The sequence below is a fragment of the Stegostoma tigrinum genome, chromosome 9 (genome assembly GCF_030684315.1).
Source record: "Stegostoma tigrinum isolate sSteTig4 chromosome 9, sSteTig4.hap1, whole genome shotgun sequence".
Taxonomy (NCBI): Eukaryota; Metazoa; Chordata; class Chondrichthyes; order Orectolobiformes; family Stegostomatidae; genus Stegostoma; species Stegostoma tigrinum.
The window spans coordinates 52,962,070-53,106,248 of NC_081362.1; positions in this window are offsets into that span (position 1 = coordinate 52,962,070).

The window sequence follows — 144,179 nt, forward strand, 5'->3', positions numbered from 1 at the left end:
CTGCCTCTCACATCTCCTTTAAACTTTCCCACTATTACCCTAAACCTGCATTCCCTAGTGGTGACATTTCTACCGTGGGAGAGAAAAAGGATTCTGACTATTTAATCTAAGCTTGCCTCTCATAATTTTGTAGATCACGCTTCATCCTTCAATGTTCAGGTGAAACCAAACTAAGTTTTGTTCAGTTTTTCCTCATATCTAATACATTCCTGGTAAACTGTTTTGGTACCCTCTCCAAAGCCTCCATATTCTTCTGGTGATGTAGCAACCAAACTCTGCACAACAGTCCAAATGTAGCCGAACTAAAGGTCGATACATCTGCAACACATCACGTTAATTTTTATATTCTATGTCCCAATCTGATGAAGGCAAGCTTACATATGCATTCTTGACCATCTTATCCAACTGTGTTGTCACTTTAAGGGAACTGTGGACCTGTAAGCCTAGATCCTTAAGTACTTTGATGCTACTAAGGGTTCTGCTATTTATTGTGTACTTCTTTGCTGCATTAAACCTCCTAAAATGCAGCACCTCACATTTGTTTGGATTAAACTACATCTGCCACTTCTCTGCCCAAGTCTCAAGCCTATCTATCTCCTGCTCTATACCTGGCAACCCTCCTCACTAGTGACTGCTCCTCCAGTCTTTGAGTTGTCTACAAACTTATATATGAGACACCCGGCATTCTCCTCCAAATCATTTATATATATTACAAACCTCTCATGAGTCCCAGCACTGATCCCTGTGAAACCTGACTGGTCACAGATCTGTAATCTGGAAAACATTCTTCTGCTGCTATTCCCTTGACTTCTATGACTGAGCCAGTTGTATATCTATCTTACCAACTCATCACGGATCCCCTGTGTTGCCTCCTTCTGTATTAGTCTGCCATGAGGGACTTTGCTAAATTCCATACTGTTAACCTCTACCACCCTGCCCTCATCAATCATCTTTGTCACTTCTTCAAAAAACTCAATCAAGTTTATGAGACATGACTTTCCCCATGAAAAGCCATGCTGCATATTGCTCATAAGTCCCTATTTTTCCAAATGTGAGCAAATTCTATCCATAAAAAAATTCTCCAATAATTTCCCTACCACTGGCCTGTAATTTCTTAGATTTTCCAAGGAACAACCTTGGCTAATTTCCGGTCCTCTGGGGCCTCTCCTGTGACTAAAGAGGATATAAAGATTTTGTACAAGGCTCAGCAGTTTCTTATCTGTTCATCAGCATTTTGGGATGCATCCTTTCAGGTCCTGGGAACTTGTCTACCTTAATGCTTTCCAAAACACCCAGCACCTCCTTTTGTGTTTTTTGGTTGGTAGAGAACCTTAATTGGATACTTAAGTGACTTAATTTGCGACTGGTAAATATAATAATCTTTTACCTTCTCAACAATAGATAAGTGTCACCACGGCACAAAGACAACAAGCACCCCATCCCTTGCCTTCTTTCACCATTTTAGGAGCATCTGAGTCAATTGGCCAGTCTCAATCTTTGCAATAAATAAGCCAATGAGTTCTTCCCACATTGCTGTTCAATATCAGGGTGAATTTTGAGGAAGTTGTTGGTAGATAAGAAAAAGCCAAGGGCTATCTTTGCTATCCAGAATTATCCTGGAATCATGGCCAGTTTTGATAGAAGAGATTGAGACTGACTACTGTTTACTATGGTCCAATTACATCTTACAATGTTTATTCAAACTAGTTACCTCCAAGATACATTCATATTTGCGCACCTTAAACTTGAGAAAGCGAAAATTGGGATGTATACAGGAGTTCAGCTGGGAAAAATCAGTAAAGCTAAGCCAAGCTCTAAGACTGGAAACACTGTTAATATTTTCACTAATACTCTCTCACCAACTTAGTTTTCTCCCATCCTTCCTATTTTTAACAAAGTATTAGTGCTGTGACTGCTGCACTGTTGGTTTTGTGTGTTTTTGCAGATCATGGGATGAATTGTGACAGCCTAGAACTTGGAAGAATAATGTTAACATTAATTTTTATTACAACCTTGGGAAGAAATGAAGCCTGCATCTTCTTATAGTACCTTAATTTAACATTACCGGCGATGAACAATTAATCATGGACATGATTATTTATGTTGTCAATTCACATTGATTGACTGCAATACCTTGATTGCCAATATTGAATTTTCTTGTGATCCCGATAACAGAGGCTGGGAAAGAGTAATGCATCTTCTCATTTGGTCCTCATTTGGCATCAATAATACTCAGAAATGAAAAGCAATGATTGAAACAAAGATTTGTAAAGGGTTTCATTTTGTCTTTGTTCTACGTTTAGACTAGGCATTTCCCTTGTTCAGATTTACTTCCTGTGCATGTTTTTTCATGCAGTAATTAACCCAACAAGTTCCAGGCGTTGAAAACCACTTACCATGATGTGCAGAGATAATGGGAACTGCAGATGCTGGAGAATCCAAGATAATAAAGAGTGAAGCTGGATGAACACAGCAGGCCAAGCAGCATCTCAGGAGCACAAAAGCTGACGTTTCGGGCCTAGACCCTTCATCAGAGCCTCTGATGAAGGGTCTAGGCCCAAAACGTCAGCTTTTGTGCTCCTGAGATGCTGCTTGGCCTGCTGTGTTCATCCAGCTTCACACTTTATTACCATGATGTGCAGCCTGTTATCTTAACATGTTCACATAGAATTTCTCTATCTCTGATTTTAACTGAACTGTTAATTAAATCAGTTATGGGTCAGCACCTTCACTGAATGTCTGATAACAGAATGTTTGACAGACATTGAACATTTGTTACAGAAAAATATCAGGCTACAGATATATGCAATAGTTGATTTCATAAATCATTATTATTCAGTACTTAATGGGCTGGGTTTTATGGCTCCTTTTTATGTAAAGGAGAAAAGTTTAAGCCTACAGTGTGGAGCTTTGCCATCACTTTGCTACACATAGCCAGCCTACCTTCAATTTTTACAATGGACGAGTAATGTGTCAGGAGACCTACCTGCCCTCAGGCCTATTGCAACTGGCCAAGTAAGGACTGTTTTCTACTTCTGCTGCTATTTTACCCACAGCATGGGAAGGACCATGCCAGTCAGATAGCCTAGCAGGTTTTACCACATGTGTTAGTGTTGAGCAAAGAGATGAAGCCTCCATCAGAGGCAGCCCTGCCAAGGTTAAGCCCCTATTTCAAAACTTCCTTCAATGTCTCAAACCCAACCTGTCAGCCTTTCAACCCCCTTTCCCCAGCTAATGTGTACCAACTTATTTCTGCTGATACCTGAGAATTACTTTGAATTCAGCTCCATCACCTCTTCTTGTTTGGGAACTTATTGCAAGTAGTAGCCAATCCTCACTACCGGTGCTGATGTGTCCAAAGAGTTGTCATTTAATCAGAATGACTTGCGTGAGGCAGGGAGATGGTTGATGGTTTGCTGTGGGGACTTACTCCCCAAAGGAACCTCAATCTTGGACAATTATTGCTGTTTCCAGTGTAAAATTGGTACAGGGAAACAGCCTCTTTGTAGCTGTTCTTAAGAATATTTTGGTTGGTGATGGTGGAGAAGGTGACTCTCTGTAAAGCCCAACTTCTCAGATGGAATTTTAAACATTCAAGTTTGCAATATTTTCCCAATCTAGCCAAGTTCTACATTTAGTTGACCTTTCTTTAAAAAGTATTTATACATTGATATGTTCACCAATAAGTTGTCGCACAATGGCATTGGCTCTTCCTGGACTTGGGAAGATGCCAGACAGTACAGTTCCTGTAGTTCTGCAGAGTAGATCTGGTTGTAGCCAGTGACTTCACCTAAGGTAGTATTTATGGAAGAGGCAATCTCATAAATATATTTGTTCTGAAACATTGCTCTTAAACTAACTCCAAACTTCTAATGAGAACATGATGTGAACCAAACATTGGAAAATTAACTTCCGAATGTGTACCCCAAAAATAAGAAAAACTACTAGTCTGAATTGAATTTCTTAAAATTTCTATTTATAATGGCAAAATATACCCAATTGAGATGAATGTGTGAGCTTAGCAGAAAATTCTTAAGTAACATTTCTATTTTAGTAACTTCAATTAGCAACAATCAGAGTCAAATATTTAACAAGGTAAGCCAGCTGTTTTCAGCTCTTAAAACCTTATTATCTTAAATTGGCAATTGAGCTGTAATGTATAAACTTACTAACAGTCATAATTGATGTAATCTACTATTCACAATTATTTCTACTGTGGTGACTTCTTTTAAAAGTACTCACAGAACATAGAACATAGAACATTACAGCGCAGTACAGGCCCTTCGGCCCTCGATGTTGTGCTGACCTGTCATACCGATCTCAAGCCCATCTAACCTACTCTATTCCATGTATGTCCATATGCTCATCCAATGACGACTTAAATGTACCTAAAGTTGGCGAATCTACAACCATTGCAGGCAAGGTGTTCCATTCCCTCACTACTCTCTGAGAAAAGAAACCACCTCTGACATCTGTCCTATATCTTTCACCCCTCAATTTAAAGCTGTGCCCCCTTGTGTTCGCCGTCACGATCCTTGGAAAAAGGCTCTTCCTATCCACCCTATCTAACCCTCTAATTATTTTATATGTTTCAATTAAGTCACCTCTCAACCTTCTTCTCTCTAACGAAAACAGCCTCAAGTCCCTCAGCCTTTCCTCGTAAGACCTTCCCTCCATACCAGGCAACATCCTAGTAAATCTCCTCTGCACCCTTTCCAAAGCTTCCACATCCTTCTTATAATGCGGTGATCAGAACTGTACGCAATACAAGTGCGGCCGCACCAGAGTTTTATACAGCTGCAGCATAACCTCCTGGTTCCGGAACTCGATCCCTCTATTAATAAAAGCTAAAACACTGTATGCCTTCTTAACAGCCCTGTCAACCTGAGTGGCAACTTTCAATGATCTGTGTACATGGACACCGAGACCTCTCTGCTCATCTACATTACTAAGAATCTTACCATTAGCCCAGTACTTTGCCTTCCTTAGGTTACTCCTACCAAAGTGCATCACCTCACAATTGTCTGTATTAAACTCCATTTGCCACCTCTCAGCTCAGCTCTGCAGCTTATCTATGTCTCTCTGCAACCTACAGCATCCTTTGTCACTATCCACAACTCCACCGACCTTAGTGTCGTCTGCAAATTTACTAACCCATCCTTCTACGCCCTCATCCAGTTCATTTATAAAAATGACAAACAGCAGTGGACCCTACACCGACCCTTGCGGTATACCACTAGTAACTGGTCTCCAGGATGAACATTTCCCATCAACTACCACCCTCTGCCTTCTTTCAGCAAGCCAGTTTCCGATCTCCCACAATCCCATTCCTCCACATTTTGTACAATAGCCTACTGTGGGGAACCTTATCGAACGCCTTGCTGAAATCCATATACACCACATCAACCGGTTTACTCTCATCTACCTGTTTGGTCACCTTCTCAAAGAACTCAATAAGGTTTGTGAGGCACGACTTACCCTTCACAAAACCATGCTGACTATCTCTAATCAATTTATCCTTTTCTAGATGAGTATAAATCCTATCCCTTATAACCTTTTCCAACACTTTACCAACAACTGAGGTAAGGCTCACTGGTCTATAATTACCAGGGTTGTCTCTACTCCCCTTCTTGAACAGGGGAACCACATTTGCTATCCTCCAGTCATCTGGCACTATTCCAGTAGACAATGACGAGTTAAAGATCAATGCCAAAGGCTCGGCAATCTCCTCCCTGGCTTCCCAGAGGATTCTAGGATAAATCCCATCTGGCCCAGGGGACTTATCTATCTTCACACTCTGTAGGATTTCTAATACCTCTTCCTTGTGAACCTCAATCCCACCTAGTCTAGTAGCCTGTATCTCAGTATTCTCCTTGACAACATTGTCATTTTCTAGAGTGAATACTGTTGAAAAATATTCATTTAGTGCTTCCCCATCTCCTCTGACTCCACACACAACTTACCACTACTATCCTTGATTGGGCCTAATCTTACTTTCATCATTCTTTTATTCCTTAAATACCTATAGAAAGCCTTAGGGTTTACTCTGATCCTATCTGCCAACAACTTCTCATGTCTCCTCCTGGCTCTTCTGAGCTCTCTCTTTAGGTCTTTCCTGGCTACCTCGTAGCCCTCAAGTGCCCTAACTGAGCCTTCACATCTCATCCTAACATAAGCCTTCTTCTTCCTCTTGACCAGAGATTCCACCTCCTTCGTAAACCACTGCTCCCATGCTCTACAGCTTGCTCCCTGCCTGACAGGTGCCTACTTATCTAGGACACACAGGAGCTTTTCCTTGAATAAGCTCCACATTTAAAATGCGCCCATCCCCTGCAGTTTCCTTCCCCGTTCTATGCTCCCTAAATCTTGCCTAATCTCGTCGTAATTGCCTTTCCCCCAGCTATAACTCTTGCCCAGTGGTATACACCTATCCCTTTCCATCGCTAAAGTAAACATAACAGAATTGTGATCGCTATCACCAAAGTGCTCACCTACTTCCAAATCTAACACCTGGCCGGGCACATTACCCAGTGCCAAATCTAATGTGGCTTCACCCCTGGTTGGCCTATCTACACACTGTGTCAGGAAGCCCTCCTGCACACACTGGACAAAAACTGACCCATCTATAGTACTTGAACTATAGTGTTACCAGTCAATATTTGGAAAGTTGAAGTCCCCCATGACAACTACCCTGTCTCTCTCACTCCTATCGAGAATCATCTTTGCTATTCTTTCCTCTACATATCTGGAACTTTTCGGAGGCCTATAGAAAACTCCCAACAGGGTGACCTCTCCTTTCGTGTTTCTAACCTCAGCCCATACTACCTCAGTTGACGAGTCCCCAAACATCCTTTCTGCAACTGTAATACTGTCCTTGACCAACAATGCCACACCTCCCCCTCTTTTACCATCTTCTCTGTTCTTACTGAAACATCTAAATCCCGGAACCTGCAACAACCATTCCTGTCCCTGCTCTATCCATGTCTCCGAAATGGCCACAACATCGAAGACCCAGGTACTAACCCATGCTGCAAGTTCACCCACCTTATTCCGGATGCTCCTGGCATTGAAGTAGACACACTTCAAACCAACTTCTTGCTTGCTGGTGCCATCTTGCGTCCCTGAAACTTTATTTCGGACGCAAACAAAAGTATGAAATAAAAACCAAAAGAACTGCGAATGCTGTAAATCAGGAACAAAAACAAAGTTGCTGGAAAAGCTCAGCAGGTGTGGCAGCATCTGTGGAGGAGAAAACAGAGTTAACGTTTTGGGTCCGGTGACCCTTCCTCAGAACTGATGGTGGCTGGGAAAACGTCAGTTTATATGCAGAAAATAGGGAGGTGGGTGGGGAGGGAGTAAACGATAGGATAGAGCCCAAAGAGAGAGAAAGACAGTCGGACAGACAAAGGAGTTGCTAACCATCAGGCTGGAAGGGTGAACAGTTATTAATGGAGACTGTTAGTGACTAACAATGGGGAGTGTGTAGTGGCAGGCTCTGTGATAACAAGGCCTGGTGTGTGGAGTGGAGGACTGGGACATGGGTGAGTTTAGGACCTAAAAGTTTTGAACTCAATATTGAGTCCTCAGGGATGTAGTGTCCCCAAGCAGAAGATGAGGTGTTGTTCCTCCAGCTTGCGCTGGGCTTCACAGGAACAATGTAGCAAGCCGGAGACAGAGATGTTGGCCAGGGAACAGGGTGGTGCATTGAAGTGGCAGGCAACAGGTAGTTCAGGGACTTTTTTTGCGAGCAGAACTTAGATGTTCTGCGAAAAACTTGCCAAGTCTACAAGTAGAGGAGACCACATTGTGAGCAGCGAATGCAGTAGACTAGATTCTTGGAAGTGCAGGTGAAGTGTTGTTTCACCTGGAAAGTATGTTTGGGCCCTTGGATACTGGGGATTGAGGAGGTAAATGCACGGGTGTTGCACCTTTGCCAGTTGCAGGGGGAGGTGCCGTAGGGCTGTGGGGAGGTGTTGGGGGTGAAGGAAGTATGGACTAGGGTGTCCCGGAGGGAGCGGCCCCTGTAGAAGATGGAGAGGGGAATATGTGTCTGGTGGTGACATCTTACTAAAGGTGGTGGAAATGGTATCTGATCATCGTCTGGTTGTGGATGCTGGTGAGATGGTACGTAAGGATAAGGGGAACCCTACCGCTGTTGCAAGAGGGAAAAGAAGGGGTGAGGGCAGAAGTGCAGGAGATGGGTCGGACCCAATTGAGTATAATTGTTTTTCCTTAAACTTGCGAACAATCTACAATGTTCAGTGTACTCACTGATAACATCAAGAGATCTTAAATGAGTAAATCTTACATGAGCCATGACATTGTCACCTATTGCTGAGAAGCTAACATAAGACAGCATTCCTTCAGAGTGCAATAAAACCTGTACATAACTTTTGATTACTATACAGGTGAATAAACTTTGTGATGGCGTGATGGCTGCATTTTCATCTCAACCTCCCAACTCCAAAGGAAAAGGTAATAGGCATTTTATGGATTTTAAAAAAGGACTAGTCCAAAACAAAAATACAGTTGAGGTGTCATCAATGATATGACAGTGGAAAATTCACCCCTTTGGAAAATAAGTGCTGCCCTCAACAGCAACCAGCCATTTGAATTGGCTAGTATGAGTTGCCCCAATACTGACATAATGCAATAGTGATGACTGCTGCAAAGACAAGAGAATTACAAGGAGATCCATGGATATAGAACGGAAGAATATGGCTGGAACATTTTGTCAGGGAAAGGGTGACGAGTGTAAGAAGTGCACGCTTGTGCTCTAAAACTAGTGGGAGCAGACACAAAGGAGTGGGTGCCATCTTTGCACAGTTCCCCTGGTGGACACAAATGAAGTGCCAAAGGAGTTATCCACTTTCCATGTCACTTTTTACCTCAAGTTGGTAAAGTAGTAAGCTGGTCACTTTGTCACAGAAACACATTAAATGATCTTCAATTAACATGTTAAGAGCATCAGTCAGCCTAAGATTGGGGATAGCTGATGCTTCATAAGTTCACCATGACACAGGGACAGTATGTTCCTAGGTAGAAAGGCACTGGGCTAGCGACTGACGTCAATCTACATGCACCCTTAACTTGAGGTCCTTCAAGCCTGTTCTGCCATTCAATATGACCATGACATGCAGTTTAGCACCCTGCTCCTGTTTTCTCCCTATATCCTTTGATCCCTTTAAACCTAAAATAAAGTATGAAAACCAGTTGCTTTCCCCCTGATATCAGGTAAATATAGATATCACTGAAATATCTGTATTGTATTTTTTAAAATTTCTGCTTTATTTGAATTTATAAATGATAGAGGTCAAAGACACCGTCCCAGCTTTATTTTTGTCAATATTATGGAAGGCCTGTTAAAAATAAAGAGGAGGTTTGAAAACAGGTGTCAGAAGAGAAAATAAAAGAAACAATACCTTGAATGGCAGCTAAAACAATCCGATATTTAATAAAACAGGAATCTCATACCCAAAAGAGCCATGTCCATGGAGGAGCGAGGTGTCTCAGTTGGTTGGACAGCTGGTTTGCAATGCTAAATGATACCAACAGTGTGAACTCAACTCTTGCACTGGCTGAAGTTACAAGGAAGGACTTTTATTTGCTGCATCTCCCCTTGCCCAAGATGTGCTAGCCCTCAGATTAAGCTGTGACTAGTTTTCTCTCCCTGAAATGAAAGCCTCCCTATGGTCTGGCTGTGCTATGGCAACTTTACCTTTATCTTCAATCACAAGAATTCATCTCTTCTAGTGAGATGTGGAATGTTACTGTGACACTTGACAATGTTACAGAGATTGAAGTCTCAGTTCAAGGCAAAAGAAATGCAGAGTCCAATTATCCCATTCTCTTGTGTTATGACTGAGATGGGATTTAATTCTAGACATAAAAACATTGCTCAAAATGTCAGCATTGGAAGGCCAATTTGAGAAATTAAAGTGATCATTCAAAAACAAAAACAAAACGCAGAAATTTGTTTTTGTTTCTGATTTCCAGCATCCACGGTTCTTTCGACTTTCCAAATTAGATATCTTTCAAAGGATCTATTTCATTTGCCAAATGTTAAAGGTGAAAATTAAAATTGGAAGGTGGCTGGTGTACTGTCCCAATGGCTGGCTTTGTTTAAAATTTTGTACGCAAGCTCTTGTCAACATCATTCTTAGCACAGGCTAATGATGGGTTTAATGTCTGATTGCATTCAAAATCACCAGAACTCTGAGGATCTTAGCATATCTTTGCTTATGTATTTAATGAGACAACAAGTGATAGCCCTGTATTCACACGTGGAGAAACAGATGAGAAAGGAGCAAAAGTACTGGAGGCAGGCATTTGATTGTGCTATTGCAGCTTTTTCTCTTTCACTGAACAAGGACTAGCTTTCAGGAGAGACAATGAAAAGATTGGAGCATAAACAAAAATTGCTGGAGAAACTTAGCAGGTTTGGTATCGTCTGTGGAGAGAAAAACAGTTACTGTTTTGAATCCAGTGACCTTTCTTCAAAAAGCTTTGGTTAGGCTCATAACAGGAACTTTCCTGGTTTGGTAGAACTCATTGCTAGGTTTGATCCATTTCTTGATGATAGTGTTAAAAGCACAGGGTGGAAAGCATTTGGTGCTCTGCAGGAGGAAAGACAGAGGGATGGACCGATAGTATGTGTACACGATTTTGTATATCATTCTTCTTGAAAGAAACCTGAGACAGTTTTGAACAGAAAGAAAATCAAAAAAGCTGCTTGATGTCGATTACAGAGATAATGGGAACTGCAGATGCTGGAGAATCCGAGATAACAAAGTGTGAAGTTGAATGAACAGAGCAGGCTGAGCAGCATCTTAGGAGCACAAAAGCTGACGTTTCGGGCCTAGACCCTTCATCAGAAAAGGGGGAGGGGGAGAGGGCTCCGAAATAAATATGGAGAGTGGGGGAGGCGGATCGAAGATGGATAGAGGAGAAGATAGGTGGAGAGGGGACAGACAAGTTAAAGGGGCGGGGATGGAGCCTGTAGAGGTGAGTATAGGTGAGGAGGTAGGGATGGGATAGGTCAGTCCGGGGAGGATGGACAGGTCAAGGGGGCAGGATGAGGTTAGTAGGTAGAGAATGGAGATGCGGCTTGAAGTGGGAGGAGGGGATAGGTGAGAGGAAGAAAAGGTTAGGGAGGCAGGGTTGAGTTGGGCTGGTTTTGGGATGCAGAGGGGGGAAGGGAGATTTTGAAGCTTATGAAATCCACATTGATACCGTTGGGCTGCAGGGTTCCCAAGCAGAATATGAGTTGCTGTTCCTGCAACCTTCGGGTGGCATCATTGTGGCACTGCAGGAGGCCCAGGATGGACATGACATCTGAGGAACGGGAGGGGGAGTTGAAACGGTTCGCGACTGGGAAGTGCAGTTGTTCATTGCGAATTGAGCCTAGGTATTCTGCAAAGCTGTCCCCAAGCCTCCGTTTGGTGTCCCCAGTGTAGAGGAGGCCACAACAGGTACAGTGGATGCAGTATACCACATTGGCACATGTACCGACACTTACCAACAGGTGGTGATAGACATGACCCCACAACTAGAGAACCGAATCACAGCCTTACTCAAAAAACTTCAAAAATCTTGAGAATTAAACAAGAGAGACTTCCAAAAAATGAAACCAGATGGATCCAACACACCACGCTTCTACGGACTATCAAAAATTCACAAACCAGAAGCCCCCCTCAGGCCCACAGTGTCGCTACCTGGAACACCAACCTACAGATTAGCCAAGGAACTACAGCAAAGACTAAAACACCTAGCAGAAGACTCCCACCACTCCATTCGCTCCACCCAAGAATTCATGAACACCATCAAAGACACCAAGATAGAAGAGGATGAAATAATGGTCTCCTTTGACGTAACAGCCCTGTTCACATCCATCAACATCAACCTGGCCAAAGAAACACTGATGACACTATTAGAAGAACAGAAGACACATACACCAGACACCACCAACCTCATCAGCAAGGACAACATCATCAAGCTAGTGGACCTATGCCTTACCACCCACTTCACTTTCAATAACAAAACCTATAGACAAACCAACGGAACACCCATGGGATCTCCGATATCAGGGTTCTTAGCAGAGGCAGTAATGCAGAGACTCGAACAAACAGCTCTGCCAATCATCCAACCCAAACTTTGGGTCTGCTATGTGGATGACACCTTTGTCATCACTAAACAAAACAAATTAGAGGAAACCTTCAAGACCATCAATAATACCCTTTACTGGCATAACATTCACAAAAGAGGAGGAAAACCACAACAAACTGCCATTCCTAGATGTCACAGTAGAGCGAACAGTCAATGGGGAACTTCAAACCAGCGTCTACAGGAAAACAACACATAACGGACCAAATACTGAACTACAGGAGCAACCATCCCAACACCCACAAACGAAGCTGCATTAGGACATTATTCCAATGAGCCACCACACACTGCAGCACAGAGGAACTACGCAGAGCAGAGGAAAATCACCTATACAGCGTATTCAAAAAGAATGGGTACCCTATGAACACAGTCCGCCGATTTCTCAGCCACAAACCCAAACAAACAGACAAAACGGGCTCAGAAACCATAACCACTCTCCCCTACATCAAAGGCATTTCCAAAATGACTGCCAGACTACTCGGACCCCTTGGCATCAGGGTAGCCCACAAACACACCAACGCTCTAAAACAGCAGCTAATGAACTTAAAAGACCCTATACAGACAACAAATATAACAAACGTCATCTACAAAATACCTTGCAAGAACTGTGACAAACACTACATTGGACAAACTGGCAGAAAGCTAGCCACCAGGATACATGAACATCAACTAGCCACAAAACGACATGACCCACTATCACTCGTATCCTTACATACAGATAAGGAAGGACACCACTTTGATTGGGACAACACATCCATCCTAGGACAAGCCAAACAGAGACACGCACGAGAATTCCTAGAAGCATGGCATTCTAACCGGAACTCCATTAACAAACACATTGACTTGGAGCCAATCTACCATCCCCTGAGCAAAAGAACAGGAAATGACATCACCAACCCAAGGAAACCTAAACAGATAAATAGAAAGCGGGACATAACACCAGCGCTTCGTTGGAGGCTCACTAATGATGTTACCTAGAATGGTGACGAAAACATCTGGGGACAAACCTTACAGCTCAGTGAACCAGCTTACATCTCGAACACAATAAAGGCCCACTCTCTTGTGGACTGAGAGGACGAGAGTGCTGTCTTGGAGGTGAAAGGAGGACGTCGGGTTGGCTGTGCACCCTTGCGACCAGTGGATCTTAATGCTGGCTTTGGCCTAACGCTGGTTCAGGAGAGCAGCCAACCTGCAACGATGGCTGCGGCAAGTGCTCGTGCCCCAGGTCAGGGGGTCCGGAACACCATCCGTGTTTCTGTAAAGAAGGTGGATGAAGGTGCACCTGTGGACCGCACCTTCTTCGTGAAGAGGGTCCTGTTGGACTGTTGTGGGTTTGCTGCTGCGGACATTTACTGCCTGCAGGATTTCCCCGGAGGAGGTTTTTACGATGTGACCTTCCGGAGTGCCAAGCTTTGCGAGCGCTTCCTGGAGGTTTTCAAGGAGAAAGGAGATGAGGGCCCCCTCTCTGTATTGACCGCTATCCCACTGTTTGTGATGCCAGCACAGAGGAGCCGTATGGTGACTGTACACATGTTCAACCCGCATGTGCCAGCAGTTGATGTCCTGACCTTCCTCGGAAGGTATGTGAAGGTGGAAGGGGACCTAACTGACATGGTGGACCCCTTTGGCATCTGGACGAGTAAGAGGCAGGTCAAGGTGACGCTGAGGATGGGCGCAGATGGGAATGTCGCACACCCACCGTCCAGCTTCGCGATCGGCGGGAGCAGGGGCTACCTGACCTATGCAGGGCAACCTAAAGTCTGCCATGCCTGTGGTAGGTCAGGTCACATGGCGGCCGACTGCAAAGTCACCATCTGCAGGAACTGCAGGGAGGAGGGACACCTTGCAAAGGATTGCCCACGAGAGAGAAGCTGCAACCTTTGCGGGGAAGCGGGCCACTTCTATAGGGCATGCCCGCGGCGGGGTACCGCCTACGCCCAGGTCGCCGGCAGGGGAAATGCGGGGCCAGCCCCCCCGGAGGAGAGGAAGGCACCAGGGCCCAGCAAGGACCCCACTATTGTGCAGGAGGGCCAGGCCGTGCAGGAAGGCCCAGCCCTGCAGGATGGGCCCGAGGCCAGCAAAGCACCCCTGCAGGCTCCGATCCCCCCCGACAACCCGGAGCCAATGGAGGCGGCGACAGGCAACCCAGGGGAGTGGACAACAGTCCGGAAAGCGAGGAGGAAGGTGCGTCGACGGGCCCAGGAACCGCAACAATCAGGAGGGAAGAGGCAGCTACAGGGGGGCTATAAGAGCTCCTCTGACGAGGAGGATTCGGAGAGGGCCCACCCGAAGCAGAAGTTAAAGGTCTCGAGGGGGAAGGAAAGCAGCACCACGCTTCCAGGCGATGGGAGGCGTCCTGAGGCTCACTCCGACACCCAGTCAAGTGCCGCTGGAGCACTGGAGGGCCCCCCGGAACTTCCAGGCGGGAAGGAGGAAACAGCACGTCCCCAGCCTGATCCAGAGCCGGGCCCTCCTGCCTCCGCACCCCTGACGGGGGGATGCCACCCGGAAGGCAGCACAGATGGTTTCCTGAGCCCAGAGAGCGTCCAGCAGTTAGCCCGGGCAATGGGCATGAAGGGACAGATGGAGGGGCTGGACCTTGGACTTGGGGAGGGTACTGCGGTCACTGCCCACAATGGGGGTACGAATTGCGAGCATTAATGTGCGCAGCGTCAAGTCAACCGCGAGATGTGTGTCCACGTTGGCCTACCTGACCACCATCAAGGCGGACCTCCTGTTTCTGCAGGAGTGCGGGATACCGCACCTCGGCAGGTACGGGAAATGGTCCGGCGCCTGGACCTGTGGGCCTTCGATCTGGTCGGGGGGTAACGACTGTCGCTCCTCGGGCCTGGCTATTCTGCTGCGGGGGCACAACTTCACCATCTCTCAAGTTCAGGAGGTGGTGGGGGGGCGCCTCCTAGTGGCTGACATCACCTACAGGAACGCTCCCTTGAGGCTGATCAACGTGTACGCCCCAGCGGTACGGAGTGAGCGGTTGGCCGTCCTGCAGCGGCTTCCACCCCTGCTGGCTACGTCCAGGCCGGTCATCCTAGGCGGAGACTTCAACTGCATCATTGATGTAGATGGAAGATCCGGCGTGGGGACAGCGGGTGGGGGGATTCAACTGGACGTCACGTCCAGATTCCTGATGGGCACGGTGAAGGACGCCAAGCTGCTCGACGTCTTCAGCACCCCTGCAGATGGAGCGCAGCAGAGGTACACCTGGTCGCGGCCAGACGGGTCTATCCGCTCAAGGATAGACTTCCTGTTTGTGTCACGGACGTTCTCGGTCAGATCCACTGGTGTCGAGCCGGTGTTCTTCTCTGACCACTGCCTCCTGTTGGCCGACTGTCACTTACAGGACGACCAGCCGGCCGGCAAGGGGACGTGGAAGCTCAACACGACTCTGTTGACCCCAGAGAACGTCGAGGAGCTTAAGAGGGAGTACACCGGTTGGAGAACCGTGAAACCCCTCTTTGAGTCTCCAGGCGACTGGTGGGAGACGGTGAAGGAGAACATCAAGAGGTTCTTTGTCCTCAAGGGTGTTCAGAAGGCAAGAGAGAGGCGGGGAAAGCTGTCGCGACTCCAGAAAAGGGTGCAGAACCTGCTCCTTCTGCAGTCGATGGGGGTCGATGTCACGGAGGACCTCCGCGAGGTGAGGGGCCAGCAAGCCTCGCTCTTCGCCGCAGAGGCCTCCAGGATAATCTTCCGGTCCAGGGTCCGCTCCGTGGAGCAGGACGAGACGTGCTCGCGTTTCTTCTTTCAGAAGGTGCACAAAGAGAGCTCTGTGCTTAGCCGGCTGAAGGAGGACGACGGCTCAGTGACGTCGTCTCGGCCCGACGTTTTGAGGATCAGCAGATCCTTCTATGCCGGACTGTACAACACGAAGCCCACGGACAGCACGGCCTCCGAGTCGTTCCTGTCGTCTATCATGGAGGTCTTAGACGACGGCACGAGGGAGTGGCTGGACCGGCCGATATCCCTGGACGAGCTGGCCAGAGCCCTCAAGTCCTTGCAGAGGAATAGGACTCCCGGAAGTGATGGCTTACCGGTCGAGCTGTATTCTGCTCTGTGGGGCCTGGTCGGCCAGGACCTGCTGGAGGTGTACGATAGTGCGCTTCGGGCAGGGGAAATGTGCAAGTCCATGAGGAAGGGCATCATCACCCTCATTTACAAGAGGAAGGGGGAGAGGGAAGAAATTAAGAATTGGCGTCCCATTTCACTTTTGAAGGTGGATTACAAAATCCTGGCCAAGGTCATTGCCAACCGGGTCAGGTCTGTCCTGGAGTCGGTGATTCACCCTGACCAAACCTGTGCTGTGCCGGGCAGGAAGATCGCTGAGAGCCTCGCGCTCATCAGGGATACAATCGCCTACGTACAGGACAGGCGGGTGGACACCTGCCTCGTCAGCCTGGACCAGGAGAAGGCCTTCGACAGGGTCTCTCATGCTTACATGAGGGACGTCCTCTCCAAATTGGGGTTCGGGGAGGGCATCCGCAATTGGATCCGGCTGCTCTACGCCAACATCGTTAGCGCAGTCTCGATCAACGGGTGGGAATCAGACAGTTTTCCTGTTAGATCTGGAGTCAGGCAGGGCTGACCGCTCTCTCCTGCCTTGTTCGTGTGCTGTGTGGAGCCCTTCGCCGCCTCCATCAGGAAGGACGTGAGCCTGAAGGGCGTGACTATCCCAGGCAGCGGAGGCCTTCAGGTCAAGACCTCCCTGTACATGGATGATGTCGCCGTCTTCTGCACCGATCGTCGGTCGGTGAGTAGGCTGTTGGACATCTGCGGCCAGTTTGAACTGGCCTCGGGTGCCAAAGTCAATAGGGGTAAGAGCGAGGTCATGTTCTTCGGGAACTGGGACGACCGCTCCTTCATCCCCTTCACCGTCAGGACAGACTACCTGAAGGTGCTGGGTGTTTGGTTTGGTGGAGCTGGGGCATGCACTAAGACTTGGGAGGAGCGTATCTCCAAATTTAAGCAGAAGCTGGGCAGGTGGACGCTCCGGTCCCTCTCCATCGCGGGTAAGAACCTGGTTGTCAGGTGCGAGGGGCTTTCGGTACTGTTGTATGTGGCGCAGGCCTGGCCTATTACCTGGACCTGCGCCGCTGCGGTCACCCGGGCCATCTTCCACTTCATTTGGGGGTCGAGGATGGACCGGGTCCGCAGAGACACCATGTACAAAGACCTGGGAAATGGGGGAAAGGGCGTACCGAACGCCACCCTCGCCCTGACGGCTACCTTTGTGTGTGGCTGCATCAAGCTGTGCGTAGATCCTCAGTACGCAAACACCAAGTGTCACTACTTACTGAGGTTCTACCTGTCCCCGGTGTTGCGAAGGATGGGCCTGGCCTCGTTGCCGCGGAACGCTCCGAGTAGTTGGACCGTTCCGTACCACCTGTCCTTCGTGGAGAAATTTTTGAAAGGAAACACCTTTGACCACAAGGCCGTCAGGCAGTGGTCAGCACGTAGTATCCTCAGGACCCTTCGGGAAAAGGAGAGGGTGGATCCCGTCGTGTGGTTCCCCATGCAGACTGCCAAAGTCGTTTGGCAGAATGCCTCATCGCCAGAACTTTCAAACAAGCACAAGGACGTTGCTTGGCTGGCGGTGAGAGGGGCTCTGCCAGTGAGATCCTTTATGCATGCCCGGAATCTCTGCACCACCGCACGCTGCCCTCGAGGTGGCTGCGGGGGGGACGAGACTGTTGATCACCTCCTTCTGGAGTGTGCCTATGCGCAGGAGGTCTGGAGGGGGATGCAGTGGTATTTGTCGAGGTTCGTCCCGAGCAGCTCCGTGACGCGGGACTCCGTGCTCTACGGGCTGTTTCCGGGGACGCACACCGAGACCAACATCAACTGCGCCTGGAGGACCATCAATGCGGTGAAGGACGCTCTTTGGTCTGCCCGCAACTTGCTGGTCTGCCAGCTGAAAGAACTGACCCCGACCGAGTGTTGCAGACTGGCGCACTCCAAGGTCCAGGGCTACGTGCTGAGGGACGCGCTAAAGCTTGGGGCAGCCGCCGCCAAGGCGCGGTGGGGAAAGACCACCGTATGAGCCCCCTCGTCCAGAAAAGGGCAAAGAATCCTATCTGGTAACTGGGCCCAGCTGGCGCCTTCCCCAACTGGTCAGGGGGCCAACTGGGACTGTGCGGGGTGACGACTGCTGGGGTATTTTCTTTGCTTTGTTTTTTTTTCAGTTTTGTTTTTTTTTTCCTTTAGTTGGTGTATGTACCCCCTGGGTAACCCGGAGCGGCTTGCATGACTGGGTAGGTGTGTAAATATGTTTTATTTTTTGTACATCTTACGAATAAAGTATATTTTTTCAAATAAAAAAAAAAGTGACGAAACGTCTGAAAACTAACCTTCCAGCTCAGCGAGCAAACTCACATCCAGAACTTCTCCACTTTTTCAGGCTTTCCTATCTTATCCTGCATGAATCAAAAGTTAGGCAAACAGGCAACTGTCAGATATCTCCGATTAATGTTTTTCATGGTCTGTAAGGGAAAGACACAACAGCAAACCTGAATAGCTCAAATCTTTGCAAAGCAGCAGCTGGGGCTTGGGAATTCAGGAAATCTCATTCCAACCTGATGGGACTCTGGTATTGGCTGTCTGCCATGCAGCTTGGTTGCCATTGTTGTGATCACTACTCTCTTTTCTAACACTTTTTCCTCATTTTCGTTGGAAACTGTAAGTTGAAGTTAAAAATCAAACTTTAATCTTTGAAGAACAGTTTGTTTTAAAAACAAATGAGAGTACGAAAGATAGTTGTTTTTTGGGAACTGGCCTGGAAAGATAGCTGCAGATTAATTATTACTGTAAGGACAGTGTTGAAGTTTGAGATGTTGCTATGCTTAAGGACTGGCAACTGGACAGATGTTAAATTGATTAAACAAAAAATTGGAACACAATGCCATTAAACAAATTTGAGGGTCATTAATTTCACTGTGTTATGAATCCAGCAAAGCGAGGCAGATTTGATTGGCCTTGTTCAACACCATTCAGAAATTTCCTCAACAAGGTTTATCTGAAAATAATTTGGGCCATCAGGACTCCATATACTTGTATTATGTTTTTAAAAATATATAAATTTTTCAATGTGTGGGAAATCTATCATCTTCTTGAGTAACTTGGGGTTTAACATTGCTACTTGTTTGAAATAATTCTTGTGGAAATATTTGTAAGTGCCTCATGATCAATTGGATGTAAGCTTATATATCATAACTCCAGAGTAAAACAGCCTCTACATGTGTAAATATAAACCCCTGACAGCGGGAATGTCATATATCTATAGGAAACTGCTATGTAGATATCTGCTTCATTCTCATCATGAAATCTTAATTTTGTTGGCTCTGTGGAGACCAATATGGAATTGGCACCAGAAAAGTAGGACAAAGCTTGGTGGTCAGTTCTCCCAGGTGTTGTTTTGCCTATAGTTGACTTTCTATGGGATGAGATGCCAATGAAATCAACAACTCCCACCACAGATGCAGGTAGTTAATAGTACTGTTTAAGGCCCCAGTCAAGTCCCTTGTCCGAAGCTGGTAGTATTTTATCAGAGCTGATGGATTAAACCCTTCACCCTCCCCACCACCACTACCACCTCACCACCAACCACTGAACCTAAAGTTTGTAACCTGTATAGAGGCAGCCAGTTGTACGTCACAGCACCCTCAGCCTTCTCGAAACATCTAATGATAGAGACAGAGGAGTTCCCTTCCACATTGATAATCCTAATAATCACTAGGCCTCTTTAAAGACATATTCAGCAGGTGATATATGAGATTGCTGTCTTTCTAATAAACTCTCAGGCTTTCTTAAGTAGCCTCTGAAACATCCACTTCTTCCAATGGGTCTGCTCGATGTCCAGTGCTGAGGCCCTTTCACTGGGACTCCAGAGTTGAGATCCTGTCTACCATCCTTAATTCAACAGGAGCCACCGTTGTGTCCTGTTAGAAGGTACTCTCACTATTTCATTAAATGGCTGAGGCCCTACATGGGCTCAATAAAATTATAATGTCAGGGTCCAGATCCATCTGCTCAAATTAACCCTTACCTTTTTGTTTCTGGCACTGTCTCTGACTTTGTCTTCCACTTTCTCTCTGTCTCTCACTCTCACTCTCGCTCTCTCACTTTTTCTCTCTCTCTCTCTGTCTCTCTGTCTCTCTCTCTCTCTCTCTCGCTTTCTTTCTCTGTTATATATGTGTACTTATAAGCATAATATTTAGAGCCCTGACTGGGCAATTTGGTCCCTGAGTGACGGTTCTGATTATGGTCTAAACTTTACTTTCACTTTATCCCTTGATTCACTTGATTCCCTTGCTAATTGTGAATCTGTCAAACTCAGCCTTAAAAATACTCAATAATCCCGCTTTGTATGATCCCCGAGGAAGAAAATTCCACTCTATGTGTGCATGTATGTACCTGTACCCCTCTGAATAAAACAAAAAGTTTTTCACTCTTAGCCTAAATAGAAGGTACTTTCATTTTAAATGTAGTCCACTTTTTCTCAAATCTTCAATCAGGGGAGACATATTCTCAGCATCCCCTTCATGAAGCCCCTACGCATTTTATGTTTTAATAAGATCACATTTCAATTCTTCTAAACTCAGAGGACACAGGCACAACCTATCCAATCTGTGCTCAAAGGATAAACCATTCGACCCAGAAATAACTTGAGTGAACCTTTTCTGAGCTGCTTCTAATGAAATTATATCCCTTTTTAAGCAAAAAGTACAAATTGTACACAACAGCCCAGATGTGGTCTCACTAACTTCCTGCACAACACTAGCAAGATATCTCCACATTGTAATATTCATTTCCCTTGCAATAAATGATGCATGAGCAGATACAAACACACAACTTAAGAGCAGAAGTAGGCTACTCAGCCTCTTGAGCATGCTCTCCCATTCAATAAAATCATAGCTAATCTGATTACACCATATTCCCAATACATCCAATAACCTTTCACCCTTTACTTAAAGGTAGTCCAGAACTCAGCTTTAACCATCTTTTGAGGAAGAGAGTTCCAAACACTCATTATCTTTTAGCAAAAAATCATCTTCTCATTTTACTTTTAACTCAATGTCCTATAAGTGTGAAAGAGTGACTCCTAGTTCTAGATTCTATTACAAGAGAAAATATCCTTTCCATATCCAGCCTGGCAAAACCTCTCAAAATTTTCAATCAAGTCACCTCTTAGTCTTCTAAGTAACAGCAGACACAAGCTTGGCCTGTCTAATCATTCCTCTTAGGACACCCAACAATTCAAGATATTTGCCTGGTAAGCCTTAACAAGATTACTTAAGGACAATGTTCCATTTACCTTTCTTAAGCACTTATTGTACACGCAGGCTAATGTTTTATGATTCATGACCAATATCTCTGTACTGCAATTTCCAGAATCTTTTATCGTTCAAACAATATGCTACTTTACTGTTCCTCCTGCCAAAGTGGACAGATTCATATTCTCCTACATTATGCTCCATTTGTCATTTATATCAACACTCAGCCTATTTATGATATTTTGCAGACGATCCATGATTTCTTCACAATATACTCTCCAAATATAGCCACCATCGGTTTCTTAATCCAAGTTCATGTACAGAGAGAGACAGGCAGACACATAGACAGCTATAATACTTCGTATGATAGTTGCTGTATCACTTTTTTTCTCCCAGTTTCTGTCTCATTATTTTTTTCTTTTTCACTGCTAATTATGTAGTACTTGCATACAAGTTGTGCTGCAGATGTCTGTGCTATTGGTGTGTTGTCAGTTGCCAGAATAAAGGAAGCAGTTGGGTCGAAGCTGGAGATATCATGGAAATGAAATCTGACAGGGTGAGAAATGGATTCTGTTCCAATGTTACCTGCTGTAACATCACCACAAGTGAAAATGGACACTCTATTCAGTGAGCTAAATGGAAAAACATTAAGATACAAACTACAGTACATAAGTTCATAACCTTTAAATAAAATGCAATTATTAAGATAGTAATTCACTTGAACAATTATACTTGTTAAACGTGAACTGAATAACTACTGATTGTACAGGTGAATTGTCAAATACTGATCTATAGATGTAATTGTTCAAAGGAAATGCAGAAGATTTGCATTTGGCCTTTTTCCTTTGCCAACTGCTGTAGTATTGCCAACAATGTAATTACATTGCTCATTTAAAGCTTCCATGGAAACATTTGCCTCAGACATGAATGACAGCTAAGTAATAGAACAACAGGCATGTGTAGACATACAAGTTACAAAAGGCAGATTTCACAGTATTAAATAGCATTATCACATGATTAAGGGGTATTTATAAGAACTTTAATAAAAAGATAGAAAGTAACATTAAACATCATGCCCAAAAAGATCAATAATTGTCTTTCTTAAATTAAAATAAAACTGAACATTTGTTCTAAATATGAAATCGCCAAAACAGTGTCCCTGACATTGAAAAAGTCTAACAAATTGGCTATGTATGTTTCATGAGATAACAAGGTGTAGAGCTGGATGAACACAGCAGGCCAAGCAGCATCAGAAGAGCAGAAATGCTGATGTTTCGGGCCTTAGCCTTCTTTAGAGTCTTTCTAAGGATGCCACCTTGTTATCTCAGATTCTCAGGCATCTGCAGTTCCTACCATCTCTATGTATGTTTCATGTTTGTTTATGTTACTATCAAATTTGGAATAGTTAATAGATAAATAAAGTACTTCAATTGTTTTGATTCTTACAGAAATCAGTAATCTCTTCTAAAAGATGGATTTGCCAGTCTCTGACAGAGATACCTGAAAGACAAAATTTCATATTTTAGTACTGTTATGGTAACAAACAAACAACTAACATATCAAGCTAAAGAAAAAAATTCTCTTACATTTATCAATACAATTGAGTTACATTCGCTATTCTTCATACTTCTGATAGGTGCAAATTATCATGAACACAAATCCAAATTTCTTTCTGTTAGTGACAAAGTTCATTCCTCCCTGCTGTGTTTAGTTAAAGCTTCTGGTGTTTTTTCAAAACTTTTCCCACTCAGCCTATGTCTCATACAACCAAATTCCAGCAACCAGGCCCACCACAGCAACTCCTTTTTCCTTTAAACACAGGGGGTTCTTCCATAATGCATGTTCTGGGAATGCGAACTGGTTATAACGTGATTCTATTGGGTATGGATCATGTATTGTAAACCTCAGATATAATATCACACAGAGAGCAAATATCTTATTAGGAAAATATGTGAAGTCTTAGTTTGAGGAGTTTATGCTGAACACATTAATTGCGACAGCATTATTTTAAAATGCAGCTCATTTAAATAGAAGAATGGAGTCCAATGCTAAATTGATGGTACATGTAAAAAATAAAGTAGAGCTTAAAATAATGTGTTGTTAAAACACACAGCTTTGTGTGTGGTATTCTTGCCTAGATTTTGTTCTATATTTAATATGTAAGAATTTTTGAACTTGCTTATGTGAATCATTTAGACCAAATGTTGTCTGTTTAATAACCTGCTCTTTTCTAGCATTATTTTAAAAACATTGTTTCTCAGCTTTACAACACATTTTAATCCTACGATTAATTTCAATGCCAATAAGAAAGAAAGGTCAGATCCTTCTGTTCCACTTATCTGAAAATCTATCCAGAAGTCTGTGCCAATGGAATGTCAGGTCAAACCAGCATTCAAATGGAGGAGGGAATTTCACCAAAAATTGCCAATGTGTCACTTTTGGGGGAGTTTCATGAAGGATTGCTGTGAGCTCGATTTAATGCAATTTTGCACTGCTCATTTCTTTTAGATCATGCTCATACTCTCATGGAGTACTGACCATGGCTGGGATTTCCAGTGGCAGAACTGTATTTAAAGCCCAGCTGTCACTTGATTGCAAATATAAGTTCAGATTTGTAGATGTTTTGCCTCTTTGCAGCATCACCTGTCTGATAAACCGTCATTATAACTGCAGCTATAAGAATGAAGCTACACAGGCGAGGAAAAAGTTTGGAAAATATAATTGTAATGTACCCCAACCCTGCTTTTTCCCTCAGCCTGATCATTTATAGAGCACTTGAACACAACTATTGTCTTACATCAGAAACCCCTGTATCAAAGGCATTGGTCATTCTATAGCCCACCTTTCGATCAAAAATGAACGCTGTCATGCATTCTACTTAGTTATTTACACAAAACTGCAGTATTCTGCAGTGGCAACTGTTTCTCTTCTCTACTTCTTGTTTCAATGGTTTGAAAACTGTCACTTAATATTTCAAAAATTTTCTGCTTAACTTTCTTTCCCCTTTCATCCTGACCCTGTGATTAAGTGGACCTGAGTCCACAAAGAGATCAGTGATGATCTTATTGAATGGCGGAGCAGCCTCAATGAGCCAGATGGCTGCTCCTGCTGTCATTCCTGATATCCCCATGTTTCTATGACCACATGGTTCTGTCTCATAATCTCCAAGCACACCACCCCTTTTCCAAGGATGTTGATTCTCATTAAGTTAAAGGATATATTTTGTTAAATTGTTCTGTAAATCATAGAATCCCTTCAGTGCCATTGGCCCATCAAGACTGCACTGACCATCCAAAAAACATTCCACCCAGACCCCTATCCTATCAACCTGCATTTCCCATGTCTAATCCACCTAGCTCACACATCCCTGGACAATGCAGACATTTGATTATGGTCAGTCTGCCTAACCTGCACCTCTTTAGACTGTGGGAGAAAGCCGGCGCACTAGGCAGAAAGCCCAGACAGACATAGGGAGAATGCGCAAACTCCAAACAGACAGTCACTTGAAGTTGGAATTGAACCTGGGTCCCTGATGCTGTGAGGCAGCAATGTTAGCCACTGAGCCCGCATGTACACAATGTACATAATTACAATACATAGTAGCAATAAGGATGTTGGTAACAGTTTTCAGTAATGTGAAATAATTAATAAATAAAAATTATTTGAAATGTATTTTCACCAATATTTAAAATGCTGTGAAAATTTATAGGTTTTTCTGTACTTAGTATGAAGATAATTGGTGCATTTTTGCTGTCTAACTTATTTTTTTGAAATTGTTTAATGATTTTACTTTTAAACAACTGTTTGCCAAGAATAGTACCAAGTCTGTTTTATAGAAATGCTGTTTAATAGGAAACTGAGATAGATGTGACATTTTAAGATCAACAAATCAGAAAGGAATGCCGGCCTATAATCTAAGATAATGCTACTGTTGAGTTAAACACAATTTTCAGTATTGGGTGATATCACTACATTAAAAAGAGAAAAAAGAACACCCTGGATTTTAACCCCGATTTTCATGCCTGGTGAGTGCTCTGGTTGAACCAGATTTCGTTGTGTGATGTCATCTCATTGGATGCCCAAGATGTTCATGCTTACAGCTCAGTAATAAGTGGAAAATGAACGTATAGCCAAGGGCAAAATTTATTTGTTCCTCTTTACTACCTCTGATCACTACGCTCGCATTTAAGGAGTGTCTGTCCTCTTACCTTCAGATTTCGTGCTTAATGAAAATGTGAGTTATTTTTCATGGCACTTAAAACAAAGATTATTTATTCTCACACACATTTCCTGAAATAGTGCATCATCTTACTTCCACACATTCTTACACAGACAAATATATAATGATATACACAATATAACATAATATAGTAAAAGGTAAAATATAGCTACAACTCCTAGCAGGCATGTAGATTCTTAGATGAAATTGATACTTTATATAAAGTGAAAGCCATGTAACTTGAAAGATTCACAGCAAGCTGCATTTCTTTTTGTGTGGTTGAATTTCCAGGACTTTGCTTCTCAGTTGAACTTGAGGATATCTTTTTCTTTGTTAGGATTTCACACTTTCAAGGTATGACTATTTGTTACCTTGATTGCTTGAATGACTTACTGCTGGTTTGCTGGCTTTTGGGACAATGCTCTATCTGCAGAACAATGTTGATCTGATATAAAAACAGACAATGAAATGACTTCTTCAAGAAGTAAGTTCAGCACAAATTGGAATCATAGGAATGTCGCAATGTTGAGGTAAAATGACATCAAAATTCATTTCCATTATTTTAATGTATTCATGGAGTCCTAATGAATTGTAAATGGTTAAAATAGTAGTTGACAGAATTGTAGCAGTATGTAATGTTTTGTAATGTTTAAACAAGTCCTTTTTTTTGTTTGGGTGTCTCAGTAAAATTACCACTTTAGTGCATCATGAAGAACTGAAGAACACTCAAAGCAACTTTCTGCAAAATTTGTTTAGTTACTAAGGTAAAATTAGAAAATTAAGGAAAATGTATATGTAAATTTATAACTTACGATAATTTTTAAATGCCTTGTGTTCTTAATGCAGATTAAAGGATTTTAAAAAAGTGTTAGATTTATAGTCAACTTAGAATGCCAACTCACACTTGCCAGGTATTTGAATATTTGGTTCTTATATGTACAATACTCACTTTTACCAAGCTCAACAATGTTAAAACTTCAATTTATTTGAAAATTGTTTTGAACAAAGTAGATAGACATTTTTTCTGCAGAAATAAACAGCACAGTGAAGTTATTTTGTTTTGTTAGACTGTCTTATTTGATGAGACCACAGAAATTAAAGTACAATACTAAAATTAGTAGAGAAAAGAGATCCATTTCATTGTAGCATGAGTAGCATGAAAATATACAAATATTTAATACTTTTCACGACAATATCAACATAAAAGTGGTTTACCAGATTCACTCATCCCATTAATATTCACCAAACAAGCTCGACATTGAACAAATTTGATATGGAAACCAGAGGAGGTAACTGGAGGGATCAGCTCTATATTTGTTATGAAGGACCTCTGTGTTGCACATGCTCAAACTGAATCTCCAGACATAATCCTCAAGCACTGGTCACATGTACCACTCATCCATGATTATTGACATCCGGCATGTACCTATCCCTCATGACAATCGTAGTACCATTCCACTTGCTGGCTACTTAGAATGACTTGCTTTACTGGGCACACTGGAAACTAACATTGACAGGCTGCAGCAGGGGCACTTTGCATGCAGGAACAGGGACCCAGCTCAAGGATTGGATTAAGCTGCAGGTCAAGGAAGCTTGCTTGCTGTCTTAGTGTTTGCTCACTCTGGCTTTGACCTTTAAAATTATATCTTCAAACCAGACCATTCAAGGTAAATGATTAAGTGTTAATCGGACACGAAAAGGAGCAATTGAAGCAAAGTGGAAGATTAAGTCTTTCCCTCTTGTTGCAGACTCATTCTAACAGGTATGGTCTTTAGGACCTGACCAGCTTGACCAGTAGTGCTGCTGCCAAGCCACTCTTGATGGTGGACATTGAATTCCCCATCCATGATGGATTTTGCGCTGTTACTTTTCTCCAAGTGCTGTCCAACATAAGAAAGTGAAGGCAGCTACAGGAGGACCAGGGCTGAGGGCAACTCCAAGAGCAGAAGCAGGGCATTGAGCACCCAGTTCCGTGTCCCTCGAGATGCATAGGGTACCCAGGAGGCCAAAAGCTTTATGGAGGTACCTCCAATTTCTAGGGAAGAGTGAGACACAGCGTTGACTCAGTCTCTGTGTGCCTCAGGACACTGTGACAGGACTTTGCCAGAGTGGGACCTGAGGATTGCCAGAATGGAAGGTCATCCTCTCTGGGAGTTGTGAAGGTGACCTCTGCTCTGATCTCCTTCCAGGGAGTGACGGGTGAACTGTGTGGGATCTCTCTGATGGACATCCACAAATACATCAGGGCAGTGACAGGTGCCATCTGTGCAAGATCACACCGGTTCATTTTGTTTCCCCATCGCATGATCAGTGCTGCAGCCCAGGCAATAGGATTCACAAAATATAGTTTGCTTTCACCAGATGCATTTGATTGATGTTCAGGTGATCTGTCATTTATAATAGCATTTCCTGGAACTGTGTGTGCATTACCATGGCAACTGCCACAACTGCAATATCCTTGAGTGCCCTTGTGTGTCTGGCATGTTTGAAGGTCTGTGTGTTTTATGAGGCTGGTTACTGGGTACAAGGAGCAACCCAGTACCACCATGATGGCATCATTGTACAACTTCTGACTGGAACAGAACAAGCTCAAATTTATTGCCACTCATTCCTCAAACAGAGCCAAAGTGGAGTAGAGAAGAGGAAGATCCAACTTTGCTGCTTGGCCTGGCCCAGGGGACACTCCAGTATTGTCTAGAAGGAATGAGTTACATTATCCTGACATGCTATGGCCTGCACAGTTGGAGTAGACAATGAGATGCTGTGATAGATGCTTAGGAGCTTGGAGAATGGAGCAGACTTCCAATGAGGAGAACGAGAATGCTGGGGTAAGTGGAAGATGTTCTTGTCAATGACAGGACCTGATTGACACTCCCTTCCAAAAAATGAGAGCTGGATGCAATAGGCCATCATGAAGTGTGAAATATTCATTGATAATAATGCTGAAATTTATTTGAGTTTACTTTCTGTAATTAAAATCTCATTTTTGGAGTTGCCCAACTGCTTGCCTGCACATTCCCCCACTGGGCACGCTCAAACTGCAGGGCTATGATAGAAATTGGAGACAGGTAGCAGTGATTTAGTGGGTGTTCAGACTGGATGTGGCTAATGTGTGGTGTTGTGGTTAGACAGTGATGAGGGAGAGAGAATGGGATTGTATGAATGAAGGATTGTCAGTCATGCCTACTATGTGCTATGGGCAACAGGGACTAGATAGATAGTTACTGATGCAAATTTGAAAAAAATACAATCACAAAATTAGACTGGTCCATCAGCAGAAAGCTCTCCAAAAACATGACACAACTCGAAATTAACCAAAAAAGTGTAAGATTCAACTCAGTTTTATTTTGTACCACAGTGCATTGGATATTCAATTCTTTATAAACTAATCTCCCGGACGGAGTTAATAAAAATGAGATTGGTAGTAAAAGAGAAGAGATGGCTGAAGATGTCATGCATGAAGACCTCTTTTATTTTTCCAGGTATGGCATGACAGTCTTTTGAAAGTTAATGTGACTTTGAGTTTTTATCCTTCAACATATTGACAAGATCAAGACCAAGAAAGCCATGGAAATTTGAAAAAAAAATGAAATTTCAGCAAAGTAGTGGAAACCAAAGCTATTGAGAAGTGGTAATCATGTTAAGATTTGCAGAAGAGAGCCATAATTTTAAAAGGAATTGTAATACTTTCAGGAAGATGGTTTTTGCAAACAACATGAGAACAAATATTACTTTCAGTTTAATGTGAAGAAGCAGCCTAATGAATTTTGTTCTTGACATCCCTGTCCACCTCCTCTGTGAGTATATCAGGTCTACAGGTATTGGTTAGCCCCTGAGAATTTGTCCAGCATTTATTCTTAAGCGGAGTGGAGGGCACGCCCCTGTCAGCATCAATGGTGCTGAGGTGGCGATGGTCAAGTTCCTGGGAGTAATGATCATCAACAATCTGCCCTGGTCCACCCACATTGACAGGATGGTCAAGAAATTAGGGCAACGTCTCTACTTCTACAGGAGACTAAGGACATTTGCCATGTTCACAAAAGCCCTTACCAGTTTTTATAGATGAATGATAGAAAGCATCCTATCTGGAACATCACAGCGTGTTTATGTCAACTGCTCTTTCCAAGACCACAAGAAACAACCTATCATCCTATGACCCCCATCTATACTTCCTGCTGCCCCAGGAAAGCATCCAACATAATCAAAGATCCTTGCAACACTGGTTATACTCTATTACACCCTCTTCCAGATATAAAAGTTTGAATGCACATACGAACAGATTCATGAACAGCTTCTTCCCTGCTGTTATCAGACTTTTGACCTCTCAAATGTTAATGTTGATCTCTCTTTCACTGCACCTTCTCTGTGGCTGTAATACTGTATTCTGCACTCTCTTCTGCTACCCTGATGCACTTTGTATGATACATACAAAACAACACTTTTCACTTTTCCCATTACTCGTGACAGCAATAAATTAAACTCAAACTCAAACTTGATTAGTGGGAAGCCAGGGGATTGGGAAGCCTTTAAAAACCAGCAGAGGATAACCATAAAGCAATAAGGTGGGGGAAAGATGAAATATGAGGGATGCTAGCTAGTAATAAAGAAAAGGATTGCTATAGCTTCTTTTAGAAATGAAGAAAGTAAAAGAAAAACAAGAATCGGCATCGGACTGCTGGCAACTGAGGCAGAAGAGGTAGTAATGGAGAATAAAGAAAGGGTGAAGGAACCGAATAGGTTCTTTGCATCAGTTTTCACTGTAGATGACACCAGCGGCATAGCATAACCTCAGGAGAGTCAAGAGCAGATGTGAGTGTAGTGAGAAGGTGGTGCGGAAGCTGACAAGTCTGAAGATTGATAACTCACCTGGATCAACTAGACCACAGATAATGGGAACTGCAGATGCTGGAGATTCCAAGATAATAAAATGTGAGGCTGGATGAACACAGCAGGCCAAGCAGCATCTCAGGAGCACAAAAACTGACGTTTCGGGCCCAGACCCTGAAGGGTCTGGGCCCGAAACGTCAGCTTTTGTGCTCCTGAGATGCTGCTTGGCCTGCTGTGTTCATCCAGCCTCACATTTTATTATCAACTATACCACAGTCCAGATTTATGAATAAGACAGCTGAAAGGATTTGGAGACATTGGTGGTGATCTTTCAGGAGTCTCTGGAGTTAGGGAGGGTCCAAGAGGGCTGGAAAACAGATAATGTAATACCCCTGTATGAAAGGTGAGGGGGGCAGAACACAGGAAACTATAAGCTGGTTAGCCTGAGTTTATTGTTATTAAGATTTTAGAGTCCATTATTAAGAATGAGAGTGCGGAGTACTTGGAAGTGCATGGTAAAATAGGATGGAGTCAGCACAGCTTTGTCAAGGCGAGGTCATGCCTGACAAATTTGTTAAAATTGTATAAGCAAGCTAATCAAAGGAGAGCAAGTGGATGTGATTTCCCAAAGGCCTTTGAGGAGGTTCTGCAGAGGAGACTGCTAAATAAGACAAGGGCCCATGATGTTAGAGACAAGATAATGCAAGGTAGAATATTCTCTGACTGGCAGAAGGCAAAGAATGTGGATAAAGAGGTCTTTTTTCAGGACAACTAGGGATGTTCCTTCGTGGTCAGTGTTCAAAAATCAACTATTCATGTTATACGTTAATGATCAAGTCAAAGGGACTGGGGGCATTGTTGCTAAGTTTGCAAATTACAAAAATTTAGTAGGAAAAACAGGTAACGTTGAGGAGGTAGAGAGGCTGCAGAATGATTTGGACAGACTAGGGAAGTGGATAAAGAAGTGGCAGATGCAATATAATGTGGGAAAGTATGAGGTTATACATTTTTGTAGGAAGAATAGAGGCGTAGGCTATTTTCTAAATGGGGAAAGCTTTTGGAAATCTGAAGCACAGAGGGATTTGGGAGTCCTAGTTCAAGTTTTTCTTAAAGTAAACATGCAGGGTCAGTTGGCAGTTAAGTAGACAAATGTAATGTTATCATTCATTTGAAGAGGGATAGAATACAACAGCAGAAATATGATGTTGAGACTGTCTAAGGCTCAGGGTCAGACCACATTTGGAATATCATAAGTAGTTTTGTGCCCTGTACCCAAGAAAGGTATATGGGAGGAAGTCCAGAGGAGGTTTACAATATTGATCTCAGGGTTGAAGCCATGTCATATGAGGAACTGTTCAGGACTCTAGATCTGTACTAGATGAAATTTAGAAGGATGAGGAGTATCCCATTGAAGCTTACAGAATACCGAGAGGACTCAATAGAGTGGAACTGAGAAGACGTTTCCACTAGCAGGAGAGACTAGGGACTGAGGGCACAGTTTCAAAGTGAAGTCACAAGCCTTTAGATCTGAGATGAGGAAGGATTTCTTCAGCCAGAGGTAGTTAATTATCAAACTCATTGCAACAGAAGCCTGTGGAGGCCAAGTAATTAAGTGCATTTAAGACAGAGATAGATAGGTTCTTGAATAGTAAGGTGATCAAGGGGTCGGGGAGAAGGCAAGCAAATGGGATTGAGAAAGATTATCAGCCATGAATAAATAAAGAAGCATTTTGATGGGCTGAATGGCCTAATTCAGCTCCTAAATCTTACTGTCTTATGGCCTTAAAATATAGAAATAGAATATAACATAAAGAGGTTTTCTACTGGTACATAAATGTAAAGCAGGTATGAAGATGTGGATCCTATTAGGGAGAAAAAGGTGGATGTATGCATTGAGGCTTAGAGCAAGACTATATTTTGTCTTTTATTTACTAAGGAAAATGGTGTTTACAAAAGGTTTGTAGAAGTGACAATCGTAGAAGTAAAGAAAGAGCAGAAATTGTTAGGAAAGACATAATGGAAAGAGTGGCTCAGCTTACAGTGGATATGTTACCTGGTTTAGGTGGCTTGTATTCCAGATTTCTAAAGAAGGTGAGAGTAAAGATAACAGACGGTCTTACTGTAATCTCCCAAGCATTCCGAGAAAGTAGGAATGTTCCCAATGAATGACGAATGAATGAGTATACGTAGTATCCCTTATAGCTCCAGGTCAGTTGGTTCAACTTCATTAGTTTTTGAGGTTTTAGAAGCAATCATGAAGGGAAAAAAAATCAATCAGTACTGGAGAGTTTTCAGTTAATTAAGGAGAGCCAGCAGATTGTACTTGTCTAATCTAACTGAATCAGTGATACAGTTGAAGGCAGTTGTTAAATGACAAAATAGATGATGATGCAAGGCCAGGGAAAGGGTAAATTCAACCTGCCGTGTAAAGTGACCTCTCTCTGAATTAGAAAACCAATCAAGTAGTTGCTCAAAATAATCCATCTTTGCATAAATTTTAAACACTGATTCTAATAAATTCTGCAGTGGCTTTTGCTGATTATCGTCTAAGACCTCTCTGAAATAGCAGGAATCCCAGAGAAATGACATATTTTCTCAGTCATGGTGTGAAGGAAGGAGGAAGTCACCAGGCCCGAAACGTCAGCTTTCCTGCTCCTCTGATGCTGCTTGGCCTGCTGTGTTCATCCAGCTCTACACCTTGTTATCTCAGATTCTCCAGCTTCTGCAGTTCCTATTATCTCCAAAATCTAACAATGATGCCTCCTGCAGGCATATTAGAATTTGATTTTGTGATGATTGAACTAAGAATTCAGTGGCCAGTAAAATTAAAAGCATGCAAAGCAAAGTTAATTTCCTAGCAAATGTCCTCCAGTCCCTATGCTCTCTAAAGTGTCACCTTGTCTCATTTCCTTATTATCTTGTATGAGCCTTCTATGGATTCGAGTTTAAAATGATTAAAATCATCCTATAGCCTCCCAAAAAAACAAGTATTCAGTCATGCAACATCTCCTGACAGCTCTGAGTGTAAAACTCTGATTCAGTTGTGGGTTCGGGTATTAGATTGTTTTTTGATCAGGAATTGCTGTGTCAAATCAACAGCACAGATGTTGGGAGTGCTGAAAGGATCATTTCAGCAAAAATCATCATCCCTTTCATGTTTGGAGAGTGATTAGATGGCTCTTTTGTCACAATTGCTTCTGAGTAACTTATTATGCAAAAAACACTCTACGACCTTACATTCTATGAATCTCTGTGCAAGTCCATCAGGACTTACAGGAAGCATTTGATAATTCACAAGGTATTTTTTCTTGGTTGCCTGTAAAATTGGATAAACTTTCACTGTGCATAGGATTCCAAGTTTGTCACTAACTGCAAATAAATTCAGAATTTAAATTCTGAGTGTAAAGAAGATTGAATACAATGTTTCCAACTCTTACATGTTTTGCTGTACATGCTTTTTAAGGCCATACCCCATCCTATATCATAGAATTCCTACAGTGTGGAAGCAGGCCATTCAGCCCATCAAATCCTCACCAATCCTCTGAAAAGCATCCCACCTAAACCTACACCCTACCTTAACCTTGTAACCCTGCATTCCCATGGCAAATCCATTCAGCCTGCACATCTCTGGATACTGTGGGCAACTTAGTATGGCCAATCCACATAACATGCACGTCTTTGGACTGCGGGAAGAAACTCAAGCATCTGAGGAAACCCACACAGACAAAAAGAAAATGTAAACTCCACACAGACTGTCACCTGAGGGTGGAATAAAACCTGGGTCCCTGGCACTGTAAGGCAGCAGTGCTAACCACTGAGCTACCATGCCACCTTATGGATGATGGTTTCCATGAAAGAGGAAAATCAAACTGTGAATGATGTGGAGTGAAGGTTCCTATCAGCTGATTATCTGGCTTGAAACACAATGTGTGCTGTGATGGGTTCAGGAGTCCCAATATCAGGTGAAGCTTGGGTCAGGCAGCATATTGCTGATGAGTCTACCTCAATTGAGTAGCCTTTCCTTAATTTCAAGAAGACAAAGTTGGTCTCACTGGTAGGTACAATACTGGCTTTGATAAACCCAGCCCAGCCAATTATTGCGACATCAGTACTCTCCATCATCAGTAAAGTGATGGAAAATGTCATCAACAGTGCAATTAAGCAATATTTGGCTCACAATAGTCTGCTCACTGATGCTCAGTTTGGGTTTCACAAGGACCATTCAGCTCTTAACATCATTACGGCCTTGGTTCAAACATGCACAAAAGAGTTAAATTCCAGAGGTGAGATGACATCAAGGCTGCTTTTGACCCTAGCAAAACTGGTATTAAAGGAAACACAAGGAAATCATGCTATTGGCTGGAGTCGCAACTATTACAAAGGAGCCGAGTCCCGGGGTGACAGAGAGGCCGAGCCCCAGAGCAATGGATTGGCTGAGGCCCGAAGCGACAAGGGGGACCAAGTCCCCGGAGTGACGGAGGGGCCGAGTTCCCGGAGAGACAGAGACGCCGAGTCCCCAGAGCGATGGTGGGGCCAAGTCCCCGGAGAGACAGAGGGACCAAGTCCCCAGAGAGACGGTTGGACCAAGTCCCTAGTCCAGCGCGACTTAGGTGGTTGCTACTGAGTGCTGATGAGGTGCAGATTGGAGGCTGGACAAATGCAGGATCATTGCTGGACTTGGGCCTGGTGCCATGTGAGAAAACTTCTCCAAGTTATCCTAATTAGTGACGTTTCTCATCCCTGGAATCATTCTCATAAATCTCTACTCTCTATATTCACTCTGTTCCCTCAATTATGTTGACATCCTTCCTACCTGTTGCACCCAGAACTGTGCACAATACGCTGAAATCTAGCTAATCTTTGATACAAATTTAGCTTAACTTCCTCATTCTAGTGCAGGTGGGTTCTCCTATAATGTGATATTTGTGTCCTTGCGTAACCTTGCACTATAGAAAATCATGTTATGGAAAATTGCCATAAAAATTGCATAATAGGGAAATTACTATAGAAATTCACTACCTGTGCAGCAGAAAGTTCACATTATCCAAACAGTCTTCACTAATAATCAATAATTACAGCCAATTTGCATTAACAAAACATACGTTATAGCAGAACTACCTGTACTCTATTTCCCTGTTTATAAAGCTGAGCATATTGTACACTTTAGTAGCTTCTCGCTTTATCTGCCTTGCTACCTTTAGTGACTGATGTACACACGCACCCAAGTCTTCCTGCTCCTACACTAAAATTCATAATAAATTGTGGGATGTGGGTAAAGTGGCACACAAACAGGGTTGATTAAGCAGGGATAAAGTGCAATCTTCAATGATTCTAACTTTAATAAGGCTGCTTCATTTTTTTTTCAGCATTGTCTCCTCCACTGGGGTCAGATCTTGCTGCTGTGTCTAACCCTTACTGGCTAGCTTTTGCTGCTGTCGATTTAGGCCCATGCTCTGCACAAGGGAAGAAGGTATGTCAGTGAACGGTGTGTAAGATGCCTTCAGACTTTCAGCATCTGCAGTATTTCCTTTTTATTTGTGTAAGATACATGCCACACTTGAATAATTGGCAGCTGCATATGCTTGCTGTATACACGAAGCTTGCAGCAGTTTTAAACGCCAGAGGGTATAAGTTCTAGCCGTGAAGTTTGAGGTGAGCCGAATGGAATTGTTAGTGGGTGAATGAAGAGGCTGTGATGATTATAGAAATATGTGAGGTTAATCTTTCAGTTATTCACTGCCCTTGACCATTTGTGTGAGATCATCAAAATCCTTTCTACTGCATGCAGGTCTTCGGCATTGTGGTTCTGCTTTAAGAAATGAGTATACTCAATGTGCCCACAAGGACTCCAAACAGCAGCATGCTGGACTTAGAATGTGTGCTTAAATTGCTCTATAACTGCGAGTTACAGCTTGTCTGTTAAGCAAACCTGTTTGACACTTGCAAATAAAATGAACCCAAAATATTTATTAATCTCATCTAAGAGTGTTTGTTTGTGTTAAGCTAATAATGCAAGAATATGACAATTGGAACAAGAGTTCTGTCAAGGTGCAACAATGATTACTTGTTGTTCTTTAAGTATCTACCTCAAGGAAATCCTTGCTGTCCTCTTTCTTCCTGTGCACCACCAGCATTAAGGCCTTCAATGCAGCAATGGAGATCCTGGAGGGCATGGTCTCTGCCTGATTTCCCCCCCCCCCCATTAGTTTCCTGCTTGACTTTAATTGCTATTTTAACATTTATAGCCTCTGCTGCAGCCAGAATGTATCATGTCTTGAAGAGTTGTAGTCTGCCTTGTTAGCTTTAATTGGTGTTGGATATTTTAAATTGATGTTGTTGCAGCACTGAGGGCCCTTCAAGTTTTCTGTTTTTTTTTAATTTAACCTTTGGAGCAGGTGGGACTTGAACCCGTGTCTCTCAGTCCAGGGGTAGGGACTCTACCTCTGTGCCACAAGAAGCCCAAAGGTTCAGTTTTTATAAGTATGCTTAGAAAACATGGCTGTATTACATCACCACCAGATCCCCTTCTGGATACAGCAAGTACTAAATTTCTCACATGAACCCCATAGTTGTTTTTGTTGTTTAATCAACCTGATGTGACACATTAGGGGCAGGTGGGACTTGAAAGCAGGGCCGCTGGCTCAGGGCAGGGGAACTGACATTACACCACAAGGGGGCCCTTCAAGATTTTTAAAATCATTTAACCTTTTATTTTTAATCAATCTTATGTTATTATACACCTCTGGAACATGTGGGACTTGAACCTCGGTCTCTTGTCTCAGAGATATGGACTCTACCTCTGCGCCACAAAAGGCCCTCTCAAGTTTTCTTGTTGCCTGCATCACTTTGAGCGGTTGCAGCTGAATTGCACACTATGCCTAAGTTTAGGGCTCGATCAAATTTGCCCCTTTTATCTCTGGTAATAACCTTTCCTTAGACGACATTCATCATTGTTTATAATGAGTGCAGTGGTGCTAACAAGATTTGCTTGCTAAATGTGCCATTATTGGGCAAGACTATAAATCCAGAGCATTTAGGCAAGATTAAGCATACAAGATAATTGGATTTCCTCAAGGAGCTACTTATTTACTGAACAAGCTTGAACATTGCAGTCAATGCCAGGTAGTCTAAACTGTAATCTGACACAAATCAGAGCTAATTATCCATATGAAAGAAATGTGCCTTAATAAGCTGCAGAGTAGTGAATGGTGAATGGGCATTGTTTCTGTCTAAATTAGGAACACACTGGAAGCAAATCAACTACAAGGATCTTGTGGGGATTTGGCAATGTTTCTTTCATTGATGTAGGGGAATAACAGCTAAATACTTGTGAATGCTGGAAATCTGAAATAAAAACAGAAAGCTCTCAAGAAATTCAGCAGATCTGGCAGCATCGGTGGAGAGAGAAAAGTAGTTAATGTTTTAACTATGACATCTGATATGATGCCTTCAGAACGGAAAGGTGTTGGAAAATAGTTAGAGAATCTAGGTTCGAGTGCTACCTGCTATGGTGGTGAGCTGTAACATGATTGAACAGATTGACTGATAAGATTTGCTGTGTTTCATGTATGAAAAAGGCCAGATCCTTTTAAGGTCCAGTTGTTCAGTGGTAGCATTCCTACCTCTGGCTCAGAAGGTCCAGGCTCAGGTCTCACATGCTGTGGTTGATTAAGATAACTATAATCAACTAAAAGGATCTTGTAATGCCGTGGTGGTGACTCTACCTTTGATCTGGGTTCAAGTCTGAACTGCCCCAGAGATGTGTTATATCCTGTCTGTACAGGTTGATCAAAATGATTTTAATCAACAATAATGGAAAGAGTAAATCCTTACTTTGAGCCAATATTACAATCTAGAGTTTACTGACACAGAAACACAGAATGAGGAGGAGGGAATCAGGTATTCACCCCCTTGAACCTACTCCATTTTTTAATAACATTATGGCGGATCCAATTTTAGCCTCAAATCTAGGGTCATTTCTACCTCCAACAACATTTCACCTCCTTGCTTAACCATCTGCCTCGGCCTTAAAAATATTTGAGGATTCTGCTCCCACCATCTTTTCAGAAATGGAATTCCAAATACTCAATGATTGAACAGAAAAATCATTCATATTGTTGCAGTTTTAATGAGTGAAGTCTGTTTTTCAGGCAGCGCCCACTAGTTCTAGACTCTCCCATAAAAGAAAACTTACACTTCATATCTAGCAATCAAGACACCTCAGCATCTTATCACTCAGCAATCAATCAAGCCACCTCTTACGCTTCTGAACTCCAGCGGATACTGGTGTGACCTGCCTAACTTTCCTCATAGGAATAGTGCAGGGCACTGGGTCTAGGTGGGTTGCTCTTCATCGGGCCCGTGCAGACTCAATGGGCTGAATGGCCTCTTTCCGCACTGTAAGGATTCTTTGATTCTATGGTTTCCAAGGATTCTGCCATTTATGCATTGAAATACTAGTCTGGAAAACTTTGAGATGCCTGGGCATATGTAGTCCTTCGGGCTGCTTCCTCCATATCTGGGCCCTCTGACTCAATCACAAAGACATAGCCACCGCATCACAAGAGGCCCTCGTGTTACTGAGCACATATTTATAAATCAACCTCTTCAGACATGTTATCATATACCCCTGGAAGCAGGTAGAACTTGAAACTAGGCCTCTTGGCTCAGAGAAAAGTAAACTACTTTAACACTGTAACAGCTGTACATTACTAAGGATAATGGATTGATCAACTCTAATCTGCCGTGCTTTCTGGGGATTCAATGAGCAACTTTGCTTTCAAGAGTACTAGAGATTTAAATAGAAGTAACCATCTCAGACATGGATGAGAAGATTATATGCCAAACAATTCTCCAACTGTTTACAGGAAATTAATCACCTGCTTGAGTGGCAAGTAAAGATCTTACATAGGACCATCCATGCATAAACTGACTGCACTGGCAGTCCACGCTTTGTACGGTCAAGGGGACATGGTGAGGCTGAGAAGGTTATCAAGAAGGGTCACCGGAACCAAAACATTATTTCCTGCTTTCTCTCCACAGATGCTGCCAGGTCTGTTGAGTTTCTCCAGCAATTTCATCCCTGTGCTACATTGACATGCCCCAGATTTCTATGTGTCTCTGTGCATATCACGATTGATGAGATTATGGATGATAGCTTCATCAGAGTGGATTAGATTTTTTTTTGTCTCTTTGCAGTAGAGTTCATGCCTATTCTTAACTAGACTGTGAATGATGAAAAAATACAAATCAGCTTGAGATAAATATATAAAATGATTTAATGATTCAGCAGTTCCAGTATGAAAGTGGCAGCTGGAGGGAGAATATCTTAGAAAAGCATAGCCTATATTTTCCCACACGTTAGTGCCATGGGTTTCTGGAATCATTCCTATAGGCTTCTTCAGGTTCTGGCCTTTCTCATGGTTAGATGTTTATTTTTGCTATATTTGTTTATTAGCTGTCCATCACCCGCATATGACAATTTTTAGTCTGGCTCCACCCTATCCTGCCTCCGTTTCTCAACTCTCTTTCATTGGTTATGTTAACTCTACTATTTCTTGAGAAGGGTAATTGTCCCAATAAGTTTAGCAACTTGTCTGCCTCTTTCCTCAGTTCTAAGCTTGGATTTCCCATACTCTATACTCAACAATATTTCTTAGTTTCCCCGAATTCTCCAGAGTGGTCTTTCTGGTATTTTGATAACGGGTTTCTGGGTGTTTATATCATGCCTGAATGTTGAAAATTATTATAGTGTAATTATTTTCCTTTTTCAAGGGTGAATAGACAAGGTCTTTTGCCCAGGGTAGGGGAGTGCAAAATTAGAGGACATAGGCTTAAGATGAGAGGGGAAACATTTAAAGGGGACCTAAGGGGCAATTTCTTTGGTGTGTGTGTGTGTGGAAATGAGCTGCCAGGGGAAGCAAAGGAGGCTGGTACAATTTCAACATTTAAAAGGCCTTGGGAGGATATATGAATGTGAAACATTTAGAAGGATATGGGCCAGATGCTGGCAAATGGAACTAGTTTAATTTAGAATATCTGGCCGCATGGACAAGTTGGACTGAAGGATCTGTTTCTGTGCTGTACAACTCCATGACTCTCTTACTCTATTACTCTTTTTGGCAAATATTTATTTATGATCATTCCAAGTTGTTTTATTCCTGCTAAGTGTATTCAAGCAATTTAAAGAAAAAATTAGAAATGTGTAGGAACATGAGACAGGTAGAAGCTATTTCATCCCTGTACTCTGCTCCACCTTTCAATTATTTTATGACTAATCTGTGACTAAAGCTCATGTATATGTCCTTACCCACATCCCCAAAATTTTCAAAAAGCAAAAATCTATTTGTCTTTTTAAAACTTACAATTGATTTGCATCAGTTGACATTTATAGGGGAGGGCTTCAATACTCCATTATCCTTTGCACACAGTATTTTTTTTTAAAACCCTATGGATTTGCCTCTAATTTTATATCCCGGCTCCCCAATCTTATATCATCCAACAAACAATAATAGTTTCCTACTCTCTAACCTACCCACCCCTGTTAATATCTTGCTAGTTTTGGTCAAATCACTCCTTAACAGTCTACATTCAAAGGAATAAAACATAAGTATAAGCAACTAGAACTGTGGAGTTCTGATATCATTCTGGTGAATGTAATCTGCACTTCCTTCAACGTCAATATATACCTTTTTTTAACATGTGCTGTCCATTAGTATTCATAGTATTCTCAAATTCAATTCCTTAGCCATGTATCCTTATTATGTGGACACATAACAATGATGTATATTTATGTATTGCTTTTAATATAAGAAATGTCACAAAATGCTTAACATAAGCATGATCGATCATAGCATAACACTGAAGTACACAAGAAAGTATCAGACCAAATTACCCAAAGCTTGATTAAGGAGGATAAGTTTTGAGAATTGTTTTAAGTTTCAAAGGCAGAAATATGTAGGAAGGGAATTCACACCACTTCCCCAGTTACTCCCAAACCACCCACCCCTCCCCCCAAATCTCTCTGATTAGAGACATTGAAGAAAACTGAAGACAGGGCCACAAAATGGAAATAATTATTCAAGATAATGCACAAGACATGGGAATCGACGGAGCACAGATATCGCAGAGTGTTATGGATGGATGGAGATTACAAGAAAGAGTGAGGCCTTTGTGTGATTTGAAAACAAGGTTGGGAATTTTAAAATCCAGCAGACCAAAACTTCTTGATGGGGAGCAAACGCTTTTCATCATACATAATGCTGCATTAGAAAACCAATACAGGCTTCTCAGTTATTTATGAACGTGAATGCGATAAAAATAATAAAGTTGCAAATTTTAAAAAAAAATTCTTTCCTGAAACTATTGCCTTAAATTTTTCTGAAGGATAATACACTGATGGCATGGGCTCAACTTCTGCTTATTAATAATTTCTATGTCATGGGCATCAGATGGCAGTACCTTCTGGAAGCCTTTCTACCGGTGAAAGTAAAATTCCAGTATATTCTGAAATGGAAATGCTTATAGAAGGCTTATTACCTATATTTATATTTATAATTTCACAACAGATAACAAAAATAGAAACCTTCATCCAGTTAGTGGATTTTATGACCATATAAGATAACATTCATAATCTATGACAAGATCTGTTGAATTTCGGGCTCAGCAATGTCCACGGCCAAGGATATTGACACTCAATATGAATGCTATTAAATACAAATGACTCAGCAGCAGATAATATTATTTCAGGTTATCTTTGAATAACACCTTTCATTGACATACAGCACATGCTTCAAGTTGGTCACTCATATGATCCACTACCCCAACTTTCTCCTGGAATTTTTTGAAAGTCCTAGCATTTTACATGCCATTGCCTTATTTGAGCTTTTTCTGTTTTTTTTTATTTGCTTGTGAAGTGGCATCACTGGTTGGCCAGCATTTATTGCCCATTGTTGTTGGGAAGGTGAAAGTGGGCACTAACGAGTTTATCTTCTTTGATCGATCATTGAGCGCTCAAGTTCAAATGTCTCCATTTCCATTTTTGGCATAAACTTCAATCTCCAGCATATGTATCTTGGGGTTGGGTAAAGGGTCACTGTCATTTTGTGTAACAAAAATTCCACTGTAATTTATTCTAGAAATTTATCTAGGCCCTTATTTTGGACACCAAATGGGAATCAGGAATGACCTTATCTCTTAAGACAAAGGTGCAAATCTCACAAGAATCATGGTATTAAATGCATGATATAAGAATCAGAATCTACCTTTATAATTCTACACTGTAGTAGAATTGTTGTCAAATTCGGTATGGATCGAATTCATCCTCAATTCATTTTCAAGGATTTAGCAAGGTAAATTTGTCTCACAACAACAATAATATTTTACCTTAAGGAAACAGTGAATATTTAAATACAATCTAATTGAAAACAAACCTGGGGGTCTCTCAGCTGATGATGTTTTCTGCAGGCTATTCGTATATAATTTAGATAACAAATAACAGCAAGATGATCAGTGGAAATTGTTTGGGCAGCTAGTCAGAGAAGACTCAGAAGTACATAGCAGGCATGGAAATTTCCTTTTATAACTATAATTGTCATCTGCTCAAGCCTTTGTCCATAGACACATCTTCTATTCATTTCAAGTTAGAACAATAGAAGAGTACAATACTATAATGAGCAACATGAAATAATAATGAAAACATAGGTACAAAGAAATGAGATATCTTCCGGGTATTCAAGAGAAACAAAGGTCTATCACAAACATAAAAAATGTACCCTTGTTATAAAACCCTGCGGTAGAAACATAATCTAATTTACTCTTTCTACTAAATTGTCTTAGAAAAAAAACATAAATCAAAATGATTTGCTTTCTTACTGATAAAGATCCACAATTTTTACTGGTATAACCGGATCAGTGAGTGTCAGTTAATAAAGGAAACTAGTTTGGATTGCCTTTTTTCTGTAACTGGGGCTCAGCTATGTTTTGATTTTGACCATGTGATTATAACATAACTGAATGATATAAGAACCAGAATCTACCGTTATAATTCTACATTGTGGTAGAAACATTACTGAACGTGACTTGAACGGATGGCTGAAAATTTAGTAAGTTGAGGGAGTTAGGGTAAGATGGTGCTCTTTTGACTTTTTAAAAGCTTTTTCATCCTGTAAGAATTTGCTCTTCTTCTTAACTTTGAGAATCTAATTTGTACACAGAGGAGAATAAGCTTATTGATAAGTAAGGGTGAGTCACTCCAGTTTCCACTTTCTAATTTCCAGTGTATAGCAGTTAGTCGAAAAGTAAGCTGAAAGCCTGAAAGGACAGCTCACCTATGTACAGTGCCCATCCTGTGTCATGTGGGAAATCATTGGCATTTTGCATGGCCCAGATGAGCGCATGAGCAGGAAATGTCATGATCGGTAGAAGTATGAGCGCTGGATTTCAGATCTTGAGCAATACCTGGAGTCACTGTGGTACATTTGCTTTAACAAACTACACACGTAGCATACTTAACAGCAAGTTAGGAGAATTGTTGACCATTAGGAAGTCCTGCAAGCAGAACCAGATAGGTAGTGCAGTTGGCCCCTAAAATGATTCTATTCTCTAATTCCTTTATATTCTAGACACTGGTGAAGGTAATATGTTTTCGTAGGTGTGCAGCAAATGCCCAAGACCATGGCACTGCAGCTGGCTCAGGTCTACAGGACAAAAAGAAGAAGAATAGAAAATCAGTAGTCATAGGAGAGCCATTAGATTGCGAGCAGTCAGCCATTTCTGCAGCTGTGGCCATCACTTTCGGAAAGTTGCCTCACTGGTGCAAAGATCAAGATATCACAGAATATCTGATGAACTTTCATCTGGGGAGGCTGATCTGCCTGAGGCTGTGGTCCATGTTGATGCCAGCAGCCTAACCCAGATAGGGACTGTGGGGCTACAGTCAGAAATTACTGAACTAGGTAGAAGATAAGCTCACAAGGGCCTCTAACGTAATAATCTCCATCTGACGTCCAAGACCATTCTAAGCGGCAGGGTGGCTAAGTGGCTAGCATTACTGCCTCTCAGTGCCAGGGACTTGGGTTTGATTCGATTACGGGGAGACTGTCTGAGTGGAGTTTTCACATTCTCCCCATGCCTGTGAGGGCTTCTGCTGGGTGGCCTGGTTTCCTTCCACAGACTAAAGATGTTCAGTTTAGCTGGATTGGTCACACTAAATTGCCCCATAGTGTAGTGCAGGGTTGGGTGTATTAGCCATGGGAAAAGCAAGGTTACAGTTATGGGTGGTGGGTCTGGAAAAAAAGAAAAAAATGGGTGGCACATTGGTCATACGAATTGAACCCTCATTGTTGGCATCATTCTAGATTATAAATCAGCCTCTAAGCTAACTAACTTCCCATTGTTGTGGTGAAAGGCCACTCTCTAGCCTGCCGGGTTCAAGTAGACAAATATTTTATACAAGCATATGCAAGAGAGCAAATCTCAGTCACGAGAGAGTCTCATTCAAATATACTAAGTTTACAGCACATATATAATGCTCAAGCGACCCCTACAATATGGTTTCGGAATGTTCGTTATTTATTGGTCATCTGGCATTTTGAGACAGTTTTGTTAAATGTCCCAGAATATGCAACTCTTCACTTAAAATATACCTGTAATCTCAACTGTAAACCTGCCTTCCACTATTGTCCACTCACAGTTATGAAAGTTTAATTATGTTTGAGAAAACAGCTTTTATTGTGGCAATTGAATTTAAATGCATATAAACCAAAACACTCAGTTGAGAAACTGGCAAACAAATCTGGAGTAATTGCATTTAACACATTAACTTATGTTTTGTTGATAAGTTTAGAAGGGGGCAAAACTAACAATGAATGAGCCGTCTGTGAGCTTTGTAGGCACAGGAGGTTGGCAGTTGTTTTAAGAGGGTATTTAAATTATTTATTTTTTCGCAGATTAAAGAAGCAATAAGCCATTTCTGTAAATGGGGGAGTTGCTTTTGTAAATGTGAAACCAGCAAATATAGAAAGAGGTCTGTTAACCCCATGAAGTAAATAATCTACTACTGTGAGCCCCAGAATCAAAGGGTTATTTTAAAAGTAAATGATAATTTGTTCAAAATTCATGTTTGGAACATCCTATATATGACAACTTACCATGGCAGTAGAAACTTCATTTCATGGGTTGAGTTCATCTTTGTGTGTATATTAGTTCACAGGAATAAATAGTTCAGCTTGAGAATAAACTGAAAGTTGAAGGAGCAATAAGTTATAAGTTAGCCACTTGTCACTCTGAAAAATAAACAAAGTTGGTACTTTATCAAACTTAGCTTAGAATTGACCTCAGTTTGGAAATGGTATTCATGAGGATAAAGGGTGACTGGAATACCTCCCAGCTTAAAACGAGAAGAATATACTTTCAGTCCCACTTATGATGAAAGAAGTTAGTCTGAGAACAAACTGGTGAAAGCAGTTTGTGACTGTTAATGTATAAAAAAGGACCTTACAAGCTATTATTAAGCAGGAACAAAAACAGAAGTTGCTGGAAAAGCTCAACAGGTCTGGCAGCATCTCTGAAGAAAACATCAGACTTAATGTTTCGGGTCCAGTGACCCTTCCTCAGAACTGTTCTGAGGAAGGGTCAACAGACCCGAAATGTTAACTCTGATTTTTTTCTTCACAGATGCTGCCAGACCCGCTGAGCTTTTCCAGCAACTTCTGCTTTTGTTCCTCATTTATAGCATCTGTTGTTCTTTCATTTTTTATTATTATGGAGGTATGTTCTTGATATTTTACATCACCAAGTACAAATGCATTGAGGTCCCCTCTTGAACTGATAGGCAACCGTCCTAAAGTTCCTGGGGAAAGTTTGAAGTTGTTTAGCCAAAAGCTTATGGAGACATTTTTTATGGATTGTCATACCTCAAAGAATCATAGAAACACTGAACAAAAATCCCAATGAATTTTAGAAAGGTATGAAATGTTCAGTTTGCTCCCAGGAGCAAAGGAAATCAACCTGAAGATTTCAAGTGCACTCTATTGTAGAATTAGGAAGTGAAGAGGGAAGTGGATTTCTATTCTTAGGCTTGATGAATTATAGTGTTGCTTTTTAAATTAATTTATAGGGTATGGGCATTGCTTAGACATTTATTGTGTAAGCTTAATTGCTCAGAGGGAGTTTAAGCAGCAACAATGTTGTTGTGGGTCTAGAGTGAAAGTAGGCCAGAACAAGTAATAATGGTAGACTTCCTTTCCCAAAGGACATTAGCGCATCAAATCAGTTTCTACAATATTGACTCCATGGTCACTATTAGCATAGCACTTTTTTTTTTGTTGAACTTCATCGTTTGCCATGGTAGGATTCGAATCACATTCCCAGAACATCAGTTTAGGATTTTGCATGACTAGCCCTATGATAGCTCATATTCCAGCTCCCCATATACATAACAGAGATTATTTTGTTCAGCTATGTTTCTGTGCAAAACCAAAAGTTCTGGAGTATAGTTCTTTCGATCAGCCATTTGGTTAGAGAGTGATTGAATTATACAGCACAGAAATCCATGCTAACCGAGTTTCCCAAACGAAGCTAATCCCATTTGCCTGCACCCAGCCAATATCCTTCTAAACCTTTCTTTTCTATGTACCAGTTCCAAACGTCTTTTAAAGTTTGCCTCTGTGCTAGCCTCTACCACTTCCTCTGGTGGTTCATTCCATATATGATAAAGTTGCCCCTCAAGTCCCTTTTAAATCTTTCTCTTCTCACCATAAAATTATGCCCCCAAGTTTTGAACTCCCCCACCCGAGGGAAAAGACCTTCGCTGTTCACCTTATTTATGTCCCTCATGATTTTATAAACCTCTATAAGATCACTCTTCAATCTCCTGTGCACAAGTGAAAAAAGCCCTAGCCTATCCAGGCTGTCCAAATAACTCAAACCCTCCAGTCCCAGTACCATAATTTCACTTTACCAAATGGAGACTGTAACAAAATGCCAGCAGTGTTCTGGCTTGCAGCAGTCTGATTCTTATGCCTGGTAATTCAAACCTCACTGTAGATCCCTCCCCCAATTGCCCCTTCCCCCCTCTATTCTTCGATCTAAGTGCCTCATCCTCAGTGGAATGAGACATTTCAGGTCAGGCACTCCTCCTCTGGTCCTCACCCTCCCCATTGCATTATAGGCTACTTCTCCAATATGACAACGTAAAGTTTTCATGACATATCATGTCATACCAAACCCACTTTTCTGCAATCATCCCACCATTCATATTGACCTATCAATGCTATGTTGGATCAAAAACCTCACACAATCCAAACTAAGGCAGGACGGTGGCTCAGTGGTTAGTACTGCAGTCTCACAGCGCCAGGGACCCAGGTTCAATTTCAGCCTCGGCTAACTGTCTGTGTGGAATTTGCACGTTCTCCCCATGTCTGCGTGGGTTTCCTCTGGGTGCTCCGGTTTCTTCCAACAGTCCAAAGATGTGCAGGCTAGGTGGATTGGCCATGCTACATTGCCTGTAGTGTTCAGGGGTGTGTAGCTTATAAGGGGATGGGGTTGGGTCTGGTTAGGATGCTCCAAGGGGCAGTGTGGACTTGTTGGGCCAAAGGGCCTGTTTCCACACTGTAGGGAATCTAATCTATTATATACTTCAGCTTCAAATTACATGTGGTATTGAAGCTGATAAACTTTCACCTACCTGGCATGGTTGCCTACTTCAAAGATCAATTGTTTGCTGATCCCAGTGGAGATCCTACTGTAATAGGTGACCCTATGATTTACCCAGGTCGATCAGGGCAATATATTGGCTTCCTTTCTGCACTGGATCCAGTATCGGTAGAGGAAATTTTGGTGCTTGTTATGGACCAGAGCTAACCCTCTGAAAACATATCAATGAGGCATTCTAGACCTCAACTTTTATCTTATTTATAAACAAGTGTAAGGCACTGTGTTACAGATGTGAACCTATTGGTATATAAACGAAAAGAAGAATTAGCACTATTTTAACTCAATTGAAATACTTGAAATAGTTTATTATTTAACTACTACTCATCAACTGTTTCAATGTAGCAGCATCCTATAAACACACACTTGGCAAAAGTAAATTCAGCAAAACAGCATTGCTCATGTGCTATCTCCAGTCCTAGGGAAGGAACACCGAGAGAATGAATCTAGCAGCAGAAAGAGAATGCAAGCTCTTTGCTGCAGCAGATACAGCCGCTCCTATCAGCCTCAAACCCCAATTCAACTGAAAACAAAGCTAAAGCTACGGGGTAGTAGGAACTGCAGATGGTGGAGTCTGAGATTACAAGGCGTGGAGCCGGAGTTCCACACCTTGTTAACTAAAACCATGGGTCTGCGTGAGTGTGACTTCATCCACTCGTGTTTCTTTTGTCTAATTTTGAAAAAAAGACCCAAAACCATTTATTCTGTTCTCCATGGAGCAGATACCTTTGCACCAGTTCTACAACACCACTCTTCAAGAGAAACAACATAGAAAAACTCTTAAAGGCTCATATTGTCACATGCTTACTTCCTCTGTGATCTCCATACATGCAAACCGAATCTAGACAAATTAAACAGGTCTTCTTTTACCATTCCGGTGAAGAGCTCCTCATTGCATTTCTTAATGACCTAAAGGGGAATCTGCAGGGAGTCATCGTTGAATCATGAAGCCATTCACTGTCTATGTTTAGAAATCTGCATGGAACAGTTAGAGAGGCTTGGATTTGATGGCGGACCATGGGACAGGAATGATTCACAAGGGTAGGGAGTGAATGTTGGAGAAAGTTGAGTCAGGGGATTTCTCAGGGTGATGCAAGGGTGACAAAATGAAACACAATACTGTGGTAATGGAAGATGGACAGGAAAGTTAAGCAGAGCCGTCCCGGGTGCCCAAGGGACTTTTTTTACGCTCCATCTGCACCCTCGACATTGTCACCTGACAGGGATCCATCAATGAATATCCATCCCTGCCCTGCTATCTCACATGTCTCTCTCATTTCCACCATTTTACTTTAAACTCATTGTGTTGTGAGTGCCACTGTTGGAAACTATACGCCTCGTATTAAATTGCCCTCTTGTGGTCTGTGACAGAGCTCAAGCATAAAAGATGTAATGAACAGATGTCCTTTCAGCCATGATTTTCAGAAGCTGATTTGAGTTTAGGAATCTTTCCTGAGGCCAGACATTATCAATTTTCTACATATACCGGTACTGTAGTGTTTATCCAGTGCTTCCAAGGCCTGTGATGTTTGTGTGAAAAGAAATTATTCACATCACCAAAAGGCCTCTACCCTCGGCTACTGATGCCCTCTCAAATCCCCGATCTAATGCCCTACTGTTCCATGCGTCCAGCCTCTGTCGTTTTTCATGGCCAGTCAATCTCTTGTGTGCATACACCAGAACAGGTACGTGAAAAATAGCAATTGGTGTTTGCTTCAAAAGGCTTTAGAGATGTATGTTTTCAGAGAGCAACTCGACAGATAAAACTTTGAGATTGGGAGCAGGATTTAAATGGATAATTACTTGAGGCCCAACACCCAAATTTGTTGATTTCAGAGAGAAAGAACAAACTGCTGCAATTGAAATAAAGAGATGTCTCTTGAAATTGTGATAAAACAGTTTCCTGATCTAAAGTTTTTCAGTTATGGTCAGAGTTTTCCAGAATATGCTTTTGATAGTGATAATAACTAACAGAAAATCATGGCTTTGCATCTTTGGTGGCTATTTTCTAAAGCTATTCGTAGATCAAAGCTTTGTGTCCATTCATTGTTCATTTAAGATGAGAACAGAATTAGAGAATGAGAGGCAAATAGAGAGTAGGGACATATACAGAGATAGACTGTGTAAAGCATAAGGAATGGGTCACATTTGGGCAGTGAGATTGAAAACTGCAAAAGACACAACAAAGCAAAGTGAAAAACAAATAATGGCACAAATGTAAGACAGTCATCCCTTCACAGAGCTCCACCATTGATTTGGTTTCAAAGCTTCATTGATTCCATTTTCCCTAATACTCCTGCAGACTAAAAAGTCTCATTCCAGGCTGTCATATCAACTACATAAGGGATAATTTACCTTCACGAACCTCTGTGAAGAGCAGTTGTCGGATGCCTACATTTCAGTAAGGATGTCTCAGCTGTATTTTCAGCAGCCATATGGAACCAGAGGAGAGTGGGAATTACTTTTTGCAATCAGGGATTTTGCAATTGCACACTGATTATGAAGGTGATGATGGGAAATTAATAAGTCAAACTCTCTGCATGCTAGAGCCAGTGATTTTTGCAATATCTCTCAGTTTACCTACTACATTTGCCTGAGCTCCTTGAAGCCCTATATGCATCTCACACCCTCTTGGCAGAGAAAGAAAATGTGTGACTTTGTGATGATCAGCAAAGTCAATATTGCAGATTGCCATTGACTCCATGAGCATCATTTTGTGGATAGGCCTACCAGCTCCAAGATGTCTGGAACTGATACAGATAGCACTCCTGGATTCTATGCTTTTTTATTGATTGACATATTTATGGTGTTATAAAACATTACTTTTTATTTGAACGGTTATTTCAAGATCTCTATGTTTATTTGGACCATATTATGAAGGATAGCATCTGATGAGGGAAAACATAGATAATGTTTCAAGTCCAGTGACTATTTGCTTTCTCTCCATAGATGCTGCCAGACTTACTGAGTTTTTCTAGCAGTTTCTGTTTTCATTCTAGATTTCCAACATCCGCAGTTCTTTGTTTATTTTAAGTATGGTAAAACTTTGCTATCGATGTTAAGGTAATTCGGTCTTATTGACATTTTACAAAGTTGTAAGAGGAACAGTATTTTTCAAAGCAAAGTTATAATTTAGTGCTTTCTGAAGTGCATTTTAAGACTTGTCGTTGTTATTATAAGACTCATTGGCTCTATACAGCATACTTGATGAATGGATATGGAAAATATAGAGGGGTGTGGCTGGCATGTCAGTATCATGGTGATATACACTGCTTGGTGGGGGCATGAAAGGGACCTGCGGGAAGACAAACAGCATAAGGGCATGGGTAACATCACTTAAACATGCCCTTCGAGAGGTTCCCAGTTCTACACTATTGTCCTTAATCTCGCCAAGGGAATCTTAGGAGAATCTGCCCCAACTCCTTGAAAATTTCAGTGGTAAAAACAGCAAAACTTGTGAATGACACACACTGGCTGGACTTGTTTTGTGCACCTCAGAACAGTTCCTGTTTGCTACCAATATTTTCATTTTCCAGTATTACTGTTTTGTCCCCAACCCCAGAGGAATGGCAAGTATGGTGTGCACTCACCTGAATAAGGGAATTGAATCCCACCAGCATTTTTAAAAGCCTCATAGTTAATCTGTCTCCACCTAAAAAATAACAGCAATAGTTGTTTGCAAGTGCACACAGGGATGGCACTGAAGTTTAACTGGCTACAATAAAATCATTTGCATTAACCTGTACGTTTCCCTTCAGTCTATTTAAGAAACACCCTATTTATTCAGGTATTAGTTCTCCAAGGTTGTTAGTGTTGATTGTGGGGTAAAGCACATCCAGTAACAGGGTTCCCTTGGTGTCCAAACAGTGAGTGAAGCTGGCTGCTCAACCACCAGCAGTTCTTAAAACACTACGTATTTGCTTGGCTCATATACTGGGATTCTATCCATTTTCCCATTGCCAGCAACATGGATCCCAGTGTGAGATAAAACAATCTGATGCCATGAACACAGAGCAATGTAGGGAATCAGTAAAACAACTGAAAACGTTGGCTGACATCTTTGTGCATTCAGTGCCCACTATGATAGTTGCAAAGTGCCTGCCTGCCACCTATGTCTCTGGCAGCAAAATCTTATTTGTGGATCTACAAAGAAAAATAATCTAACCTTCCACTTTAATACTAAATTTTTCCATTCACCTGAGTGCTGATATTTCAAATCTAGTTTTGGTTTTACCATATCAAGACAAATTTTGAAAGATAAGAGGCTTCTCCTGCAAGACCTGGCCATAACATTTGTTAATGGTTTGTAAAATCATTCTTGAGATGATTTTTAAAAATTTTGTTCCTGTCATTTTGTCATAAATAAACAGATGGATAAACAGATGGCCAGGATCACTGTTATATTTTCCTTCCTAGTGAGTAGAGAAACACTGCAAATTAAAAGTTGAAATTAAAATACGAAATTCATGGGACTTGGAGGTTCAAGGTTGAGGCAATTTTTTGGTAACCCAGTTTTGTCTCCTCTATCACTCAATACACCATAGCAGTTGTATCCTCTTTTAACTCAGCTGCTTATTTTCAACTTATGTTAAAGGAACAGAATACAGGAACAAAACTGGAAGGGAAAATGACCCTGAACCTCTAATGCCCAATCTTTGTCCATTTGAAACAGTGAGATTTGTTCATCGTTTTAAGGCAGTATTAACTAAACTTCAATAGCCTTCACATATGACTTATATTTTTGATCCTACAAACTACCTGTCTTGTTAATTTTTGTGCCCTCTGAAGGATATTAGGTTTGGTAACTAGATGACAAACAATATTTCAAAATCACAATGCCTTAATGGTGTCTTATTAAAGCTCTTACACTCGTCTGTTTTTCCTGCCTGTAAAATTTAACTTGCTGTCAAATTTATTTCTCCCCATTAAACAGACCTGTTGTCAAATGCATACTGGATTTTACCTGCACAAACCTTTTGTTCTAATTGACCAATCTGAACACCATTTTAGGTTCTCAATATGTAGGTCCTAGAGTCACAGATTAAAACAACTGTGACTACACTGTGCCGTTAAGAGAGATGTGTTCTGTGCCACACTTCTCCTTCAGAGATGCATTGCCATAGTGATACCAGAATGCCTGCTTCAGACAGGCAGTCGGCAATCAGCTTGGAGGTATCCCTGAATTTTTTTTTCTAAATTAGATGAAAGAAGCATGAATGGGCAGGGTCAGGCTCACACAAACCCAGGAAAATTTTTAGTTTTGCTTTCAATTGATCTTCAGTGAGTTGAAGATTTCTGCTGGCTGCTGAGCTAAAAGTTTGATTTCCAAGCTGCTAGAGTGAAATTCTAGTTGAGGGGGTCATCTTACAAGTCCAAAGGGGCAGATTGTTTCTGGACTGGAGAGAAACAGCGCAAGAGAATCCTAACCATTTTGCTAAATTGTCTTTGCCAAGGCTGTGTTTATGGGATGATGTCTATATTGGAACAGTTGATGCTTAGTGGTTGAATAATACTTTATCTTGTTAATTATTGCAACAGAGTTAAGGTTATGCCAATTCTTTTTGTTTTTTGAATTTTAATTGTGTTGTAAGAATAAAATGTATTTTGATTAAAGCCTAGTGGTAAAAAAATCAAATCACATCTGGATCACCTTAAAACAAAAATATAAAAGATAGATTTTCTTTACCTCCTTATGATACTTTTAAGGTGGAGGATGGAGTCTGGTCTGGCCCATAACACAACACAGGACTGGCCCTTCAGCCCTTTGAGTCTCCACCAGCCTATGTTTACTGATCCCACTTTCAGGTTCTTGGGCCATAGCCTTGAATGCAATGACAATTCAAGGGCTCATCCATATGATTCTTAAAGATTGTGTGGCTTGTTGCCTCTACTACCCCCCCAGGCAAAGCATTCCAGATTGCCACCACCCTCTGGGGGAATTTCTTTTCCTCACTTACCCTCTAAACATCCTGCCTTTCACCTAAGATTAAGCCCCCTTGTTATCCACCCTTCAACAAACAGGATCAGCTACTTCCATCCACTTTGCCCAAGACCTTCATACTCTAATTTACCTCAAGCAGATTTCCCCCTTGGTCTTCCTACAGTGTGGCAGCTGGAGCTGTAAGCAGCATTCCAACTGTGGCTAAACCAAAATTCACGACTGCTCTGACATAATCTTTCTGCTCTTATAGACTGTGCCATGATTGGTAGGAAATTGAGAACATTGTTGCTAATTTTGCGGACAACATAATGACAGATGGAGAGGCAGGTAGTGTTGAGGAAGCAGAGAGGTTGCAGAAGGTCTTGGACAGGCTAGGAGAGTGAGCAAAGAAATGGCAGATGGAATATAATGTGGAAATTATGAGGCTATTCACTTTGGTAGGAAGACTAAAGGCAAAGACTATTTTCTAAGTAGGGAAAGGCTTCAGAAATCTGAAGCACAAATGGACTTGGGAGTGTTACTTCAGGATTCCCTTAAGGTTAACATGCAGGTTCAGTTGGCAGTGAGGAAGGCTAATGCAACAATCTCATTCATTTCAAGAAAGCTAGAATAGAAGAGCAGAATTGTACTGTTGAAGCTGTGTAAGTCTCTGGTCAGACTGTTTGTGGAATATTGTAAGCAGCCTTAGGCCCCATGTCTAAGGAAGATGTGTTGGCCTTGGAGGAAATGAAAAGGAGATTTACAAACATGATCCCAGGAATGAAGGGCTCCTTATATGACAAATGGTTACAGACTCTGGGTCCGTACTCAATGGAGTTTAGAAGGATGAGGGGATACTCACTGAAAATCACAGAATACCAAGACACCTGAATAGAGTGGATATATGAAAGATGCTTCCACTAGTAGGAGAGATTAGGACCAAGGGCATGGCCATCGAGTGAAGGAATGACCCGTTAAAACTGAATTGAGAAGGAATTCCTTCGGCCAAAAGGTAATTAATCTGTAGATCTTGTTGCTGCAGAAGGCTATAGAGGCTGGGTCATTAAGTATATTTACGTCTAAATAGATAGGTTCTTGATTAGTAAGAGGATCAAGGGCTATGGGGAAAGCAGAAAAATGGGATCGAGAGACATATCAGCCATGACCGAATGGGGGAGTATTCTTGATGGGCCGAAAGGCCCGATTCTTCCCCTATTTCTTATTGTCCTAAGCCTTTTTAACCCCCTTATTAATCTGCCCTGCACTGTGAGGGATCTGAAGACAAGCACCCTAAGATTCCTTTGTTACTCTGAGCTTCCTACCATTCATCGAATAATCCCTTGTCTTACCACTTCTTCCAAAATTCATCACCTAACATTTCTCAGGGTTAAATTCCACTGATCTTCCTATGTAGCCAACCTGTCTATATTTTCCTGTAATCTAAGACCTTCTTCCTCACTATTAACCATCCAGTCAATCTTTATGCTTTCTCCAAAGCTACTTACTATTACCCCTGCTAACATTTTCATTTGTAATATATATGTGTATCATGAAGAATAGGACTCAGCACTAATCTCTTTTGCCACTGGACACTGGCCTCCAGTCACATAAACAGGCTTCTACCACCACCTTCTATTTCCTACAACTCAGTCAATTTTGGGCCCAACTTACTAAGCTAACCTGGATCCCATGTGCAGTTGTCTTCTTTATTGGTCTTCTATGCGAGAACTTGTCAAAGGCTTTGCTGAAATTCTATGTAAAATACATCAACTGCAATACCCTCATCTCCACACTTGGATACTTTCTTGAAAAGTATAATCAGACTTGTTAATCATGACCTCCCTTTGATAAAGCCATGCTAACTATCTCTAAGGAGCAGGAAAGCTGACATTTTGGGTCTGGACCCTTCTTCAGAAATGGGGGAGGAGAAGAGGGCTCTGAAATAAATAGAGAGAGGGTGAGGAAATGATAGAAGGTGGATAGAGGAGCAGATAGTTGGGAGAGAAGATGGGCCGGTTAAGGAGGTAGGGATGAAGCCAGTAAAGGTGAGTATAGGTAGGGAGTTGGGGTGGGTGTTCGTCAATGAGGAGGGAGGAGCCATTAGGTGGGATAGAAGATGGGCAAGTCAAGGAGACAGGGTTGAGGCTAATAGGTAGGCAGTGGCCTCTGTTCTGCAGCTACACTGGCCCCATTCCCCACTTCTTCCTCCATATTATATCGATGACTGTATTGGCGCCACCTCGTGCTCCCATGAGGAGCTTGAACAGTTCATCCACTTCACTAACAACTTTGACCCGAACCTTAAGTTCACCTGGACCATCTCTGATACCTCTCTCTACTTTCTGGACCTCTCTGCCTCCATCTCTGGTAATCACCTGGAAGCTGACATCTATTTCAAGCCCACCGGCTCCCACAGCTATCTAGAATACACCTCGTCTCATCTACCTTCCTGCAAGAATGCCATCCCCTATTCCCAATTCCTTCGCCTCTGCTGCATCTGCATCCCAAGATGCGGCATTCCACTCCCGTACATCCCAGACGTCCTCGTTTTTCAAGGACTGCAATTTACCCTTCACAATGGTCGAAAATGCCCTCGACCGCATCTCTTGCATTTTCTGTGCCTCAGTCCTCTCCGCAATAACAACAAAGAATTTCCCTTGGCCTCACGTACCACTCCATCAACCTCCAGATTCAATGAATCGTTCTCTGCCACTTCCGCAACCTGCATTTTGACCCCACTACCAAGGATATATTTCCCTCCCCACCCTTATCTGCCTTCCGGAGGGACCGCTCTCTCTGTGACTCCCTCGCCGCCCCACACTCCCCTCTAGCCCCACCAGCCCTAGCACTTTTCCCTGCAACCTGCCCCTACACCTTCCCCCTCATCTCCATCCCAGGCCCCAAGAAAACATTCCACATTAAACAGATGTTTACCTGCACATCTGCTGACGTGGTATATCATATCAGGTTTTCCCAATGTGGCCTCCTCTACATCGGGGAAACCAGGCGGAGGCTTGGAGACCGCTTTGTTGAACGCCTACGTATGGTTCATGACAAATGACAACACCTCCCAGTCGCGAACCACTTCAACTCCCCCTCCTAATCCTTCGACGACATGTCCATCCTGGGCCTTCTCCAGCGCCACGATGATGCCACCCAAAGTCTGGAAAAACAGTCTTATATTCCGCTTGGGAACCTTGCAGCCCAGTGGCCTCAATGTGGACTTCACAACCTTCAAAATCTCCCAAGATCAGCCCATCTCGACCCTGCATCCTTGATCTGTCCGTCTTTTCTCCCAGCTATCTGCTCCTCTATCCACCTTCCATTATTGCCTCCCTCTCTTTCTACTTATTTCAGAGCCATCTCCCTCCCCCATTTCTGAAGAAGGGTCCAGAGCTGATACGTCAGCTTTCATGATCCTCTGATGCTGCCTGGCCTGTTGTTTTCATCCAGCTCTACAACCTTGTTTTCTCAGACTTCAGCATTTGCAGTTCCCACTAGCTCTAACTATCTCTGATCAAACTTTACCTCTTCAAGTGAAAATTAATTATTTCTTACATGGCCTTCACAAAAGTAAAGGAATCCCTCACTGTGCAAGTGGAAAACTCGCTTGAAACTGGCTTCCACAGCTCACAAGCCATCATATTTCACTGTGCTAAAAATATGCTGGACACGAGTTTAAAATTATTAGTTGGGGTCATATGCTAGACACTGCAGTTATTCACATGCACAGCCCTGTTCTTTGAAAGCAAATAAATACATCCACACATTACACATTTTTCTATGAGGAAAGGATTGTGGAAACAGCCAATCTCTGATGTATCCCCATAACAATTATCTGGTGAATTTAATCAGTAAACTGAGATTGAGAGTGAATAGTTCCTCATACATCTTCATGCCAACCATAGACAAATCAATCAGCATCTTCCTCTCGTGCTGCATAAACTGTTATTTCTTTTCTAAAGTTGGTCTTATTTTGCATTTCAGTTCGATGTGTACGAGATGAAAAACTTCATGTCTCTTTTTAGCAATGTTACAGTTCACTCCTAGAAAATAATTAGAGTAGACTTAAGTTAATTGTGCAGTATCCAGCTTATGCTTATGTGTTGAATGATGCAGTATGGTACAAATTTCCTTTTCATGAAGGATCTAGATAGAAATCTTTGACAGTGAGTGGCTTTCTAAGGCATTAGATGAAGATGGGCGTGAAATGATCATATCTTCAAAGTCAACTTTATTCATTACATACATTAGGCTATAAGATATGTTCTTTTTGTTCTATTTTCTGGCTGTACTATTCCACATTACCTGCCCCTGTCTAATTATTCTATGGAGAGGAAGGATGGAAAACATCACTACGTACATTTCTGGAAGTAGCAAATCTCTCTGCTGTAGTTTTATGCTGTCCTCTGCAAGTATCAATGATTCTACATGTTCTTCCTCCACTGTATTACAGGGTTCCACAAGTTTTATCCAGCCTTTCCTATATTCCTTCACTTCAAATGTACTTCATTTTGGCCGGTGCATGTCACAAAAGATGTAATTCAATGTCAGCCTTTTCTTTTTCATAATACTGTCTTGGGCTTCATTGTATTTATTTTCCCTGATTGTGAGAGAACTATGTGCGGCAAAATAAACCTTGCCTGGAGGGAATAGGCTTGACGGCCAGTCAACCATTCTGATGCATGACTCTGACTCATGAAGGCTGGCATAGTGGGCTGTCAAGTGTTGAAAGCATCATGATAGCCACTTGTGTACCAGGCATTCACATTCAGGGTAAGGTAACTGTTCTAGCATACCAGCGGCATAGTAATGGAAAGAAAGCCTTTTCTGTTCATAGGATTGATGGAGATGACAAATGAGTTTTTGAGCATTCCACATATTCTATCAATTACTCCTTTCACCTTTGGGAAGCTTGGCACTGTGTAGAAAAGGATGCCTGTCCTTTTATTTGTTAACTTCCACTTGAAAATGTTATTGCTGCAATCCTTTTGAATAGTGCAGCAGTAACCTTTTTTTGATAATAAAATGTGAGGCTGGATGAACACAGCAGGCCCAGCAGCATCTCAGGAGCACAAAAGCTGACGTTTCGGGCCTAGACCCTTCATCAGAGAGGGGGATGGGGAGAGGGAACTGGAATAAATAGGGAGAAAGGGGGAGGCGGACCGAAGATGGAGAGAAAAGAAGATAGGTGGAGAGGAGAGTATAGGTGGGGAGGTAGGGAGGGGATAGGTCAGTCCAGGGAAGACGGACAGGTCAAGGAGGTGGAATGAGGTTAGAAGGTAGGAGATGGAGATGCGGCTTGGGGTGGGAGGAAGGGATGGATGAGAGGAAGAACAGGTTAGGGAGGCAGAGACAGGTTGGACTCATTTTGGGATGCAGTGGGTGGAGGGGAAGAGCTGGGCTGGTTGTGTGGTGCAGTGGGGGGAGGGGACGAGCTGGGCTGGTTTTGGGATGTGGTGGGGGAAGGGGAGATTTTGAAGCTTGTGAAGTCCACATTGATACCATTGGACCGCAGGGTTCCCAAGTGGAATATGAGTTGCTGTTCCTGCAACCTTCGGGTGGCCCCATTGTGGCACTGCAGGAGGCCCACGATGGACATGTCATCTAAAGAATGGGACGTGGAGTGGAAATGGTTTGCGACTGGGAGGTGCAGTTGTTTATTGCGAACCGAGCGGAGGTGTTCTGCAAAGCGGTCCCCAAGCCTCCGCTTGATTTCCCCAATGTAGAGAAGCCACACCGGGTCCCCAAGCCTCCGCTTGGTTGATATACCTGACTAGTTTGGTATTGTTCCTGAAATGTTGCCTGGAAGGATCCAGTGACAAAGGTATTTGAAACAGTCATGATTTTGATGGATGGTTTTGTTTTTATTGCAGACTTGGGTTGCAGGCCTTTGCAACCAATAGTCAACATACCTCCTAAAAGCTGCAAATTTTTAAAAAACGACTTTTTAAATTTTTTCCCATCAGAGTGGATCATTTTTTCCCCCTGGGAACAATAGTTGAATGGAACAAGTTTTGGAGCTATGAAAGTTGTTTTACGCCTATTGTCTCTGTGTCCCACTATCATGCACTACAATTTCACCAGTGGCAGAACACAGCAGCACAGAGTGTCCAGCTTGCTGGGTGAAATGTGATAGACTGCTGGCCAGATAAGGGGTCTGCCTGTATTTCATCAACTTTTTCAGCTGCGGGTTAGGAATTCCACCCCAGTGTAATTCCATCTGTTCTTATCCATTTGCTGAACCTGTCGATCTATCACTGTAGCCTCTTTGTGTTCTCCTCACTGTTTACCTTTCTTGCTGACAATGTATCAGCTGGAACTTTGGATATGTGGTGCTCAGTTCACTCGTACAAGTCATTAGTATAGATTTAACTGAGGCTCATGTACTTACCTTGTGATACCTCACTTATTGCAATCAACTGGAAAATGCCCTATTCACCTGAATCCATGTTAACATATAAACCTCAAGGTCAGGGTGAGAAATTATTGGTCCTGGTGATTTAGCTGTTTCTAAGACCCTAGTCAATCCAGTTCAGCCTGGGTACTTTCACTGTGTGTCTTTGGTCTAGCAGTGTAGACCAGTGCAGAAAGAGAGTACTCAATCCATTGAGTCTGAGCAAGTTCTTTCAAAGAGGAATTCATTCACTCCTACCATTGACATCCATTCCTCATTAATTCCTTTCTTTTGTTTATCCATGAACATAATAAATTGCCTTTTGAACACTGATTTGAATCTATATCCACCTCAATATGAGAGAGGAAGCGCATTCTAAATCCTTACCAGCATTTAAGTAGAAGTTTTTTCCTCTGGAACTACTGATGCCAGGCTAACTGATCTATAATTTTCCACTCTCTCTGTTCTTCCTTTCATAACTAAGGGAGCCATGCTTGCTATCTTTTGATCCTGGTGTCTGTTTTAGAATCTAAGGAATATTGCAGCTTCTGTCCCACAAAACCCTGGCAACAGACAACCCAAAATGCAGGTCACCAGGTAGAGCAGATTGTCACCACTTTGTCCCATTAATTATGTTTTCACTTTTTTATCCTAAATTGTACTGATTTCTTTATATTCTTCTTTCTCATTATCAGTTCTGGAACATTATTTGACATCAAATGTACAAAATAATCCAAAATATTTATTTAATATCTTTATCAATTCTTTCTGTCACTTTAAAATTTCACCTGACCTGCCTCTCGTGGGGACAGATTAGCTTCCATTACCATTTTCAATTAATTTTTGGTCTTTTCTTAGTCTGCGCTCCTGGTTTATTTCTACTATTTTATCAATTTCCTGGTGCTCTTTTTCACAAATATAAAGTCCTCTCCATCGTCCAGTTTATTACTCTGAGAGATTAGGAATTGCTGATGTACAAAGAGGCTTCAGTATCCTTGTTCGAAATTCAAACAAAGAAAATTACAAAGGTATGAGAGGCAAATTGGTTGTGATAAACTGGGTAAGTTCATTAAAAGTTTTGGTGATGCATAGGCAATAGTTATTCTTTAAGGAATGAATGCATGCATTTCTTTCACAAATTTCTGACTTATTATTCATAGTGAAGAAGTTGACTTTGCAAAATGCTTTAGAAAGCACCTGCATTTTAATTGTATAAAAATGCATAGAGCATCTAACAAAAAAGCGAAATGCTGCAGATTCTAGAAATCTGAAATAAATACAGAAATGCTGAAAACACTTTGATGGTCAGGAAGAATCTGTTGAGAGATGGAAGTAAAACTAATATTTCAGGCATATCAGAAATCAATTTAAAATTGCACAACCCCATTTCCGGTCACGTTGTAGGTCAGGGAAATAAATCAAAGACAAAGAAATACATGATCTTTGTGTTCATGGGGAGCAGGGCTTCTTTGCTCTTCCAGAGTTACCAAACTCTCGTCGTGAAGAAAATGTTCCAAATTGTCTTTCTTAGACCTAAGGTGAATTGCCTCAAACTTCCCTGTCCCATACAGTGTATGGCATACATTCATGTGACCGTTCAATTCATCCATGTCAACATCTATAACATCTGTAGATCTTTTTGTGTACTTATGTGCATATTTGCACAATATCAATGTATCAACATTAATGTGACTGTGTACTGTGCATGTAATATGTATCGTCAGAGTATGTATCCATGTAGCATATGTAATGTGGGTGGATACAGGCGGAGATCAAAATGTTTCCTCTTTGACTGAAATATGTTTGGTTTCTTCAGTTACTATTTAAGTAATATTTGATCAGATATTTTTAACTAAAGATCAGGCAAAAATGTATTATTCATTTCTTTCAATAAGAGAATCCAAAGATTAGTGAGTTCTCTTGGGTTCATTGCTTCATTGCTCCATGTTTGATTCATCTTCAATGTGTTTTGCTAGATAATGATAATGAAGCCGCTTTAGTGCAGTAGTAGAGTCAGAAAGAGCTCTGCAAGTCTTGATTGCCCTCTCCTTCACCATCTTGCCAATAAATCATTTGAGTTTGCTCAAATAGGTATCTCTTGGCTCGTTTTCTGTTATAAATCATTCGTTACTTCTTCCTTTGTGTCCTGTTTGCTTTATATTAACTAATATTTTCACCTACTTTTCATTTTAGCAGAGATAATAAAGTGTGGAGCTGGATGAACACAGCAGGCCAAGCAGCATCAGAGGAGCAGGAAAGCTGACGTTTTGGTTCTGGACCTTCCATTTTAGCAGCTTTGTTTGAAATTTATAGTCTTGTGGGCTGAACAGCCTCATTCTGAGCTGTAGCTGTTCTAAAATTCTTTGATCCTTGTGAGCTTCTTAGCTGTTACATGTCAGCATAGTGACAATTCAGAGGCCTGGATTAACAGCCCAGTGCTACACGTTCAAATCTCAAAGCAGCTGGTCAAGTTACATACTGTTGCTTAAATAAATCTAGAATAAAAAGTTAGTAAATGCTACCTGACTATGAAATAGATTGTTGTGAGAAATCATCTAGTTGGCTTTTAATGAAAGGAATCTGCTGCTCTTACATGATGAGAGTGGGGTCTGGCCCATGGACTGTGTGCAAACAGTATTTTTTGGTGGGAGGAGACATTGCCTGGACTTTGGAAATAGCACAGGATTAAAGAGATAATGTCAAGGGAAGCGATTGTGATGGGAATCAAGGTCAAAAAAGAAGGTGCTCACCAGATTGCTGGCCGAAAGTGGCAGCTGGGCAGAAGGCTGAAGAAGGGAATGTGTCCCCAGGAGCTACCAAAGTTGTCGTTGCGAGGGGACTCGGCCTGAGGGCAATGCGAGGGAGGAATGTTACATTAGCACAATGGAATGGCCGATGCAGCAAGCGTCTACTATACTTAAATGGTGGGAAAACAAAATGTGAGGACAATTTCAGCGATGGGACCATTCGATGAAGAGTCATAAAATTGGATTTTACACATGGAACATTTTAGTTCATTCTTAGAGGTGAACAAAGTGGCTGAGGACAATATTGTTGATAATGAAGTGTGAAGCTGGATGAATACAGCAGGCCAAGCAGCATCTCAGGAGCACAAAAGCTGACGTTTCGGGCCTAGACGTTTCATGAATTCTCCAGCATCTGCAGTTCCCATTATCTCTGAGGACAATATTGTTACCGGTTTTCTTAAGGCCTTTGAGATTCAAAAGAATCTGGCACAACCAGGGGAACCTGTGGAGAAGACATTTCGAATTGTACAAGGTGTTGGGAAATTATTTCACACACAAACCATTGATGATCACGCAATGTTTCTGTTTTCACAAACAGGTACACACAGAAGAAAAGTCCATCTCCCAGTTCATGGCTGCCTTACAGAAGTTAGTGGAACATTGTGAATTTGGAGGGATCCTCCAAGATGCCCTTGTGGGGTTATTTTGTTTGTGGCCTCTGACACAAAGCCATCCAGTGGAAGGTACTAACATGGAGAAACCTGGATTTCAAAGCAATTTTTAAATTGCTACCTTGATGGAATTGGCTGCCAACAAAACAGCCCAGTTAGCTGACAACGCATGGGTGCATCAGGTAGTGGAAACTAGGCAGGTCATGGTGCCCACTGTAGAATACTGCCAATATGGCAAAAGTGGTCACAAGGAGTCAACATGTTGGATGCAAGAATCCCAGTGCCATAGGTGTAACTGATTGGGTCATAATGTGCAGAGTTGCTGGATACAATCCAAGCAAATGAAAAAGAGTTAGAAAGAATAAACTTTGAAGACAAGGCAAGACTGTACATTCCACCAGCCTTAGAGTAGGCCGTGAGTCACCGGGAGAAGGAGAAGGCCCAGAGTCAGCAGAGTTTCAGTTAAAAATTCTGTCAGTGCCATCACAAAGTGAGTGACAGTATTTGGGGGGTCACCAGAGCCGAAACGTTAACTCTGTTTTCTTTCTCCACAGATGCTGCCAGGCCTGCTGAGCTTTTCCAGCAACTTCTGTTTTTGTGGGGTGACAATACAAATGGAAGTGGATATGGGTGCAGTGGTGTCTCTGATTCTCATGTCAGTCTTTAGGGAGAATTTGAGGGCACTGCCATTGAAGCCTACCAAGATTGTACTAATGGGTATATACTGAATTATTGGTGCCACAAAAGGGCTATGTATTGGCGAAAGTAGGGACCCAGGGTGCAAAATCGCCACTTTACTTCATAAAAGATGAACTCCCTGCATTACTTAGATGCTTGTGGTTACAAAAATTAAGGTTGAACCTGTAGCATAGTTAATAGACTGGCAGACCCAAACACGAGTTTTCAAGAGATCCTTGGCAGGTACGAATATGTCTTCAGATTACTCAGGGAGAAGGGAAAGAAGTCAAAATTAAATTACAGCCAAAGCTAGAGGCTTGCCCTAGGAATCTGAAGGCATGTCCGGTACAGTATACTATCCAGCCTAAACTGGGGGCAGAACTGGAATCTGGGAGCATTGGAACCAGTAACCAACAATGAATGGGCCACTCCCATCATTCCTGTTAAAAGCAAATGCACTTGAGGTCTTGTGGTGAATTTAAGCCAAACCAGCCCAGAACATGCATCAATTCTCCCTTGTACACATAGAAAACCTATTCAGTGGACAGAAAGGGCGAAAGAAATGTTCAAAAATGGATCTGTGGTAGGCCTATCTATAGATGGGGGACTTGAAGGAGTCTCAGCTACTGCTGGCAATAGTGATACAAAGGGAACTATTTCACTATAAGTGACTTGCTTTTGACATCACATGTGTGTCAGCTGTGTTCCAGAAGGCCTTGGATCAAATAATAAATGGGTTGCCATGAGTCCAGTGTTATCAGTAAGAAATTTTGATTACTGGATCCTCCGAAGAGGAGCATTTGAAAAGTTTAGGAGCCCTGAAAAAGATTGCAGGAGCACAGCCTACAAGTAAAAAGACAGAAATGTGAGGTTTTTGAAGAATCCATCGAGTACTTGGGCCATGCAGTCAATAGTGAGGGACTACACAAAATGCCCAAGAACATGGAGGCTATTGTAAAGGGTCCTAGACCAGCGAACTTATCTCAACTGAGGTCATTCCTAGGACCTATAAGTTACAACTGCAACTTTGTGCCTAATCTGGAAACATGCAAAACGCTGTGCATCAGTTCTGCCGAAAAGAACATCTGTGGAAACGTACCCAGGAATGCGAAGTGGCTTACTGGGAAGTGAATCAATCCTCAGAAAGGTCAGATGTGTTAATGCGTTTTGTCCCAAAGTTGCCACTACAGTTAATGTGTGATGCCTCACCTTCAGGAGTTGGCACTGTACTGTTGCATATCTTACCGAATGAAGAGGAAAGGCCCATTGTGTTTGCATCAAGTGTTCCTGTTCAGATTTACCATTTGTCTACCTGGTATGTAATTCCTGGTTCCAAAGGAAGCACCAACGAAACAGGAACCTTTTAGTGGTAACAGCAACATGGTTGTGGAGAATTCCAACAAGAAATCTGGCAAGGCTGATCTCTAGCATTGTGTTCATTTTTTAATGGTTTGGCCAAGAGGTGTGGTAAGTTTCTCGCTTGTCTAATTGACATCTGAGAGGATTATTGCTTATTGATGGCCAACTCTCCTCATTAATTTTAAGCAGTCCAGCTTATCAAATTTGTCAAATAAGCTAGCATCAAGAAAACCCCATTTGGAAACCAGAATGGGTACCTGGCAATTTAAACTGCCAAAAGTAACATGCAGTCCAAAGGTACTCCATGTCGAACACCAGGCATCATTATCTCAGGCACACTACATGGGCACCAGCTACATGCATTCCACTCACATAGACTTTGGCATTCGATGTGTGCCAGCTTCTAAGAATTGTCATGACACATCTCTGATCCACTGACAGGGCACTTCTACATTTCAATGCTGCTCTTTAGGATGCACTCGTAACTATTACTGCAATGTTGCAGCAAGGACACTGTGTGTTCAGGGACATGCACCTAGCTCATGAAGCAGGCTGTATGTGTATGCTTGCTGTCATTGTGCTCACTCACTCTGAGCCTACCTGCATACGCATAGCATTCCAGACTTACCTTGCCCTTTTTTGCTTTGCCCCTCAACCAGAAATACAAGTCTTTTATTAATGACATTTTACCTTCTGATTAATGCAAACATAAAGGGAGAAAGTTTGTCATTGGATGAAGGGGGATAACCTTCAAACAGGGTATCCTGGCAAAGTGAGTCAAGGGAAGCATCCGATAACAGTCCAGGATCTTGAAAGCAGTCAGTCAGCCACAATATGTAGAGTCAGGATACTCTCCATGTAAGGAGGAAGCAACTGAATATCAGGCAGTTGACCACCCATCTCAACTCTCTTGCCTTATTGTGGGCTGTTTTCCTTCTGAAATGAAATAGAGACAGGTATTGCAGGAGATGAAAATGGGTGGCATAGTTGTTACCTTTGGAGCAAGTGGAGATTTGTCTCAAGCGAATGAGTAGGCAGCATAGAGGGTTAATGCTGTCTGGCTTGGGGTGAATGACACTTAATGAGGGAAGCTGTTGCAGGCAACAGTGAGAGTAATAGGACTTAAGGCTTGGTGGGAAGTATGTCCAGTGGCAAAGATAGAACGAGTGTGAGATATCATTGAAAAGATATGGCACTTAAGTTGACAGAGTAGAAAAGCCTGTTGGCCTTCTACATGTAATTCCTGTTTCTGCCCCTCTCTTTCTCAGTCTCTGTTTCTCATCCTCTCTTTCTCCCCCTCTTTTATTCTCCTTCTGTTTCTCCCATTCTGTTTCTCAATAGGGAGACTATTAACGAGTGTATTATCTCTAGACTATTAACCTACAGATCCAAAAAATGTACCGGGGACCAAGTTTCAAATCAAATAGTAGAATTTGACTTTAATAAAAATCCTGTTGATGACCATAAAACCATTGCTGATTGTCAGAAAAACCAAGTTGGTTCACTGATGTCCTTTTGGAAAGGAAATTTGTTAGCATTATCTGTTCCGGCCTATATGTAACTCCAGACCCACAGCAATATTGTTGACTCTCAACTGCCCTCTGGGCAATTAGGGATGGGCAATAAATACTGGCCAGGCTGGTGATGCCCATATCTCATGAATAAATAAAAAAAGCCTCTATTTCTCCACTTGTGTTTCTTCTCTTTTGTTTCGCAGCGTCCATTTCTTAAAGTCTGTTTTGCCCCTCTGTTTCACAGCCTCTGTTTCTCCACCTTTGTTTCTCCATCTCGGCTTATCAATGTCTGTTTCTCTCCCTCTATTCCTCAGTCTCTATTTCTCCCCCCTCTGTTTTGCCTCCTCTGTTTTTCCTGCTTTTCCCCCCGTCTGTTTGTCTCCTTCATTTCTCACCCTGCTGTTTCTCGGTTTTTGAGTCGCACCCTGTATTTCTCTTTCTCTGTCTCTCCTCCTTTGCTTCTCAGCCTCCATTTGCTCCCCTCTGTTCCATAGTCTCTGTTATTATCCTTCCATTTTTCAGTCTCTGCTTCTCCCCCTCTGAAAACTGATAAATTACCAAGGTATGTCCTATCCAAAAAAAGCTGGACAAATCTAATCTGACCAATTAGTCTACCTTCAAGCATCAGAAAAATGGTCATCAACAGTGCTACAAATAGCATGAACTCAGCAATAACCTGCTCACTGATCTTGGTTTGGATTCTACCGGAGCTAATAGAATCCAGTTCTCATTACAACTGTGGGGTCTAAATAACTGCAAAATAGTTAAATTCCAGACGTGAAGTCAGAGTGACTACCCCGATATAATGCAGCAAGTATGGCACTAGGGCATCAGCAAAATTGTTGTCATTTGGAATCAGGGAGGAAAGTCCCCACTGATTGGAATCTATCGAGCACAAAGGAGGATAATTGTTGAAGGTTAATCACATCAGACCTGGGACATCACTGCAGAAATGCTTCAGAATATTTCCTGGACCCCATCTTCATTTTTCAACAGTGAATTTACTTTCACTTAGCTGATGATTGACTACTTGTGCTGCTTTGGGCACTGCTGTGTCCTCATATATAAAACCTGGACAACATTCAGGCTTGAGGTAACAATTGGTAAGTAAAATGTGTACCACACAAGATTGAATTGAACCATTTCACTTTAACATTCTGTGTCGTTTACTCTGTCAAATTGTCCACCGTCAACATCGAAGGATGAAAGGATGGATACTATAGACTGCAATCTTAAGTCGACCAGCCACATAAAGAAACTGCCTCCAAATGCTTGCTAGATGTTTGCTCTTCTGTGGCTGGTATCTCATCTCCTGACTCCCCAGAGCCTTCTCACTAGCTACAAGACACAGGTCGGAAGTGTAATGGGGTGCTACTTTCTTGTTGGATGAGTGTAGCTCCAAAAACATTCAAGATGCTCAATATTATCCAGGACAAAGCAACCCATTTTCTCCTGAAATTTCATTCAATCGACTATCAGTGCATGATTGCCACATGTGCACCACCTACAAAATGTGTTGTAGCAACTCATCAATAAAAATCATTGTTGCTTCATTGACCATAGTCAAACCTATTGTCTCTACAACTAGGAAAGGCAAGGGTTTTTTGGGAATTGGAAGCACCAGCAACTGAAAGCTTCCCTGTAAGCCACACACCATCTTGACTTGGAAAGAAAACTTTGATTATTCTTCAGTGTTGGGTGGAAATCTTAGAACACCCTCTCTAACAAAGCTATGGCTGTACCTATGGCTTATCACATCAGTTGGTCTCATCGCCACCTTCTTGAAGGCAATGAGAAGTGGACAAGTGTAACTGATCTTGCCAGTGATTGTCAGATCCTGTGAATGAATTAAGAAAATATATCTGTCAGAAATGTATGCATCAAAATGGATGAAAAGTTAATATTTTGATTACTTCTGTACAACTGAGATAACATTTTGAATCAGTTCTGCATTTGATGTGTGTGCTTGAAACTATTTTACAATGAGAAGCAGATGGTAAACATCTTCTTTTGATACAGACTAATAAACTGAAAGAAAACATAACTGCAGACAAAAAAAGATGTTTTGCAAGACAAAGTTACTGAAATGACAGCATCTCTCCTGTGCCTTTATGGACAGATAAAATATCAAACCTGTTAAGCACAACATTAATACATTTTCCATAAACTCAAAACCAATGACTAAATGAATATACAATACTGTTTAGCACAAGTCTGTCTTAGAAATACTAGTCCAGAAGGACCTGTAATACCAGTAGTATTATAACCAATTTGCAACATGCAGGAAGATGTTGTAATTCCATTAGAAATGAAGCATTATATGGCAGGATCTTGTGTACATTTATTACTTGCAGCAGGAACATTCTTTTATGCCAATGGATTTTACAGCTGTCTGAAGTGGTCCCTGAAGTTTATCATATTTAAAATCCACCAGCTGCAAAATACTTAAAGATGAATAGAATATTGTGAATGAACTGTTTATAAAGTCCCCTGATCCCATTCAGCTTCTTATCCTAAATTGCTTATCCCAAAAGATCAATTTCTCTATCCCAGCTCCATATGCAGCTTAATTGTTTCTCCCCATAGACACATTCTCTACATCGACCTTGTTTAAAGTTGAAAGACATGTAGATTAAAGTTGTTTTTTGTTGTTTGACAGCATGTTCATATGAAGTCATCACCTGAAACGTTGTTCTATACATGTTCAGCAAGAAGTATTGTTTTTGTTAGTCAGTCATTTCAGCTTTGGACAGTGAAGTTAAATTTCTTATACCGCTGAAATAATATATTCGTAAGGAATCATGCTGGTGTTACAGATGTGTTACCCAAATAAAAACATAAAATATGTTTAATTCTATTTTTACTTTTTAATTCTCATACTTACTATTAAATACTTCAGATGCTTCTGAGAAATCTCCTAACATTTCCAAAATTATCTTCAAAATCCAAGGAAACAGGTCTCATTGAAGAGCAAGCAAATATTTCAAATGTTCTTTAACCTTGAGGGTAATTTTGACAGGTTAATAATATATGTTGCTACTATACAACTTGAAGATGACTGCTTAACTCATTCAGGGGAGGGTTGGAGGCAGAAGGGTTGGGTTCTTGCAGTCTAGCTCACAGAGAGTGCATTGCATAATCCTTGCATGCAGAGCTCTGACAACTGAGTGGGCAAAGTAGAAATGTAAGGGTTGCTGAAAAGCTGGGCTAGTGACAGTAATTGTCTGACAATGAAGATAAGGACACAGAGCAGGAGTAGCATCATAGAATCCCTACTGTTTTGAAGTAGGTCCACACTGACCCTCTGAAGAGCCACACGCCCAGACTCATGTCCCCCACCCCATAACCCCATATTACCCTCCACTAACCCACCCAGTCTGCATATCCCTGGACACTATGGGAAATTTAGCATGACCAATCCACCTAACCTGCACATCTTTGGACTGTGGGAGGAAACCCACACAGACATGGGAGAATGTGTAAACTCCCAAACAGAAAGTTACCCAAGGATAGAATCAAACCCAGGTCCCAGGCACTGTGAGGCAGCTGTGCTAACCACTGAGCCACAGTGCCACCCTTCACCATGACAGCAATATCAGACACAAAAAGCTAGACATGAGCCAACTAACAATCTCTCCAATAGTTGGGTGAAGTCATCATCCATAGTGAAGTCATCATCCATTGACTTAATTGTTGATACTGGTAAAACAAGGAGCCCCCGAATAATTCCCAAATGCAAATGTGTAGTTTTGTTGTTTCAGTTTTTCATTGCTTTTCCGGTTGAGCGATTAAAGTTAACATTAACAACTTTTGAAAGCTTTACTACAGTTGGTGAGCTTAGTGCAACAATGCTATGCTATGATGGGCTTTAAGAAAGGGTAAGACTTCTTCAGTCAAGGTTCTAGTATGACTTACTGCTCAGGAAGGGCCTCTGTAGCTTCTTTCTTGCAGGTGCAGCTAAAATGACAGTCAGATAGGGGATGATGTAACGTTTCAAGATATTTGCAAATGTGAGTTTCTGTTTACAATGAAGTATCACCTGTGCCACCTATGTAATCTGACCTGGTTTACTTTTCCTTTGGATTTTCTCTATAACTAAGTGTACTCCGTGCATTCAGGCTGTAGTGGAGGAAAGCTGCTCTGTAGTAGAACCTACTGGCCTTGGAGATTTTGGCAGACATACAACCCCCAACCCCTCGCCCACGGGCGCTTGTGGCTAGTCGACCCAGACACGCTGAGAATGCCATGGCCTGAAGAAGGTTCATAATCCTCAAAGTGGGTAAGAAGTGTAATTTGGAAGCTCAGAGTGCAGGAACAGTTCATAGCTTGCAAGGTTGGATTGGTTCAGAGCCATTGTGAGAGAGAAGATGCTTCATGCTGCAGTAAGCCTTGGTGGTAAAGATGTGTAAAGTAGAGAGAGTATAAGGTACCAAAAGTGTTGATACTTCATCTTGTTTCAGAGATAGTAGGAACTGCAGATGCTGGGCAATCTGAGATAACAGGATGTGGAGCTGGAGGAACACAGCAGGCCAAGCAGCATCAGAGGAGCAGGAAGGCTGATGTTTGAAGAAGGGTCTAGGCCCGAAACGTCAGCCTTCCTGCTCCTCTGATGCCGCTTGGCCTGCTGTGTTCATCCAACTCCAATGCTTAGTCTTAGTTGAGCATAGGACACTAACCTTCTTCCTGCACTGCTGGATGTTCTTACGAGCTGTAAAATGGTGGCAACTTCATACTGTGCTAGCATGTACTGGTGTCATGGTGTTATCTGGTGGTACAAGAAAAAAAAGGAAGGCTCTGCTTCTCACCCACTCCTCCATCAAGGCCTGTGAGGTGAAAGAAAGACGAGCAAGTGGACTGCTGCAATTCCTGTATCATTTTCTGTGGTTAAAGGGAGTTAACATACACACCTCTGTTTGACTTTCATTACACGAGAACATCACATTACCAAAACAAAAACAATTTTTGTTCTCTAAGAACAAGTATCAGGTGGGGTAATGTCTCTTTACATATGTGGGTAATTACACAAATTGTTTTCTCAAGCCTCATGACAGAACATTAAAAAGTGTTGTGAGAAACATTTGCCACCATTGTTCGTTGTTATAAGTTGGGAAACACATGGTGTAATGCTAAGTCAGCTGCCAAGTGTTCATAGAGTAGTAATAGATCACTGGTCATACAATGAGTGGGTCATTAGCTACAAAATGCCTGAAGTAGTTTCTTGAATTTTAATAATCCCCAGGTAGTCGGAACACTGGTGTGGGTAAAATCGTGGGTTTATGACAATTTGATTTTTTCATGTATTTGAGCACACTTAGCCCTTAAACCATGGGGCCCTGGGATCAAATCTCACTCAAACGCTGACATTCTGGTGCTATATTGAACAAACACTGGATTGTTGAAAGTGTGATACAGGGATATCCATATAATTCATGATGATGTAATTTATCACATCTGTAAGGGAGAAGACACCAGTCTGGAATGAGCATATGAAGAGAGAGGCCTTAAATAATATACTAGCAAGCTGTATTTGATAAACTACTGTGTATGAATTTAAATATAATGGGGCCCTCAATTTACAAACGTCTGACTTATGAATGCTCATACTTACTAGCACAATCTAATGCAGACGTGTGATTTTAAAGATCCAGTGTACAAACATTTCCTAAACCTAGGAAAAACTCCTTTGTATTCCTTCACCCAAATCATTGTGAATCTGTGGAGAGGTTGAGACTATGTTGTTGAATGTTTTTAAAGCAAAAGTAGGTAGATTTTTGAGCAGTAACGCAAGTATGGGTGATGGTGAACGGGTGGGTACGTGGACCTGAGCCTACGAAAAGATCAGCCATGAACTTATTGAATGGTGGAGCAGGCTCAAGGGGCCAAATGGCCTACTCCTGCTCTTTTAGCTGATGTTCTTATGTACTTACATTATCCTGCATTGTGTTTATAACAAGCACAAATCAACTTGCAGAGGGAGTCCATAACAGAACACCTTTGCAATCTGGGTACTACCTCTAAAGGCATATTATGGTTCGTAAAGAATGAAGAGCCTTACTTAACAACAAGCAGCAGGCAGCCTCAAGGACAGTGGATGTGCAAGCCCACAGATCAGAGATACTTCAGAGTAGTACCTCGATGTGCAGATATTGGCATTGCCTTAAAGCACAAGATAGAGAAGAAAGTACCATCTTTTTGATGAGAAGTTAAACAGAGACCTTGTCTGCCTGCTTGGTGGATGCAAACGATCCCATGGCTCAGTTTTGAAAGAAAATACAGGGAAGTTGTCCCATTGTTGTACAGAATACATATGCTAGTCTGTGATGGTAACATGACTACAAACAGAACTCCGCAGCGGCAATCCTACCATTGGGCATTTTACCATGGCACATCCTGATGTTGGTCAGCTGCCATCACCAAAGAGATGGAGAGTCTGATTAAGGGTAATTAAAGGCTCAATTTGAGGGTATTTCATGGATCTAGCCACATTTTGCTGATAGCGGGATGACCTCTATCAATTCGAGGGTGCAGCTTGGAGGTGGGGAGGGGAATGGAATGGGAGCGGGTAGAGGGTGCCTGTAACAGGAGCCCAGCTACCAGGTTGAAATGGATGGCAGACTCCCCAGCAGTCACCGAGCAGGTTCCAATGCCAAGAAGAGCTGACATAGCACCCACTTTTCACCATTAGGCCAGGTCCCACCATTTGTGCTAATATTCAGAATCATGGTTCAAGATGAAGCCTAAAGCACCGCTGAGAGTGCATTCCAAGGCTGCCATTCTTTAGACACTTAGCCACGTGATAGTGTAGAATGCACCAATGTCAGTTTCATGATGTATGAATGGTTGATTGTAGGAAGTTCAAAACGAACGTGAAACTGTGTCTAACATGTGGTGTAAGGAAAGTTACCTAGGGGTTTCATTTTTATTACTTGCAGCTGCTCTTATCGTCAGCATGCCCTTTTCTCACTGACACTTTAATTCATCTCCTCAATTTCAATAGTACCAGTCTGAAAAGGGCAGGCTGTATGTTGATTGTGGGGAGTAGAGTTTCAACCTCATAGTAGTCTGTTCGTGTGCAAAAACAGGCACAAGAAGAAGCAAATTTTGGGGATAAATGCCCCCTTCTAAAAAGCCCACCGAAAAATGTCCAAACTGATATTTGGTTGTGCCATTTCTCATGCATCCGTGTTGGCTATTAATAAGCATTTACCCTATCACAACTATGAGAGGTCTGACGCAAACTTTAGTCACAATGTGTCAGATATCAATAAGTGAAGCAGGAGTAAATTTGATCCAATCAGAAGATTTTCATGCCCAACAAAAATTAATTTAAGTTTTTTTTTAAAGAGACAATCTAAACTTCATCAGCGATAGCAAGAACTGCCGATTCCGGAGTCAGAGATAACACAGTGTGGAGCTGGAGGAACACAGCAGGCCAGGCAGCATCATAGGAACAGGAAGTTTGACATTGCTGGTCGGGACCCTTCTTCAGAAATGGGGAGGGGGTAGGGAGTTGGGGGTTAAATAGAGAGAAGAGGGGTCGGGAAGGTAATTGGAATGGTGATAGGTGATTGCAGGTAGGGAGTGAGGTGATTGGTCAGTGAGGTGGGAGGAGTGGATAGGTGGGTGAGAAAATGGACAGGTTGTGTCAGATCAAGGAGGCAGGGATGAGAGGGAGGGTTGGACATGGGATAAGGCCAGGGATGGGGAGATTTTAAAACTGGTGAATTCCACATTTAGGCCATTAGGCTGTAGGCTCCCGAGGCGGAATATGAGGTGCAGCTCCTCCAGTTTGCAGACAGTGTCATTGTAACACTGGTGGAGGCCCTGGATGGCGATGACACCCAGGGAGTTGGAGGGGAGGTAAAATGGTTGGCCACTAGAATATTGTCATTTGTCACGTATAGAGTGCAGATGCTGTACGGAACAGTCTCTGAGCCTCCGCTTGGTCCCACCGACATTGAGGAGGCCACACTGTGAAAAGCAGATACAGTAGACCATGCTGACAGATGTGCAGGTGAACCCCTGTCTAATGCGGAAGATTTGTTTTTTGCCTTAAATGGAGGTGAAGGAGGCGGCGTAGGGGCAGGTGTAGCACTTCCTGCAGTTTTAGAGAAAGGTGCTGGGTGGCTGGTGAGGTTAGTGGGGAGTGTGAAGGTTTTGGGGATGAAAGGGAGAGATGGACATGGGATGAGGCCAGGGGTAGGGAGACTTTAAATCTGGTGACTTCCATGTTTAGGACATCAGGCCATAGGTGCCTGAGGCGAGATATGAGATGTTGCTCCTCCAGTTTGCGGATGGTGTCATTGTGACACTGGAGGACGTCCAGGATGGACATGCCACCAGAGAGTGGGAGGCGGATTTAAAATGGTTAGTGGCCAGAAGGTGTTGTCATTTATTCCCGCTTCCTAAAGACTAAGGGGGTGGCCATGGGCAGCCACATGGGCCCAAGCCATGCCTGCCTATTCGTAGGATATGTGGAACAGTCCCTTTTCTGCTATTACACCAGTACTATCCCCTACCTCATCTTCTGCTACATCAACGACTGTATCGGCGCTGCTTTCTGTTCCCACGACGAGCTTGAACAGTTCATCAACTAAGGTTTTGGAGTAGATCTCTAGCTCGGCTTGTGGTGTTGAGGTTGGTTGGCTCGCTGAGTTGGTTTGTTGTTCCACAGACAATTCGTTACCAAGCTTGGTAACGTCCGCCGTGCAGCCTCTGATGAAGCATCAGTGTGTTTTCCCGCTTGGTTCATCAACTTCACTAACACTTTCACCCCAACCTCAAATTCACCCGGACCATGTCTGATAGCTCCCTCTCCTTCCTGGGCCTTTCTGTCTCCAACTCTGGTGACTGCCTCGAAACTGACATCTATTTCAAGCTCACCGACACCCACAGCTACATAGACTACACCTCCTCTCACCCACCTTCCAATAAGAATGCGATCCCCTATTCCCAATTCCTCTGCCTCTGCCATGTCTGCTCTCAAGGTGGAGTGTTCCACTCCCGAGCATCCCAGATGTCCTCGTATTTCAAGGATCGCAATGTCCCCCTTCCAATGATCGAAAATGCACTCAATTGCATCTCATGCGTTTCCGACACTTCTGCCCTCACACCCCCTCCCACCAAAAAAAGGCAGAATCCTCCTTGCTCTTACATATCACCCACCAACCTCTGTTTTCAACATATCATTCTCTATCACTTCATCCTGCTACAATCCGACCACCGCCCCCAACCAAAGAGATATTTCCCTCCCCACCCCTACCTGCCTTTCGTATGAACTGTTCTCTCTGTGGTTCCCTCTTCCACTTCTCACTCCCCACTAACCCCACCAGGTCCAGAGCACCCTTCCCGAAAACTACAGGAAGTGCTACACCTGCCCCTACATCTCCCCCCTCACCTCCATTTAAGGCAAAAAACAAATCTTCACATTAGACAGGGGTTCACCTGCACATCTGTCAGCATGGTGTACTGTATCCGCTTCTCACAACATGGCCTCGTCAACGTTGCTGGGACCAAGTGGAGGCTCAGAGACTGTTTCATAGAGCATCTGCGCTCTGTACATGACAAATGACAATACCTTTCTGTAGCCAACCATTTTAACTCCCCTCCAACTTCCTGGGCGACATGTCCATCCAGGGCTTCCACCAGTGTTACAATGACACTCTCTGCAAACTGGAGGAACAGCACCTCATACTCTACCTTGGGAACCTACAGCCCAAATGTGCAATTCACCAGTTTTAAAATATCCTCAACCCCAGCCTTATCCATTGTCCAACTCTCCCTCTCATCCCTGCCTCCTTGATCTGACACAACTTGTCCATCTTCTCACCCACCTATCCGCTCCTCCCACCTCACTGACCAATCCTGACCACTGCCTACCTGCACTCACATATCACCTACCTTCCCCAACCTCACCCCTCCTTTCTCCACTTATTTCTGATCTCCCTTCCCCCTCCCCATTTCTGAAGAAGGGTCCCAACCCAAAACATCAATTTTCCTGTTCCTATGATGCTGCCTGACCTGCTGTGTTCCTCCAGCACCATACTAAGTTGAATCTGTGTTCATTCCAGCAGCCAAGGGAATAATAAATGCTCCTTCCACTCCTAAGCTCCTGATTGCATTGAGATTTACCTGAGGACTATATCCAGAAAGTCATGCATTTTGAAGTTGATCTTCAAGTGTCCCAACTGTCTGCTAAGATAGACAGCCACATAACATGGAGGTTGAAGGCTCAATTTCAGGCAGGCACCAGGCTGCAGAGGCCTGAAAATGCCCTAAAGGGACTTTCTTTTTAAGACTAGTTTGTAACCAGCTGGTGGCTTCTGTCATGTCAAGCAAGCAGGAAGACGCAGAGTACTGACACATCAAAGCACTTAGTTAAAACTGAACGGTGATGACTGCTGGCTTCTGAAGACTTCAGCACAATTGATATCCAGGCAAGGTGCCTCAGGGACCTCTAGGTCTGACACACTGAGCTTCTGTAGAATAAGATTCTATTAGATCAGAAACCATAAGCTAAAGAACTCATTTAAACATCATTGCGATTGCCGTTCCTTAAATTATCTCAATTTGTTTTGTAATTAGGACTGGTGTACTTCCATTTCATAGTGGTTAAACCCCAGTTTTATACAAAGTAGAAATAATATTACAGCTCTTCTAATCTTTGTGGCCAGTTAATTCAATGAAAATAAAAATCAATACAGATGTAAAGCTTACTGCTGATTTGCAGTCACTGACCCTGCACTCGCATAAAACCAAATTCTACTCCAAATACTTGTAAACATTTGCTGTGCAAATTTGCCTTCAGAATGCTAAACCTACTGGAAGTTAGTGAATTGCAGCAGGTTTTTAAATTCTAAAATATTTATCAATTTGTTAAGCATAATTAGAAACATAGAAGATAGGAGCAGCAGTGGGCTATTCAGCCCTTCGAGCATGCTCTGCTATTCAATAGGATCATGGCTGATCATCCAACTCAGTAAAATTTTTGCACTTTATCCCTGTGCCCTTCAGAAGGACGAATTCTCCCTCGATCAATAAATGTCGAGGACATAATGACAGATGCGTCTATAACTTCAAGGTAAGAATTGTTGCTATCCTCAGAGACCCAGACATCCTCTCATAGTGATAGTATTAACTTAACAAGGGTATTATAGAAAAAGAAATCCCAATGTGGTTTAGGTACGGGCAAGAGTAACATATCAGCTGTGGGGGATGAACATGGGGCAACTGGACAATGAACAGGCAACAGCTGTTTTCCATTTAAATGGAAAAAATCCAACAAATATGACAGATTTATCTAAATCATGTGCTCTCAGTGTTTACCTAAAAGAGACAATATCCTTTCAGAAATCTTTAAGGCATATCTGTTAAAGCGAATAAAACCAAATCTGCAGATATTTCAAGAGTGAGGAATGCACATATGGTATGTTAATATTTAGTGTACTGTAAGCAGACAATTTGATTTACACTCTGGGAAAGGTTTTAGAGGGCGTAGATTTAAAAATTGCCAGGCCTCCAGTGAGACTGGAGGATTGATATTAACTCCTTATGTGAGTATGTGATAACAGGCAGGCTTCATTCGGTTGCTAGTTGAATTTACATTTTAAGTTGAAAGCAGCAGTTAATGGGCAGGTGTTTTTTTAAATGAGACTTCAAGCCACAACCCACTTGGAATTTCCCCCACTTCCCATGGTGAAAGTGGATGGGAAATGGATCTGCTGTACCTTAACTGCTCACCCACTTATTGCCCTTTGATTAGGGAAAGTTAGAGGTGGAAACAACTTTCATTGCCATATCAAAGTGTGTCAAGTGGGGATAGATGTAACAATTCAACAGTTGCAATGAAAGAGCAGTAGCAGATCTGCACATTATAGGCATGATATCTGTAGGGAATTGAAATTGGGAGCAAGAGTGAAATTGTTCATTGTAGGTCACCCAGCAAAATCACGCGAACCAAAATATCTGCAGATGCTGTAAATCAGGAACAAAAACAAAGCTTCTGGAAAAGCTCAGCAGGTCTGGCAGCATCTGTGAAGGAGAAAAGAGAGTGAACATTTTGGGCCCGGTGACCCTTCCTCAGAACTGTAGTATTTTGGGTAACTGGACCCAAAATATTAACTCGGTTTTCTCCTTTACAGATGCTGCCAGACCTGCTGAGCTTTTCCAGCAACTTTGTTTTTGTTGAAAATCATGGGAACTTCTGATTTATTCAAAGAATGAAAAAAACAAGCCATTAACTACAGCACATAGGATATTAGATACCAATGTAACTGACAAAATGATGTATACTTGCATGCTGTCAGACTATTGTCAAAGGTTTTGTGTGTAATGATAAATTAGTTACAGTACAAAGAACAAAGAACAAGGAAAATTACAGCACAGGAACAGGCCCTTCAGCCCTCCAAGCCTGCGCTGATCAAGATCCTCTGTCTACCCTGTCATCTATTTTCTAACGGTCTGTGTCTATTTGCTCCCTGACCATCCATGTACCTGTCCAAATATATCTTAAAAGACGCTAACGTGTCTGCGTCCACCACCTCCGCTGGCAACGCGTTCCAGGCACCCACCACCCTCTGTGTAAAGAACTTTCCACGCATATCTCCCTTAAACTTTCCTCCTATCACTTTGAACTCATGTCCCGTAGTAATTGAGTCCCCCACTCTGGGAAAAAGATTTTTGCTATCCACCCTGTCTATACCTCTCATGATTTTGTAGACAGTAGGTCCAGTACAGAAGCTGAATAGCATAGAAATAGCATAGAAACTGAATCTGCCTTTTATTGATGTAAACAGTTGTTACTAGAGTAAAAAGGGAAAATATTTACTAAATGCTGAGTGTCATACTTTTATTTACTGCAACATTTAAAATTATTACCCATGCACTTGATGTAATGTGTTTCTATTTTAACCTAATGAAACAGGCACAGCTGTTTCTAAAGCCAGATGTCTCCTTACTACAACACAAGGTTAAAAGTTAACACACTCTATGGAGTAATCCTAAATTCACTGATGTGTGGTAATGACAAATGTTCAAACATGTTTTACATTTCATTGGGGAAATTAATTGTTAAAACATGAGTTATAGATGACTGTTTTGATCCACCGAAGTCCACCATTAAACAGGACTGAATATTCACAATTATTCTTTAAATTATAGTGATAATTTTCTGTGTATAAGCACTTGACCATTTGCTTACTGTTTTAGCTAATCTAAGTTCAATCTGTTTAATTTAGAAGTTAATTACAATTACTTCCTAATCTGATTTGTACTGAAGTTTTTGTATAATGATAACATCCAACTTTGTTTCTGTCCTGCACTAGAGAACCTAATACTTACAATACATTTGGCAAAATATTTTAATAAAAGCTCAATCAAAGAATGGAATTAAATGAGCTATTGAAAATGAACTCTCCAAGTATCACATCATGAATCCATGTCATATTGATTATCGATGTCCAGGGTACTGATCTGTATCACCACAAGTGCCCACATTTTAACAATGAAAACCAGTTTAATAGTGTTATGATTGGTGCTCTATAAGTTAGATTAACTCTTTTAATATCTTATAAATCAACTTTTTGAGACTATTGGATAAATACCCATTCCTTGGTAAACTCTGTTAGCTGCGGTTTCTGGTACAAGCATCTGTTGAATTCTCTCCAGTAAATTACAGTATAGAAAAGCCTGCCAAGGTCATGTGATAAAGTAGTTTTTAAATCACATCCAAATGTCCTTAAGTAAAAGCCCGGGAAAGACAAGGTAAACAGAAATTCCAGAATGTTTCCAAGCTCTTTGGAACCTGAACAGATCCTCCATTATGAAAACCACTCCTAATTTTTTTGGGGTTAAAGACAGGCATCCAGGAAAATAGTGGGAGAATGGTCATTCCCAACATTAGGAGACTTTATCGTAGGGGACCAGAGAGCAGAATTAGGAGCCTGCTGGCTTCCAGGCATTCAAGTGAAGCATTTGAGGTAATATATAAAAGCAATTTTGAACAAAGTTTGGAATTTTGCTCAAAGTGCATGGATCCCATGGTTTTAACAGTGTTTCAGAAATAAAGAGGCAAGAGTACAATGGAAGGTGATCGTTGCTAATGATAGACAAGCAATAAAACATGCAGCGTTATCAAGAAGAGCAGCAGTTGGGAGGTCATTTTATTTAAAGGTATTGGAACACCACAAGAGACCATTGACCCATTATGCCTCTATATGCTCTTTAAAAGAGATATTTAATTAACCCCACACTGTCTGATCTTTCCCCATTAGCAATGCTTTGTTTCCATCAATTCTTTACTTAATTTTCCTTTTGAAAGTTCCAATTGAATCTTCTACCACCATCCTTTTAGGTAATGCATTCCTCTGTGTTTATCTATATTTGGCACTGCATAAAAGCACTGATGATTGGTCATGATGCTCCGAAATTGTACAACTCTCATCGCTGAGACCCTGTGCATGTGTTGTTCACAGTACTGCATGACCACTAGATTATCCGTACCATCTTGCTAGCATTCATGCCAGCCCTCACTAGCTCATAGAACATAGAACAGTACAGGCCCTTCAGCCCACGATGTTGTGCCGAACTTTTACCCGAAACCTAAGGCCTATCTAACCTCCACTGCTACCTTATACTATCATCCATATGCCTATCTAACAGCCACTTAAATGCCCCTAATGAGGCCAACTCCACTACCCTCTCTGGCAATGAATTCCACATCCCTACCACTTTCTGATTAAAGAACCTACCTCTAATGTCTCCCCAATATCTACCTCCTTTCACTTTAAAACTATGCCCCTCATAAAAGCTACCTCCACCCTAGGAAAATGTCTCTGGCAGTCTACTCTGGTACCTTAGCTCCTTTAAGGATTTCTAACAAAGCTGTTAGCAGCTGTTCTTCAGCTGTCTTCAGCTGGCTGTTGTCTGGACACAGTGCCTCACCTCTTTCCCTCAGCCATTCAGGCACACCTCCTCGGAGGCTTTCAATAAAACATGGTGCTACCCTTCTTCACAATGCAGTCTACTCTCAGACCTTCGCTTCATCCCTTCCACATGTTTCCCTTTGTCCAGCAGCTTTGAAGACCTCTGAAACTTTTCAAAAATGGAGCCTTCAGCCTTCCTGCTGGCACTAACTCTCATCTAATTTATTAATCAACCTCTTCTTTCCATCAACTCCAGCACCAACGTTAATTGACTGCACATTGAGGAATCACAACAGAGATCCTTCCTCCAGAATTCTCAACACTGATTTCAAACTTGAGGCAACAGAACAGTCTTGTCTCTGGCCTTTGGTATCAAATGCTGTGCAGGGGCTGATGGATTTGTTCCTGCAAGATAACATGATATTTTAAAATTACTGAAAGACCTATGTTATTAGCTCTAGTTACTCCAGTGGGTTATATATCATGAGGTAATGCATTAATTCTGTAACATATTCTATCTTAGTAAAAGATTCTAGTTTTGCACAATGAGAAAAGCATTATCATCCTTATCTAGGATCTAGGATCGTCATCCTTACCCTATTTGTTTGGGTTGCAACCCCCAAATGACTCAAAGATTAAATCATTTTAGACCTGGAAAGATTATTAAATACTTGTTCCAATGTTATTTTTCCAAAAGAATGAATTAAAGGAATTCAAGTCATAATCATAGAATGAGGGAATACACAACATATGTGCAATTTTGTGATGTTAGTTTCTGCATTAACCTGCCTTATCATGAGTCAAAACTGTGCACAGTTGCTTTGTTGTCAGAAAAATTTAATGATGCCTGCTTGTTGGTACTAATTTCAGACTCTGTCAGCTGACTAAGGTTGATGCTGTGTATAAGCTCGGGCAGAATTTTCCCATTTTCAGTTAAATTTGATGGCGAGTGAGTTTCATGCACCAGTCCCTTTTAGCCCAGGGTGGATTTTTTCATGCAGTCTTCTGCTTTTCACCTCACTAACAATGCAATTGACATGTTGAGGTGTTTCAAGAGGAATCTTGCAGTTAGTAAGGTGGAGGTTTTGCCCACTGCTGGCATCTTCTAGCTTCCATGCCCGTGTGCCATATTTAAAGCCTAGCTGCACCACTTCAGAGCCTGCAATCCGGTAATGACCTGTCATGCTGTGCTGCTTCATCCCAATTGCAAAGAAATGATTCAGAGATTAGGCAAACCTGCTCCCCATTTCACAGACAGAGACACTGATGATGAGTGGCGGAAAGAGGTTCAGTCATTTTCAAAGTTGGCTCCCACAGCAACAGAAAATAATCAGCCTGGACCCAGAATTGCCACACTACAGCACATCCCATATAAGGCAGGATGCTGAGCAGTTCAGGAAGATCAATGATCTTCTCTTCCCCAAAAAGGGTACGTGTTACTATATTTTCCCTGCTATCTCATTCTCAGAGGGCTACCACTCACCATGCAAGTCCCACATGCATGCCAACTCCAAATTAGAGTGCTGAAAGCCTATAACAGTATTGCTCTAAGATCATGTATGATGGTGTGCTTAAGCTGATGATTGTCTGTGCTGATTTATATATATGAAATGTTGAGGAGGATGATGGCTATGGGCTATGTTGGGTTGTGTGCACGTGGGCAGTTGCACAATGCTAGTACAGACACTCCGTGAACTGCAGCCACTAGATAACCACTCTTTTGACTTGTTGAGTTTTTGCAATGTCCAGTTTCTTGAGAAAGAAAGGAGATGCAAATTTGATGAGTTGAAACATTCATAAGCAAGTGCATTGAAATAAATTAGTCCGCGCTGGCTTCATCATTTAAGGGAAAAATCTGAAGGGTTTTCTGAACAACATTTAAGACTACAAAGAGATCTTGATCAAGTGGGTCAATGGGCTGAGCAGTGGCATATGGGATTTCATTTGGATAAATGTGAGGTATTGCATTTTGGTAAAACATGCAAGGGTAGGACTGATACAGCTAATGGTAGGGCCCTGGGGAGTGTTGCTGAACAGAAACACCTGGTGTTCAGATATATAGTTCTTTGGAATTTGTGACACAGGTAGACAGAGTGCTTGAGAACACATTTAGCATTCTTGCCTTCATTGCTCAGACCATTGAGCATAGGGGTCAGGACATCATGTTGAGGTTGTACAGGACATTGGTGAGGTCACTTCTGGAATATTGTGTACAGTTCTGGTCGCTCTGCTATCGGAAGGATATTATAAATTAGATACAGTTCAGAAAACATTTACCAGGATGTTGCCAGCACTGAAGTGTTTGAGATATAAGGAGAGGTTGGACACCGCATCACTGTGACGCTGACCGTAAGGATACTGATCTCAGACAACTTCACTATGACACCGACTGTAAGGACATCCCTCCCAGACTTCTTCACCGTGACAGTGACTGTGAGGACACTGATCCCAGACTGCTTCACCATGACACTGACTGCGAGGCAACATTTCCTGGACTTCACATGAATTGGAGGACCACGTAGTTATTATTTCTTGTATTTCTTTCCATTGGGAACTTTTGAGATCTACGTCTATTCTTTATTGCTGTAAGTATGGCGCCTATTACAATCATTTCTTTTCCTTTGTAGTATCTTGCATCACCACACAATATTTAATTGTCCTGAGGAGCGTCTTCTGCAGAATTGTGCCACATATTCAATTTGGTTTTCATTTGCCTGTGAGTCTGTGACAAAGTGTTTTAGTTCTTCAACTTTGCAAATGTTTTGTCTTTTTTTTCTTTCTTCTCAGTTTTTTCTGAAACTGTTTCTAATGGAAATTCATTCTTCCTGGCCATAAGACATTTCAGTTTTGTCGTGGATTCTTCTTTCGAAAGTAGGTGAGTCAGGCATTTTCCTCGCCTGGTCCCTTCTCAACCACCTCAGTCCCTCATGGCAGACAGTTGTTCATTGTTGTGTGCAGCAATCTGAATCCAATCAGCGTTGCTAGAAAATGGAAAACATTTCAGACAAACCGCTGTACTCATAGCTTTCTGTCTCATTTATTGTGACTACAGCATGGACTTTAAAAGTTTATGAACAAAATACTAAAAAACTATAATAATTAATATTTAAAAGTATTAAGATAACTTTAAAGTTAAAGAATTAAAACATTACTTTAAAACAACATGGAAAGTTTTAAAGTCACAGCATTTATACATTACAGTATTATTAGATAATTGCAATTAATAGAAAAACAGTTGGCCTTGAGATGTGCATTTACAACCACATTGAAAAGATAGGAAAAATCTACCAAAAATGTTTACGATCAGAGATGGCCAAACAGAGCACGGTGTTGGATATTTGGCAAAGAAGCAAAAACAGTGCTTAAGGTGTAGAATTCCATTGAAATTAAATACAAGATCTGAAATTGAACAAAGAGATACAATTTTCAGTTCTATACATCCTGCATCTGGTAACATGATAAATCACCAGAATGCAAAAGAAGGTACAAAGAATTTTGAAGAAGTTTTACAATCTGAAAACAAATATAATTCTTGAAGTAGAAGGGACTAGCATCTCTGGATACCCATGGTTAAGTTCATTAATGACCTTTACAGATTAGAGTAAAATTGTGGCTATTGAGCACTGAAATCAGGATTCATAAGAGACAGAGATCATAGGAACTGCCGATGCTGGAGAATCTGAGATAACAAGGTGCACAGCTGGATGAACACAGCAGGCCAAGCAGCATCAGAGGAGCAGGAAAGCTGATGTTTCGGGTCAAGACCATTCTTCAGAAAATGATTTTGTTCATCCAGCTCTACACCTTGTTAATTCATAAGATACAGACTTGGTAGTAGACTTACTGATGATTCTTGACAGATTTAATACAATTCCACAAACATTTGAAGTTGGAGAAAGCGATTCAGCTTGTGTGGAAGTGGTTTACAACAAACAACACCATTCAACCTATAATCTATGATTATTGACATCAATAGCAGCAAAAATACTGCTGCGCTGCTTGAGATTAACTAATTCTGTATTGACCAGGCATCATCCTGATCTACACAGCCAGGTTTTATTTTTCATTTAACCAACTTGCCCATCAGGAGATGTTACAATTTGGCTACGTTAGTAGGATCCCCCAACAGCAACTAAGGTGGCAAAACTTGTGCATATGTTGCCTGTATTCTCAATGCCATTTTGAGTAAGTCATAGGTACAGATTCTAGGAGCATGTGTGTAAGAAGTGTGTAGGATAGGAAAAGGGTCTAGGCCTGAATCATCAGCTTTTGTGCTCCTGAGATGCTGCTTAGGCTGCTGTGTTCATCCAGCTCCACACTTTGTTATCTTAGAAAAAGCAAGATGTCAGTCAGCGCGGAACACAGATTTGATTCTTGTGATGCCATTTCTAACCTCAAAGCTGAAGCTAATGTCCTATTTTAATCTTGTAAGCTGCCTGTGTGTACAGAAGCAGGAAGGACACCTCAGCAGTGCTATTCAGATGGATCATCAACTTCACTTGTGGTAGACATGATTGATTTCTGCTGGCTTTTCCGCAATTACAAGAAACTTTTGGAGGACTATACTGTTAATTACAGATCATGAATAGTGCAGTTTCCATCCCCTCAGCGGCATAGCTTGACAGGGAGAATCAGCAGTGGTGACATAGAGAAAGACAAGCTGCTCAAAGAGGGAGGAGGAGGAGAAGTGTGGGGAGAAAGATTTACCCAGAAGTCATACTTGCCCAAGATCTTTTGGAAGCAAGTTTCCTTTCATATGCACATTAAGGAATAATGTTTCATTAAGTATGACATCTCTAAAATCTGCCACTTGTCACATGCTGACCTGCAGTCTCAGTGTAGGTGAGGACAGAACTGCTTTTAGCTGTGAAGATAATTAAGACCATGAACTTTTACATATCCAGGTCCTTTCAGGCAATGTTCCCAACATCTCACAGTATGAGGCTCAGAGGCTCTGAACATGAAGAGAATGGAGTAGATTTCATTCTTCCTTCCCAAAGGGAGGAAAGCTGAGTAAGTACATGGAAGTGGTCAGACTGCCGGCATTTCCATGGTGCAGAGTGCCTTTGTTGATTGTGCACGTGATCAGGTGCCAGACATAAATTCGGTGATTCTGAGTTCCTGTAGGTTCCTTGTCAGTGACTCCATGGTTTCAATTCTCCCATGTCCTATCCCCCTACTCCACACACCCGGCCTTCTTATCACATAGTCTGCCTTTACACATTACCTATTGTTAGTCACTAACAGTGCTCATTAACAGCTATTCACCCTCCTAGCCATATCGTTATCAACTCCTTTGTCTATTTAACTGCTGTTCAATCTCTTTGGGCTCTATCGCCACCTATTGTTTACTCCTCCCTATCTTCTGCATATAAACTAAAATTTTCCTAGCCTCCATTGGCTCTGAGGGAGGGTCACTGGACCTGAAATGTTAAATCTGATTTTTCTTCACAAATGCTGCCAGACCTGCTGAGTTTTTCCAGCAACTTCTGTTCTTGTTCCATGCTTTTTGGCAGATCTGTCCTTACAGCAAGCATTTCCTTCTATATATCCATTTACTTTTTCCCACCAAAGCCCTCCATGTGAAGAATTCAATGCAACCTTGTCCTTTGATGAGCTGGGGCCTGCTCTATTCTCTGCCTCTGCAACCCATGTATTCCTGGTGTACATCATATGCAAATCCCACATATAAGCTATCCTCAGAACTATGCACAATGTCAATAACTGAACTTTGTGGCTGAGTGTAAGAACACTGTTTCTTCATTAATGCCTTCTTTGTTTTCCATTTCTTAGTTCTGCATCACTACCTGGCCAGGTTGCAACTATCTGCCTCAGAATATAGACTCATGATAGTCTTGGAGAAAAGGTAGGGAAAGTCAAGAGTTGCATTCTTATACTTTGCAGTTTGTAAGCTAGGAGCAAAAGTGAGATAAGGGGAAGGTGGAATGTGAGAATGATTTTGGATGAGCATGCCCCCACCTTCACTAATTTCAATCCTGCCATTATCCATAGCCCAAGTTAAGGCTGTTAAAACAACGCCTCTACTTCCTCATGAGGCTAAGGCAATTTAGCATGTCTATAAAGTCTCTTACCAATTTTTATAAGTGCACCATAGAAAACATTGTGTCAGGATGCGTCACAACTTGGTATGGCAACTACTCTGCCCAGGGTTGTAAGAAACAACAGAAAGTTATGAACAAGCTCAGTCAATCACGCAAGCCAACCTTTCATCCATTGACTCCATCTATACTTCTCACTACCTCAGAAAGGCAGCCAACATCATCAACGACTCCTCCTATCCAGGTTATATTTTTTCCAACCTCTTCTGTCAGGCAGAAGATACAAGAGCTTAAACACATGAGCCAACAAATTCATGAATAGCTTATTCCCTGCTGTTATTAGACTTCTGAATGGATCTCTCAAATTTCAAATTTACTTTTGACCTTACTCTTTGTGCACCTACTCCTCGGCTGTAACATTGCATTCCTCACTCTGTTCTCTTACCCTTATGCACTTTGTATGATGTGATCTGCCTGTATTACATGCAAAACAAAAGTTTTCACTGTACCTAGATACATGTGACAATAATAAATCAAATCAAATAAAAGAAAAATGATATGATGGTGACAGATGAATCCTATGCCAAGCTGAAGGTGATGTGGGTGTGCAGTGCTGTGTTATGTGCTGTTGCCTATGGTTAGAAGCCATCTTTTAAAGAATGAGAAATTTATCAGTGAGAGTGGTGCAATCTATGTGGTGATTCCCCTGCCATGGTTTAATAGCTGGTAGACTTTGCAAGCATTGGAATGTGGGTAACAGAGGCTTGCAGCAGTAGTGAGTGTTGAGGTTGAGATAGGTCAATGAATGTGAATTTTGTGTCATGCTGGTAGGGGAGTGAAGGAGGTTGTGAGGCCAGTGATGCAGTTAGTTGAATGTTTCATTACAGGGTAAATTCTTTGACTTTGAACATTGACTTTTCAAGCAATACTTAAAACCTGCTTGTTTCTCTTAAAGAGGAGATGCATTTTGACCAGAACAGAACTTCAAATTTAAAAGTAGGTTTGTCTTGAGAATGAGAGAATGGGAACTGCAGACGCTGGAGAATCCGAGATAACAAAATGTGGAGCTGGATGAACACAGCAGGCCAAGCAGCATCCATCTTAGGAGCACAAAAGCTGACATTTTGGGCCTAGACCCTTCATCAGAAAAGGGGCATGGGGAGAGGATTCTGAAATAAATAGGGTTAAAGGGGGAGGTGGACGGTAGATGGATAGAGGAGAAGATAGGTGGAGAGGAGTGTATGGGTGGGGAGGTAGGGAGGGGATAGGTCAGTCCGGGGAGGACGGACAAGTCTAGGGGGTGGGATGAGGTTGGTAGGTAGGAAATGGAGGTGCGGCTTGAGGTGGGAGGAGGGGATAGGTGAGAGGAAAAACAGGTTAGGCAGGCGGGGACGAGCTGGGCTGGTTTTGGGATGCAGTGGGGGAGGAGGAGATTTTGAAGCTTGTGAAGCCCACATTGACACCATTGGGCTGCAGGGTTCCCAAGCGGAATATGAGTTGCTGTTCCTGCAACCTCCCGGTGGCATCACTGCAGGACGCCCAGGATGGACATGTTGTTTAAGGAATAGGAGGGGGCGTTGAAATGGTTCGCGACTGGGAGGTGCAGTTGTTTATTGTGAACCAAGCGTAGGTGTTCTGCAAAGTGACTCCCAAGCCTCTGCTTGGTTTCCCCAATGTAGAGGAAGCCACACCGGATACAGTGGATGCACTATACCACATTGGCAGATTTGCAGGTGAACATCTGCTTGATGTGGAAAGTCATCTTGGGGCCTGGGATGGGGGTAAGGCAGGAGGTGTGAGGGCGGGTGTAGCACTGCCTGCGGTTGCAGGGGAAAGTGTCGGGTGTGGTGGGGTTGGAGGGGAGTGTGGAGCGACAAGGGAGTCGCAGAGAGAGTGGTCTCTCTGGAAAGCAGACAAGGGTGGGGATGGAAAAATGTCTGAAGTGGTGGGGTTGGATTGTAGATGGCAGAAGTGTTGGAGGATGATGCATTGTATTTGGTGGTTGATGGGGTGGTATGTGAGGACAAGGGGGATTATCTTTTGGTGGTTATTGCGGGGTCAGGGTGTGAGGGATGAGGTGCGGGAAATGCAGGAGACATGGTCAAGGGCGTTCTCGACCACTGCGGGGGGGGATGTTGCGGCCCTTGAAGAACGAGGACATCTGGGATGTACGGGAGTGGAATACCTCATCCTGGGAGCAGATGCGGTGTCTCTTGACTGGAGAATGACACAGGAATAGTATGATATGACAAAGAACATGTCCTCACGTTTTCCAATGCAGCACTGGCAGGCTTGATCCAAGGAATAGACTGAAATAAACTCCTTTTTTACAGAGAAGACCACAACCCCTCCAAAGAGACAATTTAACCATACACCACGCTTGTTTTGGGGAGGCCACCCAATTTCACCCATAAGACTTTCCAAATACCAAATTACTGCTAAACTGTGAGTACAATGTTTCAGTTCAATGAAGTAATGCCTCAAAAAATGTTCATTTCAAATCAAAACTTTCAGTAAATTGCTATTATTAATAGAATTATTGCCTTTATTAAAACTAACCTATCATAGTGAGGAAATGTGGTCCCAGTTAAGTAAAATTGATCAAATTTAGCAGCACAGAAGCAAATAATGTAGCACTGATCCATTCTCTGGATGCAAAACTGTTCTGTAAGGGCAGATTTAAAGAAAAACATCAAATCACACCCATTAGAGTAAACTATGTCTATTAATCTATCTATCCATTCCAGAAACTTTAATAAATTTGGAGAACACACTTGATTAAGTTACTAATCAGGTAAAATCCAGAAAACAACTTTCTGCACAGCCCATAATGCTGTATGATTCTTATAAATTACTGAACACCAGGAATGTTATTACTCTCAGGCTAACATTTCCATTCTATGCCTGCTGCAATGTTTCAGTGAAGCCTAATGTAAGCTGGGAGAATAGCACCTCATATATTCCACAGGTATTTGATTGGTTTCAGGATTCAACATTGAGTTCAACAATTTCAGAGCGCAAAAACTGTCCTTCATCTTGATTACAACCATTTCTAGCCTCTATCCGAATCCCAGTGTCTTGGTGGCATGGGTTTGCTGTCAACAGAACTGTATTTACAAACAACAGCTATTATTAACACCTATTTTGCATTTGCAAGCCTCCTTTATTACTATTAGCACTCCCTTCGTTTTTTCTTTGGGCATTTCTGAACAAGGGTCCAGATGTGAAACATCAGCTTTCCTGCTCCTCTGGTGCTGCCTGGCCTGCTGTGTTCATTCAGCTCCACACCTTGTTATCTCCAGGCTCCAGCAACGGCAGTTCCTACTATCTCGTCACCATCTGTTCTGTTCGTTCCTCCTCCCCATTTGTCATCAGCATAAAAAACACAGCTTTCCATCTGACCTTAGTTTTGAAGAAGATTCATTGGGCTCAAAACAGTAACTCTGTTTCTCTCTCCACAGATGCTGTCAGACTGTTGAATTTCTCTCGTACTTTCTATTTTTTAAGGTAGTTCTGCTATAACATGTGTTTCGTTCATGCAAATTCACTGTAATGTGATTGATGAACAATGGACACTATTTGGATAATGCAAACTTTCTGCTGTACAGTTATAATGACTTTCAATAGCGATTTCCCCCATAACGTGATTTTGTATGACCACTTTCTATAGTGTGAATTTCTACAGCGCGAGTTCACGTAAGAACGTAATTGTTTCACTATAGGAGAACTACTTGTATTTAGATCTCCACCACGTAGGGTATTTCACTCTTATAACAAAAAGTGTTCAATTCAAAATTATTTTTAATATGACGACTTTAAATCTGCTATCAAATTAAACTTCATGTTAATAATTTCTACAGTGTCTCATTTTGTCTGTAATGAATGGCTTGATTATCAATCTTTGGCTTGTCCTCCACTTTTGTTTTTGATATTTCCCATTCATCTGCATTTTTGAAACTGCACTCATTTGGGTGATTAACGATGTTTTTAGTCTAATCTTTTAATTGGAATAATCAAGAATAAAGTGGTGCATTTCTTAAGGGAATCTTTTGTAGGGAGTCATATAAAATGACCGAAGCCTGTGTTAGATTGTTACAGGATCTATCACACATCATTTTATTTATCAAGTTTTCCAACGAGGTCTGGGCAGTTTGCCTGCACTTTAAATGGTTAACGTTATTGTATATAACATTATTGTACAACTATTTTTCAGATCAATTAAGTTAACCTATCAAAATGTGTTAAAATTGAAGCATTATAATTTCACATTGGCTTCAAGTTTCAGAATTTTTCTTCTGTCCCTTCTTAGCCTATGCCATTATAAGAATCCCGTATACTACACAATGAAACACAATTGCATAATTGTATAGGAAAGAGAGAACTGGTTAGTTGAATGGTGTGCAAAGGATAGAAACTGAAAAAGACTGCCCTGATACAAGAAGAAGCATTCAGGAGAGATCATTTTTTTGCCTTGTTTTCAGTGCAACATTTTCATTTTGTTCTGAGGAAAGGTTACCGGACCTGAAACATTGACTCTGTTTTTTACCTTCACAAATGCTGCCAGACCTGCTGAGATTTTCCAGCAATTTCTATTTCGTTTTCTGTGACATTTTGATAGTCTGTCTTGAATCTTCAACAGTCTCATCATGGCTTTCAATCTGCCGTAATGCTCAGATTATGAATGAGTTTCCACTTAGTACTAGCATTCTTATCTGATTGTAATTTATCAAATCTTATTTCCCGCTACTAATATTTCTAAGTGTTGCTGAATAACTCTACTGCATCAAGAGCACCAACAGTTGTCTGGTGCATTTTTATTATAGTATGAGAGTGACCTGTCAGTGTCCTCAGAACAAATGTCCATGGAAAATGCAAACTGTACCACAGCCAAGCCTCATTTTGTTTGCACCCAATGTTCAGATGAATGCAGTGCCAGCAGAGATCAATCATTTACAAGATACAAATCTGAGCTGAATTTTTACCCACATTCAGCCTAATTGGTAGTGACCCCAAATTTAATGCTGCACCATGGATGTATATGAAGACCAGAAAACACAACAGAAACCACTGATCAAAACAGAGCTTGCTGGATGCTGAGTATTGAGTCATTAAGAAGATTTATTGATTGGGTTCTTGGGGAATAAGGTTTTTTTTCAATTATGGGATGTGATCTTCACTGACAGACATGTGTCAGTCTTGAAAAGGTGGGTGGCTTTTTTAACAGCTACTGCCAATATTCTGTAGGGTCACCCCACAATGCTATTTGGGTTCATGATTTTGACACAGTGGCAGTGAGGACACAGCAACTCATTTCCAATTTAGGACAGTGTTTGAACTTAGAAGCCCATTTGCAGGTAGTGCTTTTCTCATGCATCTGCTGCCTTTGTTCTTGTAGGCATACTCAAAAGTTGCACCAAAAACTGACAGATAGGCTCAACCACAGCCCTGGTTTGCAAGGTGCTGGACTCGGAGGTTCGGTGACTTGCTGTGGTGCATTCTGTATCTGTTACACTTTGCTGACAATGTGAGTCAGTGATCGGGAGATCCAACATTTACATGTCAGATGGGGTGTTGTTCAAGTTGTGCACTTTTCTATTGGATGATATCAAGCTACCTAAATGTTATTGGAGCTGCGCGTATCCCGCTAATTGGTGCTTTTTCCATCATACTCTTGACTGGTGCCTTGTAGATTGTAGACAGGCTTTGGAGAGATAGGCCTCACAGAATTCCCAGCTTCCAGACCATTCTTGTAGCTGTGGCTGGCTCAATTAAGTTTTTGGGCAAAATTCCTCATTTCTACAATTGTTTTACTCAATTTCTACTATTGTACCTAGCTAGAGGCATGGCTATGTTTGAAATACAAAACTACAGCACTACTACCAAGGTCTTGTCAGAGCCCATGGCATTTACAGTCTCCGGTTTCTTAATATCACATGGAGTAATTAAATTACAGTATCTGGAAACTTGCTTCTTTCTTCCTAAATAGTTGTGGTGAGCAATCATTTCAGTCCCAGTATGTTGTTACAGACAATCCACAGGTTAGATATTTTTGAATCAGCCTAATCAAACACATTATTACAGACCTCTTGAGCAAATGGGACTTGAACACAGACCCCCTAGTTTAAGAACTCTATCACTGCAACACAGGAGTGCTATTCTTCCAAATAGTTTCCTAGGTCCAATTGTCTTCAGTTGCTTTGTTATTATCTGGCCTTCAGAGTAAAGTTAGAAGTGAGGATGGTCACTGAACACACAGCATCCGAACTGAGAACCATCACACCATTCATTTGCTTCAGTATTGCGGGATACCTAGGTAAATTCATTCATAACAGTCTAGTTGGAGTTACCTAACTTGTTTAAGGATGGTCTAGACAAGAAGGTAGACTCCTCATGGAGACAAGTTCACTAAAATAATTTAAATAAACATGACCCCAGAAAATTGATCAAGATTAAAAGTTCATCATTATAGCCGTATGCAACTGAATGAACTACAATTGTTGACCTTTTAAAATTGAAAAGTTTCTGTACACCTTTCACAACTATAACAGGCATTCAGGGTGACTAGAGCTTTCTTTACAGTTACTGTTGCTATGGTAAAAATGCTATGAGCCAGCAATGCCACAAATTAAAAATCTCCACCTTTATTTTCAAATCCCTCCACAACCACATCCTGCTCTAACTCTGTGATCTCCTCCAACCCTACAACTCCCTGTTGTTGCCGTGCTGCTCCCATTTCGGAGTCCTGTCATTTGCTTCAATCCATCTTCAGCTGTTATGCATTCTGCTGTTTAACCCTTAAGCCTTTAATCCTCTCTGTGTCGCTATCATTTGTTCTCCTTTTATGATGTTTCCTCTTAAAGGCAACCTCAATTTTTTGATCACACATTCCAAAATCTCCTTTTTTGTTTTGGCATCAAATTTTATTTGATGATATTCCTGTGAGGTAGGATGGGACATTTTGCTTCGTTAAAGACATGTGATAAATGGAAATGGTGCTGTTGAAAATGTGGAAAATGAACCAGAAAATATTTATCTGTAACTTATACAGCATTACAATCTGTCCATCCCATATATGATGAGACATATTTGGGGCATAAGGATGATGTGGGTCTGAGTGTTCAGTGGAGAGCAATCAGGCAGAAAAGATCCCTGATCCATTTTCCACTCTGCAACTTTACAGTTACCCTGATTTGGAAGTACAAACATAGCAGAAAATGTTAGCTATTTGTACGTGTATTGCATGATTCTGGCGTGACTGATGAAAACATTTCAACAGAAATGACTTCTGGTGGGGTTTCTGAGCTGAAATTTAATTAGATATTGATTCTTGGTCTGTAGGGCCTCTTTAGATCAATATTGGTGGTTGGTACCTATCTAATCCTTGGGGTATCTGTGGTTTTTCCAAATTTAGATTTGTTGCAGTTTGTTGCCTTTGATTTCTTATTTGTTTTCATCGAGTGATTTTCTTTCGTTGTTTTGATATTGAGTGTTTCCAGTTTCCAATCAAGCTGCAGATGAAGTGGCACATTATGGCCTCCCACGATAAAACCTGGCGTAGGTTCGATGCTCTAAGACAAGTGCGTAATCCTTTACTGCACCACACAACAAATTATGAGCACAGAAGATGAACACACATTCATCTTCTCAACCATTCCATAATCTTGCAGCTACTTTGCTTCTTTCTTTATCTTTTGCCATGGATGTTGGTATCACAAGCAAGATCATCTGTCTGTAATTGCCTGGAACTGAAGAGCTATCAGAGCACTTCAGAAAGCATTTTATGGATCAATCACATTTCTGTGTGCCTGGAGTCATATGTCACTCAGACAAGAGAAGGACAGTAGATTTCCTTCCCTAAATGGCATTAATGAACCAGATAGGTTTTTAATGATAATCAGTCATAGTTCCATGGTCACCATGACTAGCTTTATATTAAAGATTTTATGAACTGAATTCTAATTCGAACACCTTTTGTAGTGGGATTCTTACCTGGGTTCCCAGGGCATTTGTCTGGGCCTTACAGTTACTAGTCCTGTGCTATTATTCCTATGCCACAACTTCTCCCATCTCCCAGTGAAGAAATAAATAACCAGGAATGGAAACATAAGGAACAGAAACAAGACACCTTTGATACAGTGCTGAGAATGTTGCATAGTTTTGCGCCATCTGATCGTGAACTGTCAGCATCTTTCTGAGTTAAACACATTGTACTAGTATATTCTGTAAAAGGTTTTGTAAGAAATAACTGATGACTACCATGTTATTTATCCCTGGAGGCTTCTCTTTTATCTGTATGAGTCGTGTGTTTTGGAATTGGTCCTGTCATTTGACATAAAGGGCTGGACTCATAGAGGATATTAGGACAATATTGATCTTGAAGTGAACTGTGTGAGACCAATCAAAATCATTTTTTTCCTTAAATAAAACCTATCTAGCTTCCCTGATGTTTCAGTGAGTAAATGTAAAATGTAATCTGCTGCTTGGACATGGAATTAGATGAATCCCAATTTAGATTGCTGATCTCTGATGAATTAATTAATTATAGAAAGGGTACAGGTACTTTGCTACAATACACTTTGGCACCTATGGACCTCGAGTCTGCTTTGGCATTAAATATGATCTTGCTGATCATTGAACTCAATACCTTGTTCCTGTTTTCTCCCCAAAGCCTTTGATTCCTTTCGCCATGAAAATTAGATCTAATTCCTTCTTGAAAACATTAACCATTTTAACATCACCTGAATTCTGTGGCAAAGAATTCCACAGATTCACCGCTCTCACAGTGAAGAACTTTTTCCTCTCCTCTGTCCCAAATTGAATTCACATTTCGTCACCTACCGTTCTTGGTAAGTAAGGTAGTGAAGGGTTATCAGGGTGTAGACACGAATGTGGAGTCATCAGTTCAGTCATAATCTTAGTGAATTCTGAAGAAAATTCAAGGCACCCAGTGGCCTTCAACTGACTTATAAATTTGAATATTCACATTAATGTGAGGTAATCGGTCTGGGTCAAACCAATAGGGATGTGAAAACATGTTGAAGAATAACTGATTTAATACCTAATTTCAAGTTTAATAATGTAATGTGTAACCTTTTGAAATCGTTCTTTAGAGAAAATTAATATGATAAATGCATACACATTATAAACTGTCCAGAATATATTCTCCTGAAACATGCATTGAAATCAATGTTTTATCATCTGTGCATACTCCAGTCTAAGTTAAATAATATGATGTTTATACCGAGCTATTGCTATTCTATCATGGCATTTTTTTGTTTTGGCAGTGAAAACCTTTAATGGTGGTATTTCTATCCTTGGCCAAGAGGATTCAGGCTTTGCACATTGCTCCAGACAGTACTGCCACTGATATTAAGTGGGGTACTGAGGTCCAGTGGATATGGGTGTCCCCATCCACATCTTATGAAGTGTGGCAGCTCATAAAACCCACCCACTGTTCAGGGCATATTAACTAATCACTGGTATAAATAGAGTTACAGCATCTGTGGAGACAGAGATCACATTAATAGGCTGAATGTTACCAGAAGATAGCTATGTCTGAATTTTGGTGAGTTTCATGAAGGATAACTGTCCATGAGCTCTAGCAAGATTTCTCAAGCTATTCTTCGAAAATTGCTTCATTTCCTGTGTGCCATGCCTCTATGGCACCCTCTTGACCTATCTTCCATCTCATCAAAGGCAAAGTATTCACTACTGCCAAGCTCTCCTGGGATTCCTGACATCAGTGCCATTTTTAAATGCCAACCATGTACCAAGTCAAGCACTATCTGTTTGGAGTTGGCGTTCACTACACATAGTAAATGGGGAGCTAAAAGTAAATGCCACTCATGCCATAAAAGTGGCATGACTGACCCTAACCCTACTGCAAATACAACTCAGTATTTGTAAATGTGTTACTATTTAGGGTCCAAGCCACACAGGCTACCCGCTCTTAGCAACATTTATTCATAGAACCCTATCTAAGTGAGTGCTTCTTCAGCTCCTCACCACCCCCTCCCCTGAGTATAACAAAAAGCATCATCATAGCAATCACCATGCTGCACTATTGCCCCACCCCCACAGTTATTGTCCCTTCTCCATTTCAGTTGGCTGTCTCTGATCGCCACAACTGACTTGCCTAGCTTCCCTAACATACCATGCTGGTATAATCCCCTTCATTGAGTTGATTCCCAGGACTGACAATGGCCCATCCCTCCACAACTGACCTGGATGGACAATGCTGACTGATGACCACCCAGACCCCTGACTGATTTCTGAGAAGCTCCCTGGCTGACTTATTGCTCCTCCCCAGAATCGTTGCTCTGACCTGCAGGACAGATCCAAAATCCCTGGACTGCAGAGTTAGAGAGCCCCTGACCCAGCTGATGAACCGTGTCCAAGCCCCTGGACTGATACCAGATGATGCCATGTTGTGTGTTCTCCTGAATGAAGATTGTTTCCCTTGGCCTGACTAAAGACACCACTACTGACTTGGAGACATGGCCTCTTGGTTGATGCACATGCAGCATGTTTGCTGCATAAGCTGCTGACACGTGCTGCAGGAGTAAGTTCAATGTGGATCAGTGCTGTACAGTCACATGTTCACTCCTTTAACTGACTGTGTCTGACAAGCTGCCTGGTTTTCTGTCTGCAAAGTAGCAAACCAAAACAGAGGAACCATGAGTTTTAAAAATGAGGTGAGGCAAAGCAACACAGAGATTCTGTGACCACCCCTCCCCAAGTAAGCGCAAAGTGAATGAATACTAGAGAGCAAGCGAGGGGCCCTGGGGTGCACCCTGGTCAAATTGCAGAGAATTGGGGGCCTCTTTAAACCTGTGTCAATATTTTCATACTTGGTATTTCCTACACAGTAGGAGACCTCATCTAACAGTTACATTAATAACCAGCCTTCTGCAAATGTAGATGAATCTCTAAACGAGAAACACAGAAGTCATGATGTGCATGAATCAAGAATTTATTTGGAGTCAATTGTACCCGATCAGTATACTGTTTTTTTTATTTGAAAACTAGAAGGTTTTGTTTCTAGAAAGGATGAAAACTAACCTTCAAACAGAGATGGGCAAGTGGACATTAACCAGGTGATTGACATAGCATCAATTGCCAGTCCCCAGAATAAAGTCAATTTAACAGGGACAGGATGGGAAGGAAAGGGAAAAAGATCTGCAGTGTCAAGATGGCATGGTGGCTCACTGGTTAGCACTGCTGCCTGGCAGTGCCAGCAACCTGGGTTTGATTCCACCCTCAGGTGACTGTCCGTGTGGAGTTTGTATATTCTCTCTGTGTCTGCATGGGTTTCCTCTGGGTGCTCTGGCTTCCTCCCACAATCCAAAGGTGTGCTGGTTAGGTAGATTGGTCATGGGAAATGCAGGTTTACAAGGATAGGGTACGGTTCTAAGTCTGGGTGGGATGATCTTTGGAGGGTTAGTGTGGACTCAATGGGCCAATTGGCCTTCCTCTACACTGTAGGGATTCTAAGGTTCTATGACACACTATCTCCTTGGGGGAAAGACCAGGAATTCTGCTACATCAACACAAAGGAAGAATAAGATCCCGAGACCACAAAAGACTACCAGACACTACCATAAAAGGGTCTAGGACCACTGGAATGTGGGAATGCACTGCCTGTACCTCTCCATTCTACAGAACGGCTCCAGGATTAGTTAAGTATTCTCATCTATCGTGGGTTGTATATTTCCCTGCTTTGCTTAATTAACTAAAGTACCATATCTCAATTACTGCTTCTCAATAAACTATCAGAAAATACCTGTCAATCTCAACTGCCTATATCAGGTAACCTAGATCAAAAATCCCTGAAATACAAACAAACCCATTAGATGGTGGCCTGCGAGTGGGCACTGTGCCCTGGAAACAGCAGTGCAATGAATGCTTAGTGTCAATTGAAAGCCAAAGTGCAGCACTGAAGCACGACGGTTTTGTACATGGATTATGTGTGCCATGAGTGTGCAGTGACTCCAGTAACTGTCAAAAGCCAACATTCACGGTTGGTGAGTGTAGGTTTTTGTTGACCATAGGGTGTGCCCTGAGATTATAGACAATGCTGAGGTTCCAGCAGCAGCGGTGGACATCTGTGGGACTTAGGAGTATCGACGGAAAGTTTTAAAAAGAGCAAGAAGTTTACATTGGCACAAAAAATGGTAAGATGAACAAAAAGAGGTGATAATTATAAAGCTACAGGAGTATATTAACAGACAGGTGAACTGGGCAGAGCAGCAATAAATGAAATTCAACCAGGAAAGTGTAAGGGTTAAGGCAGGATAACAAGGCAAGGGATAAGCACTCCAGGACAATTTGCAACCTTATGGCCCGGCATATCCCCCAGTCAATCACTACCATCAAGCCAGAGGATCAATCCTGGTTCAATGGAGACAGCAGGCCGACAATGCCAGGAGCAGCACCAGGTATACCTAAAAATGAGATGACAACCTGGTGAAGCTACCAAGCAGGACCAATTGCATGCCAAACAGCATGAGCAGCAAGTGATAAACAGAGTTTAGTGATTCCACAACCAATGGATCAGAAATAAGAGTTCTGCAATCCTGTCACATTCAGCCATGAATGGTGATGAACAAGTAATCAATTCACTGGAAGAGGAAGGTACCACAAATAACCCCTTTCTCAATGATGAAAGAGACCAACATATAACTGCAAAAGATGAGGCTGAGGCATTCGCAGCAGAAGTACCAATTGCATGATCTATTTCGGCCTCCTCCAGTGGTCTGCAGCATTATAGGCACCAGTCTTCAGCCAATTCGATTCACTCCGTGTGATATCAAGAAGCAGCTGGAGACACTGAATACTGCAAAGGCTATGAACCTTGACAACATTCCAGCAATAGTACTGAAGACTTGTGCTCCAGAAACTGTTGCTTCCCTATCCAAGCTCATCAAGCACAGCTAAAATACTGACATCCATCTGACAATGTGGAAAATTGCCCAGATATGTACAAAAAAGAGGATAAATCCAACCCAGACAATCACCACCCCATCAGTCTACTCTCATTTATCAGGAAAGTGATGGAAGGTGTCATCAACAGTGTTATCTAGCAGCACCTGCTCAGCGGTAACCTGCTCAGTGACACCCAGTTTGGGTTCTGCCAGGGCAACTCAGCTCTTGACCTCATTATGGCCTTGCTTCAAATATAGGCCAATGAGCTGAATATCAGACATGAGGTGAGAGTGACAGTCATTGATATCAAGGCTACTTTGGAAACCAGGAGCAAACTCTCCATGGGTCGTAGTCATATGTGGCACACAGGAAGATGGTAATGGTGGTTGGAGGTCAGTCATCTCAGCTCCAGGACATCTCAACAGGAATTTCTCAGGATAGTGTCCTAGGCCCAACCATCTTCAGCTGCTTCATCAATGACCTTCCCTCCAACATAAGGTCAGAAGCCGGGATGTTTGCCAATGACTGTACGATGTTCAGCACCATTCATGGCTCCTCAGATATAGAAGCAGCCCATGTTCAAATGCAATGAGATCTGGACAATATCCCAGCTTGGACTGAGAAAGTGGCAAGCATTGTTCACACCAAACAAATGCCAGACAGTCACATTCTCTAATAACAGATGATTTAACCACTGTACCTTGACATTCAATGTTGCTACCACCTCTGAATTCCCCACTATCAACATCCTGGAGTTATGATTGACCGAAAACTTAACTGTACTTGCCAATTAACACAGTGACAACAACAGCAGGTCAGAAGCTATGAATGTTGCAACAAGTAACTCACCTCCTGCCTCCCCAAACTTTGTCCACCATCTACAAGGCTCAAGCCAGGAGTGTGATGGAATACCCCCACTTGCTTGATAAGTGCAGCACCAAAAACATTCAAGAAGCTTGACACAATCTAGGACAAAGCAGCTACAAGCATCCACTCCCTTTATCACCAACACTCAGTAGCAGCATTGTGTACTATCTACAAGAGGGCAGAGTGGTGGACATGATTTGTATGGACTTCAGTCAGGCGCTTGACAAGGTTCCTCAAGGTAGACTGGTTAGCAAGGTTAAATCACATGGAATACAGGGAGAATTAGCCATTTGGATGCAGAACTAGCTCAAAGGTAGAAGATAGAGGGTGATGGTGGAGGGTTGTTTTTCAGACTGAAGGTCTGTGTCAAGTGGTGTGCTACAAAGCTCGGTGCTGGGTCCACTGCTTTTTATCATTTATATCAATGATTTGGATGTGAACATAGGAGGTATGGTTAGCAAGTTCGCAGATGTCACTAAAATTGGAGGCGTAATGGATAGCAAAGAAAGTTTCCTCAGAATACAACAGGATCTTGCTCAGATGGGCCAATGGGATGCGGATGGCAGATGGAGCTTAATTCAGATAAATGTGAGGATCTGCATTTTGGAAAGGCATATCAGAGCAGGACTTATACACTTAATGGTAAGGTCCTGGGAAATGTTGCTGAACAAAGAGGCCTTGAAGTGCAAGTTCACTGTTCTGTGAAAGTGGAGTTGCAGGTAGAAAGAATAGTGAGGAAGGCATTGGCAAGCTTAACTTTATTGGCCATTGCATCGAGTATAGAAATTGGGAGGTCATGTTACAGCTGTACAGGACATTGGTTCGGCAACTTTTGGAATACTGCATGCAGTTCTGGTCTCCCTGCAATGGGAAGGATGTTGTGAAACTTGAAAGGGTTCAGAAAAGATTTACAGGGATGCTGCCACAGTTGGAGGGTTAGTGCTATAAGGAGATGCTGAATAGGCTGGGACTATTTTCCCTGGAGCGTTGGAGGCTAAAGGGTGACTTTAAGGATGTTTATAACATCGGGGCATGCATAGGGTGAATAGACAAGGTCTTTTCCCTGGGGCATGGAGAGTCTAAAACTGGAGGACATAGGTTTAAGTTGAGAGGAGAAAGATGTAAAAGAGACCCAAGGGGAAACTTTTTCATGCAAAGAATGGTGTGTGTATTGAATGAGCTGCCAGAGGAAGTAGTAGAGTCTGGTACAATTACAACATTTAAAAGATATCTAGATGGGTATATGAATAGGAAGGGTTTAGAGCGATAGGGGCCAAATGCTGGCAAATGAGATTAGATTAATTTAAGACATTTGGTCAATATGGATAAGCTAGAATAAAGGGTGCTGTACAACTCTATGACTCTAAGAAGCACTGCAGAAATCGACCAAAGAACTTTAGAATCTTGCTAAATTAAAGAGAGTGTTGCAAATAAAAAAAAAACAACCTTTTTAAGGGTCTTCATATCCAAAGTTGATGAGTACTAACTAAAATCTAGATTTGATAACATTACCACATTCTCCTGTAAACCTAGACTGAGTGCAGAACAAATGGCTTCACCAGTAATTTGCTTTTATACTTAGAATCAGACTACAGCAGCACAAAACAAGTTAGCCATCAACTGTTGCAGTTACTTAAAAATGTACAAGCTTTTCCATTAAAATTGAACATTAGACAGCACCTTCCAATCCCATGGCCACTTTCATCTGGAAGGACAAGGGCAGCAATTTCCTGAGAAAACCACTGCCTGCAAGTTCCCCTTCAAGCAACTCACCATCCTTACTTGGAAATATATCGCTGTTCCTTTTCTACCTCTGAGTCAAAATCTTGGATTCTGTCCCTCAGGGCATTGAGGGTCAATCTATAGCATGTAGACTGCAGTTGTTTAAGAAGACATCTCACCAGCTCTTCCTCAAGGGCAACTAGAGACAGGCAATAGATGCTGGCCAGCCTACAACACCCACGTCTCAAGAGTAAGCTCAGTGTGAAAGGTAGTACCCTGGAAGTACTGAAGTTCAGAATGATCTTGATGCACATAACCACAGATCCCTAAAAATACAGGGCGTGTAGATATGTTGGTTAAGAAAGTACATGGGATACTTGTATTTATTAGCCAAATAAATAAATAAAATACTGCATAATAAGATTTTTGTTGTGTGCCAACAGAATTATTCACGTTTCATTCCATACAAATAAAAGAATGTGTATCGATTTTTATTCCAGCTGGAAAGGAGGTTTTGAGAGTAATCTGGAAAATCATTTGGATCAATCAACAAGAGAAACCATTTAAATGGGAATTAGAGACAAAGTGCTTTTCTTGTATCTCTTGTTTCTCACAGCTATAGCTTTCCAACATTACAGAGCATTGAGATCAGTCAAGTCAATTCATTTGAGAGGTATGAAACATTATAGCCATTCCATTTCAATTTATACTGTACACATTCTATTTGGATGCTGTAGAAATAATGACTTTGGTGGTAATTTCATGAATGGATAGATAGAAACAATAAAATTTATGGTTTTTAATAAAAGGGTGAATCATATTGGAGAATAACTGGTGGCATGACTGGGTTATATTCATGTATTTGACTCAATGTTATAAATACAGGCTACTAGAACTAAAGTTTAATTAAACATGAATGTATTCTAAAGAAAATTTCTGGTTCTCTCTCTACAGATACTGCCAGATACATTGGATTTCTGCAGCATTTTCTGTTTTCATTCCAGATTTTCAGCATGCACAATATATTGCTGTCAAAATAAGTTTCTCTCCCAATTTAAGACTGAGGTGGCTTTGAATAGTCTGCAGAATTTTCTTTAGAGGAGATCAGTGGGGCCTCATCATAAAGATATTTGGGGGTGATTAACAAAGGTCTTTGGTTTAAAGGGAGCTGAGCATTATGGAGTGAAGTATTGTTCGAAGTTTGGGTCAATGTCAAGAGCCAAATATCCGATTCATGTTCAACAGTGAGGCAAGAATCTCATTAGTGAGCAACAAGAGGCCTGTATGGAGATTGTTTAGTTTCCCCAAGTAATGCTATTGGTGTGGATGGAAGCTTTCATAAGAGATTTCTATTTACAGATTGATATATGCACGCATTCACTTCAGAGAAACTTCTGCTCTATTCCAACTCTCCACTTAATCATGCATCTCTAACATTGCTCCAGCATCATTGTCATCCTTATGTATGATTCTAATGTCATGGTATGGGAAGTACTTCTGGAATTTCGGTCACTGAGACATCTATTATTGGCAAATTTTGGAGTCTACGATGAATAATGTAATAGAGCAATTAGATATACAATTTTAAATTGAGCAGAACCAACATGGCTCACAAAGGGGAAAACATTTCAAACATATTTATTGCAGTTCTTTGAAGAGATAACAAGCAGGGTGGATACAGGGGAACCAGTTGATGTAATATATTTGAATTTCCAAAAGGTGTTTGGTAAGGTGCTACATATGAGACCACTTAATTAGAGTTAAAGTTAGGGTTATGGTTAGGGTTAGGGTTAGGGTTAGAGTTAGAATTAGAGTTAGAGTTAGGTTTAGGTTCAAGGGCATTTTTAGAATGGAAATCTGTAACTAGCAGAATACTACAGAGATTAGTGCTTGGGTCATAATTATTTCTAGTACTTTGATGGCTTGGATGACAGAAATACCATTACCAAATATCAATTCTCATACTATTACCAAATTTGCAGGTGACACAAAATAGGTGACAAATCAAGTTGTGAGAGTGACACAAAGAGTTTACAAAGGGATATAAACAAATTAAGTGAATGGATAAAAACTTAGCAGTTTTTACACTTATCATGAAAGTGTATAGTTATGCTCTTGAGCAGGTAGAATAAAACAGCTGAATATGTTCTAAATGGAAAAAAATGCAGAAAGCTGAAACACAAAGTTATTTGGAGGTGCTTGTGCGTAAATCACAAAATAAAATATGTTAAGAGAGTAATAGGTAAGGCAAATAGATTGTTAACTTATTTCAAACGGAACAAATTTAAGAATAGGAAGGCCATACTAAAACTGTATGTGACACTAGTCAGATTACACATGGAATACTGTGGAAATGTTTATCCCTTTATCTGAGGAAAAAATATACTCATATTGGAGGCAGTCCAGAGAAGGTTCAGTAGTTTGATTCTAGGTATGGGCACATTGTCCCATGAGGAGCAGTTTGGACTTCTATTAATTAGAGCTTAGAAAAATGAGAGGAGACCTTACTAAAATGCATACAATATTGTGGGGGGCAGATGTGAATAGGCCATTTCCCCTTGTAAAGGGAGGAAGTCGTGAAGCATAAATCAGGGTTACCTAGCATGGAAGTGAATCATAAGACTGAGAAATCACAGGCACAGATTCCCTTGTGGAATTATGATATTGTGGCAATAATTAAGACTTGGTTGATGGAAGGACAGATCTGGGTATTGAGTATTCTTAATTAAAGATGTTCAAAAAACATAAGATGGGAGCCATTTTTGGTTGAGGAGAGCATTACATGGTCCTGGAGAAATAGGATATCTCAAAGAGTTCAAAGGCAGAGCAGATTTGATGAGAGCTAAGGACGAAGGATGCAATTACATTGCTTGTTGTAATGTATATACCACAGCTAAGAGGAAAGATGGAAAAATCTGGATGGAAAATCAAATACAAGCTCCCAAAGAAACCAATGTTACTAAATCCTGTGCAAAATAATTGAATCAATTATTAAGTAACAGTTAACATGCTTTCAGAAGAGAGAAAATCCTGTTTGAACAACCTCCAACATATCAGGAAGTGATATGAGCACTGTTAATTCTAATTTACAACAAGAAAATTATAGAAAACTGTAAATATCATACAGTTTCTTTTCTCATTCACTTGTAGGTCAGTGGGTTTTGCTGGATAGCCAACATTTATTGCCCACTGCTAGTTGCCTTAGTGATGGTGAGCTACCTTTTTATACCTCTGCAGTCTGTGTGTGATAGGTTGACCCACAATGCCCTTGGGGAGGGGGTTAATTCCAGGAATTTGAGTCTGCAACAATGAAGGAATAGTGATATATTTTCAAGTCAGAATGGTGAGTGGCTTGGAGAGACACTTGTGATTGGTTGCATTCTCATGTATGTGCTGCCCTTGCCCTCGATAGAAAGCGTCATGGGTTTGGAAGGTGCTGTTTAAGGATAATTAGAAAATTTCTTCAGTGCATCTTACAGATGATACACACTGCTGCTACTGAGCATCGGTGGAGGAGAGAGTGGATACTTGTGGGTGTGATGCCTATCAGTTGGGCTGTTTTGTCCTGGTTGGTGTCAAGCTTCTCGATTTGTTGTAGCTGCAGCCATCCAGGCAAGTGGGGAGTATTTCATCACACTTATGACTTGTGCCTTGTAGATGGTGGACAGGCTTTGGGGAGTCAAGAGGTAACTTACTCGCTATAGTATTCGTAGCCTCCGACCTGCTATTCTAGCAATTACATTACTGTGGTGAGTCCAGTTGAGTTCCTGGTCAATAATAATCCCCAAGGATGTTGATAGCAGTGGATTCAGTGATGGTGACACCATTAAATGCCAAATCATGGTGATTACAGTGACTCTTATTGGAGATGGTAATTGCTCGGCATTGATGTGATGTGAGTATGACTTGTCACTTGTCAGTCAATGCCTGGATATTGTCCAGACCTTGTTGCATTTGAACATGGACTGCTTCAGAATCTGACGAGCTGTGAATAGTGCTGAAAATTATGTCATCATCGACAAATATCCTCACTTTTGACCTTATGGTGGACAGTAGGTCATGAATGAAGCAGTTGAAGATGGTTGGGCCTTGGACATTACCCCAAGGAACTCCTGTCCTGGATGTGACATGACTGACCTCCAACAACCACAACATCTTCCAATATGTTAGGTAAAACTCCAACCAGCAGACAGTTTGCCCCAGTTCCCATTGACTACAGTTTTGCTCAGGCTTCTTGATACCACACTCAGTCAAATGCAGGTTTGGTGTCAAGGGCTTTCACTCTCACCACACTACTGGGATTAAGCTTTTTTGTTCATGTTTGAGCCAATGAGGGCAGGAGCTGAGATGTCCTGGCAGAACCCAAACTGGGCATCTGTGAGTAGTTTATTGCTGAACAGGAACTGCTTGATACCACCTTCCATCACTTTACTAATGATTGAGAGTAACAGTAATTGGCCAGATTAGATTTGTCCTGCTTTTTGTGAATAGGGCATACCTGGACAACTTTCCGTATTGTCAGATAAATGCCAGTGTTGTAATTGTACTGGAAGAGTTTGGCTAGGGGAATGACAAGTTCGAAAGTACAAATCTTCAATACCATTACTGGAATGTTCTCAGTGCCCATAGACTTTGCAGGATCCAGTGCCTGCAACCATTTTTTGATATCACTTGAAGAATGGAATCTGTGACACTGAAGACCATTCTTGGAGGCTGAGATAAATCATCCACTTGGCATTTCTCGCTAAAGATTGCTGTGAATATTTCAGCCTTATATTTTGCACTAATGGACTGGGCTCTTGCATCATTGAAAATGTTGATATTTGTGGATCCCAATTGTCTGCCATTGTTCATGACTGGATGGTATATGACTGCAGACCTTAAATATGATCTGTTGGTTGTGGGATTGCCTAGCTGTATCACTTGCTGTTTATGCTGATTAGCATGCAAGTGGTCCTGCTTGACTGCCTGACCAGGTTGACAAGTCATTTTCAGGTATACCTTGTGCTGCTCTTGGCATGCCCTCCTACACTCTCCTTTGAGCCGGGTTGACCTTTTGGCTGACTGAGGGATATGCTGGGCCATGAGGTTACAGATGATGCTGAAGTAAAGTTCTACTGCTGTTAATGACCCACAGCACCCTGTGGTTGCCCAATCTTGAGTTGATAGATCTGTTCAATGTCTGACCGATTTATCAAGGTGATCGTACCACTCAACACAATGCACCATACTCTCAATGTGAAGGCAGAACATCATCTCTACGGGGACTGCGTGCTAGCTGCTCTTGCAGAGATTGTTATGGATGATGTTATAGCCAGCAGACTGGTAAGGATGAAGTCAAGTAAGTTTTTTCCTCTTGTTGGCTCCCTCACTATCTGCTGCAGATCTATTTTCTCATGTTTCTTTGTACAAACAGAGTGGGAAAGATCAGTGGAACAATTACAGATCAGTTTAACTTCGGTGGTGGGTAACTTCTAGAAACATTTATTGGGGCTAGAATTAATAGTCACATGGAAAAATATGGGTTGATTTGAAAGACTGTGGATTTGTGCAAGGAAATTCATGCCTAACTGACTTGCTGGAATTTTTTTGCATGTGAAGTAGAGAGCATTGATGAGAGGAAGATTGCTTATGTGATGCACATGATCTTCCAAAAGGCATTTGCTACATTACCACACAAGGGACTTGTGAGGGAGTTATGGAATAAAGTGGTCATTAGCAAAGTGGATATCAAATTGACTAGGGATAGGAAACAGAGTTGTGGGGAGTATTCCATGACACTGTGATGTGTACTTTATAAAAAGTGAACTACTTTTAAAGGGACAGGAAGTCAATTTCTCACTTTAGAATTCCTAGCCTCTGATTTGTTCTTATAGCCACAGTATTCATGTGAGTGACACAGTTAATTTCTGGTCAATGATAACTACCAGGATAGATATCCCAAGACATAGCAACTAAATCTATCTTCCAGTGCTGTAGACTGTAGAACTAACTAACAACAAACTAGAACAAAGCTTAGAACTGACACAGAATGCTTCGCAGGAACAGATATTTATAAAACAGTGGGTGGAGCTATTCCAAAACTACTAGATTAATCCTTTCAGGCTGACAACCTAAAACAACAACCAGGATTGTGTGACAGATTATTTCTCCCATTGTAATAGATCTGGCAATAATTCACCATCACATTCATTGATGAACTGATCCCAGACCCTTGCATTGAATGTCAGATGGTTGAGGAAGGTCATGCTTCATGTGTGGAGTGGAATCCAAAAGAGTGAACACTCCAGATTCTTTATTCCAGACAAAATCAATTTTCTCAATGATGTCAACATTGTGGTATTCATTCTGTGGGTCTGGTGGATCTGGTATATTGGGTGCCAATATGGATCGGTCTTGTCAAGATACCAGAAATATCCTAGTGGGTCAATTATATCACCTAAGAAGAATTCATCTTCCCCCTCAGTGTTCTCTAATTCTTGGTCATTTACAGACTGCTGTGATCTGTTTTTAACTTTTTGTCCAGCTCTGACAATCTCGCCCTCTGGGCATTCATAAACCTCTGCATCACTGACTGGCAGAACTCCCACCATTGGGGTCCTGTAAGGGAGGCACCTGTGTCCTTTAAGTTTAAAGGATTATGAAGTATCAAAACACTTAAAGCTCTATGTTCTTAATTTAGAGCGATGGAATCATCAGTCGTGTTTGATCTAACAAGGTATGAAACAGCAAGTTGTTTTAATGAACCAAATAGAATTTATTAGTTAGGTTTTATTGATATGTAACAAACAGGCAGGGAAAACAGCACACAAGTTTTTATCCTTCAAGGTATAAGATTGCTTGAAGATTGCTAGCACAGGCAATGTTTTTCTTCTCGTGCCCCTCAATTGATGTTAAATGGAACTGAATCTCAGAAAAATGACAGTATAGTAGCCATAGTGAAACTGTGGCACAAACTACTGTCAGATTCTGGCTTTTCTTTCCAATTCTAAGAGAATTCTTATCCCTTAATTTATGTTTGATTCCTTATTATTCAAGTAAACTATTTCCATTGTATTAAAATGGGGGCAACTCGGTATCACTCCGCCTGTGTAACAAGTATTCTGTCCGCTTATCAAATGCCCATCTCTTATTTCTAAGGCCCTGGAACTAATTGTTGTGTAAACAAATGACATATCATTTTTAAAGTAGAGAAGTTGCACAAACAATGTCACATACCCAACTTAGCCATTTTGCCAAATCTTATAAAACCATTCATCTTTCATTCCCAGGAGCACCAACAATTAGGAACTAATGTTTTATCAGAGTATCAAGATTCTCTTTCAAAACATAAATGTTATGTTCCACACAGGTGGTTAATTGACAAAGACAGTAGTAAACACCTTCAAAATGCATGATTTTTGTTTCACTTCAAACAGCAAAGTTCAAATGTTTTAATCATTTCTTTAAAGCTGACAAAAAACCTTCAATTATGCCAAGTGTAATAAAAACAGAAACAATTATTTAACTCAAACCCTCCCTCATCTTTCTTCTTATTTAAGACCCGTCTTGAACGCAACTGCTCTGTCAATTGCAGGAAATCAAACAAAACTGTGTAAGAGGATAGCAGTGACCAAATACTAAAATATTACTTTCAACCAAAATATTATCTTAACATTAGCATTATCATCAAAATTTTACAGTTGTGTTTTGTTCTCATGGCCTCTCTGCACCCTTGTATTTCCCAACTTCAGGTATAGTTGTTCTGTGCAGACATCTGGTACTCACTATTCAGACAAGTGAACTTGCAACTTGCTACATTCCTTGTTGCAGGCTTTGAGTTTTATTTTGTGCCCTGAGTGTTCTGTGGACTGCCTCAGAGATCATTGCCCTGCTGTGAACTTTTCCACACTTGCCTCATCTGGCCGCCTGGGGTCCGGGTGTGTGTGAACACTACGGCCCTTCTCGCCACAAGTTCTCTGAATCTGGAGCTTTTCTCCTGGAGCTAGCTGTGGGTCTTACCTCAGAGACTTCTTTGCTGCATCTTGACTGATGCCTTCCAGCCTTGCAAGTTAGAAACTATTCCAAAGATTTCAGATGTATTCTGTATCTGAATGTACTTAGACGTTCTGGGTTCTTACACTATCGTCACCATTAGATCTGCATTCACATGGATGAAAATTAATAAGTATAATTAAACATAACACAACACACGAGAAAATATAGGAAAGCCTATCTTAGATCCTATGTATTCATGTCCTGTTTCCATCTTGTTCGTGACATGGATCTTCCTGCATGGGTTCAGTCATCACTAGCCTCGGAAATTCATCATTCTGGGGAGGCAGTGGGCTAGTAGTATTATTGCTGAACTGTTAGTCCAGAAACCCAGATAATGTTTTAAGGTAACAAAGTGTGAAGCTGGATGAACACAGCAGGCCAAGCAGCATCTCAGGAGCAGAAAAGCTGACGTTTCGGGCCTAGGCCCTTCAGCAGAGGCGGGGATGGGGAGAGGGTTCTGGAATAAATAGGGAGAGAGGGGGAGGTGGACCGAAGATGGATAGAGAAGAAGATAGGTGGGTAGGAGAGTACAGGTGGGGAGGTGGGGAGGGGATAGGTCAGTCCAGGGAAGACAGACAGGTCAAGGGGGCAGGATGAGGTTAGTAGGTGGTAAATGGAGGTGTGGTTTGAGGTGGGAGGAGGGGATAGGTGAGAGGAAGAACAGTTTAGGGAGGTGGGGACGAGCTGGGCTGGTTTTGGGATGCAGTGGGGGGAGGGGGGGATGAGCTGAAGCTAGCCCAGCTCGTCCCCGCCTCCCTAACCTGTTCTTCCTCTCACCTATCCCCTCCTCCCACCTCAAGTCACACCTCCAACCACCTACTAATGTCATCCCACCTCCCTGACCTGTCCGTCTTCCCTGGACTGACCTATCCCCCCCACACACCCCCACCTCCCCACCTGTACTCTCCTCTCCACCTATCTTCTCCTCTATCCATCTTCGTTCCAGCTCCCCCCCTCCCTATTTATTCCAGAACCCTCCCCCCATCCCCCTCTCTGATGAAGGGTCTAGGCCCGAAACGTCAGCTTTTGTGCTCCTGAGATGCTGCTTGGCCTGCTGTGTTCATCCAGCTTCACACTTTGTTATCTTGGATTCTCCAGCATTTGCAGTTCCCATTATCTCTAATGTTTTAGGGACCTGGTTTCAAATCCCATCAATGGGATTTGGAATTAAGAGTCAAATGACGACCATGAATCTATTGTTGGTTTAATGGAAAAATCCATTTGGATCACTAATGTCCTTCAGGGAAGGAAGCTGCCAACCTTACCTTGTCTGCCCTACATGCCACTCCAGATCCACAGCAATATGGTTGATTCTTAACCCCCTTCTGAGCAATTAGGGAGAGCAATAAATGCTGGTCTGGCAAAAGTCAGGCTTTGAGAAAAATTGAATAATGACTTTTACCTATAGTAATTCTGGGAGTGCCAAAGAACCTACCTTGATTTTATTAGAAGACCAAGAAAGTACATCGTACAGATTTTTAAAATCCTATGAGGGATACATAAATCAAAAGCATTTAAGTTAATTTAGCTGGTTGTAATTGTGGAACCAGAGCGTGCAAGTGTGAAATTAACAAGCTGCCAGCAAGATTTGAGATCAAAAGGAACGTTTATCCCCAGTTATGTTAATTATTTGACAGCGAGTGTTCTACTGATTAACATCTAGGATATATGAATATATTACACTCAAATTAATAGAGGATTCTAATAGATTTTCCATGGTATTGCTCCCAGTAATTCAGAAATACTTGACTTTATTTGTCCACATATCCCTGACTTCTCTCCCATCTGCATTGATGGCTGTCCAATCTGATTCTTTTTGATAGCATTTTCTGTCTTTGATTATTTTCTATTTTTGTAAAATTTGCTTGATGTCCCTTTTCCTGGAGCTGATGTCACTGCCAATCACCTCTGTTTTTATATTCTACCATTATCTTTTTCCCAACAGTCTGTCTTCTGTCAATCTGTGTCTTCCCCTCTGTTTCTGGTTCCTGTATCTAACTCCTCCGTGTCTTCCTACATCCCTTTTTTTGATCCTGCCCAACCTTACTTCTCCATCTTTTTCCCTCTCATTATGTCTCAACATTCTTTCTTTAATCTTAATCATTCTCTGTTCCTGCTTCCATGTCACCTTTGTTTTAAATGGTCAGGAAAGTGTGAAGGTAAAATAGTGGGAGAAACCTATTTGGGGCATTGTAAAAGGTAATGATTCTGAATAGGTCAATGTTTATCTTACATTGGCTCCACCCACTCTACTACTGTATTTTACCAGATCTCTAAGATCCTAGTAATTATACCCAACTGAAAGTAAGTCTATTTACTGTTTTCATACAATAAACCTTACTTTCTAAGAACAGCACTTTTTCTTTTGAGAATTTATGCAAGTATGTCCTGTACCATAATCACTAGATAGGCCGAAGCTGAAGAAAAGGTGACAACAAATTAATTCAAACAACTAGTACCCAGGATCAAGTACCGGTAGAGGTGACAAATACTGCAAGACCCCAGAGTGATCATCTGAAAAAAACATCACATGGTTCCGACAGTTAGGGCTGACCCCTATCCTAAGGGGAAGACCTAGGAGAAAAGAAAAATTTCAAGTAAATGAGTTCAGTCCCTTAAGGTTACCACTTTAAGGCATTGACAGTATGTCGGAAACTGAAACATGGCTACTAATAGAAAAGAGACAATAGCAGTCACGGAAGCAGCAAAAAGGCAAGCTCCAAACTCCAAAGTCAAAACTTCATTCAGAAGCACGTACAGAGCACTGAGGCAAGAGTGCAAGCTAGGAAATGAGAGAAAGACCACTCACACTTAATGGTTTTAGTGAAGGAGGCTCTGTAAAGAGTAACTGAAGGCTTCAGAAGTTGAAAGTTTTTTTTTGCCTGGTTAGAGATAAAACATTGAACTTGTGGCCAGCTAAAGAGGCAACCATTAATCAAGAGGCCAGTGGATGGAGAGTCATGATCAGCTGGGTTACATTCCCAAATAAGCAGCACATCATCAGAACTCATTGCATCACATTACAATGAGATCCAATGGAGTCAAGAAACTGAGGGCGATGTCTCAGCTATGGATGTAGCTATGGAGAAAGGGAAATCAATCCATAAGGTGCCATGGTAATTTAAGTTAATCCTCACAAGGACTACCAGCTCTAGCCACCAGGCTGGAACCTCCTGCTAGATAAGAGGAAGGGTGGAACCAACAGTAAGTGGGAGGAGGTATGTGTGCATGCGTGATGGTTACTTGCTGACAGCTCTATCATGCCAAGGCAAGATTTCATCAGTTTGGTTGCAACTTCCCAAAACAAGCTGACAATTGTGAATGGGAAGGTTCCTTCACATGCTTTGATCCCTCAGTTAATGCACACTTTTCTCCATTCATTTGAAAATGAAACTTGGCTGTGAGAAGCAGTCCGGAATAGAGCTCTACATGGTATGACAGTCAGGGAGGAGCCTCGAAAGCGACTCAGTGAAAAACTTACCAAGATCATTGTGGAGCAGTTAAAGAGATACACCTTAAAGAGAATGGAGGCTGCATGTTTGAGATTATTATCTTCACTGATTCCCTGAAACCAGCAGCGCAGTGGCAGATATTAACTTTTCATTGTTATAGCAAACACAGAGAATGCTGGGGAAACTCACCAGCTCTAGCAGCAACTGAGAAGAGAAAACAGAGTTCATATATCCAGCTTCGTCTAATGTGGTGAAGAGTGATGCTGGACTCAAACTATTAACTTTGTTTCTATCTTCACAGATGCTGCGAGACCTGTTGAGTTTCACCAGCAACCTTTGTGTTTCATATGAACAATTTAGGTTTGGTTTTAGATATTGTTAATCAATCTGTTCATACATATTATGAACGACCTCTGGAGCAAGTGGGACTTGAACCCAGGCCTTCTGGCTCAGAGGTAGGGATACTACCTCAGTGTCACAAGGGCTCCAATCCTTTATCATTTTACTGAGTGTATGGTAATGGGAATAGCATTTACAATTACCTATTCAAATTAGATGATTCTCTTAATATTTGTCCTAATTTATGGTTCAAGCAATGAATTCTCTTTAATTATAATTCTCTTCAACATTACTAGAAAGTCATACAGTAGCAATAATTACCACAAGTCATGAGAGTGCAATCATTAGGAAATGTGCATTCACATTACCCTTCATAAGACTATCTAGCAGTAACTTGCCACGGTCACAAAGTTCATTTTCCCATGCTCTTAAATAGTATCAGTAATGAAGGTTAATAGCTGCTCCACTGACATTTTGTTGGTTTGAACCACTAAAGTGTCACTACTCCATTATCAGATTTCCTAGTGATCAAATGTCTTCCACACGGAATAAAACTATTCAATAAGTTTAAAAAAGATCATTTATCCAACTATTTTAGATAATTACCTTAATACTCTCTGCTCTTCTCCGTGAAAATTACATGCCATATTATTATTTTCTTAGTCTCCTTTGTACAGGAACTGCTTCAAAATAGAGCCATAAGTTAATAATTAAAAAAATCAGATCACAGAGAACAATTAATTACAATGAATCCCAGTGGGAGTCAGTTTATAAGTAGAAAGCAGAAACGTCCATATTAATCAGCATTCATGAGATGGTATTCCTTTGGAGTGTTGGTGCCATGTGTCTGGGAGATGTGAGGAATGATGTGAGTGAATTCAAATGGACTTTGGCCACACAAGTGTTGACCCAACACTGAGAATTTTAAGATAAATAAAGCAGAGTGGCCTGAAACGTCAGTTTACTGGCTGGTTACATAGCTTTCTCATTAAATTTCACTTTTCCATTTTCTCTTTGAAATGGACATGCAACTGTTTCACTAATAAGAAATTCACATAGACAGCCAATGCTTTTTGATTACTTTCTAAGAAAAAAAATCTTGAAAAGTGGGCAATATTCTGTTTCCATCATTTCCTCCTACGGGTATTTCTTTAGAAATAGTTCCTAACATTTGCCCACTGCTGTTTGTAGTTATGACCTGTCCTTCACACTGTTGGGTACATCTGTGTTTCCACCAGTTGGACTCCTGCCACACAAATTTGATAACTTCACCCAGCGGAAACAGAAAAATCAGTGAGTAGCTGATGGTACTTTTGGATGTGAATCGTTCCCTTTTCACAAATGGATAATGAGTTGCAAATCATTATTCATCCCACCAGGATGTAAATACAGCTGTTCCATGAAAAACAACATAATGCAGAAGTGATGGCTGCTCAAGTTATTGGCAAAATCTGGTTCTCTAACTAAGACTTCATCATCATTCATGCCAGGGGACCATGCAAATAAAGATGTTCTTTCTGAAGACCACTGAGTGATCTGTCCATCAAGATTGGAAGCAGCTGTCTGGATGTAAGTTGTTGAATGCTTTAATGATTCACAGAGGACTCCAAAGGACACATAATGAAAGGAATAAATAGCATGACTTGAGAAATGCTGGTATGGTAGTCTGGAAAGTAAACTGCAAATGCTGCAGCTTTTAGTGTCCTCTACATGTGCATTTTATAAGCTGATAATTTAAGACTTTGGAGGTATTATCAATCTCAGCCATATGGCCTCAAATTGACATAGATATAAACATGAAAGAAGAGTCAGAATGAAAGTTGTTGTTTCTTCTTTTTAATAAAAAAATTGTTTTGTACTAAAATATGTCATGGCTTAGGAGTTGCACGTAGACACCAGAATTATAAAATTATGGTTTCAAGTCCAACTCCAGGCCTGATGTAGGCTAATGCTGAGAGAGTGCAACATTGCCTGAGGTGCTGCTTTCCAAATAAGACATTAAACTGAGGTCTTGTCTGCCAATTCAGATAGATGTAAATGATCCCATGGTACTGGTTAAAGAAGGGCAAACAAGTTGAACTCAGTGTTCAGACCAATATTTATTCTTCACCTAATACCTAAAAGGAGATTATCTGATCATTATCATATTGATGCTTGTGGGAGTTGCTGTGCGTAATTGAACTCATGTTTTCTAAATCACAGTAGCTACTGAAATTTGAAAGTATTCCATTAAAGTGCTTTGGAACATGCTGAGGAATGACTGTCAGTATATAAATGCAAGCCCTTCTTCTATATTTATTCTGCTGAATTGGGAATGTCAATAATGAGTTGGGAAATCTGTGATGGTAACCTACCAGCTGATTTCCCAAAACCTACCTACCTTTCACAAAATAGAAGTCAGTATGGTGATTGAATATCCTCCACTTGCTTGGATGCATATAGCTGTAACAACACTCAAGAAACTCAACATTATCCAGGAGCGAGTGACTTACTTCATCAGAGCCCCATCCATCACCTTAAACATTTACTCCCTTCGTGACACAGCGCACAGTTGCATCACTCTGTACTATACATGAGATACACTGCAGAAACTTGCCAACCCCACTTTGACAGCATATTTCAAGCCTGCAATCTTTGCCAACTGGTAGACAAAAGGGCATCAAATTATTGCCAGTCTGTAGGACTGCTCTCTGATTAGAATGGGATGACTGGTGATAGCTTAACCTGAGGGTCACTACACCTCAGGCAAGAGGAAAGGTGGTGAAACAGAGTCTTTCATGGTAAGCTGAGTTGGTGGAGGAATTGAGCCCGTACTGTTGGCATCCCTCTGCATTGCAAACCAGCTATCACCTGGAAGGGAAAAGGTAGCAAAAGCATTAATATTGAAACTTCCCACTCAAAAGCCTTAAATGTCCACATAAATGTACATGGAGATGACCAGTTGGCAAAAAGCTATCCCTATACATGGGCGAGCCTGATTCTATGAGATACCACTCCACTGATCACACACTCTGTTTCTAAAGCTGTTGCTACAGGTTTACCAATTCCAACTTTCACTTTCCCCAGGGGGAGAAGCTGGGTCAAATATGTGTGTGACTTAAGGGTTGCCAGATTATAACGTTAACTCTGTTCCCTCTCCATGGATGCTATCAGACCTGCTGAGTTGCTCAAGCAATTTATGTTTTTGTGTGTTTCAGCTGTTCTGCACCCATTTTATTTTAGGAAGAACTGGATGCTGTACAGTACAGTGGGGATGAAAGAACAGATAAGCTCTATTCCGGTCAATACAGAAAGCTGTAATTCCCTTTGCTTGGGCTGAAGAAGTTTGTCTCTGTGCATTCCAAAAGAACATAGCACTTGCACTTAGGACCTACTAGGTTGTAGACAATGCCATATACAGAAAAGACAAACCATTAACATTGGTGAAGGTTCTTCCAATCAAGAACTGAGTAACAATGCAAAAATCTTCATTAGTGTTCCATCAATGTTATACCAGTTGACCGAAAGGATCCCTATAGAAATTCTATCCCATAATTTTGTTTTAAGCAACCTGTTTTGACATGTTTTGATGTATTTTCATGACGATCACATCCTTAGGTTCGACTTCAACCCAGACTTTCTATCCCAGAGGTAGGGACACTCTTATTATGCCACAAGACCCTTAGACCGCATTTTCTAACATGCCTCATTTTGCTGAACTGATTGCACAGAAAATTAAATCAAACTAGCCTATTCCAGAAAGCAGGACATATTCAGCTCATAACAAAAAAACAGAAATGTGGTTGAGCCGGAACAAGTGAGAAAATGAAACATGCTTCTTGTATACATTGAATAGGCCTTAAAAACAAGGCCAAGATGCGTACCTTATGAAGAAGGGCCTCGACCCGAAACATCAGCCTTCCTGTTCCTCTGATGCTGCTTGGCCTGCTGTGTTCATCCAGCTCTACACCTTGTTATCTCAGATTCTCCAGCATTGGCAGTTCCTACCACCTCTGCAAGATGCGTACCCGTCTCTTCTCTTTCACTCCATGCTGCCTGGTTTCTGTTATATAAAATAATGATTCGGAATGAATTAATATTGAAAGTTGAATTAAGCTCAACCCAATCTAAGAAAAGACACATATTAGGTGGGAACAAGGTAGAACATCCTAGGATCTCATGGAGTACCGACATTTTTCATTGGTCTCCTCATAATATTGGGAAAAATGTGTAACAAATTCATTTAAGTTGCTCTTAATTGCTGTTATACAGCAAACTACATGTTGTTAAGACTCAATAGTGTTAGACTCCTCCACTGTAAGCTCCAAATAGATCCTTAGTCGCATGGAAAGGAAAGAGGATTGTTGATAAGAGATAATGGGAACTGCAGATGCTGGAGAATTCCAAGATAATAAAATGTGAGGCTGGATGAACACAGCAGGCCAAGCAGCATCTCAGGAGCACATCAACAGGATTGTTGATAACTTTGCTTTACCCACAAATACTACATTGTAATCAGTGTTGGGCATTGTTGCTTCCTAACGCAACTAATGGCAATGAGAAAATACATTGAGATCAGGAGAAGAAATTTTCAGAAAAATAAACTAATTCACAGCTTTAAAAGGTTACTGCTTTAAGAACTATTCATGCAGAGAGCGAGCAGCTGCAAGCACTTGAACAAGTAAGCAGTCAGCAGGAACTTGTGGAAAATTTCCCAACAAGGGAAAAACAGCTTTGCAGGCTAAAGCCTTCACTTTCAGTCCCAGTAAGGAAGCACAGAAGTAACAGTTTAGGCCACTGAAAGCTGAAAGATTAGTCCCACCTGACAGTTTCACATTCCATCAGGAAGCATGGAGCTGCAAGACCAATCCTAGTTCAAGATTCAGTTAAAAAAAACGCATCAGAGTGCCATAAATAAAAGTAAGAATCTTTTCCTGCAAGAGAATTTTATTTTAAATGCACAGCATAAAATTAGACTGAGAAGGCTGGACATAAAGGAATGAATGCTAACATTTCACATGGTCTGCTGCTACTATAATGAAGAGGAAACTTGTGGTATGGCAGCATTAGGGAAAGAGGGATATGAAAGTACTTCATGGCAAAGTCAGTGCACCAGGGCAGTTGTGGCTCTGAACTAAGGCAACTTAAAAGTTAAAGCAGATATAGACTAACTGAAGAGCATAGAAGACTTATTAAACAACAATAAGTGTGGGACAGTCATTTTTTAAACTATAGTCCTGGTGGGGAAAATTTTTTAAGGTCACAAACACGGGTTTGTTTTTGGGGATGTTATAGAAATGCCCATTGTGTATTAAACATGGAACGGTACAGCACAGGAAATGGCGTTTCAGCCCACCATGTCTGGGCCAACCATGATGCTATTCTAAATTAATCCTATCTGCCTGTCGATGGTCCGTTTGCCTCTATTCTCTGCCTATTCATGTGTCTGCCTAAATGCCTCTTAAACATTGCTACTGTATTTGCTTCTACCAGCTCTCCAAGCATTACCACCTCTGCATTAAAAACCTGTCTCACACATCTCCTTTAAATTTACCCCCCTCACCTAAATATATGCCCCTAGAACTTAACATCCCTACCCTGGGAAAAAGACTCTGACAATCCACCCTATCTATGCCTCTCATAATTTTATACCCTCTTATCAGGTCACCCCTCACTCTCTGTCGCTCTAGCAAAAACAAACCAAGTTTGTCCAACCTCTCCTTTTGGCTAATATGGTCTAATCCAGGCTTTGCAGCATCCACTCCAAAGCCTCCACACCCCTCCTACAGAACTGCACACAATACTCCAAATGTAGCCTAACTAAATTTCTATACAATTAAAACATGACTTGCCAACTTTTATACTCAATGCCCTGGCCAATGTAGGCACACAAGCTGTTCACTTTCTTTATCACCTTACCCATTTGTGTTGCAACTTTCAGGGAGCTATCGTTTTGTACCTCAAGATCCCTCTGTATATCAATTCTTCCAAGGTTGGTGCCATTTACTGTATACTTTCCTGCGTATTTGATGTCCCAAGATGCGTCACCTCATACTTGTCACCAATGCCAAATGATAAGAGCAGGCAAGGTTCCTAGCCAGCCATGAAATAGAAAGAATGCGAGCCTCTGGCATTATTGTTGACATCTCCAAGCTAGGACATGATGTAAAAATCTTTGTTACCACAGAAACCTGGACTGCTTGAGAGGGGAAGGCAAGTTGGCCAGATGGCCAGCATGGATCAGATTGGTGCCAACAGTACATAGCTCTCTGTAAGATGGATTTGGCACCTACATCATTGCCCTTCTTGTAAAAATATTGTGGTTGGACCTTTGAGCAACAAACTCTAGATGATAGACAATAATTTAAGTTTAGAATTGGATTCTTTCCTGGAAACAGGAATGTAGCTTCTCTCCTTTTCCTACAACCCATTTATCTCCTTGCCATGAATCTAATGACCTACATTTGGGTGCGTTATTATGGGTAGGCAGCTTAAACTTTCTAATTTAAATGAGACTTAGTCCTTGAAATTGTTTGGGCATCACACAGACTTCTCAAACAGTCAGCACATTTCACCAGTAAGCAAAATTTTGTCTGCTACCCAAATGATAAAATATTCCCTTTACTTTTTGGATACCAGGCTAGAACTCGTGTTCAATGAACTGAAATGATAAAGAGCAATTTCCATTACTAGCAGCCAAATACCAAATAAGAAATAATTGAGGGCAAGGACACTAAAATATTTTGTCTGAGAGTTAGAGCAGAATAAGCTGATTCCACATGGGGTGATCAAAGATTATAATGATTGAATGAATTCACTAAGACAAACAAAATATCATTCCCTTACTTCGCTTGCCTCTTATATCAGTCATTGAGGACTATTGCTGATTAAAAGTAAATGAACCTGCAATCTTTATAACAGTTTGATGCAGCGTGAGCATTTTTCTGTCATGTTAGAGTTTGTAAACCCAAATAGAAAAACAATTGAGTAAAAATTATCACAACGTTGTGAGAGCACTAAATGATTGTTGTGCAGCCAGTGTGATTTCAGTGGTTTTTCAGCAGAGGGAGAAATATGCAGTATGAGACTTGAAATTACTTTTCTTGCTGTGAATTTAAAGTTTCTGGTCTAAATTACAAGGTTGAATTGATGTGCAAGATACCATCAAGTTCATGCATGGCTGAACATTGATAGGACATTATAACTTGGAAGGAAATGTTATCCACATTAAACCGGTCATACAGCACCTTTGAGAATATTCAAATGCCCTTTTGATTTGCTTTTGTAATTCCACAGTAGATACAGAATAGTTGTTAACATTGTAGAATGGCTAATACCTAATTAGACTGTTTTAGCAAAAAACAATGAAATCCCATTCCGCAGGCTCATTCAAATGTAATTTGAATGCTCTAGTTTTCTGTTTTGGATGTGCTATTCGATGTTATTTTTTTCCTATTTTGGTTCTATTCGAATTCTAATGTTCTGTCTAGACATTTTTATTTCTACTCCCTCTTTGTCTATCTCACTATTCACCACTTACCGTTGACAAAGTCAGAAGTGACACGATGCCAGGTTATAGTCCAACAGGCTTATTTGAAATCACAAGCTTTCAGTGCACAGCTCCTTTGTCAGATGCTGTGAGAGAGAAGAGCATACAGGCATAGAGTTTCTAGGCAGAGAGATCAAAAGATCATACGAATGCCGTGAGTGGAGTATCTTTGTCAGACACTGTGAGTAAAGTGACAACAGCTGAATAACAGGTGAAGGGATGGCCTATAAGCTGATTAAATGAGGCAGAGAGATAATTACAAAAAATTAAAAATAAGGTGGTGCTGGAGAAAAACCAAATGACTGGAATAACATGATAGGTATAAGAATCACATGCCAAGGCTTTAACTAAAGTAATAAATAATTGAAAACTAGTTAAGGTAGAGAAAGCATAACAATTTAACAAAGTAATGCTGTCAAAATAGGACAGTAAGGAAGAGTTTACAGATACAGAGCAGTATGATTGGGGCTTACATGTAGCGCTATATGAACCCGAGATCATGGTTGAAGCCATATCCATGGATACGGAACTTGGCTACAAAAGTATGATTGCTGTGTATCTCAAAGTCTGCCTTAGAGGACTCTTACCCGAAGATTGGAAGCTGAATGCGCTTGCCTGCTGAAGTATTCCCCCACGAGGAGGGAACATTCCCATCTGGTGATTGTTGCGCCACGTCTATTCATCTGTTGTCATAACATCTGCATGGTCTTGCCAATATACCATGCCTCGGGGTATCCTTTACTCACCATCTTGGTCACCTGCAGAGACTTAATATCTGGTACTCCACTCACACCAGTTGTCTGATCATATGATCTCTCTGCCATGATCTCGCTGCCTATAAACTTTGTGTCTGTGTGTTCTTCTCTCTCACTGTTCTTGACGAAGTGGCTGCACTCCAAAAGCTGGTGATTTCAAATACAGCTGTTAAACTATAACCTGGTGTCGTGTGACTTCCTACTTTTCCCACTGCTGTCTAACACCAGCACCTCCACATCATTTACTATTAATATTCTGAGCAGGAAACCTTCTTGCTAGGTCCCACAGTGATCAGTTCTAAGAGCCATAAAAAGGTCCTTGGCCCAATCAAAACAAGAGATCGTTCAAAATCTCCCATTGACATTCAATGGAATTATGATGGCTGAATCCCGTACTATCATTATCCAGGAAAAATTATTATTGACCAGGTACTGAACTAAGCCAGTCAACAAATAATGTGGCTGCAAGAGCAGGTCAGGAACTGGGCATTCAACAGCAAATAGCAAACTTCATGTTTGCCCAAAATTTGACCACCACCTCCAAAGTAGCGAGTCAGTTTAAGGGATACTCTCTACCTTCTTGGATCAGCACTACTCCAATAACACTCAAAAAACTCAACACCATCCAAGACAAAACAACCAGCATGATTGATGCAGTGCTCACCACCTTTAATATTCATTTCTGCACCACCGCTGCACAGTGTTTACCATCTACAGGGATACTAAATAACTCATAATGGCCCCTGTCATCAGACCTTCAAAAATTTTAGATCTCTCCCAACTGGAAGGACAAAGGCAATGGGTACATGGGAAGACCACTATCTACAAGTTCCTTTCCAAGCCACATGCCATCCTGACTGGGAACTACATCTTTGTTACTTTATGTTCCTGGTTCAAAATCATATAACTCCCTTCCTAATAGCACTGTGCATATAACTAATCTCAAGGACAGCAATAGTTCAAGAAGGCAGCTCATCAAACACCTCCTCCAGATCAATTGGGAATGGACTAAAAATGTTGGTTTAGCTTAGCAATGCCCATATCCCATGAACAATTTTTTAAAAAATCAAGGCTTCAACTTAGCCATAAGCCAATTAGCGCACAGAACTATCTGTATTTTAGACTTGATGATGGTACTTCTATCTTAAGTACTGATAGAAAACAGCAAATTAGCCAGCTACCATGCACAACATTCAATGTGCTACTCTCAGTCTGTGCATGTCCACTATCACAGATCAACATCAGAAGCATTCTCAGTTCTGTCATTTTCTGTTTTTCATCTGGTTGCTGACTTTGAAAATCCAGTTTGATACAGTTTGGAGGGAAAAAATGAAGAATTCCTACCCAAAACATGCAGCAAAGTTCATTTCCTACACAATCACACCAGCATCAATGACTGGAGAATTGGGAAAGATCTGCTAGTGTGAATATACAATGACAACAGCTCACATAAACACAGAGAAATGGGGCATCTGTTCGAACCAAGCCACCCGCTCAGCGGTGTTTTAACCTGATTCAGAGGTTTTCAGCTCAATCCCCAAATGAATTGTCTCATGCACTTAGCACTGTGGCAGTAGTGAGTTGTTGAATGAGTCATCTTTCAGATAAAAGATTACAATAGGATGATTTCTCCCTCATCCCTCTTTTACCTGTATCACTTGGATGAGGTACTTTCTTGGTGTATGATGCTAAGATTTTTGCAGTTCTCAATTGTTATCTTGCATGAATCTTGTTAGTGAGAGTCAGCAAGTTGATTGACAACCACTCCGCTCCTGATCTCCAGACATGAGCACATTCAATCCCATACCATTCTCAAAAAAAATTACCCAAGTAGATCTAGGCACACCTAAGGTTCTCAAACATTTAAAAGTTTTTTAACGGTTTAAACAGCAATATCAGTTTGTGTTTTATTATACTTTTTGTTATTGCTCATATTATTTCCCCATTTTACAGAAGTAACTACATCCCTAAAGTACCTAGTTATCTGTGAAATCTTGAGATATCTTGAGATCATAATAGGCACTAAATAAACATAAATTATTCCCTTCTAACTTCCTTTCCTCTTCTAACACACCCTGGAGGTATGTTGAAATGGTTAGCCATTAATGCAGCCCATTGTTTTGAGAACATAGCTGTGAAACGCCTGTAGGAACATGGTCAAAATCGATACTGAAGGCAGTTAGAATCAAATTATTATTGTTCTAAGGGTCACTGGATCAGTTCCTGCTTTTATGCTGAGGTCAGCAAACAATAGGAAGTGACTGGGTTTCTTTCTTTCTTTGAGAAAATAGATCATTCATTTGTGATTTGTTAGTTCTTTATAAGGAAATATCTGAGGAAGACTGTGGCATTTGGAATGTGGCAGATGTTCGCCAAACATACGTTAATGAATCTCATATGGTGTTAGACAGAGTTGGGGGAATTTGAACTCTGGGCAGCATGCCAGAAGGATGAATGAAATGCCCACGCAACAGTTGGAGTGGGATGATTGCATGATAATCATGCTGCTCAGAATCTCCCCACCCTGAAACAGGTGGCCAGATGCAAACCCCTTGGTTTTGAACTGACAAGTTTGGATACCAAACTCAAATGAGGCCTATGATTAGGTGAGACAATGAGACGAACTCAGAGGGGTTGGGGTCTAACTGTCAGGCTTACTTTGAGAGGTACCAAGATATAATTTAGATTAATCTTAGGCACCTTATAGTTATAATTTACATTGCAGTTTTCAAGAAGTATGCATTGACATAATGTTAATAAAAGATGCAGTCACTCATTTTGAAACTTGCAATGGGTATTTTTTAATGTTCCAGTTTAGCTTGTGAGTATCAAGTTGTTTTCACTGTCTACAAGGCACATGGGTGATGGAATATTCTCCATCTTTTGAGATGATTACTGCTGCGAAGAATTCAAAGATCAACACCAGAAAGGGCAAAGTAGTTTGCATGACCATGGCACCATCCATCAACTTGAACACTGCAGCTCCAAATTTACCAAGAACACTGCAGCAACACATGAATATTCTTCAACACCACCACCCAAATTTGATGGATTTATATCCTAGAAGGACAAAGGTAACAAGTGCAGGGAATACCATCACCTGCATGCTTCCGTCCAGGTCACACCATCCTTATTTACAAATACAGTGCTATGCCTTCAACATGGCACAGCCAAAACGCTTGAATTCTCTACCTATCCGCTGAAGAAGTTAGTATTTGCAGAAACTTCATTAGTGGCAAACCTGATCAAGATTATTTCAGCCTTAATGGGTAAAATTGTTTTGTTCGGTCATCAGGTATCAAATTGCTTATTTATAGAAATTGATAAGAATATACCTATTAGTGTGTTAAATCTCCTCCTGATGCATTTGCTGGTCTGTTGCCTTTTTTAAAAAAAATTACAAATTCCTCTTGTTTCAAAATATAATCCTTAAGCAATGCTCATTCACAGGTTTTCTTAAGTAAAATGGTAATGGGCACTAGAGATAATGGGAGCTGCAGATGCTGGAGAATCCAAGATAACAAGGTGTGGAGCTGGATGAACACAGCAGGCCAAGCAGCATCTCAGGAGCACAAAAGCTGACATTTCAGGCCTAGACCCTTCGTCAGAGAGGGGCACTAGTTGGGTTTTGTGCATGAATTCAATGTTCTTAAATCTTCACACCTGAATGTTGAGAGATTTGTGTTCGGCAATCAAAGTAGAACTCATGATGCTGGGGTCAAGGGTCAATGCTGTTGAGTCAAAGGCTATTTGTATCTTAACTCACTGAGCATGCGTAGAAGTAGTTATGTCACAGTAATATCCGATGAAATGAGCTGAATCTATAAGATTCCAGGAAGATGTCCTCTCTCGCTATCCCTCCTATATCGATATGCTCAATAAATTTATATGTTGATTAACCCAAGTGTGGACCTGGTCTTACTACACATGTAATGATGTATTACTTAATGGTGGGATTGGTTTTGGCAGACATTGATGCACTCAAACTTCACCTTAAATGCCTATGTTAATGTGATAGGTGTTTTATTTGTGGACAGTGGTCAAGAGATGGCTTAGTAGTATTATCACGACCCTATTAGCTCAGAGGCCCAGGCAGATAACCTCTGGGGAACAGAGTTCAAATCCCATTATGGGAGAATTTGAATTTAATTTAGTTCAAAACCAGTTGGAATTAAAAGTCTAATGATGGCCATGAACAAACAGGCAGAAAGCTAGCCACCAGGATACATGAACATCAACTAGCCACAAAACGACATGACCCACTATCACTCGTATCCTTACATACAGATGAGGAAGGACACCACACATCCATCCTAGGACAAGCCAAACAGAGACATGCACGAAAATTCCTAGAAGCATGCCATTCCAACCGGAACTCCATCAACAAACACATTGATTTGGAGCCAATCTACCACCCTCTGAGAGAAAGAACAGGAAATGACATCACCAATGCAGGAAATGACATCACCAACCCAAGGAAACCTAAACAGATAAATAGAAAGCGGGACATAACACCAGCGCTTCATCAGAGGCTCACTGATGATGTTACCTAGAATGGTGACGAAACGTCTGAAAACGAACCTTCCAGCTCAGCGAGCAAACTCACATCCAGAACATTGGTCATTGTTAGGAATAAGCATCTGATTGGCTAAATTTCCTGTAGGGAGGAAAACTGCTGTCCTAGCTAATGATTAGCTTACATGTGATTCCAGACCCACAAAAGTGCGATTGACTCCTAACTACCCTCAGGGCAATTAGGGATAGGCAATAAATGATGCTTAGCTAGTGGTGCCCACATCCCATGGATTGATAATTACTAAAATGTCTCTGAAAACCTGATTATCTTTGAAGATGTGCTCCATGCTACATAACCTTAGTACCAATAGAAGCAGCAGCATGCAGTTTATCTGCAAAGATTATAGAGACAAAAATGTGAGTAATTTGCACTATTAACTCACCCATCTGCTGAAGAGAAGATACTTCTACTAAGATAAGAACAGAGGTAGGAAATAGTGCTTTATTTAGTGGCTACACATTTGGGTATATTGTTAGAGAAAGCATAACTGAAACAGATATAAATATGCCAGTTCATCCTGCATCATATTGATTTCACTATGGATATGAAATTAACACAGAAGCCATAGCACTACACAGTATGCAGAGCCAATCACCTCTTGTGACAGAAATAGGCTTCCATCACCTTTACTACTCATATTTTACATTGAAATATCAGTCAGCCACTGCCAGTCTTCCTGTGTGCTCTGTGAAAGATGTCTTGCAATGTAAGTTTTATGAATAAAGTGTCTTCATCTTCTCAATATTGATGTTTGAAAGCATTGACCTCCATATTCTGATCAGTAAGATTTATTCGTAGGTAATAGAATGCAGGCGCACCAAAGTTAATGACTTTAGCAGTGCTAAAGTATGAGGTAAGCATTATTTTTACAAAATGTAGACTGACAGATGATATATGTCTTCAACGATGCATTAGAAGTCCAACTCACCACCCTCTAAAACCACCTTGTCAATAATAATGCAATGTTAATGTGATTTGATGTATTCTATGTCTTCAATACTTTCTGAACAAGTCCAGCCATGAAATGCTTCTAATCATTTAAAGTTATTGAGGTGGAGCACTCTGGCCTGTAAATTCATATGCTGTTGTTACACTTCATTTTCCTAAATTTGTCTTCAACCAAACCATTGTCTCCCATAATATCTTGTGCTTCCACCTCAGTCGTACTTTTTGAGTATCTTTGATTCCTTACTCATTACATGCTGACCCTAGAGGCCTCATCCATGGAATTAGGTTTATACTTTAGTCTGGAGATAAGTTATGTGCAAGGCAGTTAATGGAATTGCCCAATGGATCTGGCAGAATTAACATCAGAGCTCCTTTTACTCAAGTGTCTGCCCAGATTAGCAGGTTAAAGGTTTACAGCTGTCTCTTTGAAACTTCTAACTCAGTGCCTCCAGTCCCCATTCCAATGTTATCTCAGTGCCCAAGTCTCGAGCAACTCACATTGCTGACTTATGTTAGGAGTCCACCAGTTACAATTCTTCCGACATTTCCTCTACAGTGATGCCAAACCAAATAATTCCACCATGCTGCATTCTTCCCAGCCCCGGTGCACTACTTTCAGACATCAATGTGTAGGTTCAATTCCAACCTCAGGTGCTAGAAAAGCTAAGGACAATGTCATAAAACAACTAATTCCCAGTCACCAATGCTGCTGAATAGCAGATATCTGGAGCATCTTTCACACTGTCTTAATGTTTATTCTTGATTTTACATCTGCTAATAGTAAAGTAAAAGACATGCATTTATTGTTTTCAAAAAGGCATCAACAGAAGCACAGATTTCAGCCTAAAGCACTAAAAAAAGGAAGCAGTTTCATTTGATCACTAACTAATTGACTTTGTTCTTATTTCAGAGAATAAAAAAATCATGTTTGATAAAACAATCATTGTGAGCAGTTACAAGAGATTTGTTGAGTTGGTGACAGAGCAATGACAGTCCATTGAGATCGCTGGTGAGGTTGCATTGAGAACAGTAATGACTGCTCTTCTTACTTTCTCCACAGGACAGCCATGATTTGGAGGTGCCGGTGTGGGACAGGCATGGACGACGTCAGAAGTTACCCAAAACTAAGCTTATGTTTTCAAATAAACCTGTTGGACTATAACCTGATGGCGTGTGATTTCTGGCCTTCTCCACAGGATGGCAATCTTACCATCATACACTATTCTTCCTTGCTACGTAGTGGAGAGTTAAGGTCTTGTAAATTGTGGGATTGTTGTTGAAATGGGAATTGGGATTGCATTTATTGATATCACGCTGGAATAAATCATTCACTGCCTGCCCAGGCAGAAAGGGACTTGAGAGACTGCAGAAGAAATTCTCTTGCTTGTGCTCCTGCTCCTCAGCTGCTTGCAAAGACTGCTTGGTCATAATTGTAATATTGTGCACATCCTGCAAACCAGCAAAAATCTTTTCAGGGATTGCAGGAAGGGGTGCTCTAATTTGGTCCAAAGAGTGTAAGGATTGTTTTGACATATTGATAATCTGCTATATCACATTTGTGAGCCAGCTTGGCTTTTTTTATCTGCAGTTATGCTGTACTGAAGCAAACGAATGTTACGAATCAGAGATAATGGGAACTGCAGATGCTGGAGAATTCCAAGATAATAAAATGTGAGGCTGGATGAACACAGCAGGCCAAGCAGCATCTCAGGAGCACAAAAGCTGACGTTTCGGGCCTAGACCTAGAATGTTACGAATACTGATCAGTAGACGTTGTCAAGAAAGCAAAATGTGGTGAATTCAGCAGTGTTAAAGCTAATGGTGTAGTAGTTAGGATAAAGCACTTTAAGGTACGTTGGCTGACCTTGGTCAATCATGTGAGCTCACTGAATTTCTTGTCGAACTGTACTCAGGGCCTTGAGGTTTGATTCCTGACATTGGTCTATACAGACAGATACCTGCTCAGGCAGTGTGTATCTGGACAGTATCCTGACCTGCTGTGGCCACATAACATCTCTCTTCCTTTCCATCTCCTCCACCTAGACCTCCTGTGCAACATCCAAAAATTTGGGGCTTTCATTTGTACCCTGTTGTGCAATTCTTCAAGGTTTTTCAGATGAAAGCTACTCTCTGCGTTTGCTACAGCCACAGTGCATTTCCCTTTAAGAGGGCTTATTTTAGAATAAGCAGTGGTTTCCCTTGTGCTATACTTCACAATGATGATCTTCTGCTTTTGTATCCAGTCAGTCAAGAGTGCAGTGAGAACTACGATAGATATTGATGCCACAAGGCAGCAAAAAGTGGCTAACTGTCACCAGGTATATTGTTTCAGCAGCTGTCATGTTTACTTCATGTAATGTTGCTATAGCTGTTAAAAGAAGTGCAGCTAAAAGATAACTGATTTTGATGAAATTTCAACAGAAACTCTATGAGCTACCTAAAAGGGGTGGCTGTCAATTTTCTGCGTTTATGCAGAAGATCAGAAGAAATCTAAGAAAAGGCCTGAGGAAACTGCCGGAAATTCCCTATCACTGTGCGGACCAGCTCTGGTTTTCAACTCATCCATTATTAAAATGAAATCTTAAAAGACAATTGTAGGCAGCAAATTGAACAATAGGTAGCAATGTCAAAGGTGATCCTTTGGGGTTTGAAACAAAGTCCTAGCCATTTAACAAGAAAATAGACCGTCCAATAAATGTTGGACAGGCTGCAGTCCTGATTACCCTATGCCAACGATCTGAGAGTCAATATCAGTTAGAAAATCCAAGTCATTCTGCCATCTACAGGTGTAACAGATCTTGAACGCACACACAGAGCTCCACTATCAGGATAATTAATTGTTCATGATTTGAGTGTATCCAGTTTCTCCTAAACTTAAAAATGATTAAAACAAAACACTTATAAACATGGAACATAGAACATAGAAAAGTACAGCACAGTACAGGCCCTTCGGCCCATGATGTTGTGCCGAGGAATAATCCTAATCCAAAACTAAAATAACCTAACCTACATTCCCCTCAATTCACTGCTGTCCATGTGCATGTCCAGCAGTCGCTTAAATGTCACTAATGACACTGCTTCCACGACTACCACTGACAAAGAGTTCCATGTGCTCACAACTCTCTGGGTGAAGAACCTCCCTCTGATGTCTCCTCTATACCTTCCTCCTAACACCCTAAAACTATGACCCCTCATGGCAGTCAATCATGCCCTAGGGAAAAGTCTCTGGCTATCGACTTTATCTATGCCTCTTATTACCTTGTACACCTCGATCAGGACACCCCTCTTCCTCCTTTTCTCCAGAGAGAAAAATCCAAGCTCAGTCAACATCTCCTCGTAAGACAAGCCCTCCAGTCCAGGCAGCATCCTGGTAAACCTCCTTTGTACCCTCTCCAAAGCCTCCACATCCTTCCTATAATAGGGTGAACAGAACTGGACACCAGATTCCAAGTGTGGTCACACCAGGGTTTTTTAGAGCTGCAGCAAAACCTCACGGCTCTTAAACTTGATCCCCCTGTTAATGAAAGCCAAAACACCATATGCTTTCTTAACAACCTTATCCACTTGGGTGGCAACCTTGAGGGAGCTATGCACTTGAACATCAAGATCCCGCTGTTCCTCCACACTGCCGCGAATCCGCCCTTTAATCCTATATTCAGCATTTAAGTTCGACCTTCCAAAATGCAAAACTTCGCATTTATCCAGGTTGAACTTCATCTGCCATTTCTCAGCCCAGGTCTGCATACTGTCAATGTCTCGCTGAAGCCTGCAATAGCCCTTGATACTATCAACGGCACCTCCAACCTTTGTGTCATCAACAAACCTACTAACCCACCCCCCAACCTCCTCATCCAAGTCATTTATAAAAACTACAAAGAGCAGAGGCCCAAGAACAGAGCCCTGTGGGACACCACTCAGCACTGACCTCCAGCGAAAATACTTACCATCTACAACCACTCTCTGCCTCCTGTCAGCCAACCAATTCTGAATCCAGACAGCCAAATCACCCTGTATCCCATACCTCCTGACTTTATGAATGAGCCTGCCGTGGGGAACAATATCAAATGCCTTGCTGAAGTCCATCCTTATCAAATGTCGTGCTGAAGTCCATATAAAGATCTCAGAAAGCATAATGAGCCAATTACAGACTTTGAAAATGTAACTTTGCAGAAGTCCAGATTTATACTGCATCTATTGTTAGCATTAGGAATATTGGAGACAATCTACTTGAGATAGTTTGGCATCTTTTTTGGATTACAAGGGTCTAACCTAGACCCTGTTTGCAAAATCATAATGCCACTTGCCTATTGCTAAATAACATACTGTTTTGTATTGACAAAGAAGTGCTTGCATTTCTCGTGGGCCTTGTTTGAACTTCTGAAGCATGGAGCAATTTGAAGAAAATAGTTGAACAGTAATTACAGCACCTCCGTTGTACACAACACTAGATCTCTAGTTATTACGGATTGAATTTATATTCATAGCTGAATACAATTAAGAATTTGTATAATTGCCTCACACTTTGTAAGATTTTCCGTGGCATTAAAACAACTATGAAACATCAAAGACCAGTCTGGATTGCTGCAGCATTTTTCATATAATCAATCTCAGCCCAATGGATCTTCAATCCAATTAATAAGAAAAAAATAATTAATGCTGTTCAGGAAAAATTGAGTACTTGTAATATTTATATGGATTCTTGAGTTAGCTCTCACATTAAGCCATTAAACAATATGGCCCAAACCTCGCTTTCAAAGTTGTGGTAAAGGCTAATAGTCCATGCTACTATTTATCTTTGCGTGCCACAACATCTTTAGATGACAATTAAACACAAAAATTGAAGCTAAGTCAATAAGTTCATACCTTAAGACCTGATATGTCAACCAACTGCACTGATACTTAACTATTAGAAATGGAGTCTCACTCTTTCAGATTTTAATACTGAGTTTTTTTTACTTCCTTGTTTCTTTTTTCTCTCTCTATTAGTGCAATCTTTTATTCCTTCCATTTCCTCTTCTCTCTGTATCTCATTTAATGTGGAATTCGCAAAGTCCAAATTGCACTTTCTTCTTGGTCCTCACATTACTGAATCCCTCGGTCAGACTGGTTAGATCAATGTTTGCCAAGTTAACTCACCTCTAATAAATGTCATTTCCATTTGTTTTTCAGCAACCTGCATCGCAAACATCACCAACGAATGGGCAAGAATAAAACTGACTCGCAGTAGACATTATCTGCCTGTTGTCTTCAGCAATTTTGCAGCCAATATTAACATAAATTTAAAAATTGCAATATAAACATGATGAAATACTATTGGCTATGATTTCATTATTTTACTCCAGCCAAGTTAATCTTATTTGGCTGAAAATATGCATTTGCATTTAGATTTATTGAATATTTGCATTTTCTGGAGCATTTTACAGGATGTTAAAGTTGCCTGTGCTCTAACAGGTAGCCTTTAACTCCACCCTGAAAAAATGTCCGAACTCTCATCAGGTTGAGTCTTTATGCACTTGATACTTGTTTTTTTTCCCAAATGATATTATTGATTTAGTGCTCAATTTTGTGATCTGAGTTTTTGCCAATATAAATTGTAAAATTAGGCAGAGTAAAAATGATGATAGCTCATATTTGTTTAGAATCTTTAACATAATAGAACATTACTAGTCGCCCACAGTAAGGCACTAGAAATTAACATGTCGGCATTTGATGGTCATGCCCTGTCAAAGGACATTGCTGGGAGGAGACTGTCAAAAATACAAAGAGATATAGCAAAATGAATAGTTACTTCAATAGAATTGGTTTTTGAAATTGTTAGATAAAAAATGAAAATCCCATTTGTTACTTTAACATATTGTCTGGTTGGATGTCGTTATTTCAAAAGAAGCTACAGCTTGGAAATGGCTTCAAAAATACAATACTACCTTGATGCTTTCCAAAAAGGAATTCAATCCAACCCACTACATATTTCCACTTGATTCATCTGAAATGTTGTACTTTGAAGACAGATGTAGATGAGAGAGCTTTTACCTTTAATCTAATTTTGATAGTTCTGTAATATTTTACAATAATGAGAAACAATGAGAACTCAGTACATCCACACAGAAATGTATATGCACAGCTTGAAGCCATTTTAAAATGCTTAAATTTTTGCTTACATTGTATGATTTTTGGTTGACAATTTTACGCTGACGTTCCAAATAATAGCCAAACCTTGGAGGGATGGGTCATCTTGGGCATGCAGCGCCAGATTTTACCGACACCTTTCAGTGGAAATATAGTTTGCATCATAACTTGCTGGAAATGCCAGTTGATAATAATGTCGCATTAAAAACGATACAATTTGTGGTCCAGTACTTCAGTTTCAATTAAGCTATGATGTACAAATGAATAATTGTCCTCATCAATTTTACTTTGGCTTGGACTTCTGCCTAAGTACCTCCTCTACATTTTTATCTCATGATCTCCATTATAAGGGGCCTTTGGAATCAGGTCAATTTTCCTTACCAGAAATGCCGAAGGAAGTTCACTTTCATTATTATATCAGATACTACCATATCTTAAGCTGGTATTGTTTTATTTTAGAAATAGGTAGCCTTGGAATTATTTCCAGAACAATAATATTGCTCTGTCAAATTGTTGTTTCCTTGTCATATCCAAAGCATTAAGAATACTATCTTCTCTTCAATATTGTTGGTGTGGAACGTACAGTGAGGCCCGTTGCAAACTTTAACAGGAAATTGAGTGAAGCCCACCACAACATTGGGAACAACTCATTGTATCTTTTATCTTTTTGCCAAGTTGCATGACAGTTTTCTCACTAGGTGCAGCGAGTTGAGAATTCAGGAGTACTGTTCAAAGCTTTATTCGTACCACAAGTCACCTTACTAATGTTACCAAACACGTCAAATAATTTAAACATCAAAAGGCCCGATTGGGTAAGTGGCAACTTTAGCATGCCACTGGCTGATCAATGCCAAACAACATGTCAGGGAACGATGCCTTGCCCAGCGATATTAATACCCAGCATTTGCCACACTGGCAAGCTGCTTAGGAAGCTGAGACCCTGGATAGTAAGCAGACCAGCAGGTGGCCTTGAAAGCAGGGGCACTTCACACACAGGGACAGCAGACACCAAGGCCTCAGCAACTAACAACTTCATCCAAACGTGCAAGCAGACACAGGAGCAGCTGGCACATTGGCTGAAGGCACTAGAAAAATTGACTTGAAGCTTCGAGGAGCCCATCAACACAATCTGTACCATGTTTGCCTTTGTGACCAGCTGCTTCCATGGACAAATTGTTGTTTGCCTGGTACAGTGCTTGCATGAATCTGTTTGCTATACACGCAGGCCAAATCTCTATTGGTGTATCCATTCGCAGTTAGCACTACCAGCAAGGTGACACAGAGACAAGGGACCTTGGCTTCACCGTAGCTGCCCCTTCCTCACAGCGAGACAGAGAAGTGCCAGTGGGTACCCAGCCAGAGGAGGAACCATAGAATCTCAATATACTCTGGAAGCGATGGACCTTCAACCTCCAGCTTGTCACTCTCAAGTCGATAGGATTAGGGTTAGGGGCAGGGGTGGGTTAACCCTAACCCTAACGCTATTGCATCATTTCAGAGCCTTCTAGCAACAAAGACCAAGGAGTCACCCAACCAAAACTCCAAGGCCAACAGACTCCACTGTAGGCCAGGCTCACTTCGCTCCAGCTATGGAGACTAACATTGCGTCTAGCTATAACGGGAAGGAAAGGGAGAAGAAAGCTTTCTGTTGGCCAGTGGTTGGCATAAGTGACACTTCATAGTGAATACATTGTCACATTCTTAAATACATCTTCACTTTTCATCACAGACATGTGAGCCAATGTCATTTTAGCTCTAACTACAACATTGAAGGTACATATGTACCAATCTTAGTGGTCCACAATGTTTGATAGTCTAAGATGTGAAGTGACCATGCACAAGCTGTAGGGCTTTGGAAGACTATTGCCACTTTGTCAACTAAGACCACTTTTTGTTTCCTAAGAAGCAAACCAATGCTTGTGTTTCACAGTGGGATTAATTCGTGACGATGCAAGATGTAGTCAGCAGTGTCTCCCACCTGGAGCTTTAGTCAACACAGTAGGTCAATGTGTAAGGTTCACAAATAGCATTTGGTGATCACAGATGTCTTTTACTTCTACTGCGGTGGTGTCTCTTTAATAATATTGCTCCTTGAAAGACCTCACATCACTTGAATGTAGCGTGAGCTCCTCACCGACACCTCCTTTTACTTCAGCAGCCATTTTCATCTCCTTTGCGCACATGCAGTTTGGATGACAATGGAAGGATTGTCAAGTGGTTGAATGACTGAACTCCTGACTGATCTCTATGCAGCTTCTTGACGGGTCTACTGTGACTCCACATACCGCTTCCTGTGTACTTGCACCCTGCAATGTAGTAATATGGACTTCCTGACCCAGACTGCCTCATGGTGCCGACTTAGAATGCCCTAGCTTTAGGACTGATAGCGGGTGCTGCCTTTGACTTACTGTGCCAGGACCCCTTTTTGTTCGAAGCACCAGCAGTGCACATGCTGTGTAAGCTGCTGACACATGGTATGGGCGTAAGATTGATACCATACAGTGCCATATACTAACATATGATTGATGACAGCTCACAACCAAGAGAAGCTGTTTGGTTTTGTGTTGCATTAAGGAACAAAATAGAAGTACAGTGTGTCTTTATGCCGAGGGGACAAAGAGTGAAAAAGCCAGACAGCTCAAACCATGAGCATTGAAGCAGGTATGAAATGACTGAGCGCTAAGAGTGCAAACAGGATCCCTGAGATGCAACACAGTCAAATCCATGAAATGGGTGCCTGTCCAAAATGTCCTGGTACCAGAGTTCCACTTAAAGGTATCAGTGTGTTCCAGGGTGCAGCATTGAAGGGCAGAATCATACTGTAAGTGGTTCGGAGATGTGTTAGGAGATTGCCGTGAATTTGGTAAATGTCCTAGGCTAATTTCTAGTGACTACAGGTTTCAAACATTGCTATCCTAAGATATTGATGACTACTGTTCAAGATGGAGGGCCAGAGGTCCAAGCAGTAAGTTGGAGTCACAAGGTAATTCTTTGGCTCTGAGGAAGGGCCATCGGACCCGAAATGTTAACTCTGATTTTTTTCTCAACAGATGCTGCCAGACCTGCTGAGTTTTTCCAGAAACTTCATTTTTGTTCACTTCTGTGACTCATGTTGGCAGTTGCCAATGTCTAGTTTCTATCTGGCAGTCAGCAGAATGGGGAATTTCATGTCAATAAAGTGAGATTAGGTAATAATAGCATGCTAATGGATTTCATTGTATGCAAATATGTCTCATTATTCACTAGCAAGGTTCTCATCTCACCATTCAACAGTTGGTTGGAAAATTTGAATATTTCCTCTCGGCAGCAAGAATGTCATTTCCACCAGTCTCACTCTATTTGCCCAACTGACTCATCAATGCAAACATCTTTCAGGAGCTGGGAGGACATTGCCCAAAGTATTGATTTTGATGCTGGCACTTATCTGTTCTTCCTGAAATGAACTCACATTTGCTTTTGTTAATCTTTTCTTTGTTTCCAGCTGCAGAAATTTTATAATCCATTTTTTATGATTTTTACCATTTTCATTCATATTCCCTTTTTGTTTCTTTCTCAATTTCATGCTACTCTTTTGGTGAATTCTAAAATGTTCCCAATCCACAAGCTCACAATTTTTTTGACGAATCTATAAGCCTCTTTCTTTGATCTAATATTAACATTATTTTATTTGCGATATCTTTTTCTGCTGGATATTGTTGCTTTAAAGGAAACCATTAAAATTTTAAATGATAGCCATTGCAATGCTAACAGCAACTCATATTCCGCCTGGGAACCCTGCAGCCATATGGTATCAATGTGGACTTCACCAGTTTCAAAATCTCCCCTTCCCCTACTGCATCCCTAAACCAGCCCAGTTCGTCCCCTCCCCCCACTGCACCACACAACCAGCCCAGCTCTTCCCCCCCACCCACTGCATCCCAAAACCAGTCCAACCTGTCTCTGCCTCCCTAACCGGTTCTTCCTCTCACCCATCCCTTCCTCCCACCCCAAGCCGCACCCCCAGCTACCTACTAACCTCATCCCACCTCCTTGACCTGTCCGTCTTCCCTGGACTGACCTATCCCCTCCCTACCTCCCCACCTATACTCTCTCCACCTATCTTCTTTACTCTCCATCTTCGGTCCGCCTCCCCCTCTCTCCCTATTTATTCCAGTTCCCTCTCCCCATCCCCCTCTCTGATGAAGGGTCTAGGCCCGAAACGTCAGCTTTTGTGCTCCTGAGATGCTGCTTGGCCTGCTGTGTTCATCCAGCCTCACATTTTATTATCTTGCAATTCTACAGTAAAGCATGTTGTGTGTTTTTGAATCCATGACAGCCAACTTGCTCCTCATAAGTTCATAATTGCCCTTGTTTAGATTAAGAACTTTGTTTCAGATTGAACTACATAATTTTCAAACAACGGAAAATTCAATAATTCTACATCACTATTCCCTCTGTACTCTTTTACAGTAGAATGTATTCCAAAACAGCCTGTACCTTAGTTGATTTAGGTACTTGCCTCTGAGGTCTTTGTAGAAACAGTGCGGGAATTGTCAACACTTCAGAGCCTTTTCAGGAGAACGGCACCATCAGTTTTCCAGGTCTCATACTAGACCATGCGAGACGTTTACTCACTCAGTCTATCCCTCGCTCACTCTCTCACACACACACAAACACACACACACACACACACACACATACACACACACAAGTTATAAACACAGACATGTAACTTCCAATAAATCATTCTAAGCAATTAGCTTCAGCAATGCAACTTCCAAAAAATTTCTTTAAAAGAAATGTCCTTTTGGTGACCTCTTTAAAGATAAATGGTCCAATAGAAGGATGTCTTCACAGCATTTTCAAATTAATCTACTGTCTATATTCTTATGACTGAATTCTCAAAAAAGTATTAATAATGAAGCATCTTTATAGCAGTACACACTACTTCCATTGTGCACTGTGGAAAAAATTACAAATGTTTAGGCTAGTAGATTGGTTGCAGATTAAGCAAGCTGTATTGTCCTAGATGGTGTTGAGTTGCAAGACTGTTAATAAAGTTCCATAACACTCTTGACCTGTGCCTTGTGGAGGATCAGCCTGGTTTGCAGAGTCAGCACATGAATCATTTGCAATTGAATTTCCCACCTCTGACTTGTTCTTGTAACCACAGTATTTATTTGGTTGCTCATGTGCAGTTTCTGGTCAATGTTAACTCCAAAAATGTTGATGGCGGGTGTTCAACAATTAAAATGCCATCAAATAGCAAAATAATTTGCTTCTGAATTTTGGGAGATTATCCATGACTCCATGATCATCCATGTGAGCATGTTATTTGCCACTTTTCAACCTGAATGTTGTCCAGCTCTTTCTATATACACAGACGGCTTTAGTATCAATGCTGACGGAGCCATAACACAAATGCGAAAGACAAGGCTAAAGGTTTTGCAACCACCATCAACCAGAAGTGCTGACTCAATGATCTATTTTGGTGACTTCCTGAGAACACCTTCATCATAAATGTCAGTCTTCAGCCAATTCAAATCACTCCACATTATTTAGATAAGTTAGATAAGTGAGATTTTGCATTTTGCTAAGGAAAATCATGGTGAGACTTGTCCATTTAATGGTAGGGCCTGGGAGGTGCAGGTGCATAGTTCTTTGAAAGCAGGGTTACAGTTAGACAAGGTGGCGAAGAAGGCATTTGGTACACTTGTCTTTGTTGGTCAGAACACTGAGTATAGGAGTTAAGGTGTCATGTCACATCTGTACAGAATATTGGTGAGGCCATTTTTAGTTTATTGCATATAATTCTGGTCGGCCTTCTATAGGAAGGATGTTGTTAAACTTGAGAGGGCATAGAAAAGATTGCAAGGATATTGACAAGGCTGGAGGGTTTGAGTTATTGGCAGAGGCTGACTAGGCTGGGGCTTTTTTCCCTGGAACATCAGAGTTGAATGGTGACCTTTATAAAGTCATGAGGGGCATGGATAGGGTGAATAGCCAAGGTCTTTTTCCACCTCAAGGGTGAGGTAGTACACAACTAGAGTGCAGACATTGAGGGTTAGAGGGGAAATGTTTAAAAAGGACCTGATGGGTAAATTTTTCATGCAGAGGGTGGCGTGTGTAAGGAATAACCTGCCAGAGAAGCTTGTGGAGGTGGGCACAATTACAACATTTAAAAGGCAACTGGATGTATATATGGATAGGAAGGGTTTAGAGAGACATGGGACAAATATTGGGATGTCTGGTCGAGGCAGATGAGTTGGATCGAAGGGTCTGTTTCTGTGCTGTATGAGTCTATGGCATTATGATGTCATGGAATGATTGAAGAGCACAGATATAGAGAAAGGCAATGGGCTCAACCTACCATGTATCATCCTAAAGGCTTGTAGGCCAGAACCAGCCGCATGCATTCCACCAAGTTGTTTCTATGCTGCTGGTACACTGGAATCTACCTGTCAACATGAAAAATTGCTCAGGTATTACCTGGTGACAAAGTGCAAGAAGATGCTAACAAGTTAATAAGCTAACAAGTCTGAACTGGATTCTCGCTTACGATTACAACCGCCAACCACGATGAATTTCATTGCTACTCAATTTCATTGCTGAGTGTGATAATGGAAGCTGAGATTCAGACAAGAACATCTAAAGTACATTTCTTTCAAAGTAATGCAACCCCTTCTATTTTTCTGAGAACTGAGATACAATTGTCAACTGTGCCATAATCTGTGAATTTATCTCAGGAGTTTGATCTGCCTGTGGAATGAATGCAGTGGGTGGCACCAGCTTTAGCATTCTCCTTCTAATAAAGTATACTGCGTCATTGTGATAGCTATTCAAAGAAAGAAAAACAAATCTGAGATTTAAACAAGTCAGTCTTGTTTAAGAATGACTGGCCAAAATCCTGGTAGATTAGGTCAGTAATTATTTGTACAACTTGGGAAAAATGTGACATCAGCCTTGGCATGCATGCATTCTGTCTCTTCATGGACGCCTTTAGCTTAGATAGAATCACTGTAAAAAAGCAGTGGAAACAGATACTTAAAGTCACCCAGCACTGTTGCCATTGAAGCAGAAACACTGACAGTTCATGAAACAACTTGAACTTGGAGCCTCAGTTTCCAGCCTGGAACAAGTTTCCAATCTCATTTTTCTGTCACCAGTAAGACTGCCTATTTCTACCCCCAAGGCATTGACTTTATCTCCATGTTGGTTCATCTTTTGTCATCCAAGAGCCTTGTTAACTCTAGGCTTTAAAGTACTATTCGATGGTGGTCTTCTGCATAAAACTGAAGTAATCCAAAAGCCAAAAGCCAAATGCCTGTTGTTTTGTCACCTCCAACCTTTCTGACCCTTGAAGTCTCCCAGTCAAGTAACAGCCTAATGTTTCCAATCCCTTATTGCCTCGCCTCTTCTTTTTCCGTAATTTCCTCTAGTTCTGCAACCCTCAGAGATATTTATACATGTCTAATTCTGGTTCTGTTGAGCATCTCCAATTTTATTTACTCCATGACTGATGGCTGTAGCTTCAGTTGTCTGCACCTCAATTTCTGCAATTACCTCCCTAAACCTTTCTAGATCTCTAACATGCTTTCCTCTTTCAAGATTCTGCTTGTTTGACCAGGCTTTTGACACACTAATATTCCCTATGTGTTTTGGTAATACCATCGATAATGTGACATTTTAGTAGTCCAACACAGGCCTTTACCAGTCAGCAATGGCTTTGCATTCACAGTCTTTTTTTTTTACTTTTTGCGTGCAGCAGTCCTCTTTTAAAAAACATATTTTGGAATTAAAAGCTGTTTAAAATGCCCATAGTGCTGTGAGGTTCTGATCCATCATCATGAAATGGCTAGATCAGGTAAAAATGCTAGATTTCATCCGTTGAAGATGTGAGATTTTTAAAATGACAATCCACTAGGTTCATGATTCTTATTCAAAAACTAACATTTCATCACACAAGAACTTCATTAACTAAAACTTAATTCCAGCAGTTACTGTGGTGAGATTTGAATTCAAATCTCTGGTCCATTTGCCTGAACCTCTGGGTTGCTCTTGAAGTAACAGGACCCCTAACTAAAATACTGTCTGAAGTAGACAATACAGATTCAACATATTCATCAAAATACGAAGGTGCTTTAATAAATCAGTGTGGGAGTTACATGGAATGTGCTTTGTCTGCCCTATTTTCCTATCAATAAAATTATTTACCTGAATTATCTGTTAAAACAAGGCCTTACCTGATGGAGAAATTGCTTTCTGTGACTATTCCTAATGTGGCTTCATAAGCCAAGCATTGTTGGCAATATGACATGGTTTGTGTGCTACCCGGTTTCTTAGCTCATGCAACAGATACCACAATGATCAACTTCTTGTTGAGACAGCTGTCTTGAAGTTTATTAACACCACTGACAATTTACATTACCAAAATATCACAGACTTAAAGCATAATT